Source organism: Cavia porcellus, unplaced genomic scaffold, assembly GCF_034190915.1.
Source record: "Cavia porcellus strain 051 isolate PalLab524CR breed Dunkin Hartley unplaced genomic scaffold, mCavPor4.1 scaffold_11, whole genome shotgun sequence".
Taxonomy (NCBI): domain Eukaryota; kingdom Metazoa; phylum Chordata; class Mammalia; order Rodentia; family Caviidae; genus Cavia; species Cavia porcellus.
This window is the reverse complement of record NW_026947494.1, coordinates 57,714,527-57,857,965: the sequence shown is the minus strand read 5'-3', so window position 1 is coordinate 57,857,965 and position 143,439 is coordinate 57,714,527. Positions and strand designations below refer to the sequence as shown.

Here is a 143,439-nt window from a genome sequence, read left to right as displayed (position 1 = left end):
CAAATGATGCATTAAATTAAAATGATTCCTAACAATTTATCAGTTTAATATATGTATAGTAAGTGTACTATTTTCATTTCAGGTTTGCAGATGGTTTTCTCTAAACTACATTTGTATCAAGTTTGTATGTGAACAATTTTTTAAAAAGCTCCACAATAAGGTACACATAGCGTGTATTTAAGAAACTGGCAACCAAATAAAGAAGAAGCGGGGGAAGCACTGGGGGGGGTGAGGAAACAAAGAAAGAGAAGGAGGAGGAGATCGGGTAAGAAGAATAAGAAGAGGAAGAAGAAGAAAAGAAAAAACTGATACTGCAGATGCTTGTGAACAATCTGAGTTAAAAATGCTTAGATTGTGAGTAACTTGTTGTGCAAGTGTTTTGCAAGACAAGCAAGCATTTCTAATAAAATTTAACTTTATAAAGGTGATGTCTTGCAATACCAGTAGTACCTGACACTGAATGTCACATGATCACAACTGAGCCAATGGTTCCCTACTCCCACACCCACACAACAAATGTAAAATCAAATTAAAAATGATTAAAGAAGTGATTTTCAAGTGTGCTGACTTTTTTTTTTTTTTTTGGCTACTGGGAATCAAACTCATGACCTCACACTTTCCAGGCAGGCACTTAACACTGCTGAGCTAAATCCCAGACCAGGGCCCCAGACCAGGGCTTTGGATTTAGCTCATGGCATAAGTGCCTACCTGGAAAGCAAGAGGTCAGAAGTTTGATCCCCACCACCAAAAAACAAACAAACAAACAAATCCCCATGCTGTTAAATGATCATATTGGTTAATCTTATTGCATATAAGATTACAAAAGAAGCATTAATTCCGCTTGTATATGACTAACTCTAGTACATAGACAGAAATATGGCAAAATGGTCCCCATTTTAAATGAATTTTTTAAAGAAATTCAAGAGCATTCTAACTGATTGAAATCGAAAATGTAGTTTTTATTTCCTCTAGAAACTTCAAAATGCACTTACCCAAGAATCCACACCACTGTTTTCACTGATTGTCAGACAATGTTTCACATCACCTTTCTTGTGTCTTAGAGTTCATTCTCTCTATGAATAATAATGAAAGAAATGACCATGTGTTACACGATCCCCTTCATTTATTTCTATACCTCCTTCACTCATTACTTCGTGACTACTACAAATGAAGTGTTACATGCTGAGCTGAGGCAGGACAGATCAAGATAAGGAGGCACGGAGGGACTGAAAACTCCATGACTACCAAAAACAGGTCCATTACGAAGTGAAAAAAGCCACGTTCACTGAATTTCTATTCCTTTTCTTTCTTGCTTTTTATTGTATTTATTTTTGGTACTGGAGATGGAACTCACAGCCTCATGCTTGCCAGGCAGGCACTCATGCCACTGAGCTAAATCCCTGGCCCTTTCATTTCTATTTCTATATCAAGAGGAGGGAGAGACACTATATCATGCACCATATTCTTCTGCCTTGCTCACACTCCTTAAGCACTAATGCTGTGCAATGAAAACAATGTTCTTGACTGCATTCACCTGCACTGGATGAGACTTGTTATTTTTCCAGAACTGAGCATGTTAATTGTTGGGGCTTTTTGGTTCAGCAGAGAAACAAAGGCAGAAAAGAAAAAAGGCCTTATCAGTGGGCATGGGAGAGCTGCCAAAGAGTGCAAGATCCCTCTGAGGCAGACAAAGAAGCCATGGGGCTTTGATTAGGTTTGACAGGGGATGGTGTGTGAAGAGGCGGACAGAAAGACCTACTGACAGCTGATGGGGGAGATGCTGGCACATGCAGGAAAAGCAAAAAGGTCAACTGGAGCTCGGAGGAAGAACACAGAAATCAATATTAGAGGGACACGCTGTCATGTTAGGGTCCAGCACCAGGTTGGGCAGGCACCACGTGAGGTCTGGCAGGCTCCCCATGAGTGAAACCTATCACTAATTCAAGCGGATTTCATACCAAGAGCGGCCCGTAGGGTGATCTGGGGCTGATGCTGACCTCGCAGGGACACCTCCTCCTGTACTTCATTGTGGCCCCATCTGCTACCCAGTGTTCTTTCTTCTACTGTTCAGTTTCTTTAAGTCAAGGAATGAAACACCTAAAGGAAATAGCAAGGAAGGCTGCATCAAAAACCACGACTGTTTCCTGGTTTGTTACCAATAATACCTCCACTCACAAAATTATAGAACAATAAAGAAAATTACAAACCAGGCAACTTTAGTTTTATAGGAAAGTTAGAACATCTCAATATACTAGGATTATAGTAAAATAGATATACACATCTCTCATGTGCACTTATATGCACATATTTTGTGAGATACTCATTAAATTCCTTTGTTGTGAAATAATTCTAGCTTTCATTTCTTGGAAATTGCCTGATTATAGACTTTGATATTTATTCAGTGAATCAATCCTTCAATTTTATAGCCTTAAATCTTTGGTTGTCAGTCAAAACTGCCTAACGCTGCTTTTCATTATGATAGACAATGTGAAATCTGCACTTCTACAAAATTTCTACACACATTATTACAATTTTATTACCTATAGGCACACTGTTGTAACAGAAGTACAGAATTCATACACCTTCGATACCAAAAGCCCAGCAACGCACATTCCCCTCATTCTCAGACCCTGGAAATCACCATTCTACTGCCTCCTTGAAAGGTTGCTATATTTTAAGCATCTCATATAAAGAAAATTGTGTAGTATGTGTCCTTCTGTGATTGCTCTACTTCACCTTTCTGGGTTCTTCTGCAAAACAACAGAAACCAGGAGTGAAACCATCTGCGCTCCCATGTTCACAGCAACACTTTCCATAACAAACAAGATGTAGAAGCAATATAAACGTTACTATTGCAATGGATAAAAACCAGGCCATACGATTACTACAATTCAAAAGTATTCTGCCACTAAAAAGAAGGGAACTCTATCATAGGTAACAATGCAAGTACATTTCTTTCAAATTAATTTAGTAGCCATAGAACTTTGTTAGGGAAAGATGGGAAGTCCCAGATAACTTCTCTCCCGCACAAATGACAACTGGAACCAGACACAGGCAGAAAGCATGTACTGTACTTCAAAATGCTGCAAGCACGCAGTACCAGGCAAATGGGGACTGGCATCCAAAGGAGAACAACAGCCCATAATGGGCTGTTCCATGTTGAGTTTCTCCTTCTGTGTCTTCCAGCTTTGTCTAGGGAAAGTAAATTCCAGTAATCACTGAAAGAATAAATACTGGACCCCAATCCTTGTTTGTATCCAGAGAAGTGTGGACTTCTCCTCGGGGCTGGGGGTGCGTCTGAGGCTTAAAGAGTCATCCCCATCCCACTTTTGTGCGTTTTTTTCCTCACCGGTTGCAAAGTTGTCCAGCAGTCTCAAGAGAGGCAGAGGGACCTAAAGCCCCAACAGATGACCTGTGCCCACAAAGGAACAGGCAGTGACTTCTGCTGTATGAAGAGAATGAGGAAAATTGCCACTATGTTTGTACTCTATTCCTGTTGCTGATGGCCTGAGGGTTGACCTGCCCTGGGGAAGTTCTCTTCTTGTGGCAGGAAAATGTAAATGGCATTTTAAAGAGGAGAGAGCTGCAGAAAGAAATCACTGAAGTCTGTGTAAGAGCCAGCACAAGGTCTAGACTCACACTGAGCGGCTTGCACAGAATAGTTCCAAAGAAGCAAGGCAAAGGCTTTGGAAAGCGACTGAGCTATCAACCACCAGGCATCCAGTAGACCACCGGGGCTGGGGGTGGGGCACTGTGGCCTGAGCACAACCTGGACACTGCAAAGCAAATGCAGGATGCGGTCTGATCCTGCTGCCTTGACAGCTTTGCAGAACAACAGAACAAGAGAAACCATTGCTTGCCTGAGGATAGGAACCAGAGTCTCCTAAATCAACCAGCAAACTGTCCAGGGCACTATCCAAAACTAAGCAATAGTACATATAGAAAATTGAGACCATCTGACCAATCCTCAAGGGAAAGGGCAATATCCAGCCCTGAAACAACCCACTTAAAGGAAGGATCATGGAAAACACCTACCATGAAAGCAGAAAGCCTGATCAAACTGTAGACACTTTGTTAAGCAAAGGTAAAGCCATTCTGTTCTCAGCCACGGAACTCAGCTAAATCATATGATTTCATCCAACTGAAAGCCCTGGGAACGTGGTGACAACTTTGCTACACACAACTATGTTCACCACAAGATAGCCATTGTACCACAACCTTCAGCTAAAAGCTTGCAACTGTCCCCTGCAACGTGTGTTTGCCACTCTATAGAAAAGACAAGCTCTATGCAATCACCCCCTCAGACTTTGAGGATGACTCCCCTGGAGATCACTAAATTTCCTTTCTTCTCCTGAGCTCCTGGTTACTGTTGGCTCAGTTTCCCCTACAACACTAGAAACAACCATTCTCATAGACAGAGAGAGAGAGAGAGAGAGAGAGAGAGAGAGAGAGAGAGAGAGAGAAAGGCCAATACCCTTGACATGAATGGAATATGACATCAATGGAATTCATTTAATGGAAATAAATAAGCTTCCATCAGAAAAAGAACAAGAGTCCAAGACTCTGTGGGGCATTAAAATGCCAATCTAAAAGCAAAGAGAAAGAAAAAAGAACAAAACAGTTAAGAGTCTCAGAGACATGCAAAGCAACATAAAACATTTTAACATTTTACCATCCTCGTGGGTAAAGGAGGAGTTGAGGAACAAGAGAGATACAGGATAAAGTAGGAGATAGGTCACAATTCATGGAAAACACATCTAAGATGCTGGGAAAAGTCTCACCCAAGACACGCTCAACTCAATACACAAGCATAAAGACAATTCTGCAAAATACTCAGAGAAAAATAACAGGACCAATACAAGGAAATGTCAATTTAAAACTTCCCATGGAAAACACACCAGCCACAAGAGACTGAGAGAACACCTTGCAGGGCCGAAAGAAAAGGTCCCCCCAGGCACTGTGTGCCTGTGATGTAAGTTCTGGGGCCCAAATGAATATAAACAGGAAGGTTAGAGAAGGGGAGAAAAACGCAAGAGAATCTGTTACTAGAAGGCTTGCTACAGAAACACACGAAGGGATTTTCTTCAGGTTGAGGGTAAAAGGCAGGAACAGGCAGGGTGTAACTTCAGGAATCAAAGAGGAGGAAAGGAATGCTGCCTGTTTGGATACCAGAGGCTGGTTACTCTCCTCTTCAGTTCACACACAGGGCAAGAGCAGGAAGATGCAAAAGCCTGATGCCAAAGCTTTCAAGTGTCCCAGGCGGGGCTCAGGCAGGAACCCTGCTCCCCTAGTCCCTCCTCCTAGGATCAGGGCCCACAGGTGACAGCCCCAGGGCTCTGCCTCAGGGCCCTCAAGGGACTGCAGCAGCTCATTTCCCCTTAGCTGTCCCCCTCAGCCCGGGTAGGAGGGCGGGAAACCTGCAGCCTGTTTGCAAGCAATGGCAATCCCTCAGGGTCGCGGGCTCCTGTCCCCATCTTGCTGCAGAGAGGCAGAGGGACCGCCCTCCCGGGAAAGTTACAAAATGTTGCAAACGCGCCGCGCGGCTTTTGACCGTTTGTGCACGCGGGCACGCGGGCCTGAGCACCCGCCTGCGGGGCGGGTTTTGGTCTCGAGCTGCGAAGCCGCGTCCTGGCAACAAAGCATTGTGGTTCAGGCCACAGAGCAGTTGGCTGCTTCAAGCAGTGCGCTCTGCCAAGGTCTGGGATAGAAGTACCCCCCGTTCCCCAATAGTTCCGGGGAGCAGTGCGGCGGGGCTAGCTTTGCCCCGCAGCCCTGCTCCCTGCCCGCGGGGGCAGGAACTTGCCCCAAGGGCCCACCTTTGTGGGCCCCTCTCTGCACCTGCCCGAGCCCTGGGTGGGCGCATCCCGCTTAGCCAGTGTGCCCGCGGATCCGGTCCTGACGTCTGGCATCAGGCATCAGGCATCCCGGGCTTGACCTCAGTGCTCTGGGCAAGAGTGCCCGGAGCACTGTTCCCCTACCTGCAGGCCCTTTTGGCCCTTGAGGCCCTTGAGGCCCTTGCGGCCCTTGGGGCCCATGGGCCAACAGGTAGGCTCTCTTCTGGGGAGGCCAGTGCTTCCCGCAGAGGATTTTCAGACACGCCGCAGCAGCAGCCGTAGGTCCTCCCGCAGGGACTGCTCGGGCATTTGGCTCTTGAGGCAGGAGGCTCAGCAGAGGAGGGCCGCCCAGGAGGCTGCGAGGCCCCCGTCCGCCTTCAGGCCCGTGGTAGGCCGGCGAGGCCAGGTGCCTTATGTCCCCAGGCCTGGGCCTCTGAGCACAGACCACCGCAGGCAGAGCGCCAGAGCTCCAGCTGCCCCCTCCCCCCAGCCCTCCTGTGTGAGCTCCACCAAGCGAAATGCCATCAGCAGCTCCTACAGCTCCACAGCGGGGCTGCCGGGACAGCGCAGGAGGGCTGCAGCCCACTCGCACCCCAGGCCGCCCCCGGGCTCTGCCAAAGATCTGAAGGCGGCCAGGCAGGACAGCCTCCAGCAACCGTGTTCGGCCCCCCAAGTTCCCCGCAAGACCGGGAACCAGGTGGTGGCAGACACACCATCCAGACATGAAGAAACCAGAAAGGAACACGAGATGACACCAGAGGGTGCTGGCCTAGGAAGAAGAAAGATCCCTCTCCTGCGGCGTCGCCAAGGGCCACCCCTCAGGCTGCCACCACCTCTGGAACTGAGCTATAAGATCACCGCGGAGCACATAGGTCAGGAGAAGGAGGCAGCATTCCAGCTTGTGAATGCCAGGCTGATGGGTAAGTTGCAGGCCCTAGACATCAGCAGCACCACACAGCCTGTCTGCCCTCCTCCCCTGCCTGCCACAGGTACTGCTCCTGAACCCTTGATCTCTGCGGGGGAGAGTAACCACAGAAAGCAGCAGGACTCCACCCTCACCAGTAGCCCTCAGCCTTCCTGCTCTGCTTCCCAGCTTCTGCCAGGTACTGATCCACCCATGATCCCTGCAGGGAAAGGTAAGAACAGAAAGAGGGCCCTAAGAACAGAAAGGGCCCCTAAGATCTTTGATGTCACAGAGCCTTCCTGCTCTGCTCCCCTGGCTGTCCCAGGGACAGCTCCTCCACACACCATTCCCACAGGGAAGGGTAAGAACAAAAGGGAGAAGGTCCCTGAGGTCTTTGACCCCACATGGCTTTTCTGCTCTGCTCCCCTGGCTACTCCAGGGACAGCTCCTCCAGACACCATTCCCACAGGGAAGGGTAAGAAGAAAAGGGAGAAGGCCCCTGAGGTCTTTGACCCCACACAGCTTTTCTGCTCTGCTCCCCTGGCTACTCCAGGGACTGCTCCTCCAGACACTATTCCAACAGGGAAGGGTAAGAAGAAAAGGGAGAAGGCCCCTGAGGTCTTTGACCACACACGGCTTTTCTGCCCTGCTCCCCTGGCTACTCCAGGGACAGCTCCTCCAGACACCATTCCCACAGGGAAGGGTAAGAACAAAAGGGAGAAGGCCCCTGAGGTCTTTGACCACACACGGCTTTTCTGCTCTGGTCCCCTGGCTACTCCAGGGACTGCTCCTCCAGATACCATTCCAACAGGTAAGGTTAAGAACAAAAGGGAGAAGGCCCCTGAGGTCTTGGACCCCACACAGCTTTTCTGCTCTGGTTCCCTGGCTACTCCAGGGACAGCTCCTCCAGACACCATTCCAACAGGGAAGAGAAAGAACAAAAGGGAGAAGGCCCCTGAGGTCTTGGACCCCACACAGCTTTTCTGCTCTGGTTCCCTGGCTACTCCAGGGACAGCTCCTCCAGACACCATTCCAACAGGGAAGGGAAAGAACAAAAGGGAGAAGGCCCCTGAGGTCTTGGACCCCACACAGCTTTTCTGCTCTGCTCCCCTGGCTGCCCCAGGGACAGCTCCTCCAGACACCATTCCAACAGGGAAGGGTAAGAAGAAAAGGGAGAAGGCCCCTGAGGTCTTTGATCCCACAGAGCCTTCCTGCTCTGCTCCCCTGGCTGCCCCAGGGACTGCTCCTCCAGACACCATTCCAGCAGGGAAAGGTAAGAACAGAAAGAAGGCCCCCAAAGAGAAGACAAGCAGGGAACCTTTAAGCTCTGCTCCCCTGGCTGCCCCAGGGACTGCTCCTCCAGTCACCATTTCAGCAGGGAAAGGTAAGAACAGAAAGAAGGCCCCCAAAGATAACAAATGCATGGAGCCTTTGGGCTCTGCTCCCATGGCTGCCCCAGGGACTGGACCTCCATCCACTGTGCCTGCAGGGAAGAGTAAGAACAGAAAGGAGAAGCCCTTCCTGGGCTCTGGGAACCCACTGACATCTCCAGCCACAGCTACAGCCTCTGCTGTACACACAGACACTAACAGAACAGACCTTCCAATGGACATCACACCTCCACCTGATCCTCTCCTTTCTGGGCCTCTGGCCCGTGACACCAGTGGCAGCTCCCTCTCTTCTGCACAGCCAACTGTGACACTGCCCCTTGGCAGCACAGCCATAGCCATGGGCTCTGGTCCCCAGGTGGTGCCCAGCTTTGGGCTGTCCTCTATATACGTCACACCCCCACACAATGCTCCTCTTCCGGGGCCTCCCACTGGCACCAGTGGGAACTCCTTCCCATCTGCACAGATGACTGTGGCACCGCCCAGTGGCAGTACAGCCATAGCCATGGGCTCTGGTCCCCACATGGTGCCCAGCTTTGGGCCGTCCTCTATATACGTCATACCTCCCAACAATGCTCTACTTTTGGGGCCTCCCACTGGCACCAGTGGGAACTTCTTCCCATCTACACAGATTAGTGTGGCACCGCCCAGTGGCAGTACAGCCATAGCCATGGGCTCTGGTCCCCAAGTGGTGCCCAGCTTTGGGCCATCCTCCATATATGTCATACCTCCACACAATGCTCCTCTTCCGGGGCCTCCCACTGGCACCAGTGGGAACTTCTTCCCATCTGCACAGATTAGTGTGGCACCGCCCAGTGGCAGCATAGCCACAGGCACATCCTCTGCTCCCCAGACAGGGACTGACACCGGAGTAGAACCTATGGATACCACACCTCCAGCTGATCCTCTTCCCGGGGGGGCTCCTCCTGGCACCAGTGGGAACTCCTTTCCATCTGTACAGATGTCTATGGCACCACCCAGGGGCAGCACAGCCACAGGCACGTCCTCTGCTCTGCAGACAGGGACTGACACCGGAGTAGAACCAATGGATACCACACCTCCACCTGATCCTCTTCCCCAGGGTGCACCCACTGGCACCAGTGGGAACTCCTTTTCATCTGCACAGATGACTATGGCACCACCGAGTGGCAGTACAGCCACAGGCACATCCTCTGCTCCCCAGTCAGGGACTGACACTGGTGTAGAGCCTATGGATACCACACCCCCACCTGATCCTCTTTCCCAGGGGGGTCCGCCTGGCACCAGTGGGAACTCCTTTCCATATGTACAGATGTCTATGGTACCACCCAGGGGCAGCACAGCCACAGGCACATCCTCTGCTCTGCAGACAGGGACTGACACTGGTGTAGAACCAATGGATACCACACCTCCACCTGATCCTCTTCCCCGGGGTGCACCCACTGGCACCAGTGAGAACTCCTTTTCATCTGCACAGATGACTATGGCACCACCGAGTGGCAGTACAGCCACAGGCACATCCTCTGCTCCCCAGTCAGGGACTGACACTGGTGTAGAGCCTATGGATACCACACCCCCACCTGATCCTCTTTACCAGGGGGCTCCCGCTGGCACCAGTGGGAACTCCTTCCCATCTGCACAGATGACTGTGGCACCGCCCAGTGGCAGCACAGCCATAGCCATGGGATCTGGTCCCCAAGTGGGGCCCAGCTTTGGGCCGACCTCTGCATATGTGGCAGCCCCACACAATTCTCTTTTTCCGGCGCCTCCCCCTGGCACCAGTGGGATCTCCTTCCCATCTGCACAGCTGAATGTGGCAAGGACCAGGGGCAGAAAGATCACAGCCTCTTCCTGGCTAGGAGAGAGCTTGAGCCTTGGTGCGCCCCCACATAGGCAGAAAGATCACAGCCTCTTCCTGGCTAGGAGAGAGCTTGAGCCTTGGTGCGCCCCCACATAAACGGCGCTCTTAGGGTTCCTCCAGCACCCTGCCCACCCTGGGGGCCGCTGATGGGCAGCAGCATGGAGCAGCCACCAATACCCACGGTCTCCGTTTCTGGGCCCTGGCAGCTCCAGCTCTAGGCCTAGCCCCACCCCCTGTTTCAGGTCAGCCAGCCTCCTGTAGCCCAGCACAGGCAGCCTTTGGTGATCCTGACTCACAAACACGACCTCAGGCATCTTGGACAGCTACCAGGCAGCTTCTAATGTCACCCGTGTCTTTTCCCTTCTGGAACTTCAATCGCAGCTGCCTCTGCCACAGCCACCTACATGCCCAGTGCTCTGACCCAAGTCTGGCACAGCAGATGGCCTTTCTCCAAGGTAAAGCTCAGCCCTTATCCAAGGTAAAGCCTGGCTAGAGCTCAGGCTTAGTGATGGTGACAGCTTCCGGTTCAACAAGGGGCCAAACCAAGGGAAGATATGGGTGCACCCAGAACTTATAACCACAGTTAGGGCACTGAGCATGTCTTCAATGTGAGGAGACAGGACCATGGGGAACCAGGGATGTGAGAAGCAAGGCTGTCTCAAACCACTCACCCAAGCCGGCCTCTAACCTTGGCCTTCCTGCTTCTCAAGGGGGCAACAGTAGGAGGAAGCTGGCCTTCAAGGCCTCTGCACACACTGCTGCTCAGTGAGCCACCAAATCAATACCACAAAAACTCGTGAGTCCATATTGATATAATTAAAATTATAGAATAAATTGACAAAGTACGGAAAAGAGATGTAGATATTATATATATATATATATATATATATTTTTTTTTTTTTTTTTTTGTCTTTTTTCTTTTTTATCGGTACCGAGGATCGAGCTCATGACTGCCTGCTTGCAAGGCAGGCGTTTATGCCACTGAGCTAAATCCCCAGCGAGATGTAGATATTATAAACAAGCTATGTACAAATATCTGAGTTTCCTCCAAATGCTAATGCCCAGACAAACCAGCACTGGCTGTCTCCATCCTCACCAGGGAACGGCAGCTACTAGGATCCAGCCACCTCTGACTATGTGATTCATCCCAGGGAACACTCCTCACCTCTGAGGCACAAGTCAAGAAAGCACAGTCTAGTGGCACAAGGAAACACGCAGACTTTCCTCTGCAGTTCAGACTTGCCAAGTACAAAGTCATGCCTGGGCTCCTGGGCTCCTGGGCTCCTGGGCTCCTGGTCTCCTGGGCTCCTGGGCTCCTGGGCTCCTGGGCTCCTGGTCTCCTGGGCTCCTGGGTTTCTGCGCTCCTGGGTTTCAGGGCTTCTGGGCTCCTGTCAGTGTCAGCGTCAGTGATGGTATGAGCCCAGGAGCCCAGGAGCCCAGGAGCCCAGGAGCCCAGGAGCCCAGGAGCCCAGGAGCCCAGGAGCCCAGGAGCCCAGGAGCCCAGGAGCCCAGGAGCCCAGGAGCCCAGGAGCCCAGGAGCCCAGGAGCCCAGGAGCCCAGGAGCCCAGGAGCCCAGGAGCCCAGGAGCCCAGGAGCCCAGGAGCCCAGGAGCCCAGGAGCCCAGGAGCCCAGGAGCCCAGGAGCCCAGGAGCCCAGGAGCCCAGGAGCCCAGGAGCCCAGGAGCCCAGGAGCCCAGGAGCCCAGGAGCCCAGGAGCCCAGGAGCCCAGGAGCCCAGGAGCCCAGGAGCCCAGGAGCCCAGGAGCCCAGGAGCCCAGGAGCCCAGGAGCCCAGGAGCCCAGGAGCCCAGGAGCCCAGGAGCCCAGGAGCCCAGGAGCCCAGGAGCCCAGGAGCCCAGGAGCCCAGGAGCCCAGGAGCCCAGGAGCCCAGGAGCCCAGGAGCCCAGGAGCCCAGGAGCCCAGGAGCCCAGGAGCCCAGGAGCCCAGGAGCCCAGGAGCCCAGGAGCCCAGGAGCCCAGGAGCCCAGGAGCCCAGGAGCCCAGGAGCCCAGGAGCCCAGGAGCCCAGGAGCCCAGGAGCCCAGGAGCCCAGGAGCCCAGGAGCCCAGGAGCCCAGGAGCCCAGGAGCCCAGGAGCCCAGGAGCCCAGGAGCCCAGGAGCCCAGGAGCCCAGGAGCCCAGGAGCCCAGGAGCCCAGGAGCCCAGGAGCCCAGGAGCCCAGCCTTTCTAGGTGTGTTACTTAGTTTCAGCAGAGTTCTTTTGTTTTCCTCTGGTTCCTTGGTTAGAAACATCTCCTGTCATTCCACCTGCCTAGAGAAGATACTTCCTGTCAAGTCAAAGCTTTCCAACACTGTGGAACTTCTGGGTACTGCACCCCAGGTTCATCCCCTGTGGTCAGAGTAGCTACTTTGTATGACTTGGGATTTTCACAATATCCTGATCATAACCTCACATATGGGACTTAGGGAATGTTTCATGTAAAATTGGGACAAACGCCCTGTGTTAGGGCTCCTGAATGGTGCACAGTAGATATCTCTGAGGTCTAACCACTTTAGAGTTTTATTCCAGTTTTTATTTTTTTTTTTTTTTGCTCTGCTTGCTGCTTAATATATTTATGACTGAATTTTTGGGATTGAATTCTCCTACTAGAATTGTTCATTGGTGTGTTCTTCAGTATTTTCTGTCCTTCCACTTTCCACTTATTCCTAGTTTAGACTCTAAACTGCACAGTGACAGCACAGAGTTGGATCCTACTTTGTTACCATTCTTCAGTCTCTCACTTGGACTTTCATATTTTATTCCATTGATTTTTATTTACTGTGACCTTTGTTTCTCACATCTTATGTCTTTATTAGTTTTGCTCATTTCCTCCATTATTGTCCCTGTCTTAATTTTTTTTTCTTGTTTTGTTTTGTTTTGTTTTGTTTTGTGGTCTATCACTTTGGTTCCCTTCTCAATTCCTTTTCTGTTTAATTTTAGAAATGTGTATTGGTTACCCTATTAAGTTTTTTCTAATATAGCAAATGTGTAGGATACTGATGATGTTATACAGAAGTGATATCCACTGGCTCAGTTTGCAAGGTTCTGGTCCAGGATTCATTACACTGTTGTTCTTACTGCTTTGGCCCTTGGAAAACAGCACAGCATGGTGGGCCTACGTGGCAGAGAGAAACCACCCCACACAGGGAAAGAAGTCAAAATCTCTCACTAGGCCACACCTCTTCAAGGTTTACCCCTCCCCCTGGCACGGCCCTGGGGGTGACCTTTAGCCTTTAGCACGCCGGCCTTTAGCCTGCCAAGTTTAACAGTGAAGGTGAAGGTGCCAGTGAAATCTGAACTCTATTATAACAAGGTAGTTTAAATTAATACAAAGTAAGGTCTGATGTTTGGCATAGAGAATTTGAATATAAGCGTTCTGTTTTGGTTGCCAGCTAGGAGACAAATGCGATGGCCTGCTTGTGTGATGTATCTTTGCAACATGTGAGCAAGGAATGGGCATGCACTGGACAGGAGAAGGGCAGGCCTGGCCTGTGGTGGAAGCATCAGTAACTGAGGTGCCCACAGGACATGCAGTGACCTGGCGTGAGCAGAGGCGGTAGCTCAGGCTGAGCACTGTGTTACCTCGTGGTCTTCTTAGCTTGAGAGTTGAGGTTAGTGGCACAGACACTTCAGGACAGCCTCTTCCCTTCCCTGTCTCATCCGAGGGGATGGGGCCTAAAAGTACCCTAAGTCTACACAAGGGTAACTGCTAACCCTGGCAGCCAGGCTCTGCAACTCCTGCAAAACATGATTTGGTTGATAAGCCTGCTCTTTCCTCAGGAGGACCAGCGAAAAGATCTTTAAGAATGAAAGCACAGGTGCCGCTCAGGTCCTGGACAGGTTGGAAGCAAAATACAGACACCTTTTAAAGAAGTAATGCGTGTTTTTGATACATAATGATTGAGTCCATCATGGGTCGATGGTACCTGTGCGGGACACATCTTGATTCTCTTTGCCTCCATGCTCCTCTCGCCTTCCCCTCCCTGCGTTTATTGGCCCTCTTCTCATTTGCAAAGGTCTCTATTCCTGTTTCCTGTCATGTATCTTTTGTTTTGCTCTTTAATTGATGTATACTTTGGGTTTCTTTCTTTCTCAGGGACGTGTCTATTCCTGTCAGTTGCCCAGATTTGATCTTTGATTTTGGGAGATCTAATTTCTTTCTTGGTTTACATATACCAGATATGGGTCATCTATTGGAAACATCGGTGGCAGAATATTTTTGCCATCCTGTAGGCTATCTCAGCACTCTGTTGTTTGTTTGGGTGTGAAGAAGCTTTTTAATTTGATGTGATCCCATTTGTGAATTCTTGATGTTATTTCTCATGTCATTAGGTTCTGTTCATCAAGTCCTTGCCTACAACCCTGACCTCAAGAGTTGTACATATTTTGTCCTCCAGCATGTTAAGTGATTCTGCTTTAATAGTTATGTACCTGATGTGTTTTGATTATAGTTTAGTGCCTAGTGACATACACAAGTCTATGCTCAATGTTCTGCACATGGACAGCCAGTTTTCCTAGAATCATTTGCTAAAGACTCTATCTTCCTTCAGAATGTTTTTGGTCCCTTTGTCAAACATCAGATGGCTGAAGGTGTCTGGAGTTGTTTTTTATTTTTGTTTGTGTTTGTGTGTGTTTGTTTTTTTGAGACAGGCTCTCACTATGCAGTTCATCCTGGCCTTGACCTGACTATGTAGGCCAGGCTGGCCTCGAACTTGTGGGGATCCTCCTGCTTCCTGAGTGCCAAGGCCCTCTGTGGTCATTTCTACATTTTTTTATTCTGTTCCAATGATTCACAGATCTGTTCTAATGCCACTACCATGCTCTTTCTATCCATGTAGCTTTGTAATATACCTTGAAATCTGGCATGCTGAGGTCTCTTGCTTTGGTCTTTGTTGCCCAGGATTTTCTATTCTAGGTGTCTTCTGATTCCACATGGCTTTGAGGATTGTTTTCTCTAGTGCTGTGAGGAGTTCTGTTGGTATTTTCATTGAGGTTGCATTAAATGGTTGTATGTACGGCCATTTTGATGACATCACCCCTGCTTACCCAGGAGTGGGATATCTGTCCATTTCCTGGTGTCCCCTTCGATCCCTTTTGTTCAGAGTACTATATTTTTCATGGTAGAGGTCTTTCATTTCCTTGGTTAGGTCAGTCCTAAGTATTTAGGTTTTCTTTATGTTATTGTGAATACAGGATTGTTTTCCTAATTCATTTATCAATTGGTTCATTACCGGTCTACAAGAACACTACTGACTTTTTATATTTTCCTGCTATATTTTGACTTTGCTTGGAGACTTTTGGTGGAACTTTTCCTCATTGTTGCTCTCTATTTAGTATGATTCTGGCTGTTGGCTTGTCCTCATGGCTTTTATCAGATTGAGATAATGTCCTTTTATAGCTATTTTCTTCAGCATTTTTAATATGAATGGGAGGATTTTGCCAAAGGTTTTTCCGCATCTATTGAGATGATTGTGTGATGTTTTTCCTGATATCTCTTTATGTAGTGTATTACATTTATTGATTTGCATAGGTCAAAACATCCTTCTATCCGTGGGATGCAAACTTGATTAAGGTATGTGATCATTTGGATAATTACACACCAGGTTTCCTGGATCTTTCTGAGGAATTTTGTATCTATATTCATTAAAGAGATTGGCCTGTAGTTTTCGTTTTGTAGTTGCTGTGTGGAGGTTTATCTTGTTTTGTATCAGAATAATGGCAGCTTCTAGGAATGAATGTTTAAAAATTTTTTAGAAATTTAAAGATGGTAAAATAAAACAGAACAAAGCAGATCAGAAGAAAACAATCTAAGTGGCACAGATTTCAAAGCAAAGCAACAGGACATCACCAGTGGGCTACCATAATGTCTGTAGCTTTCTTCTAAATAGGTTTCTATATTTCACACACAATGAATTCATACAAAATGAAATAGTATAAAACGGATCCCAACATAATAATGAAGGCCTTATAGGCCTTCAAACCAGACAATAGGAAAATCAACAATGGCTGCCATAATGTCTCTTCTTCTCTTCAAAATAGCTGTCATACCGTCATGTATGTTGACATTAAATAGTACAAAATGGACTAAAGCCACTCTGAACAAAGAATAAAAGCATTACTGGATTTCAGAGCATAAAGATCGGGAATCAGCAATGGAAACCATAATGTCTCTTTTTCTTCAACGTAGCTGTTTATTTCGTCACACGTAATACAATCGATGCTCATGAACTGTTATGGAGAAGTTCTGGGCATGTATAAGCCTTTACATATACACCTATCTTTCTACATGAAAGGGAAAAGCAAAACAACAAAATACTAGAAAACAAGAAACAAAAAAGACAACAATAGCAAAATACCTAAAACAATGATGACATAGTCCTTCAAAACAAGGTGGTAGGAACAGAACTATCTTACATAGTGATCTTCAAAAGAGTTCCTCAGATCACCAGACATAAACAACCAAAATTGATCCAGTCCTATGAATGTTAACTGTTTTGTCCCAAGAACTAATAGAACTTGCAGCACAATCATCTTAGTTATCTTAAGTGGGTTTATACAAATTTATGTATATTGTGTTTTTCTTTCCTTTTTTTTTTTCTCGTTTTCCCTGAGATGATACAGTTTTCCTTTTTGAGCCGGTTCTTAACCTTTCACAGGATTTGTTGAGGATTTTGTACCTTACTGTTTCTCACACTAGGGAGACAATATAGTATTTATATATGTGATTTTGATTTATTTCACTTATGAGTATGGTCTCCAGTTGCATCCATTTACTGATACAAATCTGAACGTGATCATTCTTTACAGCTGCGTAGGATTCTACTGTTAAAAATGTATCTCATCTTTTTATCTATTGCTCAGTTGATGGGCATTTTGGTTGTTTCCAAGATCTGGCTATTACAAATTGTGCTGCTATGAACATGGGTGCAAATATATCACTGTGATATCATGTTTTCAGTTCTTCTTCAATATGCCCAGAAGTGGAATAGCTGGTTCAAATGGGACTTCCAATCCCAGCTTTTGGAGAAACTTCCAATCTGGCCTCCACAGAGGTGCACCAGTCTACACTCCCACCAACAGTGTAGGAGAGTTCCTTTTCCTCACAGCCTCTCCAGGATTTGTTGCTGGTAATTTTCTTGATCCTTGCCATTCTTTCTGAGTGAGATGGGCTCTCAGTGTGGTTTTAATTTGTATTTCTCTAATGACCAATGATGCTGAACATTTCTTCATGTCTATTTGCCATGTGTATTTCTTCATCTGAGAAGTGTGTATTCATCTCAGATGCCCATTTTTGGATTGGGCCTTTGTATTTTGGGGGTCTGATTTTTAAATTCCTTATGCTCTAGACAGAAGTCCTTTGTCTGAGGGACAGTTGACTAAGATTTTTTTTAACATTCATGAGTTCTTTTTTACTTTGAGATTTCTTTTGACATGCAAAAACCTTTTAATAAGATGAGATCTCAGTTATGGATTCTGGAAGTACTTCCCATGCTGTTTGATTTTTGTTCATGAATTCTCTTCACTACCTTCAAGATTTATACCTCATCTGTCTTCTAGCAGATTTAGTGTTTCTCTTTTAATATTTAGATCTTTGATCCATTTTGACTGTAGTTTAGTACATGGTGATAGGCAAGGGTCTAGTTTTACTTTAAAGCATACGGAGAGCCAGTTTTTCTAGCATCAGTTATTAAAGAGGATGTCTTTGTTCCAGTGAACGTGTTTGGTCCCTTGTCAAAGGTAAGGTGTGTCTGAGTGTGTTTGTAGTTGTAGATGTCTCTTCTAATCTATTCCGTTGATCTTCAGGTCTATTTTTATTGAAGTACCATGCTGACTTTATGATAGCAGCTTTGTAATGTAACTTCAAGTCAGGGACTATGACCCCTTCTGCCTTGCCTTTGTTACCCATAATTACCTTTGCTATTCTAGGTCTTTTCTGGTTCTACATGAATTTTAAGAATGATTTCTGTAGACCTGTGAGATGTGCTAGTAGCATTTTGAATGGGATTGCATTAAATCTGTATAACAATTTTGGGAGAACAGCCATTTTTACATTGTTTGTTCTAGCTATCCATGAACAAGGAATGTCTTTCCCGTTTCTCAGATCCTTTTCAGTTTCTTTTATCGGAGTATTATACTTTCCCCTCAATAAGTATTTTTCTTCTTTGTTAGGTTGATTGCTAAGTATTTCATTTGTTTGGAAGTTATTGTGAAGGTGTGGCTTCTTTTATTTCTCTCTCAGTGAGTTTATTGTTTGTGTATAGGAATGCTATTGATTTTGTATCTAGCTACATGACCGTATTTAGTTACTATAGCGAGGAGTCTTGTAATGGAGTTTTGGGGATCTTCTATGGAGAGTATCATGTCGTCTGAAAGGAATGATGATTTAACTCCTTTTCCTATCCTTCCTCTTTTTGTTTCTCTCTCTTGTCTAATTGCTCTGGGTAGTATTTCCAGCACTCTATTGATTAGGAGTGGTGATAGTTGACATCATTGTCTTGTTCCTGATTTTAGAGTAAAAGCTTTCAGGTTTTGGCCATTTAATATGATGGTGGCTGTTGTTTTGTCATAGATGGCTTTTATCGTCTGGAGGTAAAGACCATCCATTCTGATTTTTTGTGTGGTTCTTATCATGAATGAGTGTTGGACCTTATCAATGCTTTTTCTGCATCTATAGAAATGATCATGTGATTCTTAGTTTTGGGTCTATTACTACAGTGGGTTACATTTATTGATTTGCATATGTTGAACCACCCCTGTGTTCCTTGGATGAGCCCCACTTGGTTGTAGTATATAATTTTCTTGATGATTTGCTGCCTTCTGTTTGCCAGTATTTTATTGAGAATTTTTGCATCTGTGTTCATGAAGGAGATTGGTGCGAAGTTCTCTTTTGTGGTTGGGTCTCTAGACTAATACTTGCTTCCAGGAATGAGTCAGGGAGAATTGCTTCCCTTTCAATATCATGGAATAGTCTGAGGAGTGTCAGCATTAAGTCTTCCTTGAATTTCTTGTAGAATTCCTTGAATTTCTTGTAGATGGATTCTTGCAGGCAATCCATCAGAAGCTGGGTTTTTCTTTGTTGGTAAGGTTTTAATTACACTTTCAGTTTACTTAAATGCAATTGCGTTATTCAGCAGTTTTACGTCTTCTTGATCTAGGTGTGGTAGTTCCTATGTTTCTAGGAATCCATCCATTTCTTCTGTGTTATGAACCCTATGAGAGAAGAGTTTTTCAAAGCAGGTGTAGGCAAGGTGTCTGTTGTTTTTTGGGTTGAGAATATCTATCCCTACTGCAAAGAGTTTCTCCAGTTGAGGGGTGGTTTCTAGACAGACCTCACCAGGTGGCTCCCAGGTACTGGAAATGGCTGGGCAAGGCCCAACTAGGCCAGAGGGGACTTTTCTAGAGATCCTCCAGTGATGGGGGACACTGGGCAGGGCACTACCAGGATCTGAGGGATGTAGGACGTGCTGCTGCTGTAAGATGGAAATCGCTGCATGTGCCTCTAGCTCATAGGCAGAGAACAGGTGGCTCCAGGCTTCTTGAGGGTGGCTGGATGAGGCCTAAGCAAGGCCACGAGGGCCCTAACCAAGCCCCGTCTACTTCCTGGGGTCCTCTGCTGATGGGTGATGCTGGACGTGGTCCTACCAGGCTTTAAAAGGAATGTGCCAAGGCTGCTTCTTTGGATGGAAATCACTGCATGCCTAGGAATGAATTTAGAAGTACTCTTTCCTTTACAACTTTTTAAAGATTGTGAGGAGTAGGTACTACTACATACTCCCTGAAAGTCTTGTGAAATTCAGCAGTGAGTCCATCAGGTCCTGGACTTTTCTTCCTTGTTAGGTTTTTAATTTCTGTCTCAACTTCATAACCAGTTATTGGATTGTTCAATGTTCTTGTATAGAGGTACCTCAGTTCATGAACTGAATTCTTCCTGTGATAAAGGTCTCAAATCTAATTGGGCCAGAACTGAAGGAGGTTTCCCCTATTGGCCACACACTGAATGTCACCACTGAAGTTGATTTGGTTCTGATTCAATTCTATTTGAGACCAAGAATTAAATTCATGAACCGAGGTACCACTGTATTTTCTTGCCTGCCTTTTGATAATTCATATGTGTCTAGGCATCTGTCTAATTTTCCAAGACTCTCCCCAATTTGTTGCAGTACAAATTTTGATAGTAGTTTTTAATGATCTGGATTTTAGGAGCCTTCTTTGCATTTTTGCCTGACTTATTTGTAATTACATTGATTCAAGTTTTCTGTTTTGGGGAAAGATTGACTAATGTTTTGTCTATTTTCTTCATTTTAAAGAACAAGCTCATTGATTTGTTGATATTTTTTAGTCTCAATTTTGTTAATTTGTGTTCTAGTTTTCTATATGGTGCTAAGTTTGGGTTTGGACTGTTCTTGTTTTTCTAGTGTCTCAACGTGCATCAGTAGGTTTTTGATTGTTCTTACCTCACTCTGCCTTTCTAATGTGAGCATTCACGATGAGTTTCCCTCTTAGCACTGGTATCGTTGCGATCCAATCAGCTCTGGTACTTTGTACTGGCATTATCACTGGATTCCAGGAATTGTTTACTGTTTTACCTCATTACCTCTGTGACCCAGTGAGTGTATAGAAGTGAGTTATTTAGTGTCCAGACATTTGTAAAATTGTGGCAAGACTGCTTGCTTAGCAAGGTGACAGCCTGTGTTGCATCTCTAGTAACACAGAAAATAATTAACATGAAAATGGTTTCTGAAGCACCTAGTTCCTGCTAAGCTATCTTGTGGGCAAGGTGATGTGAGGGATGGTGGGGAGGAACTGCTCCTGTCTGCAGGGAATTTATAATCCAAAATGGGAAGGGGAGATCAGGATCACCCTGCCGGGGGAGTCACTGAGAAGTCTGTAGAATAAAAATCTACCAAAAACCCGCAAAGGAAGGATCTAGTTCTAGTGGGGTGCTCCATGAAGGAGGGACCCCAGATGCTGAGAGATTTGGCAGGGAGATGGCCCTGAAGAGGAGCAGTGTCTCAAGTGGCTGGAGCAAGGCACAAGGGTCTACAGGGGAGTGGCTGCAGGAGCCAGCACTAGGGGTCCTGGGAGGATCATGCACAGTGAGCTGGGCTCAGGTCTGGGGCAGGAAGAGGGGCATGGCGCAACAAGGCCTCCCCCAAGGTGACCATCTATTCCAGCAGAGTCACAGATATCAGAAAGCATTCATGTCAGTCACAGGGGACAGCTGATGTAGGTAGGAGCAGAGTGACAGTGAGGGAGCTGCTTGTTCCAAGTGTAAGTGGTGAGGGCAACGTGAAAGCAAGTAAGAGACCAGATAGGTTGCTGGGGGAAGCAAAAATGCCAGATTCTGGATCATAAAAGGGCAGAGGACAGGAAGCCATCCCAGAGGGCAGTAAGGGAGGACAGGAGGAGGGCACAGTGTGGGCGAGGTGACATCCTTGTTTGTGCTTTGGAGGATGGCTTGCCCTCTGGGTCAGCTGTTCCCCCTCCAGGTCAGCTGCTCCCCAAAAGTCACAGGAGGCATAGAGGGGCTTGCCTGGCCATTACCACGACAACTGCACACAGCTGGGATGGCCAAGTTCAGATTGTTTTCTACTAATTCATTCCTGTTGCATTTGATAGAAGGATAGGTCATGAGAAATTGTTTACTAACCAAAAGAGAGCTAGACCTGCCTGCCCCTGGTTTGAGAGGCATAGCCCCAACAGGGATGTGGTCTGGAGCTCAGGGACGTCAGGAGCAAGGACCTAAACTGTGCCTAGGACAGGGCAGATTCTGGGCACGACAGGGTCGAATCAGACGCGACACAGACCAAATTCTAGGAAGAAGGACCAGAAAAGACGACTGGGGTAGGAGATGCTCTGACTCGCCAGAAGCTCATTGTCCACGTGCAGCCTGAAGGATGTCCCTGACAAGCTCATTCTGATGGTTTTGGGAAGCCTACGCAAGATTTTCTCCAGACTATGTGGAGGTACCGTGACACACACACGCCCCACACTACCCGACATGATCCTCCCATGCCTGATGCCAGTGACAGTAACCCCCGTGCCCACAAAAAGGAAATCATTCATGTGCATCAGCATCCGATGGCCACACAGGCCATAGGAGATCTCCTCTTGGTCAGAGCTGCAGTTCTCAGTGATCTCAAACCTCTGAGGCTGGAACAGGTTAGACCAGAAGAAAAACATTGTGGTGACAGAGCTGAGCCCACCTGACCCAGGCCCGGGGTCAGCTGGGGTGGCAGGGAGGGGACTGCAACAGTCCGGCCCTCTCTCTCAGGTGACATCCCCAGGCAAAGCCCTGGACCCACCATCCATGTGGCAGAGCATAGCAGATGTGGACGCAGGTAAGCACATGGATCCAGATGGGGAGGGGCTGGCTTCTGGGGAGCAGGGTCTGGGATGCCTGGCCTCGGAGGCTGCCAGGGGCTCTGCTCCCTTAGTCTCTGCAGAAAAGGGGCAGAAAACTCCTGCTCCACTGTGGTGTGCCAGGCCCCTGCCATCTCCCACATCCACTGCAAGTACTGAACAAACAGAGCTTAGTGCCTGGAGAGCACAGAAGGAAGTTATTGTTTCCATCATAAGAGGAATATACTTTCATGGGATGCACTCTGAAACTGAGTAGAGTGTGAATTATGAAAGAACGCGCCCTCCTATCCGCACTTCCCACGGCTCAGCCTCCTGAGTGTCTGCAGTGTCTTCTCCTGGCCTTGTTTCCAGGCTTCTTTCTTCTGATTCCAGGTCATGGTGCTGGGTGGTACAGGTATGGCAGGATGAAATGGTCCCTGGGACAGTCTCCATGCTCCTGAAAAGTCTTTGCCAATCCTGATAACTGCTTGTGGTTGAGGAGGGAGGTTGTTCCCTTGGTGCCTCTCAGTTGGTAAGGGCAGGTCTGGGGCTCTATCTAGACACCCCTGTAGGAGCCAATTTGAGCAGCTCCGCTTGAATGCAGAACAATTGCTTCAGCATTAGTTCAACCGAGTCTTGTTGCCATGCCCTGCTATGTACAGAGTTGGCTATGGTATGTCCATCACCCTTCAACTGGCTCTAAGCGAGGCAAATAAGGGCAGCCAAGATACTGACATGTAATCCTTAAGGCCAAGTGACATTTTCCTCACACTGTGTTCCCTGTTAAACAGTTGAACACAGTGGGAGGGCAGAACCAGTCAGCTCCAGCAATGTCCACTGGCTATGAGCCTCTAAATAAAAGTCTGTGACCTCCCAGGGTAAAAATGTTTACATATCAGAGCCCAAAGCAACGGCCTCCTCAAAGTGTTCAAATGCTACCCTGATTGAGTTATGCAGACTGGTCCTTTTGCATATCATTCTCCTCGCATATTGCAAAGATGCTTTTCTCCCCACCTGGCTAGCCAGCTCAAAGTACTCATGTAAAACAAAATTACTCATGTAGTTCATGCCATCCTCACTGTCAGTCATCCTTGGACCACTGCTTTCTTCATGAGATAATACACTGTGGGAGAGACCTTCCATCAAGGCCTTTGTCTGTGTATCCTCACTTGGATCAGACTTGGGATTCCTTGGCTGCCCATAACTTAGACTAGGGCTTAGTGTCTTTACTCTCACCAAGAGTTGCATTGGAGGTGGTAGATGGGTGTTAACTTGCTGAGATTCCAATTAGGTTTCAGTGGAACTAAAATATATCTTTCTGGATTGTGAGGAGGACTGCAAAAGGAATTACAATGTTTGGATTCTAATATGTAAAATTTGGATTACTGCATACAGAATTTGGATTATAATATATAATATTTGGATTGCAATGTAGCTCCTCTTTTTCTTCATCCTCATGAGCCCTGTCCAATGTCTGCACCCTACTAAGTGCAGTAATCCAGGAAGCAAGGAAGACTGGCAGCTGCATGGCTCCGCCACGCCCAGCCATGTCCCCTTCTGTGTGGAGGCATGAGAGAACGCAAGTTGAACAGATGGGCGGCTTACAGGACACACAGGTACAGGCTAGAGGAAGCGGCTGCTTCCTTGCACAATCTGCAGGTTTTCCACATGCAGGCCAGGAGGGAGCACCGGCTGTATGAAGCGGTGCAAGCACCCATGCTTCTGTTGGTCCAACAATGCTAACAGTGAGTCCCAAGTCCCCCAGACAAGCTGAGCTCCAGACACGTGGCACTGACAGATGGTAAGGAGCAAACAGCAGTGTGCATGGGAGGGAAAGAGGACATTTTAAACAAAGTGACCATGGAGGCCCTGACAGGAAGATGACATTGGGAGACACCCAGGTGGGAGAGGTTCAGTCACCAGAGACAAGGAGCCAGGTGGTATAACTCAGGTAGGAGTAGCCCAGAAGCTCAGGGCCATGGGACTGAGTGTGGTGACAGTAGAAGAATCCAGGAGAGAGAGGGGTCCAAAGGCAGCAGGCCCAGAGAGCTTGCAGGGGAAGCAGGAGTGGGGGCACCGAGGTACAAGGCATGGGAGGGACCGGCTGTGCCCCAGGATTCACACATGCTCTGACTGCACGTGGGGAGGGTCAGGGGAGCAGGGGAGGAGGGTCACCCCAGAGACCAAGGCTGAGTTTCAGCTGGGGATATTGGGGAGGGGCTTCTTTGTTGAAGAGTGGTAGAGGATTCAGAGATGGCCCTAAGGAGTTAGGTCTGAGAAGACAGAAGGATGACAATGGCGTTGACAATACTGGGGGAGTGTAGCCTGGCCAGTGGCAGCTGGGGCTGAGTGTGGTATGTTTGTGCATGGTGCTGTTCAGCACAGGCCAGAAGAAAGCATCTCATCCAGGGCATGAAGTGATGGTGGGGGCAAAACTGCACTGACAGACGAGAAGGGCCCGGGGACACCCGTGCTACTCAGAGGGATAAGAGGACACCAAAAATTACAAAGGTCGGGCGACCTTGGGGGAACAATCCAGGCCCCAGATGGGTGCTTTCAGGGTCTGAAGCTCTGCAGGGCTTGGGAGCAGCTCTCCATCTAATTTTCCTCTCACCTCGCAGGCTCTGTTAGCTGAGGTCTGTGCTCCACCCTCTCTGCTTCACCTGCAACCTCCTCCAACCCTCAGGACAGACAGCCTCAGAGGTTCAAGGATATTCAGAGCCGCAGGGGCAAGGTGAGGCTTGATGGAGGGGGATGGCTGTCCTGACTGGTCTGGTGAGATGGGCTGGAGCTGTCCCCAGATGCAGGAGTTCTTTGTAATTCTCTCTCCTGCACTCCTCCACACCCATCTCCAAGTGGGCTGCCTCAGGCTCTGTGTTTTTATTAAACCCCTTCAAAGGCTTGGAAAACAAGACAACAGTGCTCCTCAATCATCAGTGTTTCTACAAATTGTAGCCCCTTCATATCTGGGGTTCAAAACATGTGGATGCAACTCTAACCAGGCTGTAAATATTTGGGGAAAAAGTGTGCCTGAACTGACCATGACCAAATTTGTTTTCCTTTTTATTCCCCTAAAATGTGGAATAACAACTACTTCCCTAGCACTTGCATTGTTTCAGGCATTATAATAATCTAGTGAGGATTGAAAGTGTATAGGGGCAGCACACAGTGCATCATTTTGTGTAAGGGAAGAGAGCATCAGCAGTCAGATAGTTTTGGCAGGATGGATGTGTGTGTACTGGAGACAGTCCTCCATGGACATTAATGGAGAAGTACACAGAAACTTTGAAGCAGGGGAGGAGAGGCAGTTCACGAGTAGAGCACTTGCCTACAGCCCTCAAGGCCCTAAATTTGATCCCCAGCCCTGACAAAGTCAAGTGGAAAAATACCTCAAACCAACAGGGCATGGTGGCATACACCTGTGGCACTTAGGGGGGCTGAATAATTAGCTTCCTTACATCTGTGTGTTATGGTTGATACACTGTGTCAGTTTAAGAAGTTTCGAAGAAGGTTACCTAAAAGACTCTGCAGGGAGCCAGCATATTTGTAAATATTCTGAGCCTGTGTAAGAGCAGAGCATGGAGAGGGTGTGAGCCCTGCACCCAACCTACAGTGGGGGTGGTCTGTGTGCAGTATAGGGGAGAAAAAGTGTCTTGTTTCCTGGCTTTTTACTCTGGCTGCTTTAACTGACTGCTGCCTGGAAGCATACCCCTGGTGCCCTGCTCCCCTCCTTGCCCTGGAGTTAGCTGATTATGGACTGAAACCTCCACAAACAGATACATAAACCTTTCTTTCCTTCATTTCAGGGTGTTGGGTGTTTTGTCCCAGCAACAAGAAAAAAAGTAACCAAGACACTGAGACACAGTACTGATCCCCACAGTTTAAGGAAGGAAATATTTCATTGGGAAGTCAGGTTCTGAGTACTCAGTCCACAACTGGCTGGCTCACAAACAAAACCATCATGGCAAAGGGATGCAACAGAGCAAAGGTGCTCGTTTCAAGGTGACTGGGAAGCAGAGCTGCGGAAAATCACAACAGAAGACAGGGCCGGGGCCACAGACCCCTAGACCAACCCACCAGGATCTATCCAGATATACCCAGAACTGTGTTCCTCCTTCTGGTAACCCCTTCCAGGAGTTCACCAAAGCAACCAAGTTCCCATTCTACCCTCAGTGTCACAGTAGCTGAGGTAGAGGATTGAAAGTTCATGCCTAGCCTTGCAACTTAGTGACTTCCTGAGACCTTTCTCAGAATCATAATTTAAAATTGGCTGCAGATGTGGCCCCTTGTGAAGTCCTTGGGGGTAATTGGAAAGAAAATAAAGAGCAAAGAAGCAAGATTAAAGAGAGAGGAAAAGATTTCTCAGATACTGAAACAATCTAGACCATTGAAAAATATTTATTATAAATATGCTCAAAGATATAATAATAAAAGAAAGATCTTGAGAATCAAAGAAGAAAGGGCAAAGTGTAAAGAAGAACCAAACAGAAGTCCTAGATCTGAGAATCATGTCCTAAGAAATATGTATCATTTTAGAGAAAGGATATGGCCAAAGCTGTATGTGGTGGCACATGCATGTCATCCCAGCACTCTGGAGGTTCAGGCAGGAAGATTGCTCTGAGTTGAAGGCCAGCCCTGAGTACATAGTGAGTTCAAGGCCAGTTTGAATTACAGAGCAAAACCCTGTCTCAAAAAACAAACAGAAAAGAAAGAATAAGCCAGAAGAAAAGATTAGTGAACCCATGAATAAAAATAACCAAAATGGAGATTCCACCTAACTGCCTAGAAGAGTCACATCAGAGCTGGTCAGAGAGGAGTCACTGAGCTGCAGATACTCTTACATCACAAATCAGAAAAGGCAGTCCCTGTATTTCACACCTAACATGTGAATCACTCAAAGCAGGGAGCAGAGCCATGCAGCGGATCCACACGATTTCTGCCGTCCTTCTGGAGAACAGCCAGTGTGAGAGCACATGTCAAATCGACCCAGTGCAGGACACACAGCGTGGTGGCTGGGCTCCTGGGACAGACTCTTGGTGTACCAGCCCTTCCCTCTATCACTCCTCCTCCAAACGCAGGGATGCTGCATTCCTGCAGCATTCTTGCCAGCTCACTGAGGGCAAGGGAAGCCAGCCCCATGCCAAGAGAGCAGATAGCCAGCCTGTGCACCCCACCCAGGGACTCTGCAGATCCCCTCTGGAGAGGGACTGGAACACCAATCTTGAGGCACCATGCCTGTGAGTAAAATAATCTGCCAGCCCTGCAGACGTCCATTCAGCACACACACTGGTTCTGGGTTTTCCAAGGACTCCCATCCTACCTCTACCCCACCAGAGCACCAGCACCCTTGCCTATGTCATGGACCCCCACCGGACTTTGCACCTTAGGTGGGAAGAGGCCCTAAACTGAACCTGAGGACACTGTCGGATTCCATGTGCAAGCTGGAGCAGACATTGCTGGCCACTGGGCTTGTCTGGGTTTTGAGTGCAAGGAAAAAGTGGGGAAATTTGGTGTAGCTTCCTGCAATCAGAATGCACCTAAGACAGTAAAGATGAAGGTGAACACTCAGGCTTTTTGCCATGACGATCCCAGGTAGCCTGGGTCCCCATCAGATTCCTGGACCTCTCCAAGACCTGCCCCCCTGCTTATCCTAAGCCAGTTCCACCACCTCTTGCCTGGATGACTCCAGAAGCCTCCTCTTAGGTCCCTGTGCATCCTGTCTTGCCCCTTGTATTCAAAGTCATTTAGCAGCCTACATTCTCATCTCCTCTCCCGCATCATCTCTCAGAGCTGCCCTTATTCCCAGGACTCTGTGTTCCAGTATCTCCTGTGCACCATGTCTTTCTCCCTTCACCCCGCCAGCCACACAGACATGCACCACACGTCACACTGGCCTCCCTCCTGTCTGTGCTATTGCCATCCTCCTTCTTCTGGGTCTCCCCTCTCCATCTCTGCCTGGAAAGCAAACTCTCTCAAAGAATTTGGGTCCAGCAGCTAGTTCCTCCAGGGGCCTTCCTTGGCCAACCCCTTGTCCTGCCTGGCTCAGGAGCCCCGATGTATGGAAACAACCCCTGGTTGGCATGTATCACATCACTGACTACCTCCCGACCCCGCCACCACAATACACGACAAGCAGCTTACTTAGTGCATCTGCAGATGTGCAGCTACCCAGTTGCCGTGTGCCCAGCACCCAGAAGGCATGGAAGGAACATGAGATGCTTTGCACTGGGGCCAAGGGGACTGCAGTTCACTTGCATAAATTCTCCTATGCAACCTCAGAATGATCCACCCTGAACTCTCCCAGCCCTGACTGCAAGAGGAGAAAGGCTCAGCCTGGGATTGGTATGGCTGTGTGGCCAGCACTTCGCAGCACTTGGTAATCTCCCTTTCAGGTGGTCAGGAAGGAGCCCAGGATTCACACATGCTATGCAAATGACCTGGTGCACAGATGCTGTGTCCTGCTGCATCCCTGGTCCCTCCTAGGTTTGACCTACCAGGGGCAGCTGTACACATTTACAGGGTGTTGACAAGCTGTTGAAGTTGGAAATGGATCACATGTGTAGGGCTGGGGCATGACCATCCCAAGAACAAAGAATACCTGGGGCAAGCCACAGGTTTTGGTTGAGTGGGAGACAGAACCAGCATTGGGTCCAGTCTGTGTGAAGTGAAGACCATATAAGGGCATATGTGTGATTTAGTGATTGAGGAATAGTGGAGGTGTAAAGTATAGTGAGGGAAGGGGCAGGGGTAAGCTAAAGGTGAGAATGTTAAGAATGGGTATCTTGTTCGGTTTGGGATCATTTTTATATTCAAGTTAACACCCAGGTCTGTTCCCATACTACAGAGTCTGATCCTCCAGGTGGGTCTGTCAGCCAAGTGGATTGCCGGATCATTAAACTAATAAGGTTATAGGAACCTAGTGTGTTGCAGAACAAAGTGTCAAGAAAAATTGTTCCAAGGGTCTTGTTATTTCCAAACATTTCTAGGACGTGGGCCCTTTCAGTCCCATGTGGAGCACTAAAAAAGTTTGGGGTCAGAGCAGGAGGTTTTTAGTCAGTGAGAACTCCAGCCATGTTGAGGTATGTTCCTTTATCTCCTAGCACAGTTCACAATAAGAGGGAGGCCATTTTGCTTAAATCAAGAGTTTATATTTCTCATACTCTTGTGAATTGGAAAATTATCCCTAGTGGTTTGGAAAGAAAAGGGAAGGGTCCATGAGAAAGTTTGTGAAATTTGTATAAAAATTAGGAAGGAAGGGAATATGAAGGCTAATACCTTTGCCATCATGATAATTTTAGACAATTGAGAGTGGTTATGCAAGAATCTAGCAAGCAAGAGAAAGGTGATGGTCATCTTGGTGTCGCTAGGGGAGACTGTCCAAAGTGCCTCAGCAAATATGAAGACCAGTGGTAGAAAAACAGCAAGGAGGGTACTGAGTCCCAGAACACTGTGGTTTAGATTCACGTGAGCTGAAGATGGGTGAGGAACAGAAGGTGCGATGACCAGTCTGGGGATGGAGGTTTGGGGTTAGCACTGTCAGGGCAACACTTAACATGGCTGATGTGAATCCAAGATGAGAGATTGGCTGTCTTGATCACTGTTGGAAGACTGGCAACCTTACCCACTCTTGGTGTCATGAGGTTAACCAGGTAAGGTCCTATACACTTTGGTTGAAGTCTTGTGGTTTTAGAGGATTTAAGGTATATTAAGTCACCAGGAGTTATAGAACATTCTGATTTTGGTTTATCTTTTGGTAGAGGGAGACATAGATTGGCATACTGTCATAAAAGATGTCTAAACATGGAGAGGATTGGGCTACAATCAGCAAAACAGGGAAGGTTCCGTGGGACAGGTAAGTTGTGAAGCAGGAATAGGATACCCATACATGAGCTCAAAAGGACTCAGGAAAGTGGACATTGAAGAAAGTGGCCACTCTGAAGACAATTAGGGCTAAGGGAAATGATTCAGGCCAAGGTAGATGTAGTTCTAGGATGAGTTTTGCGAGGTGTGTCTTTAGAAGACTGTTTGCTTTTTCTGCTTTTCCTGAGGATTGTGGGTGGTTTGGTCTGTGTAGATTCCGAGTGATGTGTAGTTTCAAGGATAACTATTGAGTAATCTGAATGAGAAAAGGTGATCTGTTGTCTGATTGGGTAGTTTGAGGTAAGCCAAATGGCAGATACTCTCTTGTATATCAATTCTAGAAACCATTTCTGCAGTCTGTCAGACATTGGGAAGGCTTCTATTCACCCCAAGAAAGTGCAGACAAAGGTAAGAAGGTATTTGGAGGTCTTATGATGAGGCATGTGTGTAAAATCTATCTTCCAGTCTTTGTCTGGAGTGTGTCCACAAAGTTGGTGAATTGGGAAAGAGGGAGCAGGTAAATATCCCCGAGGAGGTGTCTTGGCACAGAGACGGCAATTGTGCATGGCTTGGCACATGAGGGTTTTTAAAGAGGGGTGGGTAGTGATCAGAGATGGAAGTTTATATAGAGTCTGGGTACCTACACGAAAGCAGTTGTGTTGGCAGGTGATGCTGTTTAAGGCCTGCTGGTCTGAAAGGAGAAGTTTCGGTCCTGGGAAAATCCATCCATGAGTGTTTAGGCTATAGGTAGATTTATGGATTAATTGTAGCTGTGCAGGTGAATATTGAGGTGGTGGCAGGATATTTGGGATAAGGGAGAGAAGATGAGAAGGATATATGGCTATGGTGCATTCAACTTGGCCTGTGTGCCAGCAAAGATATTACGCTGAGAAACAGGATCTGACGATGTTTGGTGTCCCCTGCAGGGAATGACTGATACCTGTTTTGAGAGTTGTGCTGCCTCTAGTAGTTTGAGGATAAAGGGTGCACTTGTGATAGGGATTCCTTGAGTACTGATCAGGCTTCTTTTCTGCCAGATGGCAGCTTGGGAATGAAGAATGCTGACTGTGTGTTTTGGTTTAAGAAAGCCATGGGTTGGGGCTGGGGATTTAGCTCAGCAGCATAAGCACCTGCCTTGCAAGCAGGAGGTCATGAGTTCAATCCCTGGTACCAGAAAAAAGGAAAAAGAAATAAAGAAAAAAAAAAAGCAAACTTGAAAGCCATGGGTTAATAGGTGTGAGATCATAGGTTTGAGTCCCTGTGGATTTTTGGGGGCTGTTGGATATTGGTGAATGCACAGAAAGTTTGAAGGGTCTCTGAGAGGAATTAGCACAGGAGTGGCATCAATAGCATGTAGCGGCAGGGGCTGGTGGTATCCCAAACTATAGGATTGATAAAGGAGGGGGAAGACGGCTTATGGTACCAACAGCACAGGTTGGTTGAGTCAAAAAAGTGAGAGCCGTGAGAAGGGAGGAAGTGAAACAGAAGCTGAACTTTTGGAGGATATCTCTGCCTAATAGGGGTTGTAGTCAGTTTGGAATTATAAGTAAATTATGGGTGAAGAAAGGTTTGGAATCAGGAGGGGATGGGGCCTGTCCGGAGGGGTTGTGCAGGTTTTCCCTCAACACCTACAGCGGACATCATGGATTGGGTACAGGAACCAAACGAACTCAGGAAGAATACTGTAACCAGCCCCTGTGTGAATAAGGAAGGAGAGTGTCTTACCTAAGATATTCAGTGTAAGTTGGGGTTGTGAGAGATACCTTGATGGACCCATCAATCCTATCAATCATCTTCAGTGGTGAGACTGAGTAGAACAGCTAAGGAAGAGTCCAGTGGTGGCGGCAGTGAGATCTTCTGTGAGGGTGGGGAGTTTGATGACTTACCTGCTCTCTCACAGACAGGGCAGTTGTAGTTCCAGTGACCCTCCTGGTTGCAGAGGAGACAAAGTCTTGGTGGTGGCCATGGTTTGGGACAGGCTCATGCCCAGCATCGTTCATTCCTGTGCATGAAGCATGGTGTAGAGTTTGCTCGGGTGGCACCATTTTGTTTGGATTTATGTTTCCCAGAAGCCTTGAGTGCTGCACCCAAAAGTAGGCATACAATATTAGTCTTCTCAAGATTATCTTGTTGTGGTTGGTCCTATCTATTATTGAAGACATGAAAGGTCAGATTGAGAAGATCTCTTTGTGGGCATTAGGGGGCCAAAATTTGTTTTTTTATAGTTTGGATGTCACGTGTAGGTTGGTAATAATTTGGGGGTTGAGGATTATTCCCTCAGCAGATTGGCGGTTAAAATTAGTGCATTTGGTTAGAGTAACTGTAAGATAAGAAAGAAATTCCACAAGGTTTCCCTCAGTGTGTTGAGTGTGATTTTGAATTATAAAAATATATAAGCTAGTTACTTTGTGAGAAATTTGGTTTAGGCCTACAATAATGCAGATGGTCATTCGTATGTTGTGAGCCATGTTCTCCTTGCTAATCCCAATTGGGGTCTGCATTTGGTACTGCAGTGTCCCCAGCAGGATGGTTAAGATTAGTTTGGTGTCTACACTCAGCCTCAACCTATAGGATAGCATCATTGAAAAAAGCAACCCCCAAATCCAACCACAATGTAAACAAACCCCGCAGTAAGTTATTTTTCTTTTTTCTTTCAGGTGTTGTTTTTTGTTTGTTTGTTGTTTGAGACAATGTCTTGCTGTGTAATGCAGGCTGTCCTTGAACTTGCTTATCTAGCAACGGCTGGCCTTGAATTCATGGAGATCCTCCTGCCTAGGCCTCCCAAGTCTGGGATTACAGGTGTGCACCACCACAGCTGGCAAGAATGTGTGAATATAAAAATGAATCCAAAGCTATGGGAATGTAGGCAGCTCAGAGCTCCCTGAGCTCAAGGGGACTGAGATGGAAGGGGAGAACATAAAAACGACTGAGATGTGCTACATGATGGGTTCTGCCTGTGTGAAGCTCTGCCAGGATCTTCAGTGAGCCTGGCCAATATGGCCCTGGACAGCGCCTCCCTTCAAGACTGACTCCCACATTCTTCTTGCAAATGTGAAAATTGAACTCCCTGCTTCTCTTGCACAAGCCAACATCCCCAAGTCAGCTGTCTCAACCTCTCTCTGCCCACCCCTTCAACTCCACCTGTCAAACTAAAGAAAAGCCCAGGGCTTCTCTGTTTGAGCAGAGGGGACCTTGCACTCTCCTGCAGCCCTCCCGTACCTGCAATAAAGGCCTTTTCCTGTTTTCCTTTCTTTGCTCTTGTTTTGTGCCGAGCAGGGAAAAATCTATCATTTTTGGTGCCATAACTCAGACTGACAGGCAGGGTGGCTCCTGGGCACAAGTCCCCGTTGGAGCTCCCCATCAATGAGCTCTTTCTCTGCTTTTTCTCTTCCCTGGTTTTCCTCTTTCTCTCATCTCTGCGGCTGCCATTGCTAGCCTCCATCCAATACCAAACCACCTCGTTCTCACAGGGAGGCACTTCGTGCTTTGGGGTGCCTGTCTTGTAACTCATGGGCTCATGTCAGGATTTCCCCCACATTCTTCAGGACCTGCACCCCTTTTTCCCTAAGTGACAACTGGTGGGTGCAGGTGTTGGGGTCTACAGAGTATTTCTCTCTCCCACAAGCCTGAGAATGGTGATGAGTCTAAGAGATTGTGGCTCAGTTTTTGGAGCCTCCATCCAGTTGTCCTCTCATTTGGTCACAATGGGAAATACTTCTTCCCATTCCCCAAAACACACATTTCCTGCCAGACAGCTGGCCACAGTATCGATAATGTCCACCACTGGCCAGAGGGGGCGACAAACATTAGGCCACCCTCTGCAAACTGGATGACTTCTGCAATCACAGTGGCAAGCCCAAGTAGGGGCCTGTTTTGCTCTCAGGGCGTGTCCCTCCCTCCTTCAGCATATGGGGTGGCCCCAGCTCTTTGGCCTGCTCCACACCATCGACCTCTGCCATATCCCCAAGAAACTTCCAGCTTTTCTCTGTTGCCATCTTCTCCGCCCCTCCCCATCGCCTTGTGTCTCCTCCTGCTCTGGCCATTTCCCCACCTGCCCATCACACCCCAACTCACTCCTCCAGCCTCCACTGCCTTCTGACCCCTCCCAGCCTCTGTGTCCCCTCCTGCTTGCCACCACCTGCCAGCTCTGCATGGCTGCTGCTATCTCCACCCCAGCCTGCTTCAAAGTGTCACTCAGCCAACCTCTCCCTCCTGCCTGTGAGGTGACAGGCACTGAGGACTTGGTCCATGTTTACGTCCTTTTTTCTCTCTCTGCCTTTTCCCGTGTCTCACAGCACTGAGGTCCTTAGCTACCAACCCGTGTCATTCTGTCAAAGAGCTTCAATTCAGGGTAAACTCCTATGACTTCCTAATAGCTGTCTTTGCTTTGCTACTATCTTTTCTTTCACAGGTATAAAAAGTTGTGCTCCTTTTGGTTGTTATTTCAAGAGATCTCTGTTAAATGGCTTGCAAAAAGGTTCTCCCTAGTCTACATTTACAATTGTACAACTTATAAAAGTTATGAGAAATCAAATTGGCCAAATATATTTGGGTGCACGCTGATTGTGTTTGTATGTTAAACTGTGTATGTTCTGGACTGTGTATTTATAGCTGCTTAAGTGCCTGCCTGTCAAGCACAAGGACATGAGGTTATGAGTTCCACCCTGGTACTAAAAAACAAATACCAAAACAAAAAAATTGTGTATGTTTCTATGTCTTGTACAGATTGTCTATATCTATTTGTCATATCCTTTAACAATTGTTTTTTACTTAACCTCAACAATTTTTTCCTTTCTCAAATTTGGATCAATGGTTCAAAATTTAATATGGGTTATATGTCTAAAACCCTGCTTCCACCTGAGTTGCCAGGTCATCAAAATGATGCTATAATTGGTTATGTAAATTTGATAATACTGTCATTTATGTTTCATGATGCAGCAGTGTCTCATTGTTTAAAAACAGTATGCTAAATGTGGTGTCTGGCTTTTTCATAAGTCGCTAAGGAATTATTAAGATAATTAAAATCCTGTAGGGTGAGGGGCATTATCGGATAGGACTTCTGTGGAGTTGATGATTCAGAACTTGGCTACTTGGTAACATTTTACCAGTTCTTATCCATTGATCAGAGGCTCCAATGATCTCCATAGGCTTATGGGAGACATCCCAACTAAAATTCAAAAACACATTATTGTATTATGTTCACATCGGTCATTGTCAAAAGAATTCATACAATAATTTTTTTGATTTAAATATGCTCTGATACAAAGGTTTCACATGAAACGATAGATTGTTATTAACCTTATGGTGTATTAATGTATTCACGCTTCCACTTGTACAGGTCTTCCTTCCAAAAATGTAAAACAGAGGTTGTTTAACAAAATTGTTTCAGATTCAGACCTCTGCCAGTAACAAAAACTTTCTCCATGCACATTCTACTAAAGATACACCAGTCAGGTGAAAGCTTATGTGCTAGATAGGGATGATCGACTAAAAGGGGTATCTTAGGTCAAAATGCAAATTCAGATTGACACAAAGTGTCATAATTGTCATGCTGTAGCATGACATATATTATGTATAGGTTTTATTTCAAATTTTCTGTGAAAACTATGTAACTGTTAACATTTTCCATGGGTTTAAGTATTAGGACATCAAAGATTGATGGAAATATTGGTTGCTATTTTATGTTTTAAGCTGCTTGATATTCAGGTAAGGTAATAATGCTAAACATGCTGCCTTATTACACTATAATATTACCAATCCTTACTTCTGGATGTTCAACAATAGATATTTGCAGACCAAAAATTAAAAAGATGAGTGGGCTGGGAGACAACCAATATTTTGGTTGCGGCCCTCTGAGGTCACTGAAGACCCAGGATATAAGAGAACCTCTGCAATGACATTCCTTATCTCCATGGGTCTTGGGATCAAGAATATGGGACTACAAAACAGTGTGACACAATATATAGTGTGCCTAAGGAGGGTCAACCAGGAGAAAATTCTCCCAAGCTTTCACAGAAACCAACTTGGTCAAGCAATGGCTCATTGCTTGACCATCCAGATGGCTGACACTGTCAAGAACTGAGAGGCTCCACACATGGTTCCAAGACAAATCCTGAGGAGACGTACCTGACCTTGAAAGATAGCAAGAGGTTAGTTTTAATTAACACAGGTCTCAATTTACCTTGGTCCTAAACATCCAGCAAAAAATATAATCAAAGGATATAAAAATGTGTATAAGTTAAATATAAAAAGTGCTCCAAGTTTAACCTCTTCAGTTAGTTTCCAACTATTCCAGTAATTAACAACTGTTATGGGCAATTAAAAATACATTATGATAATATCTGCAAAAAAGTCTGACTGCTGTTCTTATAGAAAAGGGAACACTTTCCTCCTAGCTTCTTCCCCTGGAAGGACCACTTATATTACTTGTTATTTTTTGATTATAGCTCCTTGGTCTGTTTAAACTTTTCTCAAGATTTCTTCAATTCAGGTTGTGGGCCTTTATAACAAGGTGATTCCTTGTCATGAGGGGACCCCTGGTACCAGATTCTACCCGGGTCCAACCTGTCATCACAATGACTGCTTCAATTCCCATCAGGTCACCCCAGTCAGCAGGAAGCAGTTAAAGAGTTGCTGCCTCTAACACCCAAAAGATGGGAATAATGGATTCCGCTCCTGTGGAACACTGCCAGGCTCAGCATGGTGCCTGACCAACATGGCACTGGACCGTACCTCACTTGAAAACTGACTTCCACGTTCTTCTTGCAAACCCAAAAGTGAACTTCCCACTTGTGCACACATCAACAATCCCTCAAACAACTGTCAAAATGTCACTCTGCCCACCCCATCGAACTCCACCCCTCTCAAACTGAATAAAAGCTCCAGGTTTCTTTGTCTGCCCTGAAGGGATCTTGCACCCCACTGCAGCCCTCCCATGCCAGCAATAAAGGCCTATTTGTTCTTCACTTTCTTTACTCTTGGTTTTCTACCACAACGAAGAAAAGTCTATCATGCATATCCACCAACTACCTCTGATGAATATAATCTTATGTACTGTGATCACATACCAATAAAAATAAAAACTGAGCAAAACGCAGTCACACAGGAGGCATAAGAAAGTGTTCATTGCAAAACAAATTCCCGATCACATCCGAATGGACCGTTTCAGGGATCCTGCCAGGAGAGCGCTGGCACTGACTCTGCTTCATGGAATTCCCAATGCAGGCTCCTTGCAGATCACTTTTCCACAGCATGAGGATGGTAAATGCTTCTGAAGCAAAAGCAGAAATTCTATCTTCACTTCCCACAGGTAGAGTCTGCCCAGAGACTGCTATCAGGTCACTCAATGATTCACCATCAGTGCTCAGTCTGTCCGTCCTCATCTTCACTGTGTCTGCTTACAAGGCATGGGATGCGCCATCCGTACCCACTGCTCCCTGGGTGGCAGAGCACACACCAGGACCGACTAGAGCCTAGTGCACGCACCCGCCTGTTCCATTCCGAAACCCACACTCGGCCTGTGTGCCCGGTGTGCCACGACCTTCCTTGGCCTCGCCCTTCCTCTGCTTGGCCAGTGACCCCATCCCCAGTGCTGGCTGGCAGCCAGGCCAGAGCACAGTGGGTGATGGAACAGGAGGTATCTGGTCCAGGCTGAGGTTTCTTGATAAAAAATATTTTAATAAAATACTTGGATCTAACATGTAGGGTGCAGTAACTCCGTAGTAAAATGAATCGCATAAACAATTAAGAAGAATTTGGGTAATTCAGAATAAACATTCTACAGCACAACTAGATTTTTCAATTCATTGTGAGGGAAAACCTGAGGATTACTAGGGCCAGCCCCAGGATGCCTGGGCCCTTGTCAAGGCAAAAATGAGGGAGGCAGAACTGCCACCCCATGGTACCACCAAGGTCCACGGGTCCTTATGACAGTAAGAGGAGCAGATAAACACACGTGGGCCCAACAGCATGACAGTCACAGTTCACAAAGCCACCCTGACTCAAGGTAGTGACAATCCCCTCTTCAAATCCCATGCAAAGCCCCTGAGCCCTTGAGAGAGGGCCATGCTGGTATTTCTTTGCCATCCCTCAAACAGAAGCCAGCTCCCACGGGGCTCGGTAACCTGTCTTTCACAACACCTCATCCTATGGAAAAGCGCAGTGCAGCCGCCTCAGGGTCACTATTAAGCTACTTCATTCGATTACACTATTTTATCATAGCACGAAAGCAAGCACAGTTAACATGTGAACATAGTGGCACGGCCTTGTGGTGGTAAAACTTCATATACTAAAACAGCCTCTGAGCCAGGTTGTCAGTCCCTGATACTGATGAGAAGAACAACTGAAGAACAAGACGATCTGAGTGTGGTGAAGCACACCTATAACTCCAGCACTTGAGAGGCGGAGGCATGAGGATCCCGGTGAGTTCTAGGCCAGTTACATGAGGAGACCCCCTGCAACAGGATTAGGGAGGGGGAGAGAGAGAGACCGAGAGGCAGAGCTAGAGACAGAGAGAGAGAGAGCGGGAGAGAGAGAGAGAGAGAGAGCTCTTAAAGCTTGAAATAACACCAGGAGAGGCTGCGCTGTTGGCTTACTTCCTGGAGAGGAGTGTCTTTGTGGATGTGGTTATAAGCCAGACATTAGGTCTCAAGTATATCCCAGGCTGGATTTGATCTTGATAGCTGAAGCACTTTTGCCCCAGCCTCCCAAGTCACTAGGACTGCCGGCACCTCCCTATTCTTGGGTGTCTATTTCATGGAGCAAAGCTGACTAAGGTAGATCATGTCCTTTGTAGTAAATTCCCATTTCCTTTTCCTGACTCTGAAATGCAGCATTCGTTAGCTGGGACAAAACCCAAGGCCTCTGTGATGTGGGGTTGGTGCCATGGCTGCCTTTCCCAAGCAGACGATTACATTCTGCTTGTGGAATGCATTTGACTTGATCTATGGAGCCCCTGCCTTCTGCTGAGTGGCTGCTCCCTCAAATGGAGTCCTAGAGTGGGCGGCTGAACCCCAAACCCACACAGAAGTAAATGTCCTAAAACAGTGAGCTGTGAGGTCCGTATTCAGCAACAGTTCAGGCAAAGCCTACACACTTCCTCTCTCAGAGCTGGGTAACAGGTAAGTCAAAGACCAGGAAGGTCCCAGATAAACATATACCTGTTTTAGTATATGAAGATACACTTTTTCAGGTGGTCCACAGGTTGAAATTTACTAATACAGTGTCAAGTGTCTGTGGTAGTGCACTGCTAGAATGCCAGTTTTCTAGGGGCTGAGGCAGGAGGATCAAGTTTCAGCCCAGCCTGGGCAACTCAGCAACTTGATGAGATCCTATCTCAAAATAACAAATTAAAAAAACAAATATAGGGCTCAAGAGAGCTTAGCACAATAGCCCAGGGTTCAATGCCCAGTACTACAACAAACAAACAGTTCCTGTGTGGATTACTGGAATGGAAAAGCATTTTCCAAAATAATAATTTGCACACCAAAAGGAAATTACTTTATAACAATTGATATAGATAACAACAGATCAGGTGTGGTGGTGCATCCCTGTAACCTACTACTCAGGAGGCTGAGGCAGGAGGACTGCAGGAAGTTCTAGGACAGCCTGGGCTACTAGTGAGTTCAAGAATGCCCTGAAGAACACAGTGAGACTCTACCTCAAAACAATAACTGACAAAAAGAATAAATCTATACATACATTATGACTGATCAAAGAAAACAAGGTATAAATATTTCAAAGAAAAGCCTACTATATGAGCTTAGGGAAATCTCTCTTTGTTATTAATCTAAAGAACAGATTTCATGAGCTATTCTCCAATGAGCGCATCTTTTCAAGTTTCACTTTATTCCAATAAGAATACTGAAAACCTCACACTGTCCATTAATATGATCAATAGCTTCTAATTAATAAAGAGCTGTACTGGACATGGCAGTACATGCTTGTAATCTCAGTTGTTCAGGAGGGTTCCAAGTCTGAAGCCAGCCTTGGTAAGTTGGCAAGAGTTTGTGTCCAAACAGAACTGAAAATGGGCATGGATGTCACTGTACATCAGCATTGCCAGGGTGTAGCCAGCATTTTTGTATGTGTGTGAGCAGAGGTATTTGTGAGGGGAGAAACAGACACAGAGAGAACAGAAGACAGTTACTCAGAACCCCACTACGAATTATACCAGCTGCTGACACTCTGGAGACTTCTCTGCATCCTGACTGACAAATGCAGAAATGCACACAAGTATTACAATCAAATGCTGGGACCTTGTGAATGTCCAAAACTGCGCCTGCTCCTCAGATATCAGACCAGGTGTCTTTTCCATGACTAAGACATTCCCCTTTTAAGAGTACACAGTCACTTTAGTGTTATTTAAAATGACCGATTCTAGGTTAGAGTGTTAACTGAAGCTAAAAAGCAATTACAGATTAGGAGAGTTCCCCAAAGATGGTAAATTCCTTTCACTTGAAACTTGCTATTTAAATGACATATCAGAGACAAAAATCCAAAAACTGCAAGGTGCAAATCTTTGCTGGTCTTCAGCATGTGGCAATCCTCTTGTTTCAGCCTCCTGAGTGCTGAGATCAAAGGCACACATGGCAACACCTGGCCCAGTGGAATTCTTGTTAGATTGTGGTGAGAGCCTTTTCACCTGCAGAACAGTTTCCCTGAGTGCTGGATCTGCTGCCCAGTTGACTTTACACCCCAAAATGATGTTCTGTAGTTTAAAGTAAAAACAAAAAACAACTCAAAATATAACAACTTTAAAATTTTAACAAGATTTTTGTTAAATAATCCCTTCACTAACCTTATCTAATGTTTTAAACATTTACTAGAAAAGTACAGTAGCTCTGTATTCACAGAAAAGAGTGATACACAATTATTTTTTCTGTCCCAAGCATTCAACTCAGGACCTCATGCTAGCCAGGCAGGTGCTGTGACACTTGCCTGTATTCCCAGTGTGTGATACACTTTTGTCTTCATTTCTACTTACAAGAGGCTTCAGCAGGGTAAAGGTATGTTTATGATGTTTGCAAATATCTCATCAATTTCCACAGACAGTTTTTGCTTCTTTCATCCCTAGGCCCAGGGGTGGAACCCATGGCCATCACACTGAGCTGCATCCCCAGCCCTTTGTGTGGACAAACATGGGCCTCCATAGTCAGCTCAGTCAGCCTTCTCTCTCTTTCTTTCTTTCTTTTCTTTCTTTCTTTCTTTCTTTCTTTCTTTCTTTCTTTCTTTCTTTCTTTCTTTCTTTCTTCTTTCTTTCTTTCCATTAATGTCTCAGGGGAAAAATCTTATGGCAACATTTACTAGAGTTTACTTGGACCAGTCATCATGCTGATATTTCTCTCTTTGTGATGGGGTTGGGGTCAACCCCATGTCCTTGAGCACCCACTTGAGCTAAATTCCCAATGGTAGCAGTCACCTTCTTAGCTGCCACTGTCACCCAGGTCCACTCTGCCCTCAAACTTGGAGGCTAAAGCTGTACTCCAACCTGCCTCTAGAGCTGTAGAAAACATGCCAGTTCTAAATCCTAATGATTAACCACGATGAAAAATGTGCTGACTGTACATGAATATTATATATGTGAGTACAGCAAATATCAGTAGACAATTATGATTTTTGCAATGCTGGGACTGAATTCGGGGCTTCACCAGTGCTAGGCAAGTGCTCTCCAGTTCAGCTACGGACTCAGACCTTGTACTGAATTAGCTTATGACCACAGCCTAACATAAACCGTGGTAAGTATTCATATCAGTGGTGTTTTAAAAAGGTCTTTATCCCTCCTTTCCTGATTTATACAAATGTTACCTGGAACACATGTTGAGTAACTGTAGCAAGCTCCATCTCTGTCTGTAGGCTTTGTTGCATGGTGTTTATCTTGTCTGAATTTTCCATACTGTCCAGGTCTTTTCTCAGGTTTTTTATTCTCGGTTTATGGTTTTAGAAGCTGACTTTCGGAAACATCTTTTAATTCTGTTAGGTTAAAATAAAACAATATATTATACATGAGAATTCTATAAACAAAGATCTTGAAAAAGCAAGCAGCAGAATATTTCCTAATTATTTCAGACAGCAGAAAAATGTGAGTTAATAGCAGCTAGGTTGTACATTCTATTTTGACCTGAAAATGACTCCCCAGCCTTTTTGGCAGTGCAGATCAAATCCAGGAGTGCCTTTGCACTTCCCTTTTTCATGCCTACACCATCATTCTGTTTCATTTTTCTGCAGTGCTGGGGACTTCACCTTGGGCCTTCAAAGGGGGCTACACTCTTAGCACTGTTGTATTTGGAGACAGGGTCTTCCCAAATTGCCTAGGGTGGGTTTGAAGTAGGGATCCTTCTGCCTCAGCTTTCCCGAGGGCTGGGATTACAGGTGTGTGTCACCTCAGCTGGCTCCAGCTTAATTTGTTCATTTTGAGACAGACTCTCACTACATTGCTGAGACTGGCCTCAAACTGTTTGATTTTCACCTCTAACTCCTAAACAGCTTGGATTAAAGGCATATGCCTCTAATCCCACTTACAATATTTTAATTCCCTCAGTGAAATGATCAGGACATTTATGTGTGATCATGACAGCTGTCTACAAGTGCTGCAAGTGGCATCATGTAAAACAGAACTTGCTCTAAGTTACCAGAAGAACCTGTAGGAGATATACATAAAAACAAGCTCCTGCCTGCTTTATTATAAATGGGACAGGTAACCTGAATTTTAGTGAAAATACTGACAAACACTTTCAACCATTTTCAATTTTAAAGAGAATTTAAAAACCCACAAAAAATACAGAACTTCAAAACAAGATAGGAAATTAACAATGCTTATTATATTGCATATTGTGGTCTTTAAAACAGTTGCTGTGATTACCAGATGCAGAACTACTCAAATAGAAGCAGTTAATGTTCCTTTCGATGACCTATGAGCATTAGTAGTAGAACTGTCTTAGGTATCTGTGTGTGTATACACATATGTATATATGTAACTTTCCTTGCTTCTTTTCTCCTTTTCCCTGTCCCATTTCTTTCCTCTTCAGCAGTTTCATTCTCTTGCAGAATATGCGTTATACCTTTTAGATCTTATTTACTCTTTCAGTTTCTTACACTAGGGAGACAACATGCTGTTTACCCATATTGGTCTGTTTTACTTCACTTGTAAGTATAACATCTAGTTGCATCATTTACCTATAAAAGCCTTGAATTTATCCAACTTTATAGCTGAGGAATACTATCTTGTATTAAAATACCGTATCCTAGGGCCAGGTACTTAGCTCAGCAGCCCAACTGCCTGCTTGGCAGATGTGAGGTCGTGAGCTCGATCCTCACTATGAAAAAGAAACAGAAAATACATCATTTTTATGCTTTTTGCAGTTGATGGGCATTTGAGTAGTTTCAAAGATCTGTTACAAATTGTGCTGCTATAAACATGGATGAACATATATCATTGTGGTATGATGTTTTTAATTCTTCTGGGAAAACACCCCGAAGGGCAATAACTTGGTTGAATGGGGCCTCTAGTCCTAGTTTTTGGAGGAGCCTCCACACTGATTTCCACAGTGCTTGTACCTGTCTATATGCCTATGAAGGTTGGCAAAGGATGTTCTGCCCCACAACCCTGCCAGTATTGATTATTCAGTGATTTTTGATGATAGCCATTGTTTGTGGGGAAAGGCAGAATCCCAGGACCTGATGTTTTTCAGTTCTTTATATGTTCCAGATACAAGTCCTTTGTCTGAGGAACAGTTGGCTGGTTTTTCCCAATATGTGAGTTTTCTTTTCACTCTGTTGGTGACTCGTTTTGCTGTGAATAAAAAAACTTTGTAATAAGATGAAATCCTGTTTGTTGATCCTTGAAGTACTTCCTATGTAGTTTGTTCTTGTTCATGAAATCTTTGTCTACTGCCATGTCTTCAAGATTTCCACCTAATTTCTCTTCTAGTAGATTTCATATTTCTCTTTTAATATTTAGGTCTTTGATCCATTTGTGCCAGGGATTTGGCTCAGAGGCACAAGCACCTGCCTGCGAAGTGCAAGGCCATGAGTTGGATCCCTGGCACCAAAAAAAAAAAAAAAAAAAAAAATCTTATTTGTACTTTAGTGCATGGTGATAGCCAGGGGTTTGATTTTAGTTTTAGTATTCAGCATATGGAAAAAAGTTTTTCAGCACCATTTATTAAAGAGGATTTCTTTCACTGAACATCTTTGGCACCTTTCTCAGTGAGAGTGTGGCTGAGTGTAGGTTGTGTCTGCGTCTTTTCTGTTCCAATGATTCTCAAGTCTGTTTGCCAATACCATGCTAATTTCATCACTGTAGCTTTGTAGTATAATTTCAAGTCAGGGATTGTAAGGTCTCTTGCTTTGCCTTTGTTGCCCAGGATTCTGGTCTCTTCTGGTTCCAGATGAATTTTAAGAATGTTTTCTCTAGACCTCTGAGGTACACTAATGGAATTTTGATCGGGATTATATTAAACCTATACAACAGTTTTGGGAATATGGACACTTACACAGTGTTGGTCCTCCCTATGCATAAGCAAGGGTATCATTCCATTTTCCAGTATCATCTTTGAACTCCTTTTTCAAAATCCTGTAACTTGTAATGTATAGATCTTTCACTACCTTTGTTAGAAGGATTCCTAAAAATATCAGGTTTTGGATACTATTGTGAAAAGTGTTGTTTCCCTGGTTTCTCTCTCACTGAGTTTGTTATTCGTGTGCAAGAAGTCTACTGATTTTTGATCGTTGACTTTGTATCCAGCTACACCTCAGAATTTGTTTGCTAAATCTGGAAGTGTTTTGTGTAATTTTGGGGGTCTTCTGAGTAGAATATCTTGTGGTCTCCAAATAATAATTTCACTTCTTCCTTCCTTAGTCTTCTTCCTTTTATTTCTTTCTCTTGTATAATTGCTCTGGCTGTTTCCAGAACTATATGGAACAGGAGTAGTGATAGTGAATATCTTCACCTCCTCCCTAATTTAAGGTTGAAAGCTTTTAGTTTTTTTCCAATTAGTATGATGTGGGCTGTTGGTGTGTCACAGAAGACTATTTATCTGATTGAGGTAAAGGCTATCAGGGAGACTATCAGGTCAGCAGGGAGGTAGCAATAAGCACAGTAGCTGCAGAGTGTCTGAGAACTTACTAATCATTGACTCGTGGAGAAAGACACATTTTCCCACTATTAGAAATAACATCAAGCTGAATGTGGTGGCACATACCTGTAATCCCAGTACTATGGAGGCTGGGGCCAGGAGGATTCTTGCAAGTTCGAGACCAGCCTGGGCTACAATGAGCTCAGTAACAATTTTTAGAAAGCTTACTAAATTCTTTAATCCTTACACTATAAATTTTTTAGTTAGATTTTTAGGGTTTTATTTTTTAAACTTTTATCTTGAAAGGATAATTGATACATGGTAGTATAGAATTAATATTTAAAAGCCCTTATCGCTTGGTCACATGAGCTGCATCCTCTCCCCAAACTGGCGACCTGGCGTTCTACTGCAGAACTGGCAGAACCTGTTGAAAAGAATCATGGTCTTTATTTTCCTGACAGCCTGGTGCAGAGTAAGTCATTAGCACAGTGCCAGTAAACTGCACTGATGGAGCTGCCTGAACTTCCTAAAATGAAATCTGAGATCCTTTGGCTTTGAAGTTCAAAAATGTTCCTCCCCTGGAGTGCTGGGGGTGTAGTTCTGGGAATACAAAGTCCATGTTCTCTTGGAAGCTGCAAAACAAAAGAGCAGTGGAACGGGGTGTGGCGCCGAGGCGCTGCACGGTACGCCCAAAGCCGCGGTGCTGTCGCTGCCACTGCATAGAAAAAAATAAGGCCTCCTGTCAGAATTTGAAAGCCGCGTGTGTGCGTTGTAGTTCTGAGCTGGTGCCAAAAGGAATTGCAGCTTTTAAACTAGACCTCTGCTCAGTGCTAGCTGCGAACTCCTCGGGTAACTCCACCTAGAGGGTGATGTCTGCCCGTGCTCTTGTTGCTGCCTCTCATTGGCACGTGTGCTGGCGGGGTTGCACCTACTCTTGGTCACTGAGCCCTGCCTCTTCTTTTTATTAGAGTGCCGGAAGTGGTGCGGGAGCTGCCTCTGACCTCCTCTGTGGACGACTTCCGGCAGCCTCGGGCCAGTAGCACCAGTAACTTAGAGACACCTTCACAGAGGGCCCCCAGGAAGGGAAAAGCCGGCAAGCCCAAGAGAGCAGAGCAAGACCACTATGAAACAGACTACACGACAGGTGGCGAGTCCTGCGACGAGCTGGAGGAGGACTGGATCAGGTAGTGTCCCCTCCCCTCCTGCCAGCCCCTCACTTTCTGTCCAGTTCTGACCAGCCAGCTTTGTGGTTGTTGCCTAGGAACCGGGGCTCATGATGAAATTTCATTCTGCACCACCTAGGACGGGAGGCAGCACCTCCTGGTGCCCTTTTCCTGTGGTGTGCTGTTGTCATAAAGGTGGATGTGGAGGGAGTGACCTGTCTTAGGTGCACTTTGAGCTTCCCAGTGAAGTGGCTGATGATCGTCACCTGTGCTCTCCTACCAAGGTCCCCAAGAGGAGTTATTCAAATTAATAAAATACAGATACAGAGGAATTGTGTTCTGTGAGATCCATGTACTGAGGCTTAGCTTTGGCCGTTAAAACCACGATAAAACCAGAATTTCTCCTAAAGTTTGGTACAAAGAACTTGAGTAAACAGTTCTGTAAACAATTTAGTGTTTTGGCCAAGGTTGTGGTTTAAGTTCGTGTTGCTGGTTGGTTCTAACCCACTGTCACCAAATGCATGCAAGTGTGCTGTGTGGCCTTTTCTCATGCCTAAGTGTCCCGAGCTCCAGGACATAGATCAGAAATCTTCCTGGTTATGAATGCTGGTTAATCAAAAACTCTTTGCGGGGAGGGAAAAAAAAAACAAAACAACTCTTTGATGGGGCTTGAGATCCCCTATTCAGTGACAATCCTGGTGCCTCATCTGCCCTCCCCCAAAGAATTTTTGGCCTCCTTCAGCCATCTGTGTATAAACCTATTTGCCTAATTTGTATTGTTAAGATTTTAACTGAAAACTTTGAGAAACCCTAAAGTTTTGTTTTACTTTTGATACAAATCATGTACTGTCTTCTCTCATTAAAATGAAGATAGTAGGCTGACTCTTTCATCTAAATTTTGAGATTTCACATTGCTTTGAAGTGTCTTAGTCCTGTCAAACTATTCAGAGTATTTTCTCAGTAGGTTGTGAGTCAATAACGTCATCGTCTATGCAAAGAGATGCTCTTGTATTCAGGGAGACAAGTGGTGCAGAATTCTAATTTTTCTTCATACTTGAGTAAGTTTTTAGATTGTTTCTATATGAGCATGTGTGCCAGGTGTGGTGGTGCAGGCTTGTAAGTCCAGCATTCTTGGAGGTTATAGCAGGGGGATAAAAGTTCTAACCCAGTGTAGGCAATTTAATAAGACCCTGTGTAAGATGTTTTTTAAAGACTAGAGATTTAGCTCAGGGAAAAGGCCTTAAGTTCAACCCACAGAACCACATAAAGGAAGGAAGGAAGGGAGAAGTGAATGCATTGGTTTTTGGTTTATTTTTGGTTTTCTTTTGTTTTTGAGACAAGATCTCCCTGCATAGTTCCTTTTAGGATGGCCTTGAACTTACTGAATAGCCCCAGTTGGCCTTAAACTTGGGATGGGCCTCCTGCTTCATCCTCTTGAGTGCTGGGATTACAGACATGTGCTACCATGCCCAGCAAAAGCACAGGTCTCATGTGTACTTTTTTTGTGTGTGAGAGAGGTTGAACCAAGGCTTTGCCTATGCCAAGCACGTGCTCTACTACTGAGCTGCATCCCCAGCTCCTGTGTATACATTTTTAATGTCTGCTATTGTAATGAAAGGGCAAAATAAGCTATTTTCACTTAGGAAATACAAGCCAGTGTGAAAAATGTAGATGGGGTAGGAAACAGCTGCACCCAACCACTGCTCTGCCTTGCAAGATCAAAATAGGTTCAACTAAGAACTTCGAATACAAGTACTACGTTACCACATGGTGGTGTGCTAGGATATAAATGAATCCTGTAACTCTGACCCTAAATTTCATAAGTGATTTTTAACTTGATTTCTGAACATTAAAAGAAATAGTTTTTAAAAAATGTGAGTAACACAAAAAGTATAATTTTTTCTACATGCTAAGCAGTCACTGTCACTGAGTACCAGCGCAAAGGTACACTCTTTTTTTTTTTTTCCATTTTCTTTTGTGGCAGAGTTTCTCTATATAGTTTAGTTTGGCCTTGAACTCACTGTATAGTATAGACTGGCCTCAAACTCAGAGATCCTCCTGCCTCAGCTTCCCGAGTGCTGGGATTACAGATACTTGCCTCCACCCCCAAGAAACGTATAATCCTTAATAGTTCTTTGTATCCCACTTCTTTTTCTCTATAAAAAACACAACTAGAATGTCATTTTTCACACTCCACCAGCTTTATGATCTTTGAGGAAGAATATTGGATTAAATTTCTGTTAAGGACATATATGTAATTTTTCTCTTAATCCTTAGAGAGTATCCACCCATCACTTCAGATCAACAAAGACAGCTCTACAAGAGAAATTTTGATAGTGGCCTGCAGGAATACAAACGCTTACAAGCAGAACTTGATGACGTCAATAAAGAACTTTCTCGTTTAGATAAAGAACTGGACGACTATAGAGAAGAAAGTGAAGAGTACATGGTAAATTCAAACTTGACATTTGTGTGTTGCATAGAATTTGATTTTTCTTCTATGGTATTCTTTATAATGATGCATAAAAATTTTGGTAATAAACTGAGTGTGGTGGTGCATACCTTAATCCCAGCACTCTGGAAGCTGAGGTAGAAGGATTGCCACAAATTTGAGACCAGCCTGGGCTACATAGTGAGTTTAAGGCCAACCTGAACTACATAGCAAGACCATGTCTCAAAAAAACAAAACAAATTTTCTTCTTTTGCTAGTTATCATAAAACTGTAACTTCGAAGTTGAAAGCCTTTCCAAATTGCAATGTACTAATTTAGTTGAGAATTACAAAGTAATTGTCTCTCGATGTTTATCACTTAAAGTGGTCACCCTGCTTTTCTATTGACAATAAGCACATCATTCTGTATGTAAACAACTCAATAGGGAAGCTGTGAAGGTGTGCTGGAAAGCATACTGCCCTGAGTCCTATTGGTGGAACACTTCAAAGCACATTATGAAAGCCTTTGTGCAGCAGTGCATGCAGCACACACAGCCTGCATTTCAGAGCTTTTAAGTGTGAAAAATAGCTGCAGTTTTCCATTTTATTATTGTGCTATATTTTACTCACTAGAATCCTTTGCAGATAGACACTGAAGAATTTCTCCAGTACCCAGTAGTAGCGGTGAGACAGTGATGTTTGTACAGTTTTGTACTTCTGTCTGCTCCTCTGCCAGAGTGTGGCATTGCCTGCCTGGTGGTGGGTGTATCTCATCTTTGTTGTAAACCAACCCTGCAGGGCATGGACTGCATTCCCCCAGGAGCACCCTAGAGGGCGCATTGGCCCTGCAGTCCACTAGTGCCTAAACAATGAATTGTCTTTGATATCTCTTCCTCTCGCTCCCTGTTTAGTGGCATGTCATATTCGTTTTAGTAGATACTCTTTGCAGTTTCAGATAAGGTGATCTGCTTTTAGTTTTGAAGTATTTTTTCTTTGATAAAACTATTGATATTATGTGGTTTCTGTGTGGTATATGGTACTGTTAAATAAGCCTTTTAAAAAAGTATGTGCTTTTTTTTTTCAGGCAGTCTTACTTTGTAATCTAGGATTGCCCTGAACTCATTTACATAACCCAGGCTGGCCTGAAATTCACAGTGATGCTCCTGTCTTAGCCTCCCAAGTACTGGAATCTCAGGCATGCACCACCTCATCCGGCACCTTTAGTTCAGTTAACTATTTTCTGGGGTGGGAGTGGGCTACGGGTTGAACCAAGAGCCTTTACACTAAACTACATCCCCAGCCTTTGTAAAATCTTTTTAGTCTTTTTGAGGCAGGGTCTCATTATGCAGTTCAGGCTGGCCTTGAGCTCACTTTTTAGTCCACATTGGTCCCAGACTCAAGGATGTTTCTGTCCCAGCCACCAGAGTGCTGGGATTACAGTTGTGAGCCACCATACCTGGTTTTAAAATCTTTTATTTCAAAATAAAGACTTGAGGGGACTGGGGATTTAGCTCAGCAGGCATAAGTGCCTGCCTGGCAAGTGCAAGATCACAAGTTCGATTCCTAGCACCAAAAAAAAAGACTTGATAAATTTTCTAGGTTTGGCTTGAGTTTGTGGTCCTTCTGCCTCAGCCTCCCATAGTGCTAACAGACATGAATCGCTATGCTGGCTGTAGTTAACATTTATTGATCACTTATTGTATCTTTGATGTTAGAAAAACAGATAAAATCTTGTGTCTCCTAACAAAGGGCTTATATATATATATATATATATATTTTTTTTTTTTTGGTCTTTTTTGTTTTTATCAGTACCAGGGATTGAACTCACGACCGCTGAGCTGCTTATGCCGCTGAGCTAAATCCCCAGCCCCTCTATTTTTTTTTTTTTTTTTTTTTTTTTGAAGGCAGGATCTCACTATGTAGTGTAGGCTGGCCTTAAATTTACAGTGATGCTCCTGCCTCAGCCTCCTAAGTACTGGGTTTACATGTGTACACCTCCACATGTGGTTTAAAAAACTTGTATTCTAAGAGAGAAACTGATGTGTGAACAATTTGAACAAAACAATTTGAACAATGTGGCTGTACTATGTTCACATATCATAAGAAGCGTTATCTAGTGCAGTGTATACAGAAGGGGTAAAGTTGGCTGAACATGTGGAGATTATAGGAGAAGCTTCCCAGAGCAATGACAGTCAAGAATTCTCCAGAGAGGCTATGTGAATGCCTTAATCCAAAATACTGGGGAGGCTGAGGCAGGAAGATCATAAATTGTGGCCATCCTGGGCAGTTTAATGAGGCTGTCTTAACGTACAGTTCAGTGGGAGTACACTCACCTAACCTGGCCTTGGGGATCAGTCCCTAGCGACCCCTGCCATTACCAGATGGAAGGGGCATAGAGTGCAGGATTACAGCAAAAGGAAAACATGGTAAGAATCTTGAATCATTCACATGCCTAATTTTTTTTTTCAAGAATGATACATAGCAGGCACAGAGCTAGAAAGGTGGAAAGTAAATGGAGCGCTTAGCCCACTGCTACGCAGGGACGTAGCCATTTCTGTGCCTTAGTAAAGACTTATGATGTCAGTGTTCATCAGGCCTGGCATGAGGGTGAGATAAGAAGCAGCAGAATAGTCACCTGACGAAGTGGCTCTGTGTTGGACTTCTTCAGGCCACTCAGGTGGACATAAGAGTTTTAAGAGCTTTATGACTTTGTTTTAGGTTTTTTCTTTTTGGTGCTGGGGATTGAACTCACGACCTTGCTTTTAACCAGGCAAGCGCTTGAGCCACTGAGCTAAATCCCCGACCCTTGTTTTAGTTTCTTGTGTTTATACCAGAAGCTGTCATTTTTGCCTCCAAAATATAACATCAAGAATGTTAGCATTAAAAAAAAATGAAACCAGGGATTTAGCTCAGTTGTGTAAGTGCTTGCCTTGCAAAGTTAAGGTCATGAGTTCAATCCCTGGTACCACCAAAAAGAAAAAAAAATGTTAGCATGGTGACGCCTGCTATATTTCTAGCACTTCAGAGACTGAGGCAGAAGGGTCTGTGAGCTTCAGACTAGTTTGGGCTACCTAGTGAGGTCAAGGCCACCATGAATTACATACCAAGATCTTGTCTCAAAAACCAAACTAAACCAAACCAAACCAAACCAATGTTATTCTCAGTGCTCCACTAATATGTTCCCTTGTGTTTCTCATTGATAGGCCGCTGCAGATGAATACAACAGACTGAAACAAGTTAAGAGAGTGAGTATGGTGAACTGTAAGATTCTCTCAGGAAGAACTTTTCTGTGTTTTTTAATTTAACCTTTAGGATGACTATGAATACTTTATCACACGTACACTGATTATAGATAAAAGGTCCTATAATTTGAGTATAAACACTATGACTGATTGAAACTTTAATTTCACATTTTCATAGCTACAACCTATGCTAATTTTCCAAAAGATAATTTTTATTATAGTAGTTTTGTTTGTTTGTTTGGTTTTTATTTTGTTTTGTTTTGGAGGCAGGGTCTCACTGTACGGTTCAGGCAGGTTTTGAATTTATCATGTAGCCCAGGCTGGCCTTGAACTCATGGTGGTCCTTCTGCCCCTGGCTGCCAAGTGTTGGGATTACAGGCCTGTACCACCATACCTGGCTAAAAAGTATTTTCTTATTTTCTTCTTCTTCTTTTTCTGCTTGAAATAAAGTAGATTTAGAAAAAAGAAAAAAATGGTGGCTGGGGATTTAGCTCAGTGGCATAAGTGCCTGCCTGGCAAGTGTTAGGTCAGGAGTTCAATCCCAGGTACCGGAAAAAGAATGAAAACAGGGAAAAATGTATTTTCTTTTTTAAATTAAACATTCAGTAAAGTGCACAAATGAAATAGTACACTTGGTACATTTTCTTTTTATCTTTTTTTTTTTTATCTTTTTATTGGTACTGGGGATCGAACTCATGACCACCTGCTTGCAAGGCAGGTGCTTATGCCACTGAGCTAAATCCCCAGCCCCTCACTTGGTACATTTTCACAACAGGACCACACACCTGCATCCTGGTACCCATACCAATAAGTCAGTTTCCTTGTGTCCTGGCAACCCCCATTCTTTTACTCCCTTCAGTTCTTAGCGTTTTCTCTTCACATCAGATTGCTTTTGCTCATCTTGAACTTCATTTCTGTGGAATCACATAGCATGTATTTCGTGTGTGGCTGTTTTTGCTCAGCGTTGTTTGTAAGATCCAGTTATGGTGTTAGTTGTGGCTCATTTATTTTTATTGGTGTCAAGTGCTGTGTTTTATGACTTAACTTACTCAACTGTTCTATTGCCAGTGGATGTTTGAGCCCTCAATTTTTGACCTTTGCACATAATCCAGCATCACATATTTTTGTAAACATGCACACACTTGATAGGTATATCCTTCCTAGTAGGGTAGTAGGTTCATCGGTTGTATGTGTGCCTGGCTCATGACATTCTGCCAGGCAGCATCCCCAGGCTGGGCCAGTTCACATGCCCTCAGTGTAGGTAGCGCCTGTTCCTCTGTGTTTTTGTAATACTTATGTTAATGGGTCATCATTGACCTAAAATATTTTTAAAAGATTTTTATATTAAAGTTTTTATGAATTAAGAACCATAATTTTGTTTGTTCGATTTGTCTTTTTGAGACAGGGTTTCGCTATGTAGTTTAGGCTGGCCTTCAACTTATTATATAGCCTACATTGACCTTGAACTTGCAGTGATTCTCCCACCTCAGCCTCCTGAATGATGGGATTATAGGCATGAGGCACCACACCTGGCTAAAAACCATCGTGATTTTAAATAAAAGTTTTAAAGAGGCATATGTAAAATTTTCAGTTTCCCTTATCCCCTACTCACTTCCTTCCCCCATTGACGTCTTTATCTTTTTGAAATAGGGTCTCACTATGTAGAACATCTGCTCTTGAGCTCCCTTTTTACCCCAGGCTGGTCTCAAACTCATGGCAATCCTCCTGCCTCAGCCTCCAGAGTTCTGGGATTACAGGAGTGCACCAACACATCCAGCTTCCCCCATTGACTCGTACCATGGTTTCTATTTTATTGATATTTTAAAGATGATTTGTTACCAAAAGGCCAGTAAGTTGTCTTGGTAATGTAGCGAAGTTTTAGAAATGAATGCATCCTTTTTAGAAGATAAGATTGAGCAGAGTTAGCTGTCTGTGTGGTTGGTGGTACAGCCAGATGTCTTAGTGTTTGTTCATTTATGCTAAGCAATTCTGTATGACTAATCTTCCCTTTTTAAATTCGCCTTTGCAAGCTGGGCATGGTGGCACACGCCTGTAATCCAGCACTCAGGAGGCTGAGGCAGGAGGATCATTGCAAGTTTGAGACCAGTCTGGGCTACAAAATGAGTTCAAGGCCAGCCTGAACTGCCTAGTGAGACCTTGTGTCAAATAAATAAATTAAATAAAATAAATTCACCCTTGCCTTCTTAGCAGAACTATTTTAATTTGGTTTTGTTCATGTGATTCATTTTCCCCCCTCTTTAGTCAGCAGATTACAGAAGTAAGAGAAATTACTGCAAGCAGCTGAAGAGCAAACTATCACACATCAAGAAGATGGTTGGGGATTATGACAGACAGAAAACATAGAGGGCAGATGCCACGTTGCTGGAAAAATGAAGGTGTCTCTGTAGTGTTCTCAGAAGACAAACGACTGGACCAGGAAGCCAAAACTTTGTTATCATTACAGAGTTTTGGTAGCATTTGTATCATCAGTTTCGTATCATCAGTATTGAACCATTTTATAAATAACTTTTGATAATCACTTGGGCTGAACACTCCAATTAAAAATTTTACAGTTTAAACATTGGTTTCTGTGTTAACAAATACTGGGCCAGGCTTTATGCTGTACTATTTGTAATCCTTGCACTCTAGGAGGCTGAAGCAAGAGGACTGCAGGTTCAAGCCCAGCCTGGCCAACTCAGCAACTTAGTGAGACCTGTTTCATGTTCGTTTGTTTGTCTGTCCATCTGTCTGAGACAAGGTCTTACTGTGTATTCTGGGTTGGCCTGGAACTCACTACGTAGCTCAGGTTGGCCTTGAAATTACAAAGCTGGGGATGTACCTTAGTGTGAAGGCTCTGAGGTCAGTCCCCCACACTAGGAGAAAAAGAAAGAACAAAATACTGCTCCGGGGTTTAAACCTTCACACCCTAGACAGTGGATACCTAAGTACTTCTTATCACATAAGCAGTCTCACTAACCCTACTAACAACCCTTCAGATGACTTACTTACAATTTCTTTTCAGATAAGGAACCTTGGTCCTTGCTATAAGTCTCTGAAATGAAACTACTTGTTTCAAGCATGCAGTTTTGGTTAAGTCTGTTTTATAACTCTTCTAATAAGGTTTCTGCTTCTCATATTTTAGCTACTGTGTATACTGAGTTCTACCAGCCCCTGTATTTGTTACTATATTTAAATGGTTAAAAAAGGATTTTTGTTTTATGTTACAATGGATAATTAAGATCATGTAAAGTTGAGATCATGTAAAAATTAGATGTGTGAAATTTAAAGACTATAAATATTTAATTTTTGAAAATCTAAGTTTAAATCTAGTGGTTACAGTTTTGTGTATTTTTAAATACTTTTTATCTTTTATGGTTTACATGTGTTTTTTATAATCAACTCAACATTTTCACTATATCAGTATCTGATTAAATTTATCTTTTAATTATGACTTGAATTATATCTTCCAGGAATGTTCAAGTTTTATAAATGTTTTGTAAATATTAAGCCTGGTATTTTTTCTGTATACTATATCTACTTAACATCATTAATATTAAGCTGTGTAATACTATACTCAGGAGTTGTCTCTATTTCAAACTAATTTCCCAATCCTTTCATTTTAAGAAAGTGGATGTATGAATGCTATCTCATAAAACATCAAATTATTTTAAATGGTGCTCCATCTTTGGTTTTTTTTTTTTTTATCTTTTTGAAACAGTCTTGCTATGCTGTTCAGCCTGGCTTTGAGCTCATTTTGTAGCCCAGGCTGGTCTGGAACTTGAAATGATACTCCTGCCTCAGCCTCCTAAGTGCTGAGATTACTAGTGTGTACCACCATGCCTGGCTTTCATTCTTTTTTGAAAAGTGAAAAGTTTTTTTAAAGTCAAAGTTTTATTACTAAAGTAAAATTAGTTGATAATTCTGCAGTAACCACGGTAGTTGTGTCCATCTAATTTCTGATTAAGACTTTAAGAATCTTTTAAAAAATAATCTTTAATCTTTAGTGTGTAATTCAAACATTTGAAAATATAATTATTTTCCAAAGATAAACTTTATTTTTTGATACAAGGTGTCACTGTGTAGTTCAGGTTGGCCTTGAACTCACTATGTAGCCTGTGCTGGCCTCAAACTCTACAGAAGTCCTCCTGCCTCAGCCTCAAAAGTACTGAGATTACTGGCCTACACCACAATGCCTGGCTGTCCAAAGATCAACTTTTAAATAATGTTCCCATGTAACACTGATTCATTTCTTCAAATTGAAGAAATTCTTAGTTTTCTACATGTGATACATAGTGCAAAGTATATTTTCATAGCTTTTAGATTTATATCAAATGGAAAGACTCTTGAAATGTCTTCATTAAGTTAACTTCATTACGTTAAAGTTTTTAACTCCTTGTTCTTGGAAGTTTGTCAGTGTTCTCACAAAACAGATATTCTGCCGAATGCAGAGAAGGAAATAGAGTCATATGACTGTAAACTTGTGATATAAAATTGGATTTTGAAATTTAAAAAGTGAGAAACTACATTTTAGATGTGGTACTTATTACTAAAGATTACTTTAGGAGCCAGGATCAAGGCATTTCTGTTGGTGTTGACATTAACTCACTGGATGTAACTTTGTAAAGCTATGCCTCAAATTAGTTTCCTAGTCTGGAAAATAAGAGAATGAGATTCAGCTTCAGAGATTAGATTCTCTCCCATCTGTCATTTGTGGTTCATGTGTCTCCATTCTATTTTCTACCATGAATTACTGTTCTGAAGAATTTCTTATGAAAACATTTGGTCCATCTTCTAAAAATTTCCCTGAGTAAAGTGATGCCCTAATTCATAATTTTGTATTATAAAACTGGGATCAGGAGCTGGAGATTTAGCTCAGCAGCATAAGCGCCTGCCTTGCAAGCGCGAGGTCATGAGTTTGATCCCCAGTACCGATAAAAAAAAAAAAAGAAAAAGTAGGATCTGTACTATTTTATTTTGAAAAATGTAAAGAAATACAGAAAAGTATAATGCATGGACCTGCCACCCAGAAATAATTTGTTGTATGTACTTTGTATTTTTCAAAATGCATTTTAGTATTTATAATAAATAGTAATATTGTACATATATACTCACACATATACACTTGGAACCTCATTTAATTCTTGGAATACTCTTGACATGTAACCATTTCTTTTTCTCGGTTTTTTTTTTTTTTTTTTTTTTTTGTCTTTTTCCTTTTTATCGGTACCGGGGATTGACCTCACGACTGCCTGCTTGCAAGGCAGGCGCTGATGCCGCTGAGCTAAATCCCCAGCCCCTTCTTATTCTCGTTTTACAGATAGGAAACTAATGATTTGATAGATTAAGTGGTCCATTGTTGTACTAGCAAATGGCAAAACTGCAGATTGGAAACACAGTCTCTTCAACTCTTAGGTCCTATGCTTCCACCCTAGGTAGGCTTTGTTAATTAATGGGCTGTATAATGTAAGATCGCTCTGACATGTAAATAAAGTATTCTGTTTTAATGTTGAATTCATCTGAAATTTAATTAACATGAACTTCTTACTATAAATATGTGAAAGACTATAAGACCTAAATGGCTTTATGGCCCCTGTAAAGAAGGGTCAGGCAGAGGATCACATGTTGGAGCAGTTTGAGCAATTTAGCAATAACCTGTTGCTGAACTGACTTAGCAATGCCCTGTCTCAAAGTAAAAAAGGGGTAGGGCTGTGACTCAGTGCAAAGGCCCTGAGTTTATCTTCTATACCAAAAAGTCTTGGACCCAAGGACTCTGGCTTCCTTTGGGGCAGTGGGAATTGCTTACACACATTCTCCTGCTGGTCCACTCTGGACCTGTATTTTGTTTTTTTTAATCTTTGTACCAGAAGTTGAACTCAGGACCTTGCTCTTGCGTGGCAGGCACTTGTGCTGCTGAGCTATCTCCTGGGTCTACCGCTCTGGACTTTTTCAAAGGCTCAGCTGCAGGTGCCAGGACGCTGTGGGCTCTTAGGTGTCAAACTCCAGTTCCATTTCAGAAGCTCAGCTGGAGAATCAGAATTAAGCCACACTGTTCTGGCTGCCTGAGATTCTGTTACACCACACCACACCATCCTGCCTGAAATAGATGCAGGACTACATCAGCCTGCATATGTTTTACATTGTTAGCAGTTTTCCTAATGGGAAAAAAAGGTATAAAAAGTTAAATAATTTGGGCAAACTTTAAAAACAAATGTATTACTAAATTACAATCATGGCCCTTTGCAGTTTGAAAAATAATATGGATACACATGCGGGTTTTTTTTTTTTTTTTTTTATGCAGGATGTTTTTACCTGACTGAACAGGATGTGAGTGTTCCACGTTGTCATGGGACGGGCTTGCTGTCTCTGTTGTCCTGTTGCTTTTCCCTCTAGCAGTTACTTGACAGGGGTTACTGGGCAGGTTGTTTAGCCTCCATGGACCTCAATTTTGATTCATCATTTGTGGAGGGTGCTGGGGTTGAACTCAGGACCTCGCTCTAGCCAGGTCCTACTTTATTATAAATGGGACAGATAACCTGAATTTTAATGAAAATACTGACAAACACTTTCAACCATCTTCAATTTTAAAGAGAATTTTAAAAATTCATAAAAAATACAGAACTTCAAAACAAGATAGGAAATTAACAATGCTTAATATTATATTGCATATTGTGGTCTTCAAAACAGTTGCTGTGATTACCAGATGCAGGACTACTCCAATAGAAGCAGTTAATGTTCCTTTCGATGACCTATGAGCATTAGTAGTAGAACTGTCTTAGGTATCTGTGTGTGTACACACATATGTATAGATGTAACTTTTTCCTTCCTTCTTTTCTCCTTTTCCCTGTCCCATTTCTTTCCTCTTCAGCAGTTTCATTCTCTTGCAGAATATGCGTTATAACTTTTGGATCTTATTTACTCTTTCAGTTTCTTACACTAGGGAGACAACATGTTGTTTACCCATATTGGTCTGTTTTATTTCACTTGTAAGTATAAACTCTAGTTGCATCATTTACCTGTAAAAGCCTTGAATTGATCCATCTTTATAGCTGAGGAATGCTATCTTGTATTAAAATACCATACCCTAGGGCCAGGTACTTAGCTCAGCAGCACAATTGCCTGCTTGGCAAACATGAGGTTGTGAGCTCGATCCTCACTATGAAAAAGAAACAGAAAATACATTATGTCGTTTTTATGCTTTTTGCAGTTGATGGGCATTTGAGTAATTTCAAAGATCTATTACAAATTGTGCTGCTATAAACATGGATGAACATATGTCATTGTGGTATGATGTTTTCAATTCTTCTGGGAAAACACCCCGAAGGGCAATAACTTGGTTGAATGGGACCTCTAGTCCTAGTTTTTGGAGGAGCCTCCACACTAATTTCCACAGTGCTTGTACCTATCTACATGCCTACGAAGGTTGGCAAAGGATGTTCTGCCTCACAACCCCGCCAGTACTGATTATTCAGTGATTTTTGATGATAGCCATTGTTTGTGGGGAAAGGCAGAATCCCAGGACCTGATGTTTTTCAGTTCTTTATATGTTCCAGATACAAGTCCTTTGTCTGAGGAACAGTTGGCTAGTTTTTCCCAATATGTGAGTTTTCTTTTCACTCTGTGGGTGACTTATTTTGCTGTAAATAAAAAAACTTTGTAATAAGATGAAATTCCAGTTGATCCTTGAAGTACTTCCTATGTAGTTTGTTCTTGTTCATGAAACCTTTGTCTACTGCCATGTCTTCAAGATTTCCACCTAATTTCTAGCAGATTTCATATTTCTCTTTTAATATTTAGATCTTTGATCCATTTGTGCCAGGGATTTAGCTCAGAGGCACAAGCACCTGCCTTCGAATTGCAAGGCCATGAGTTGGATCCCTGGCACCAAAAAAAAAATCTTATTTGTACTTTAGTGCATGGCGATAGCCAGGGGTTGGTTTTTAGTTTTAGTATTCAGCATATGGAAAAAAGTTTTTTCAGCACCATTTATTAAAGAGGATTTCTTTCACTGAACATCTTTGGCTCCTTTCTCAGTGAGAGTGTGGCTGAGTGTAGGTTGTGTCTGCATCTTTTCTGTTCCAATGATCCTCAAGTCTGTTTGCCAGTACCATGCTAATTTCATCACTGTAGCTTTGTAGTATAATTTCAAGTCAGGGATTGTAAGGTCTCTTGCTTTGCCTTTGTTGCTCAGGATTCTAGGTCTCTTCTGGTTCCAGATGAATTTTAGGAATGTTTTCTCTAGACCTCTGAGGTACACTAATGGTATTTTGATCAGGATTGTATTAAACCTATACAACAGTTTTGGGAAAATGGACACTTACACAGTGTTGGTCCTTCCTATCCATAAGCAAGGGTATCATTCCATTTTCCAGTATCATCTTTAAACTCCTTTTTCAAAATCCTGTAACTTATACTGTATAGATCTTTCACTACCTTTGTTAGAAGGATTCCTAAAAATCTCAGTTTTTTGGATACTATTGTGAAAAGTGTTGTTTCCCTGGTTTCTCTCTCACTGAGTTTGTTATTCGTGTACAAGAAGTCTACTGACTTTTGATCGTTGACTTTGTATCCAGCTACACCTCAGAATTTGTTTACTAAATCTGGAAGTGTTTTGTGGAATTTTGGGGGTCTTCTAAGTAGAGTGTCTTGTGGTCTCCAAATAATAATTTCACTTCTTCCTTCCTTAGTCCTCCTTTTATTTCTTTCTCTTGTATAATTGCTCTGGCTGTTTCCAGAACTATATGGAACAGAAGTAGTGACAGTAGATATCTTCACCTCGTCCCTAACTTTAGGTTGAAAGCTTTCAGTTTTTTTCCAATTAGTATGATGTGGGCTGTTGGTCTGTCACAGAAGACTTTTTATCTGATTGAGGTAAAGACCATCTACCTATTCCAATTTTCTGTAGGATTTTTTTTTAATCATGAATGTGTGTTGGACTTTACCAAATGCTCTTTCTGCATCCACTGAGATAAGCATGTGGTGTCTGTCCTGAGTTTTGTTAACGTGCAGTAGTATATTTTCTGCTTTGCCTATGTTGAACCATCCCTGCATTCATCCTGGGATGAATCAGAGTTGGTCATGGTGTGCAATTTCCATGATGATTTGCTGCATTCCATTGGCCCAGCTCCTGAGGGCAGCCTAGCCAGCAGACCATGAAGGCTGAGATGCTTGCAGAGAAGCCCTGACCCTGGGGTCAGCAGGGAGCTAGCCACCTGCCGACATGCCTCGCCCCTGCAAAGCACGAGGTGCTGCCCTACTGCCCAATGCCACGGGCTTCATGTCCCATCTTCATATATGCCTATGCATCAGCATGGGCAGTGTCACTGTGCATCCTATGACAAGGCCTCTCCGCCCTAAACCTTTGCTATGGCTGCACCATCCCCGCGTGTGGAAAAGCAATGGAAGCCCTTTACCTGGGCAACCTGGTGGCAGACGCCATCTTGCTGCCCATCATGACCCCAGAAAGGAGCAACTTCCTGGCCAGCACACAACTTGGTATGGACAGTGGCTGACAGCTGTGGGCGGGACTTCCCTGACGTCACAGAGGCAGGGAGCCGCCTGTGGTCACCGCCCACTCAGGGTGGGTCTGAAGGGCCCCGCCCTCTCCAGCCTGGGAACTGGATCTTGTGCTTCCTATTGTGTTTTGCACCAGAGGAGTTCCCATCCTGGCTCCACTGTGCTTGGTTGAGCTTACCTGTTGGCTAGGACTAAGTAGCTAGTCCCAGACACCCAAATATCTGATTTCAGTATAGTTCAAATTTTAGTCTGGAGCCAAATGACTAAAACAAGCTTCTGTGATTTCCTGAAATGCACAGTCTTTGATAAGCCTCTGGATGCCTGCGAGGTCAGAAAAAGAATGGCCACTTTGGTTTAGCAGGGGCCTCATCGTATTCTCTCGCTGATTGGCATTGCTTGATTTCAGCCGATTTGCTCGGCGGTTTCCAAATCTTGCGAGCATCTTAGAAACATATTACTGAGCCCAAATACTGGCTGTCTGATTTAGTACGTATTTCTCTTAAGTCGTTGTTCCTGATAACTGCTGCCTCTGCTTCAATTTGGAGAGAACTCAAAAGTTCACAGATCACAAGGACTACTCTGATTCAGTATGTATGTCTGTAGAGAAGAGCACAAGCTTTGTAAGTGTTCAAAACTTCTCTAAGCAGCATGTATTCTAAAATTAGTCGGATACCATTATTACACAAGCAAAGCACATAAGCAAAGTTCACAGAAAAAGTACAAACTGAAGATATTAAAAGACATTTAACCTGCATTACTCTAAGAGAAATGTAAACTATACCTTAACACTTTTCACCTGCCAAACTGGCAAGCACACAGATTCACACAACACAGGGCAAACTATCTGTTGTGCTAACTTGGGCGGCTCTGATATGTGTGACACTTGGTCAGCAGTTCCGTGTTAGCAGAATGGAAAAGCAAGGTGTGTTGGCCTTAGAAATACTAGCTCTTTGAGCCAGGGATTTAGCTCAGCAGTGTAGGCACCTGCCTGACAAGCACATAGGTCCTGAGTTTGACACTGGGATCAACAGAAAAAGAAGAAGAAGAAAGAAGAAGAAGAAGAAGAAGAAGAAGAAGAAGAAGAAGAAGAAGAAGAAGAAGAAGAAGAAGAAGAGGGGGAGGGGGAGGGGGAGGGGGAGGGGGAGGGGGAGGGGGAGAGGGAGAGGGAGAAGGAGAAGAAGAAGAAGAAGAAGAAGAAGAAGAAGAAGAAGAAGAAGAAGAAGAAGAAGAAGAAGAAGAAGAATGGCTAGTAGCCAGGGTGCTGCTAAAGACATCAACTTGAGACAACTGGTCATTTTGCAAGCAAGATGTATAAGGAACTGGTGGCAGCCAAAAAGTCAGCGTTTGCAGATTTGCCCAGCTGATAGCTTCTAGACCCCAAAAGGTGAACAATGAGCATTCTTTCAGGAATCACTTTTATTTTGAGGTTATTGTAGGTTCACATGGAGTTGTAAGAAACAAACTGCTGGATCCTTTTGCATGTGGCATTCACTAAGTGGTAACATTTTCAACAACTACAGCATAATACCATAACCATGGTATTGGCACTGAGACAGTTAAAAGACAGAAGCCTTCTGTCACTAAAATATTCCTCCTGAAGTGTTGGGAGCCGCGGCCGAGCCCGGTCGCCTTACTTGGCGGACGTGAGGCCTGTAGGAAAGAGCAAAGCCTGAGCTAGATTACCCCTCCCATCGAGTGTGCTAAGATGGCGCTTATCTCCTGCTTCCTGCTTGGTAAACAACCCGCCCTGTAAGATCTCCTGCTTCCTGCTTGGTAAACAACCCGCCCTGTAAGATCTCCTGCTTCCTGCTTGGTAAACAACCCGCCCTGTAAGATCTCCTGCTTCACAACCCGCCCTGTAAGATAGTCTGCCTAGCAACAACTGATGTTAGCCAATCAGCCCGCATCGCGCGCTTTGAACTGATTGGCCACTGTAACCCTATAAAAGTGAGTGCCTCTCCCACCACGAAAAAAGAAGCAGAAGAAGCACGCAAGGAGCCGCGGAGAGCGGACCGGTAGAGGCTTCGGGACAGACTGTAGGGAGAAGCACGCAAGGAGCCGCGGGGAACGGACCAACAGAGGCTTCGGCCGGGAGGATTCCCGGGGCAGGCTGTACGGAGAAGGAAAATAAAAGAAAAGGTTGTCCACTGCCAGACTTTGTTGTGTGTCCTTCCTGCCGGCCGGGAGTGACACCGACATCTGGTGGCCCGTACGGGGACTGATCACCCCCGAGACGTGGCAGTGGACAACGCTCCAACGCAGAGCTGCAAGACAGGTGAGTAGAGGATAAACCTGGGCCCTGGGTGGCGCGCACCTACAGGGTTTGTAGACTCCTCTCAGGCTCACGCGTAAGTGGCGGATTCCTTGGGCCTCATGCGGTGAGTAACATATTAAAAAATGGGAAACATGCTAGGTAGCGGCACTAAGAGTGAGGGTGGTTGCGGGGAAAGCTCTCAAGAGCTTACAAAAGTACGCAGGGTATTTGAGCAGGCCCAGTCAGGGAGCTCCCGAGAGGGGTCCGTCAAGGGGAACAAAGATGCTAAGGAGGAGGACGGGGCTCAAGCCTCGGAGTCGTCTGACTCCGAGGACGAGGGAAGGTTGAATGGTGAGGAGGCCCAAGAGACCAGCTGTCAGGGGCCTAAGTCGCTTGATGGGGAGACGCAAGGCTCTTTCGCTGCGTTGCGCCGCGAATTGCGCTCCGCTCAGCTAGGCTTACGAAAAAGCAGAGAGCTTCTGAGCGCCCCCTGGCAGGGGAGGGAGACAGAACCTTCCGCTCCGCCCTGGAACTCGTTCCCGGAAGCGGTCCCTCGCCGCGAGGCCGCCGCATGGGAACTCCCCCCTCTTCCGTCAGTACAGGAAATAACGCACAGGCCGCCATTTTCTGTTCAGCCACGGCCGCCATCTTACGATGCTCCGCCACCGGCGGGACGTTATTTCCACAAACAGCTGTGGCGTGGGGGTCGTGTGTCTAATGAAGACCACCCGTTCCCAGGGATAGATAGCGGCCCCTATGGGATATATCCTGTACAGATGGCCATGGGTCAGGGACGTAATGTGTGGGAACCCTTTGAAATAAAGCAGATTAGAGAACTTAAAAATGCAGTTACAACCTTTGGGCCGACTGCGCCTTACACCATTGCCATGCTGGAGAACCTGTCTTCTGGGCCCCTCACCCCCGCAGACTGGACTCAGCTGGCAAAGGCGTGTCTGCCCTCGGGTAGTTACCTGGATTGGCGAGCCTGGTACGCCGAGTTCGCTGCCGAACAGGCGGAAAGAAACGCTAACCGAGGGAACCAGGGATGGAATAGAGACATGCTTATGGGGGAAGGCCAACACGCTGATGATCAGACTCAGTTCCCTGGTGCAGTTTATGAGCAGATCAATACCATTGGGCTTCGCGCCTGGAAGCAGGTGAGTGGTGCCGGAACGGCATCCTTGTGCCTTTCTAAAATAGTCCAGGGCACAACAGAGCCATTCGTTGATTTTGTGGCTCAGATGCAAGATGCCGCCGATAAGATCTTTTCCGATAGGGAAGTGGCTCAACCGCTGGTTAGGCAGTTGATTTTCGAACAATGCACGAAGGAATGTAAGGCAGCAATAGCCCCACATAAGAATAAGGATCTTAACGCCTGGATCAGAATATGCAGAGAAATAGGGGGGCCGCTTTCTAATTCGGGAGTTGCAGCTCTTCTGGCTGCGGCAGTGCAACAAAGGGGACCTCGCGGGCCTAGAGAGGAACATAAAGCCAAGGGGTGCTTCAGCTGCGGGGACCCAGGACACATTAAACGCAACTGCCCAAATAGTGCAGACGCCAAGCCTCGCCTTAAAAATGAAGGATCGTATAACGTCTGTGGGCGATGCAGAAAGGGTCCACATAAGGCAGAGGATTGCAGGTCAGTTTATGACGCTCAGGGAAATCGTATTTGTGGCCGAGATGTTAACGAGCCAAAAAACGGCCAGAGGGGGCCCTCCTCGCCGGCGGGCCCCCACCCCCGAGACAGGACAACACAGGGTGGCAGCCTTCCACAAGGGCTACCCCTGGGTCAGCAGGCGTGGACCTCTGTGTCGCCTCCAGACTCATATTGACGCCCGATATGGGTGTTCAGGTGGTTGAGACCACATTTAAGGGGCCGCTGCCTAAAGACACGGTTGGCTTGGTAATTGGAAGGTCCTCTACAGCCCTCCGGGGTCTTACGGTGATCCCTGGGGTCATAGACTCAGATTATACAGGCAATGTTAAAATTATGGTCCAAACTCTTGTAGGTACTATGGTAATCAGTGAAGGGGACAGGATGGCGCAGCTCCTGCTGCTCCCCAGCCTCCATAAGAGGTTCCAGTCTAAGCAAAAGACCAGAGGAGATCAAGGCTTTGGCTCCTCCGGGGAGATTTTTGAGGGACTCCACATGACTCTTGACAAGAGGCCCATGCTTTTGCTTAAGATCAATGGCAGACAATTAAAACATGGTATCCCATACAATCCCCAAGGTCAAGGAATCATTGAGAGGGCTCATAGAAGCCTCAAAGAAATTTTACAAAAACAAAAAGGGGGAGTAGGCCAAGGCCTGGCCCCAAAGGCACGATTATCCATGGCACTATTCACACACAATTTTTTAAATTTAAATAATGATAATTGCTCCCCAGCTATGGAGCACTGCAACCCTTCCCCCAACCATAAAGGGTGGGTTAAATGGAAAGATGTCCTAACAGGACAATGGATGGGCCCGGATCCGGTAATCAGCTGGAGCCGAGGCGCGGTTTGTGTTTTCCCACAGGAACCGGGACGAGAACCACTGTGGGTACCGGAGAGACTGACACGGGCAACAAAGCCCTCGACTGAAGATCAGACCTGCCCTACCGGAGATCCATCACAGACCAACCAACAAGATGAATAGAAATAGTGGTAGCCCAAAATGGACAAAAAGATCCTCAGGCATATGCATGGCTCGCTCGCCTAGCCTACGACCGAGTCTAGGGGCGGTGAGCTTCCCACACTCCTCCTCTAAAAAATTATGACATAGCTGGGTAGGAGAGTCAATGACGGGTAAGAGCGTACTCCCCCGGTGCGACTCAACCTAAGCCAGGCCCTACCCCATCCTGCATGTAAGCCGCTGGACTGTTAGATGCTGCCCAGGTCTAAATTTCTCTCCGAGGGGATTTCTTTACGGAGAGGAAATGAGTGCAAGCTTGTGTGCATCCAGGTTCCGTCCAGTTTGTGCCTGGCCCTAGAAAAAGGACGAGGGCCTCAGGGCCTTGGCAGACCATGGGATGGCCGACCAGGGTCTAAGCCAAGGACCTACGGTGGGCCTACGCATAGGGCATAAGCCTCTGCACCCAGTCCAGGAAGGGCTACGATGCGCACATTCATAAAAAATAAAAAAGGGGGAGATGTTGGGAGCCGCGGCCAGGCCCGGTCGCCTTACTTGGCGGACATGAGGCCTGTAAGAAAGAGCAAAGCCTGAGCTAGATTACCCCTCCCATCGAGTGTGCTAAGATGGCGCTTATCTCCTGCTTCCTGCTTGGTAAACAACCTGCCCTGTAAGATCTCCTGCTTCCTGCTTGGTAAACAATCCGCCCTGTAAGATCTCCTGCTTCACAACCCGCCCTGTAAGATAGTCTGCCTAGCAACAACTGATGTTAGCCAATCAGCCCGCATCGCGCGCTTTGAACTGATTGGCCACTGTAACCCTATAAAAGTGAGTGCCTCTCCCACCATGAAAAAAGAAGCAGAAGAAGCACGCAAGGAGCCGCGGAGAGCGGACCGGTAGAGGCTTCGGGACAGACTGTAGGAAGAAGCACGCAAGGAGCCGCGGAGAGCGGACCGGTAGAGGCTTTGGGACAGACTGTAGGAAGAAGCACGCAAGGAGCTGCGGAGAGTGGACCGGTAGAGGCTTCGGGACAGACTGTAGGGAGAAGCACGCAAGGAGCCGCGGGGAGCGGACCAACAGAGGCTTCGGCCGGGAGGATTCCCGGGGCAGGCTGTACGGAGAAGGAAAATAAAAGAAAAGGTTGTCCACTGCCAGACTTTGTTGTGTGTCCTTCCTGCCGGCCGGGAGTGACACCGACACTGAAGTCTTTTTTAATAGTTGTTTAGTTGATGGATTGAGGTACAGGGTATTGAACTGAGGGGCTTTCCACTGAACTACATCCCCAGCCTTTTTTTATTTGGAGTTTGAGACAGGGTTCCACAAAGTCATGAAGTCCACCAGCCTGGCCTTGAACTTGTGATTCTCATGTCACACCCTCCCATCATGTGGGGCTTCAACATTGGCCCAAAAGCCCTGGGGTCAAGCAGTCACAGACTGTAACCTCCACAACAGTGAGCCAAAATAAGCCCTTTACTTGAGGTGTGCTGTGCACCTGTAATCCCAGCACTAAGGAAGTTAAGCCTTGAGGATCACAAGTTCAGGCTCCTCTGGGAAAGTTAAATAAAAAGAAAAAGGAGTGGGGGATGTACTTCAGTGGTAGTCGCCCCTGGGTGCAATCTTCTTCTGTACACAGGAAAGGAAGAACAACAAATGGCTGTTTGAACTGTTTATACACTTAACCTTCCATCACCACCAGGGGCAGCAGCACCACCTGATTCTCCAGGATGAGAACTAGCACAACTGCCCAGGGTGGGACAGAACATTCAGGGAGATGTCAGGGAGGGGCGGGAGGCTGCGCCCCGTTCATAGCTTGAACTACCTGGAATGATTCATCCCTAGCTGAGCGCCCTTCTCTGCTCCTCCAGGGCAAAGCTGGAAGACTCAAAAATTCTTGGGATGGAGACCGGGTTTTTTCTTCAAGCTTAACAGTGATAAGCAAAGGACAGTGTAGGAGGAGACACCTTTGAAAGGATCTTAATGAGAGTTTTGGAGGTTTTAAAAGGGCTCCCTGTGAAAGCAGGAAAACAAGAGTTAAAAACTGAACTCGGATTTGGCAGTGATGGCTTGGAAGATGTACTTACATTTGCATATATGCCAGCATTGTAAGCAAATGTTTTATAGTTATTTAGAAGAGGAATCCAAGCTCTTCCGATCTGGTAACTTCCGTACTTTCTCGTTCTTCGATGCAATAGTTCATGTGCTAATTAACAGTTAGTTAAACTTTATTACTTTTACTGTGGTGTTAAAGTCCTTTGCTGTGTGCCAATCTGCACCTCTAAAATAAGTACCAGATGAAAAAAAATTAAACCACCTACTATTTCACTGTCAAATGATGCATTAAATTAAAATGATTCCTAACAATTTATCAGTTTAATATATGTATAGTAAGTGTACTATTTTCATTTCAGGTTTGCAGATGGTTTTCTATAAACTACATTTGTATCAAGTTTGTATGTGAACAATTTTTTAAAAAGCTCCACAATAAGGTACACATAGCGTGTATTTAAGAAACTGGCAACCAAATAAAGAAGAAGCGGGGGAAGCACTGGGGGGGGTGAGGAAACAAAGAAAGAGAAGGAGGAGGAGATCGGGTAAGAAGAATAAGAAGAGGAAGAAGAAGAAAAGAAAAAACTGATACTGCAGATGCTTGTGAACAATCTGAGTTAAAAATGCTTAGATTGTGAGTAACTTGTTGTGCAAGTGTTTTGCAAGACAAGCAAGCATTTCTAATAAAATTTAACTTTATAAAGGTGATGTCTTGCAATACCAGTAGTACCTGACACTGAATGTCACATGATCACAACTGAGCCAATGGTTCCCTACTCCCACACCCACACAACAAATGTAAAATCAAATTAAAAATGATTAAAGAAGTGATTTTCAAGTGTGCTGACTTTTTTTTGGCTACTGGGAATCAAACTCATGACCTCACACTTTCCAGGCAGGCACTTAACACTGCTGAGCTAAATCCCAGACCAGGGCCCCAGACCAGGGCTTTGGATTTAGCTCATGGCATAAGTGCCTACCTGGAAAGCAAGAGGTCAGAAGTTTGATCCCCACCACCAAAAAACAAACAAACAAACAAATCCCCATGCTGTTAAATGATCATATTGGTTAATCTTATTGCATATAAGATTACAAAAGAAACATTAATTCCGCTTGTATATGACTAACTCTAGTACATAGACAGAAATATGGCAAAATGGTCCCCATTTTAAATGAATTTTTTAAAGAAATTCAAGAGCATTCTAACTGATTGAAATCGAAAATGTAGTTTTTATTTCCTCTAGAAACTTCAAAATGCACTTACCCAAGAATCCACACCACTGTTTTCACTGATTGTCAGACAATGTTTCACATCACCTTTCTTGTGTCTTAGAGTTCATTCTTTCTATGAATAAAAATGAAAGAAATGACCATGTGTTACACGATCCCCTTCATTTATTTCTATACCTCCTTCACTCATTACTTCGTGACTACTACAAATGAAGTGTTACATGCTGAGCTGAGGCAGGACAGATCAAGATAAGGAGGCACGGAGGGACTGAAAACTCCATGACTACCAAAAACAGGTCCATTACTAAGTGAAAAAAGCCACGTTCACTGAATTTCTATTCCTTTTCTTTCTTGCTTTTTATTGTATTTATTTTTGGTACTGGAGATGGAACTCACAGCCTCATGCTTGCCACGCAGGCACTCATGCCACTGAGCTAAATCCCTGGCCCTTTCATTTCTATTTCTATATCAAGAGGAGGGAGAGACACTATATCATGCACCATATTCTTCTGCCTTGCTCACACTCCTTAAGCACTAATGCTGTGCAATGAAAACAATGTTCTTGACTGCATTCACCTGCACTGGATGAGACTTGTTATTTTTCCAAAACTGAGCATGTTAATTGTTGGGGCTTTTTGGCTCAGCAGAAAAACAAAGGCAGAAAAGAAAAAAGGCCTTATCAGTGGGCATGGGAGAGCTGCCAAAGAATGCAAGATCCCTCTGAGGCAGACAAAGAAGCCATGGGGCTTTGATTAGGTTTGACAGGGGATGGTGTGTGAAGAGGCGGGCAGAAAGACCTACTGACAGCTGATGGTGGAGATGCTGGCACATGCAGGAAAAGCAAAAAGGTCAACTGGAGCTCGGAGGAAGAACACAGAAATCAATATTAGAGGGACACGCTGTCATGTTAGGGTCCAGCACCAGGTTGGGCAGGCACCACGTGAGGTCTGGCAGGCTCCCCATGAGTGAAACCTATCACTAATTCAAGCGGATTTCATACCAAGAGCGGCCCGTAGGGTGATCTGGGGCTGATGCTGACCTCGCAGGGACACCTCCTCCTGTACTTCATTGTGGCCCCATCTGCCACCCAGTGTTCTTTCTTCTACTGTTCAGTTTCTTTAAGTCAAGGAATGAAACACCTAAAGGAAATAGCAAGGAAGGCTGCATCAAAAACCACGACTGTTTCCTGGTTTATTACCAATAATACCTCCACTCACAAAATTATAGAACAATAAACAAAATTACAAACCAGGCGACTTTAGTTTTATAGGAAAGTTAGAACATCTCAATATACTAGGATTATAGTAAAATAGATATACACATCTCTCATGTGCACTTATATGCACATATTTTGTGAGATACTCATTAAATTCCTTTGTTGTGAAATAATTCTAGCTTTCATTTCTTGGAAATTGCCTGATTATAGACTTTGATATTTATTCAGTGAATCAATCCTTCAATTTTATAGCCTTAAATCTTTGGTTGTCAGTCAAAACTGCCTAACGCTGCTTTTCATTATGATAGACAATGTGAAATCTGCACTTCTACAAAATTTCTACACACATTATTACAATTTTATTACCTATAGGCACACTGTTGTAACAGAAGTACAGAATTCATACACCTTCGATACCAAAAGCCCAGCAACGCACATTCCCCTCATTCTCAGACCCTGGAAATCACCATTCTACTGCCTCCTTGAAAGGTTGCTATATTTTAAGCATCTCATATAAAGAAAATTGTGTAGTATGTGTCCTTCTGTGATTGCTCTACTTCACCTTTCTGGGTTCTTCTGCAAAACAACAGAAACCAGGAGTGAAACCATCTGCGCTCCCATGTTCACAGCAACACTTTCCATAACAAACAAGATGTAGAAGCAATATAAACATTACTATTGCAATGGATAAAAACCAGGCCATACGATTCCTACAATTCAAAAGTATTCTGCCACTAAAAAGAAGGGAACTCTATCATAGGTAACAATGCAAGTACATTTCTTTCAAATTAATTTAGTAGCCATAGAACTTTGTTAGGGAAAGATGGGAAGTCCCAGATAACTTCTCTCCTGCACAAATGACAACTGGAACCAGACACAGGCAGAAAGCATGTACTGTACTTCAAAATGCTGCAAGCACGCAGTACCAGGCAAATGGGGACTGGCATCCAAAGGAGAACAACAGCCCATAATGGGCTGTTCCATGTTGAGTTTCTCCTTCTGTGTCTTCCAGCTTTGTCTAGGGAAAGTAAATTCCAGTAATCACTGAAAGAATAAATACTGGACCCCAATCCTTGTTTGTATCCAGAGAAGTGTGGACTTCTCCTCGGGGCTGGGGGTGCGTCTGAGGCTTAAAGAGTCATCCCCATCCCACTTTTGTGCGTTTTTTTCCTCACCGGTTGCAAAGTTGTCCAGCAGTCTCAAGAGAGGCAGAGGGACCTAAAGCCCCAACAGATGACCTGTGCCCACAAAGGAACAGGCAGTGACTTCTGCTGTATGAAGAGAATGAGGAAAATTGCCACTATGTTTGTACTCTATTCCTGTTGCTGATGGCCTGAGGGTTGACCTGCCCTGGGGAAGTTCTCTTCTTGTGGCAGGAAAATGTAAATGGCATTTTAAAGAGGAGAGAGCTGCAGAAAGAAATCACTGAAGTCTGTGTAAGAGCCAGCACAAGGTCTAGACTCACACTGAGCGGCTTGCACAGAATAGTTCCAAAGAAGCAAGGCAAAGGCTTTGGAAAGCGACTGAGCTATCAACCACCAGGCATCCAGTAGACCACCGGGGCTGGGGGTGGGGCACTGTGGCCTGAGCACAACCTGGACACTGCAAAGCAAATGCAGGATGCGGTCTGATCCTGCTGCCTTGACAGCTTTGCAGAACAACAGAACAAGAGAAACCATTGCTTGCCTGAGGATAGGAACCAGAGTCTCCTAAATCAACCAGCAAACTGTCCAGGGCACTATCCAAAACTAAGCAATAGTACATATAGAAAATTGAGACCATCTGACCAATCCTCAAGGGAAAGGGCAATATCCAGCCCTGAAACAACCCACTTAAAGGAAGGATCATGGAAAACACCTACCATGAAAGCAGAAAGCCTGATCAAACTGTAGACACTTTGTTAAGCAAAGGTAAAGCCATTCTGTTCTCAGCCACGGAACTCAGCTAAATCATATGATTTCATCCAACTGAAAGCCCTGGGAACGTGGTGACAACTTTGCTACACACAACTATGTTCACCACAAGATAGCCATTGTACCACAACCTTCAGCTAAAAGCTTGCAACTGTCCCCTGCAACCTGTGTTTGCCACTCTATAGAAAAGACAAGCTCTATGCAATCACCCCCTCAGACTTTGAGGATGACTCCCCTGGAGATCACTAAATTTCCTTTCTTCTCCTGAGCTCCTGGTTACTGTTGGCTCAGTTTCCCCTACAACACTAGAAACAACCATTCTCATAGACAGACAGAGAGAGAGAGAGAGAGAGAGAGAGAGAGAGAGAGAGAGAGAGAGGGAAAGGCCAATACCCTTGACATGAATGGAATATGACATCAATGGAATTCATTTAATGGAAATAAATAAGCTTCCATCAGAAAAAGAACAAGAGTCCAAGACTCTGTGGGGCATTAAAATGCCAATCTAAAAGCAAAGAGAAAGAAAAAAGAACAAAACAGTTAAGAGTCTCAGAGACATGCAAAGCAACATAAAACATTTTAACATTTTACCATCCTCGTGGGTAAAGGAGGAGTTGAGGAACAAGAGAGATACAGGATAAAGTAGGAGATAGGTCACAATTCATGGAAAACACATCTAAGATGCTGGGAAAAGTCTCACCCAAGACACGCTCAACTCAATACACAAGCATAAAGACAATTCTGCAAAATACTCAGAGAAAATAACAGGACCAATACAAGGAAATGTCAATTTAAAACTTCCCATGGAAAACACACCAGCCACAAGAGACTGAGAGAACACCTTGCAGGGCCGAAAGAAAAGGTCCCCCCAGGCACTGTGTGCCTGTGATGTAAGTTCTGGGGCCCAAATGAATATAAACAGGAAGGTTAGAGAAGGGGAGAAAAACGCAAGAGATTCTGTTACTAGAAGGCTTGCTACAGAAACACACGAAGGGATTTTCTTCAGGTTGAGGGTAAAAGGCAGGAACAGGCAGGGTGTAACTTCAGGAATCCAAGAGGAGGAAAGGAATGCTGCCTGTTTGGATATCTGATGCTGGTTACTCTCCTCTTCAGTTCACACACAGGGCAAGAGCAGGAAGATGCAAAAGCCTGATGCCAAAGCTTTCAAGTGTCCCAGGCGGGGCTCAGGCAGGAACCCTGCTCCCCTAGTCCCTCCTCCTAGGATCAGGGCCCACAGGTGACAGCCCCAGGGCTCTGCCTCAGGGCCCTCAAGGGACTGCAGCAGCTCATTTCCCCTTAGCTGTCCCCCTCAGCCCGGGTAGGAGGGCGGGAAACCTGCAGCCTGTTTGCAAGCAATGGCAATCCCTCAGGGTCGCGGGCTCCTGTCCCCATCTTGCTGCAGAGAGGCAGAGGGACCGCCCTCCCGGGAAAGTTACAAAATGTTGCAAACGCGCCGCGCGGCTTTTGACCGTTTGTGCACGCGGGCACGCGGGCCTTAGCACCCGCCTGCGGGGCGGTTTTTGGTCTCGAGCTGCGAAGCCGCGTCCTGGCAACAAAGCATTGCGGTTCAGGCCACAGAGCAGTTGGCTGCTCCAAGCAGTGCGCTCTGCCAAGGTCTGGGATAGAAGTATCCCCCGTTCCCCAATAGTTCCGGGGAGCAGTGCGGCGGGGCTAGCTTTGCCCCGCAGCCCTGCTCCCTGCCCGCGGGGGCAGGAACTTGCCCCAAGGGCCCACCTTTGTGGGCCCCTCTCGGCACCTGCCCAGAGCCCTGGGTGGGCGCATCCCGCTTAGCCAGTGTGCCCGCGGATCCGGTCCTGACGTCTGGCATCAGGCATCAGGCATCCCGGGCTTGACCTCAGTGCTCTGGGCAAGAGTGCCCGGAGCACTGTTCCCCTACCTGCAGGCCCTTTTGGCCCTTGAGGCCCTTGAGGCCCTTGCGGCCCTTGGGGCCCATGGGCCAACAGGTAGGCTCTCTTCTGGGGAGGCCAGTGCTTCCCGCAGACGATTTTCAGACACACCGCAGCAGCAGCCGTAGGTCCTCCCGCAGGGACTGCTCGGGCATTTGGCTCTTGAGGCAGGAGGCTCAGCAGAGGAGGGCCGCCCAGGAGGCTGCGAGGCCCCCGTCCGCCTTCAGGCCCGTGGTAGGCCGGCGAGGCCAGGTGCCTTATGTCCCCAGGCCTGGGCCTCTGAGCACAGACCACCGCAGGCAGAGGGCCAGAGCTCCAGCTGCCCCCTCCCCCCAGCCCTCCTGTGTGAGATCCACCAAGCGAAATGCCATCAGCAGCTCCTACAGCTCCACAGGGGGGCTGCCAGGACAGCGCAGGAGGGCTGCAGCCCACTCGCACCCCAGGCCGCCCCCGGGCTCCGCCAAAGATCTGAAGGCGGCCAGGCAGGACAGCCTCCAGCAACCGTGTTCGGCCCCCCAAGTTCCCCGCAAGACCGGGAACCAGGTGGTGGCAGACACACCATCCAGACATGAAGAAACCAGAAAGGAACACGAGATGACACCAGAGGGTGCTGGCCTAGGAAGAAGAAAGATCCCTCTCCTGCGGCGTCGCCAAGGGCCACCCCTCAGGCTGCCACCACCTCTGGAACTGAGCTATAAGATCACCGCGGAGCACATAGGTCAGGAGAAGGAGGCAGCATTCCAGCTTGTGAATGCCAGGCTGATGGGTAAGTTGCAGGCCCTAGACATCAGCAGCACCACACAGCCTGTCTGCCCTCCTCCCCTGCCTGCCACAGGTACTGCTCCTGAACCCTTGATCTCTGCGGGGGAGAGTAACCACAGAAAGCAGCAGGACTCCACCCTCACCAGTAGCCCTCAGCCTTCCTGCTCTGCTTCCCAGCCTCTGCCAGGTACTGATCCACCCATGATCCCTGCAGGGAAAGGTAAGAACAGAAAGAGGGCCCTAAGAACAGAAAGGGCCCCTAAGATCTTTGATGTCACAGAGCCTTCCTGCTCTGCTCCCCTGGCTGTCCCAGGGACAGCTCCTCCACACACCATTCCCACAGGGAAGGGTAAGAACAAAAGGGAGAAGGTCCCTGAGGTCTTTGACCCCACATGGCTTTTCTGCTCTGCTCCCCTGGCTACTCCAGGGACAGCTCCTCCAGACACCATTCCCACAGGGAAGGGTAAGAAGAAAAGGGAGAAGGCCCCTGAGGTCTTGGACCCCACACAGCTTTTCTGCTCTGCTCCCCTGGCTACTCCAGGGACTGCTCCTCCAGACACTATTCCAACAGGGAAGGGTAAGAAGAAAAGGGAGAAGGCCCCTGAGGTCTTTGACCACACACGGCTTTTCTGCCCTGCTCCCCTGGCTACTCCAGGGACAGCTCCTCCAGACACCATTCCCACAGGGAAGGGTAAGAACAAAAGGGAGAAGGCCCCTGAGGTCTTTGACCACACACGGCTTTTCTGCTCTGGTCCCCTGGCTACTCCAGGGACTGCTCCTCCAGATACCATTCCAACAGGGAAGGTTAAGAACAAAAGGGAGAAGGCCCCTGAGGTCTTTGACCACACACGGCTTTTCTGCTCTGGTCCCCTGGCTACTCCAGGGACAGCTCCTCCAGATACCATTCCAACAGGGAAGGGTAAGAAGAAAAGGGAGAAGGCCCCTGAGGTCTTGGACCCCACACAGCTTTTCTGCTCTGGTTCCCTGGCTACTCCAGGGACAGCTCCTCCAGACACCATTCCAACAGGGAAGAGAAAGAACAAAAGGGAGAAGGCCCCTGAGGTCTTGGACCCCACACAGCTTTTCTGCTCTGGTTCCCTGGCTACTCCAGGGACAGCTCCTCCAGACACCATTCCAACAGGGAAGGGAAAGAACAAAAGGGAGAAGGCCCCTGAGGTCTTGGACCCCACACAGCTTTTCTGCTCTGCTCCCCTGGCTGCCCCAGGGACAGCTCCTCCAGACACCATTCCAACAGGGAAGGGTAAGAAGAAAAGGGAGAAGGCCCCTGAGGTCTTTGATCCCACAGAGCCTTCCTGCTCTGCTCCCCTGGCTGCCCCAGGGACTGCTCCTCCAGACACCATTCCAGCAGGGAAAGGTAAGAACAGAAAGAAGGCCCCCAAAGAGAAGACAAGCAGGGAACCTTTAAGCTCTGCTCCCCTGGCTGCCCCAGGGACTGCTCCTCCAGTCACCATTTCAGCAGGGAAAGGTAAGAACAGAAAGAAGGCCCCCAAAGATAACAAATGCATGGAGCCTTTGGGCTCTGCTCCCATGGCTGCCCCAGGGACTGGACCTCCATCCACTGTGCCTGCAGGGAAGAGTAAGAACAGAAAGGAGAAGCCCTTCCTGGGCTCTGGGAACCCACTGACATCTCCAGCCACAGCTACAGCCTCTGCTGTACACACAGACACTAACAGAACAGAGCTTCCAATGGACATCACACCTCCACCTGATCCTCTCCTTTCTGGGCCTCTGGCCCGTGACACCAGTGGCAGCTCCCTCTCTTCTGCACAGCCAACTGTGACACTGCCCCTTGGCAGCACAGCCATAGCCATGGGCTCTGGTCCCCAGGTGGTGCCCAGCTTTGGGCTGTCCTCTATATACGTCACACCCCCACACAATGCTCCTCTTCCGGGGCCTCCCACTGGCACCAGTGGGAACTCCTTCCCATCTCCACAGATGACTGTGGCATCGCCCAGTGGCAGTACAGCCACAGCCATGGGCTCTGGTCCCCACATGGTGCCCAGCTTTGGGCCGTCCTCTATATACGTCACACCCCCACACAATGCTCCTCTCCCAGGGCCTCCCACTGGCACCAGTGGGAACTTCTTCCCATTTCCACAGATGACTGTGGCACCGCCCAGTGGCAGTACAGCCATAGCCATGGGCTCTGGTCCCCACATGGTGCCCAGCTTTGGGCCGTCCTCTATATACGTCACACCTCCCAACAATGCTCTTCTTCTGGGGCCTCCCACTGGCACCAGTGGTAACTTCTTTCCATCTACACAGATGATTGTGGCACCGCCCAGTGGCAGTACAGCCATAGCCATGGGCTCTGGTCCCCACATGGTGCCCAGCTTTGGGCTGTCCTCTATATACGTCATACCTCCCAACAATGCTCTTCTTCTGGGGCCTCCCACTGGCACCAGTGGGAACTTCTTCCCATCTACACAGATTAGTGTGGCACCGCCCAGTGGCAGTACAGCCATAGCCATGGGCTCTGGTCCCCAAGTGGTGCCCAGCTTTGGGCCATCCTCCATATATGTCATACCTCCACACAATGCTCCTCTTCCGGGGCCTCCCACGGGCACCAGTGGGAACTTCTTCCCATCTGCACAGATTAGTGTGGCACCGCCCAGTGGCAGCATAGCCACAGGCACATCCTCTGCTCCCCAGACAGGGACTGACACCGGAGTAGAACCTATGGATACCACACCTCCAGCTGATCCTCTTCCCAGGGGGGCTCCTCCTGGCACCAGTGGGAACTCCTTTCCATCTGTACAGATGTCTATGGCACCACCCAGGGGCAGCACAGCCACAGGCACGTCCTCTGCTCCCCAGACAGGGACTGACACCGGAGTAGAACCTATGGATACCACACCTCCACCTGATCCTCTTTCCCAGGGGGGTCCGGCTGGCACCAGTGGGAACTCCTTTCCATATGTACAGATGTCTATGGTACCACCCAGGGGCAGCATAGCCACAGGCACATCCTCTGCTCTGCAGACAGGGACTGACACTGGTGTAGAACCAATGGATACCACACCTCCACCTGATCCTCTTCCCCAGGGTGCACCCACTGGCACCAGTGAGAACTCCTTTTCATCTGCACAGATGACTATGGCACCACCGAGTGGCAGTACAGCCACAGGCACATCCTCTGCTCCCCAGTCAGGGACTGACACTGGTGTAGAGCCTATGGATACCACACCCCCACCTGATCCTCTTTACCAGGGGGCTCCCGCTGGCACCAGTGGGAACTCCTTCCCATCTGCACAGATGACTGTGGCACCGCCCAGTGGCAGCACAGCCATAGCCATGGGATCTGGTCCCCAAGTGGGGCCCAGCTTTGGGCCGACCTCTGCATATGTGGCAGCCCCACACAATTCTCTTTTTCCGGCGCCTCCCCCTGGCACCAGTGGGATCTCCTTCCCATCTGCACAGCTGAATGTGGCACGGACCAGGGGCAGAAAGATCACAGCCTCTTCCTGGCTAGGAGAGAGCTTGAGCCTTGGTGCGCCCCCACATAAACGGCGCTCTTAGTGTTCCTCTAGCACCCTGCCCACCCTGGGGGCCGCTGATGGGCAGCAGCACGGAGCAGCCACCTCTACCCATGGTCTCCGTTTCTGGGCCCTGGCAGCTCCAGCTCTACGCCTAGCCCCACCCCCTGTTTCAGGTCAGCCAGCCTCCTGTAGCCCAGCACAGGCAGCCTTTGGCGATCCTGACTCACAAACACGACCTCAGGCATCTTGGACAGCTACCAGGCAGCTTCTAATGTCACCCGTGTCTTTTCCCTTCTGGAACTTCAATCGCAGCTGCCTCTGCCACAGCCACCTACATGCCCAGTGCTCTGACCCAAGTCTGGCACAGCAGATGGCCTTTCTCCAAGGTAAAGCTCAGCCCTTATCCAAGGTAAAGCCTGGCTAGAGCTCAGGCTTAGTGATGGTGACAGCTTCCGGTTCAACAAGGGGCCAAACCAAGGGAAGATATGGGTGCACCCAGAACTTATAACCACAGTTAGGGCACTGAGCATGTCTTCAATGTGAGGAGACAGGACCATGGGGAACCAGGGATGTGAGAAGCAAGACTGTCTCAAACCACTCACCCAAGCCGGCCTCTAACCTTGGCCTTCCTGCTTCTCAAGGGGGCAACAGTAGGAGGAAGCTGGCCTTCAAGGCCTCTGCACACACTGCTGCTCAGTGAGCCACCAAATCAATACCACAAAAACTCGTGAGTCCATATTGATATAATTAAAATTATAGAATAAATTGACAAAGTAGGGAAAAGAGATGTAGATATTATATATATATATATATATATATATATATATATATATATATATTTTTTTTTTTTTGTCTTTTTTCTTTTTTATCGGTACCGAGGATCGAGCTCATGACTGCCTGCTTACAGGGCAGGCGTTTATGCCACTGAGCTAAATCCCCAGCGAGATGTAGATATTATAAACAAGCTATGTACAAATATCTGAGTTTCCTCCAAATGCTAATGCCCAGACAAACCAGCACTGGCTGTCTCCATCCTCACCAGGGAACGGCAGCTACTAGGATCCAGCCACCTCTGACTATGTGATTCATCCCAGGGAACACTCCTCACCTCTGAGGCACAAGTCAAGAAAGCACAGTCTAGTGGCACAAGGAAACACGCAGACTTTCCTCTGCAGTTCAGACTTGCCAAGTACAAAGTCATGCCTGGGCTCCTGGGCTCCTGGGCTCCTGGGCTCCTGGGCTCCTGGTCTCCTAGGCTCCTGGGCTCCTGGGCTCCTGGGCTCCTGGTCTCCTGGGCTCCTGGGTTTCTGCGCTCCTGGGTTTCAGGGCTTCTGGGCTCCTGTCAGTGTCAGCGTCAGTGATGGTAGGAGCCCAGGAGCCCAGGAGCCCAGGAGCCCAGGAGCCCAGGAGCCCAGGAGCCCAGGAGCCCAGGAGCCCAGGAGCCCAGGAGCCCAGGAGCCCAGGAGCCCAGGAGCCCAGGAGCCCAGGAGCCCAGGAGCCCAGGAGCCCAGGAGCCCAGGAGCCCAGGAGCCCAGGAGCCCAGGAGCCCAGGAGCCCAGGAGCCCAGGAGCCCAGGAGCCCAGGAGCCCAGGAGCCCAGGAGCCCAGGAGCCCAGGAGCCCAGGAGCCCAGGAGCCCAGGAGCCCAGGAGCCCAGGAGCCCAGGAGCCCAGGAGCCCAGGAGCCCAGGAGCCCAGGAGCCCAGGAGCCCAGGAGCCCAGGAGCCCAGGAGCCCAGGAGCCCAGGAGCCCAGGAGCCCAGGAGCCCAGGAGCCCAGGAGCCCAGGAGCCCAGGAGCCCAGGAGCCCAGGAGCCCAGGAGCCCAGGAGCCCAGGAGCCCAGGAGCCCAGGAGCCCAGGAGCCCAGGAGCCCAGGAGCCCAGGAGCCCAGGAGCCCAGGAGCCCAGGAGCCCAGGAGCCCAGGAGCCCAGGAGCCCAGGAGCCCAGGAGCCCAGGAGCCCAGGAGCCCAGGAGCCCAGGAGCCCAGGAGCCCAGGAGCCCAGGAGCCCAGGAGCCCAGGAGCCCAGGAGCCCAGGAGCCCAGGAGCCCAGGAGCCCAGGAGCCCAGGAGCCCAGGAGCCCAGGAGCCCAGGAGCCCAGGAGCCCAGGAGCCCAGGAGCCCAGGAGCCCAGGAGCCCAGGAGCCCAGGAGCCCAGGAGCCCAGGAGCCCAGGAGCCCAGGAGCCCAGGAGCCCAGGAGCCCAGGAGCCCAGGAGCCCAGGAGCCCAGGAGCCCAGGAGCCCAGGAGCCCAGGAGCCCAGGAGCCCAGGAGCCCAGGAGCCCAGGAGCCCAGGAGCCCAGGAGCCCAGGAGCCCAGGAGCCCAGGAGCCCAGGAGCCCAGGAGCCCAGCCTTTCTAGGTGTGTTACTTAGTTTCAGCAGAGTTCTTTTGTTTTCCTCTGGTTCCTTGGTTAGAAACATCTCCTGTCATTCCACCTGCCTAGAGAAGATACTTCCTGTCAAGTCAAAGCTTTCCAACACTGTGGAACTTCTGGGTACTGCACCCCAGGTTCATCCCCTGTGGTCAGAGTAGCTACTTTGTATGACTTGGGATTTTCACAATATCCTGATCATAACCTCACATATGGGACTTAGGGAATGTTTCATGTAAAATTGGGACAAACGCCCTGTGTTAGGGCTCCTGAATGGTGCACAGTAGATATCTCTGAGGTCTAACCACTTTAGAGTTTTATTCCAGTTTTTATTATTTTTTTTTTTTGCTCTGCTTGCTGCTTAATATATTTATGACTGAATTTTTGGGATTGAATTCTCCTACTAGAATTGTTCATTGGTGTGTTCTTCAGTATTTTCTGTCCTTCCACTTTCCACTTATTCCTAGTTTAGACTCTAAACTGCACAGTGACAGCACAGAGTTGGATCCTACTTTGTTACCATTCTTCAGTCTCTCACTTGGACTTTCATATTTTATTCCATTGATTTTTATTTACTGTGACCTTTGTTTCTCACATCTTATGTCTTTATTAGTTTTGCTCATTTCCTCCATTATTGTCCCTGTCTTAATTTTTTTTTCTTGTTTTGTTTTGTTTTGTTTTGTTTTGTGGTCTATCACTTTGGTTCCCTTCTCAATTCCTTTTCTGTTTAATTTTAGAAATGTGTATTGGTTACCCTATTAAGTTTTTTCTAATATAGCAAATGTGTAGGATACTGATGATGTTATACAGAAGTGATATCCACTGGCTCAGTTTGCAAGGTTCTGGTCCAGGATTCATTACACTGTTGTTCTTACTGCTTTGGCCCTTGGAAAACAGCACAGCATGGTGGGCCTACGTGGCAGAGAGAAACCACCCCACACAGGGAAAGAAGTCAAAATCTCTCACTAGGCCACACCTCTTCAAGGTTTACCCCTCCCCCTGGCACGGCCCTGGGGGTGACCTTTAGCCTTTAGCACGCCGGCCTTTAGCCTGCCAAGTTTAACAGTGAAGGTGAAGGTGCCAGTGAAATCTGAACTCTATTATAACAAGGTAGTTTAAATTAATACAAAGTAAGGTCTGATGTTTGGCATAGAGAATTTGAATATAAGCGTTCTGTTTTGGTTGCCAGCTAGGAGACAAATGCGATGGCCTGCTTGTGTGATGTATCTTTGCAACATGTGAGCAAGGAATGGGCATGCACTGGACAGGAGAAGGGCAGGCCTGGCCTGTGGTGGAAGCATCAGTAACTGAGGTGCCCACAGGACATGCAGTGACCTGGCGTGAGCAGAGGCGGTAGCTCAGGCTGAGCACTGTGTTACCTCGTGGTCTTCTTAGCTTGAGAGTTGAGGTTAGTGGCACAGACACTTCAGGACAGCCTCTTCCCTTCCCTGTCTCATCCGAGGGGATGGGGCCTAAAAGTACCCTAAGTCTACACAAGGGTAACTGCTAACCCTGGCAGCCAGGCTCTGCAACTCCTGCAAAACATGATTTGGTTGATAAGCCTGCTCTTTCCTCAGGAGGACCAGCGAAAAGATCTTTAAGAATGAAAGCACAGGTGCCGCTCAGGTCCTGGACAGGTTGGAAGCAAAATACAGACACCTTTTAAAGAAGTAATGCGTGTTTTTGATACATAATGATTGAGTCCATCATGGGTCGATGGTACCTGTGCGGGACACATCTTGATTCTCTTTGCCTCCATGCTCCTCTCGCCTTCCCCTCCCTGCGTTTATTGGCCCTCTTCTCATTTGCAAAGGTCTCTATTCCTGTTTCCTGTCATGTATCTTTTGTTTTGCTCTTTAATTGATGTATACTTTGGGTTTCTTTCTTTCTCAGGGACGTGTCTATTCCTGTCAGTTGCCCAGATTTGATCTTTGATTTTGGGAGATCTAATTTCTTTCTTGGTTTACATATACCAGATATGGGTCATCTATTGGAAACATCGGTGGCAGAATATTTTTGCCATCCTGTAGGCTATCTCAGCACTCTGTTGTTTGTTTGGGTGTGAAGAAGCTTTTTAATTTGATGTGATCCCATTTGTGAATTCTTGATGTTATTTCTCATGTCATTAGGTTCTGTTCATCAAGTCCTTGCCTACAACCCTGACCTCAAGAGTTGTACATATTTTGTCCTCCAGCATGTTAAGTGATTCTGCTTTAATAGTTATGTACCTGATGTGTTTTGATTATAGTTTAGTGCCTAGTGACATACACAAGTCTATGCTCAATGTTCTGCACATGGACAGCCAGTTTTCCTAGAATCATTTGCTAAAGACTCTATCTTCCTTCAGAATGTTTTTGGTCCCTTTGTCAAACATCAGATGGCTGAAGGTGTCTGGAGTTGTTTTTTATTTTTGTTTGTGTTTGTGTGTGTTTGTTTTTTTGAGACAGGCTCTCACTATGCAGTTCATCCTGGCCTTGACCTGACTATGTAGGCCAGGCTGGCCTCGAACTTGTGGGGATCCTCCTGCTTCCTGAGTGCCAAGGCCCTCTGTGGTCATTTCTACATTTTTTTATTCTGTTCCAATGATTCACAGATCTGTTCTAATGCCACTACCATGCTCTTTCTATCCATGTAGCTTTGTAATATACCTTGAAATCTGGCATGCTGAGGTCTCTTGCTTTGGTCTTTGTTGCCCAGGATTTTCTATTCTAGGTGTCTTCTGATTCCACATGGCTTTGAGGATTGTTTTCTCTAGTGCTGTGAGGAGTTCTGTTGGTATTTTCATTGAGGTTGCATTAAATGGTTGTATGTACGGCCATTTTGATGACATCACCCCTGCTTACCCAGGAGTGGGATATCTGTCCATTTCCTGGTGTCCCCTTCGATCCCTTTTGTTCAGAGTACTATATTTTTCATGGTAGAGGTCTTTCATTTCCTTGGTTAGGTCAGTCCTAAGTATTTAGGTTTTCTTTATGTTATTGTGAATACAGGATTGTTTTCCTAATTCATTTATCAATTGGTTCATTACCGGTCTACAAGAACACTACTGACTTTTTATATTTTCCTGCTATATTTTGACTTTGCTTGGAGACTTTTGGTGGAACTTTTCCTCATTGTTGCTCTCTATTTAGTATGATTCTGGCTGTTGGCTTGTCCTCATGGCTTTTATCAGATTGAGATAATGTCCTTTTATAGCTATTTTCTTCAGCATTTTTAATATGAATGGGAGGATTTTGCCAAAGGTTTTTCCGCATCTATTGAGATGATTGTGTGATGTTTTTCCTGATATCTCTTTATGTAGTGTATTACATTTATTGATTTGCATAGGTCAAAACATCCTTCTATCCGTGGGATGCAAACTTGATTAAGGTATGTGATCATTTGGATAATTACACACCAGGTTTCCTGGATCTTTCTGAGGAATTTTGTATCTATATTCATTAAAGAGATTGGCCTGTAGTTTTCGTTTTGTAGTTGCTGTGTGGAGGTTTATCTTGTTTTGTATCAGAATAATGGCAGCTTCTAGGAATGAATGTTTAAAAATTTTTTAGAAATTTAAAGATGGTAAAATAAAACAGAACAAAGCAGATCAGAAGAAAACAATCTAAGTGGCACAGATTTCAAAGCAAAGCAACAGGACATCACCAGTGGGCTACCATAATGTCTGTAGCTTTCTTCTAAATAGGTTTCTATATTTCACACACAATGAATTCATACAAAATGAAATAGTATAAAACGGATCCCAACATAATAATGAAGGCCTTATAGGCCTTCAAACCAGACAATAGGAAAATCAACAATGGCTGCCATAATGTCTCTTCTTCTCTTCAAAATAGCTGTCATACCGTCATGTATGTTGACATTAAATAGTACAAAATGGACTAAAGCCACTCTGAACAAAGAATAAAAGCATTACTGGATTTCAGAGCATAAAGATCGGGAATCAGCAATGGAAACCATAATGTCTCTTTTTCTTCAACGTAGCTGTTTATTTCGTCACACGTAATACAATCGATGCTCATGAACTGTTATGGAGAAGTTCTGGGCATGTATAAGCCTTTACATATACACCTATCTTTCTACATGAAAGGGAAAAGCAAAACAACAAAATACTAGAAAACAAGAAACAAAAAAGACAACAATAGCAAAATACCTAAAACAATGATGACATAGTCCTTCAAAACAAGGTGGTAGGAACAGAACTATCTTACATAGTGATCTTCAAAAGAGTTCCTCAGATCACCAGACATAAACAACCAAAATTGATCCAGTCCTATGAATGTTAACTGTTTTGTCCCAAGAACTAATAGAACTTGCAGCACAATCATCTTAGTTATCTTAAGTGGGTTTATACAAATTTATGTATATTGTGTTTTTCTTTCCTTTTTTTTTTTCTCGTTTTCCCTGAGATGATACAGTTTTCCTTTTTGAGCCGGTTCTTAACCTTTCACAGGATTTGTTGAGGATTTTGTACCTTACTGTTTCTCACACTAGGGAGACAATATAGTATTTATATATGTGATTTTGATTTATTTCACTTATGAGTATGGTCTCCAGTTGCATCCATTTACTGATACAAATCTGAACGTGATCATTCTTTACAGCTGCGTAGGATTCTACTGTTAAAAATGTATCTCATCTTTTTATCTATTGCTCAGTTGATGGGCATTTTGGTTGTTTCCAAGATCTGGCTATTACAAATTGTGCTGCTATGAACATGGGTGCAAATATATCACTGTGATATCATGTTTTCAGTTCTTCTTCAATATGCCCAGAAGTGGAATAGCTGGTTCAAATGGGACTTCCAATCCCAGCTTTTGGAGAAACTTCCAATCTGGCCTCCACAGAGGTGCACCAGTCTACACTCCCACCAACAGTGTAGGAGAGTTCCTTTTCCTCACAGCCTCTCCAGGATTTGTTGCTGGTAATTTTCTTGATCCTTGCCATTCTTTCTGAGTGAGATGGGCTCTCAGTGTGGTTTTAATTTGTATTTCTCTAATGACCAATGATGCTGAACATTTCTTCATGTCTATTTGCCATGTGTATTTCTTCATCTGAGAAGTGTGTATTCATCTCAGATGCCCATTTTTGGATTGGGCCTTTGTATTTTGGGGGTCTGATTTTTAAATTCCTTATGCTCTAGACAGAAGTCCTTTGTCTGAGGGACAGTTGACTAAGATTTTTTTTAACATTCATGAGTTCTTTTTTACTTTGAGATTTCTTTTGACATGCAAAAACCTTTTAATAAGATGAGATCTCAGTTATGGATTCTGGAAGTACTTCCCATGCTGTTTGATTTTTGTTCATGAATTCTCTTCACTACCTTCAAGATTTATACCTCATCTGTCTTCTAGCAGATTTAGTGTTTCTCTTTTAATATTTAGATCTTTGATCCATTTTGACTGTAGTTTAGTACATGGTGATAGGCAAGGGTCTAGTTTTACTTTAAAGCATACGGAGAGCCAGTTTTTCTAGCATCAGTTATTAAAGAGGATGTCTTTGTTCCAGTGAACGTGTTTGGTCCCTTGTCAAAGGTAAGGTGTGTCTGAGTGTGTTTGTAGTTGTAGATGTCTCTTCTAATCTATTCCGTTGATCTTCAGGTCTATTTTTATTGAAGTACCATGCTGACTTTATGATAGCAGCTTTGTAATGTAACTTCAAGTCAGGGACTATGACCCCTTCTGCCTTGCCTTTGTTACCCATAATTACCTTTGCTATTCTAGGTCTTTTCTGGTTCTACATGAATTTTAAGAATGATTTCTGTAGACCTGTGAGATGTGCTAGTAGCATTTTGAATGGGATTGCATTAAATCTGTATAACAATTTTGGGAGAACAGCCATTTTTACATTGTTTGTTCTAGCTATCCATGAACAAGGAATGTCTTTCCCGTTTCTCAGATCCTTTTCAGTTTCTTTTATCGGAGTATTATACTTTCCCCTCAATAAGTATTTTTCTTCTTTGTTAGGTTGATTGCTAAGTATTTCATTTGTTTGGAAGTTATTGTGAAGGTGTGGCTTCTTTTATTTCTCTCTCAGTGAGTTTATTGTTTGTGTATAGGAATGCTATTGATTTTGTATCTAGCTACATGACCGTATTTAGTTACTATAGCGAGGAGTCTTGTAATGGAGTTTTGGGGATCTTCTATGGAGAGTATCATGTCGTCTGAAAGGAATGATGATTTAACTCCTTTTCCTATCCTTCCTCTTTTTGTTTCTCTCTCTTGTCTAATTGCTCTGGGTAGTATTTCCAGCACTCTATTGATTAGGAGTGGTGATAGTTGACATCATTGTCTTGTTCCTGATTTTAGAGTAAAAGCTTTCAGGTTTTGGCCATTTAATATGATGGTGGCTGTTGTTTTGTCATAGATGGCTTTTATCGTCTGGAGGTAAAGACCATCCATTCTGATTTTTTGTGTGGTTCTTATCATGAATGAGTGTTGGACCTTATCAATGCTTTTTCTGCATCTATAGAAATGATCATGTGATTCTTAGTTTTGGGTCTATTACTACAGTGGGTTACATTTATTGATTTGCATATGTTGAACCACCCCTGTGTTCCTTGGATGAGCCCCACTTGGTTGTAGTATATAATTTTCTTGATGATTTGCTGCCTTCTGTTTGCCAGTATTTTATTGAGAATTTTTGCATCTGTGTTCATGAAGGAGATTGGTGCGAAGTTCTCTTTTGTGGTTGGGTCTCTAGACTAATACTTGCTTCCAGGAATGAGTCAGGGAGAATTGCTTCCCTTTCAATATCATGGAATAGTCTGAGGAGTGTCAGCATTAAGTCTTCCTTGAATTTCTTGTAGAATTCCTTGAATTTCTTGTAGATGGATTCTTGCAGGCAATCCATCAGAAGCTGGGTTTTTCTTTGTTGGTAAGGTTTTAATTACACTTTCAGTTTACTTAAATGCAATTGCGTTATTCAGCAGTTTTACGTCTTCTTGATCTAGGTGTGGTAGTTCCTATGTTTCTAGGAATCCATCCATTTCTTCTGTGTTATGAACCCTATGAGAGAAGAGTTTTTCAAAGCAGGTGTAGGCAAGGTGTCTGTTGTTTTTTGGGTTGAGAATATCTATCCCTACTGCAAAGAGTTTCTCCAGTTGAGGGGTGGTTTCTAGACAGACCTCACCAGGTGGCTCCCAGGTACTGGAAATGGCTGGGCAAGGCCCAACTAGGCCAGAGGGGACTTTTCTAGAGATCCTCCAGTGATGGGGGACACTGGGCAGGGCACTACCAGGATCTGAGGGATGTAGGACGTGCTGCTGCTGTAAGATGGAAATCGCTGCATGTGCCTCTAGCTCATAGGCAGAGAACAGGTGGCTCCAGGCTTCTTGAGGGTGGCTGGATGAGGCCTAAGCAAGGCCACGAGGGCCCTAACCAAGCCCCGTCTACTTCCTGGGGTCCTCTGCTGATGGGTGATGCTGGACGTGGTCCTACCAGGCTTTAAAAGGAATGTGCCAAGGCTGCTTCTTTGGATGGAAATCACTGCATGCCTAGGAATGAATTTAGAAGTACTCTTTCCTTTACAACTTTTTAAAGATTGTGAGGAGTAGGTACTACTACATACTCCCTGAAAGTCTTGTGAAATTCAGCAGTGAGTCCATCAGGTCCTGGACTTTTCTTCCTTGTTAGGTTTTTAATTTCTGTCTCAACTTCATAACCAGTTATTGGATTGTTCAATGTTCTTGTATAGAGGTACCTCAGTTCATGAACTGAATTCTTCCTGTGATAAAGGTCTCAAATCTAATTGGGCCAGAACTGAAGGAGGTTTCCCCTATTGGCCACACACTGAATGTCACCACTGAAGTTGATTTGGTTCTGATTCAATTCTATTTGAGACCAAGAATTAAATTCATGAACCGAGGTACCACTGTATTTTCTTGCCTGCCTTTTGATAATTCATATGTGTCTAGGCATCTGTCTAATTTTCCAAGACTCTCCCCAATTTGTTGCAGTACAAATTTTGATAGTAGTTTTTAATGATCTGGATTTTAGGAGCCTTCTTTGCATTTTTGCCTGACTTATTTGTAATTACATTGATTCAAGTTTTCTGTTTTGGGGAAAGATTGACTAATGTTTTGTCTATTTTCTTCATTTTAAAGAACAAGCTCATTGATTTGTTGATATTTTTTAGTCTCAATTTTGTTAATTTGTGTTCTAGTTTTCTATATGGTGCTAAGTTTGGGTTTGGACTGTTCTTGTTTTTCTAGTGTCTCAACGTGCATCAGTAGGTTTTTGATTGTTCTTACCTCACTCTGCCTTTCTAATGTGAGCATTCACGATGAGTTTCCCTCTTAGCACTGGTATCGTTGCGATCCAATCAGCTCTGGTACTTTGTACTGGCATTATCACTGGATTCCAGGAATTGTTTACTGTTTTACCTCATTACCTCTGTGACCCAGTGAGTGTATAGAAGTGAGTTATTTAGTGTCCAGACATTTGTAAAATTGTGGCAAGACTGCTTGCTTAGCAAGGTGACAGCCTGTGTTGCATCTCTAGTAACACAGAAAATAATTAACATGAAAATGGTTTCTGAAGCACCTAGTTCCTGCTAAGCTATCTTGTGGGCAAGGTGATGTGAGGGATGGTGGGGAGGAACTGCTCCTGTCTGCAGGGAATTTATAATCCAAAATGGGAAGGGGAGATCAGGATCACCCTGCCGGGGGAGTCACTGAGAAGTCTGTAGAATAAAAATCTACCAAAAACCCGCAAAGGAAGGATCTAGTTCTAGTGGGGTGCTCCATGAAGGAGGGACCCCAGATGCTGAGAGATTTGGCAGGGAGATGGCCCTGAAGAGGAGCAGTGTCTCAAGTGGCTGGAGCAAGGCACAAGGGTCTACAGGGGAGTGGCTGCAGGAGCCAGCACTAGGGGTCCTGGGAGGATCATGCACAGTGAGCTGGGCTCAGGTCTGGGGCAGGAAGAGGGGCATGGCGCAACAAGGCCTCCCCCAAGGTGACCATCTATTCCAGCAGAGTCACAGATATCAGAAAGCATTCATGTCAGTCACAGGGGACAGCTGATGTAGGTAGGAGCAGAGTGACAGTGAGGGAGCTGCTTGTTCCAAGTGTAAGTGGTGAGGGCAACGTGAAAGCAAGTAAGAGACCAGATAGGTTGCTGGGGGAAGCAAAAATGCCAGATTCTGGATCATAAAAGGGCAGAGGACAGGAAGCCATCCCAGAGGGCAGTAAGGGAGGACAGGAGGAGGGCACAGTGTGGGCGAGGTGACATCCTTGTTTGTGCTTTGGAGGATGGCTTGCCCTCTGGGTCAGCTGTTCCCCCTCCAGGTCAGCTGCTCCCCAAAAGTCACAGGAGGCATAGAGGGGCTTGCCTGGCCATTACCACGACAACTGCACACAGCTGGGATGGCCAAGTTCAGATTGTTTTCTACTAATTCATTCCTGTTGCATTTGATAGAAGGATAGGTCATGAGAAATTGTTTACTAACCAAAAGAGAGCTAGACCTGCCTGCCCCTGGTTTGAGAGGCATAGCCCCAACAGGGATGTGGTCTGGAGCTCAGGGACGTCAGGAGCAAGGACCTAAACTGTGCCTAGGACAGGGCAGATTCTGGGCACGACAGGGTCGAATCAGACGCGACACAGACCAAATTCTAGGAAGAAGGACCAGAAAAGACGACTGGGGTAGGAGATGCTCTGACTCGCCAGAAGCTCATTGTCCACGTGCAGCCTGAAGGATGTCCCTGACAAGCTCATTCTGATGGTTTTGGGAAGCCTACGCAAGATTTTCTCCAGACTATGTGGAGGTACCGTGACACACACACGCCCCACACTACCCGACATGATCCTCCCATGCCTGATGCCAGTGACAGTAACCCCCGTGCCCACAAAAAGGAAATCATTCATGTGCATCAGCATCCGATGGCCACACAGGCCATAGGAGATCTCCTCTTGGTCAGAGCTGCAGTTCTCAGTGATCTCAAACCTCTGAGGCTGGAACAGGTTAGACCAGAAGAAAAACATTGTGGTGACAGAGCTGAGCCCACCTGACCCAGGCCCGGGGTCAGCTGGGGTGGCAGGGAGGGGACTGCAACAGTCCGGCCCTCTCTCTCAGGTGACATCCCCAGGCAAAGCCCTGGACCCACCATCCATGTGGCAGAGCATAGCAGATGTGGACGCAGGTAAGCACATGGATCCAGATGGGGAGGGGCTGGCTTCTGGGGAGCAGGGTCTGGGATGCCTGGCCTCGGAGGCTGCCAGGGGCTCTGCTCCCTTAGTCTCTGCAGAAAAGGGGCAGAAAACTCCTGCTCCACTGTGGTGTGCCAGGCCCCTGCCATCTCCCACATCCACTGCAAGTACTGAACAAACAGAGCTTAGTGCCTGGAGAGCACAGAAGGAAGTTATTGTTTCCATCATAAGAGGAATATACTTTCATGGGATGCACTCTGAAACTGAGTAGAGTGTGAATTATGAAAGAACGCGCCCTCCTATCCGCACTTCCCACGGCTCAGCCTCCTGAGTGTCTGCAGTGTCTTCTCCTGGCCTTGTTTCCAGGCTTCTTTCTTCTGATTCCAGGTCATGGTGCTGGGTGGTACAGGTATGGCAGGATGAAATGGTCCCTGGGACAGTCTCCATGCTCCTGAAAAGTCTTTGCCAATCCTGATAACTGCTTGTGGTTGAGGAGGGAGGTTGTTCCCTTGGTGCCTCTCAGTTGGTAAGGGCAGGTCTGGGGCTCTATCTAGACACCCCTGTAGGAGCCAATTTGAGCAGCTCCGCTTGAATGCAGAACAATTGCTTCAGCATTAGTTCAACCGAGTCTTGTTGCCATGCCCTGCTATGTACAGAGTTGGCTATGGTATGTCCATCACCCTTCAACTGGCTCTAAGCGAGGCAAATAAGGGCAGCCAAGATACTGACATGTAATCCTTAAGGCCAAGTGACATTTTCCTCACACTGTGTTCCCTGTTAAACAGTTGAACACAGTGGGAGGGCAGAACCAGTCAGCTCCAGCAATGTCCACTGGCTATGAGCCTCTAAATAAAAGTCTGTGACCTCCCAGGGTAAAAATGTTTACATATCAGAGCCCAAAGCAACGGCCTCCTCAAAGTGTTCAAATGCTACCCTGATTGAGTTATGCAGACTGGTCCTTTTGCATATCATTCTCCTCGCATATTGCAAAGATGCTTTTCTCCCCACCTGGCTAGCCAGCTCAAAGTACTCATGTAAAACAAAATTACTCATGTAGTTCATGCCATCCTCACTGTCAGTCATCCTTGGACCACTGCTTTCTTCATGAGATAATACACTGTGGGAGAGACCTTCCATCAAGGCCTTTGTCTGTGTATCCTCACTTGGATCAGACTTGGGATTCCTTGGCTGCCCATAACTTAGACTAGGGCTTAGTGTCTTTACTCTCACCAAGAGTTGCATTGGAGGTGGTAGATGGGTGTTAACTTGCTGAGATTCCAATTAGGTTTCAGTGGAACTAAAATATATCTTTCTGGATTGTGAGGAGGACTGCAAAAGGAATTACAATGTTTGGATTCTAATATGTAAAATTTGGATTACTGCATACAGAATTTGGATTATAATATATAATATTTGGATTGCAATGTAGCTCCTCTTTTTCTTCATCCTCATGAGCCCTGTCCAATGTCTGCACCCTACTAAGTGCAGTAATCCAGGAAGCAAGGAAGACTGGCAGCTGCATGGCTCCGCCACGCCCAGCCATGTCCCCTTCTGTGTGGAGGCATGAGAGAACGCAAGTTGAACAGATGGGCGGCTTACAGGACACACAGGTACAGGCTAGAGGAAGCGGCTGCTTCCTTGCACAATCTGCAGGTTTTCCACATGCAGGCCAGGAGGGAGCACCGGCTGTATGAAGCGGTGCAAGCACCCATGCTTCTGTTGGTCCAACAATGCTAACAGTGAGTCCCAAGTCCCCCAGACAAGCTGAGCTCCAGACACGTGGCACTGACAGATGGTAAGGAGCAAACAGCAGTGTGCATGGGAGGGAAAGAGGACATTTTAAACAAAGTGACCATGGAGGCCCTGACAGGAAGATGACATTGGGAGACACCCAGGTGGGAGAGGTTCAGTCACCAGAGACAAGGAGCCAGGTGGTATAACTCAGGTAGGAGTAGCCCAGAAGCTCAGGGCCATGGGACTGAGTGTGGTGACAGTAGAAGAATCCAGGAGAGAGAGGGGTCCAAAGGCAGCAGGCCCAGAGAGCTTGCAGGGGAAGCAGGAGTGGGGGCACCGAGGTACAAGGCATGGGAGGGACCGGCTGTGCCCCAGGATTCACACATGCTCTGACTGCACGTGGGGAGGGTCAGGGGAGCAGGGGAGGAGGGTCACCCCAGAGACCAAGGCTGAGTTTCAGCTGGGGATATTGGGGAGGGGCTTCTTTGTTGAAGAGTGGTAGAGGATTCAGAGATGGCCCTAAGGAGTTAGGTCTGAGAAGACAGAAGGATGACAATGGCGTTGACAATACTGGGGGAGTGTAGCCTGGCCAGTGGCAGCTGGGGCTGAGTGTGGTATGTTTGTGCATGGTGCTGTTCAGCACAGGCCAGAAGAAAGCATCTCATCCAGGGCATGAAGTGATGGTGGGGGCAAAACTGCACTGACAGACGAGAAGGGCCCGGGGACACCCGTGCTACTCAGAGGGATAAGAGGACACCAAAAATTACAAAGGTCGGGCGACCTTGGGGGAACAATCCAGGCCCCAGATGGGTGCTTTCAGGGTCTGAAGCTCTGCAGGGCTTGGGAGCAGCTCTCCATCTAATTTTCCTCTCACCTCGCAGGCTCTGTTAGCTGAGGTCTGTGCTCCACCCTCTCTGCTTCACCTGCAACCTCCTCCAACCCTCAGGACAGACAGCCTCAGAGGTTCAAGGATATTCAGAGCCGCAGGGGCAAGGTGAGGCTTGATGGAGGGGGATGGCTGTCCTGACTGGTCTGGTGAGATGGGCTGGAGCTGTCCCCAGATGCAGGAGTTCTTTGTAATTCTCTCTCCTGCACTCCTCCACACCCATCTCCAAGTGGGCTGCCTCAGGCTCTGTGTTTTTATTAAACCCCTTCAAAGGCTTGGAAAACAAGACAACAGTGCTCCTCAATCATCAGTGTTTCTACAAATTGTAGCCCCTTCATATCTGGGGTTCAAAACATGTGGATGCAACTCTAACCAGGCTGTAAATATTTGGGGAAAAAGTGTGCCTGAACTGACCATGACCAAATTTGTTTTCCTTTTTATTCCCCTAAAATGTGGAATAACAACTACTTCCCTAGCACTTGCATTGTTTCAGGCATTATAATAATCTAGTGAGGATTGAAAGTGTATAGGGGCAGCACACAGTGCATCATTTTGTGTAAGGGAAGAGAGCATCAGCAGTCAGATAGTTTTGGCAGGATGGATGTGTGTGTACTGGAGACAGTCCTCCATGGACATTAATGGAGAAGTACACAGAAACTTTGAAGCAGGGGAGGAGAGGCAGTTCACGAGTAGAGCACTTGCCTACAGCCCTCAAGGCCCTAAATTTGATCCCCAGCCCTGACAAAGTCAAGTGGAAAAATACCTCAAACCAACAGGGCATGGTGGCATACACCTGTGGCACTTAGGGGGGCTGAATAATTAGCTTCCTTACATCTGTGTGTTATGGTTGATACACTGTGTCAGTTTAAGAAGTTTCGAAGAAGGTTACCTAAAAGACTCTGCAGGGAGCCAGCATATTTGTAAATATTCTGAGCCTGTGTAAGAGCAGAGCATGGAGAGGGTGTGAGCCCTGCACCCAACCTACAGTGGGGGTGGTCTGTGTGCAGTATAGGGGAGAAAAAGTGTCTTGTTTCCTGGCTTTTTACTCTGGCTGCTTTAACTGACTGCTGCCTGGAAGCATACCCCTGGTGCCCTGCTCCCCTCCTTGCCCTGGAGTTAGCTGATTATGGACTGAAACCTCCACAAACAGATACATAAACCTTTCTTTCCTTCATTTCAGGGTGTTGGGTGTTTTGTCCCAGCAACAAGAAAAAAAGTAACCAAGACACTGAGACACAGTACTGATCCCCACAGTTTAAGGAAGGAAATATTTCATTGGGAAGTCAGGTTCTGAGTACTCAGTCCACAACTGGCTGGCTCACAAACAAAACCATCATGGCAAAGGGATGCAACAGAGCAAAGGTGCTCGTTTCAAGGTGACTGGGAAGCAGAGCTGCGGAAAATCACAACAGAAGACAGGGCCGGGGCCACAGACCCCTAGACCAACCCACCAGGATCTATCCAGATATACCCAGAACTGTGTTCCTCCTTCTGGTAACCCCTTCCAGGAGTTCACCAAAGCAACCAAGTTCCCATTCTACCCTCAGTGTCACAGTAGCTGAGGTAGAGGATTGAAAGTTCATGCCTAGCCTTGCAACTTAGTGACTTCCTGAGACCTTTCTCAGAATCATAATTTAAAATTGGCTGCAGATGTGGCCCCTTGTGAAGTCCTTGGGGGTAATTGGAAAGAAAATAAAGAGCAAAGAAGCAAGATTAAAGAGAGAGGAAAAGATTTCTCAGATACTGAAACAATCTAGACCATTGAAAAATATTTATTATAAATATGCTCAAAGATATAATAATAAAAGAAAGATCTTGAGAATCAAAGAAGAAAGGGCAAAGTGTAAAGAAGAACCAAACAGAAGTCCTAGATCTGAGAATCATGTCCTAAGAAATATGTATCATTTTAGAGAAAGGATATGGCCAAAGCTGTATGTGGTGGCACATGCATGTCATCCCAGCACTCTGGAGGTTCAGGCAGGAAGATTGCTCTGAGTTGAAGGCCAGCCCTGAGTACATAGTGAGTTCAAGGCCAGTTTGAATTACAGAGCAAAACCCTGTCTCAAAAAACAAACAGAAAAGAAAGAATAAGCCAGAAGAAAAGATTAGTGAACCCATGAATAAAAATAACCAAAATGGAGATTCCACCTAACTGCCTAGAAGAGTCACATCAGAGCTGGTCAGAGAGGAGTCACTGAGCTGCAGATACTCTTACATCACAAATCAGAAAAGGCAGTCCCTGTATTTCACACCTAACATGTGAATCACTCAAAGCAGGGAGCAGAGCCATGCAGCGGATCCACACGATTTCTGCCGTCCTTCTGGAGAACAGCCAGTGTGAGAGCACATGTCAAATCGACCCAGTGCAGGACACACAGCGTGGTGGCTGGGCTCCTGGGACAGACTCTTGGTGTACCAGCCCTTCCCTCTATCACTCCTCCTCCAAACGCAGGGATGCTGCATTCCTGCAGCATTCTTGCCAGCTCACTGAGGGCAAGGGAAGCCAGCCCCATGCCAAGAGAGCAGATAGCCAGCCTGTGCACCCCACCCAGGGACTCTGCAGATCCCCTCTGGAGAGGGACTGGAACACCAATCTTGAGGCACCATGCCTGTGAGTAAAATAATCTGCCAGCCCTGCAGACGTCCATTCAGCACACACACTGGTTCTGGGTTTTCCAAGGACTCCCATCCTACCTCTACCCCACCAGAGCACCAGCACCCTTGCCTATGTCATGGACCCCCACCGGACTTTGCACCTTAGGTGGGAAGAGGCCCTAAACTGAACCTGAGGACACTGTCGGATTCCATGTGCAAGCTGGAGCAGACATTGCTGGCCACTGGGCTTGTCTGGGTTTTGAGTGCAAGGAAAAAGTGGGGAAATTTGGTGTAGCTTCCTGCAATCAGAATGCACCTAAGACAGTAAAGATGAAGGTGAACACTCAGGCTTTTTGCCATGACGATCCCAGGTAGCCTGGGTCCCCATCAGATTCCTGGACCTCTCCAAGACCTGCCCCCCTGCTTATCCTAAGCCAGTTCCACCACCTCTTGCCTGGATGACTCCAGAAGCCTCCTCTTAGGTCCCTGTGCATCCTGTCTTGCCCCTTGTATTCAAAGTCATTTAGCAGCCTACATTCTCATCTCCTCTCCCGCATCATCTCTCAGAGCTGCCCTTATTCCCAGGACTCTGTGTTCCAGTATCTCCTGTGCACCATGTCTTTCTCCCTTCACCCCGCCAGCCACACAGACATGCACCACACGTCACACTGGCCTCCCTCCTGTCTGTGCTATTGCCATCCTCCTTCTTCTGGGTCTCCCCTCTCCATCTCTGCCTGGAAAGCAAACTCTCTCAAAGAATTTGGGTCCAGCAGCTAGTTCCTCCAGGGGCCTTCCTTGGCCAACCCCTTGTCCTGCCTGGCTCAGGAGCCCCGATGTATGGAAACAACCCCTGGTTGGCATGTATCACATCACTGACTACCTCCCGACCCCGCCACCACAATACACGACAAGCAGCTTACTTAGTGCATCTGCAGATGTGCAGCTACCCAGTTGCCGTGTGCCCAGCACCCAGAAGGCATGGAAGGAACATGAGATGCTTTGCACTGGGGCCAAGGGGACTGCAGTTCACTTGCATAAATTCTCCTATGCAACCTCAGAATGATCCACCCTGAACTCTCCCAGCCCTGACTGCAAGAGGAGAAAGGCTCAGCCTGGGATTGGTATGGCTGTGTGGCCAGCACTTCGCAGCACTTGGTAATCTCCCTTTCAGGTGGTCAGGAAGGAGCCCAGGATTCACACATGCTATGCAAATGACCTGGTGCACAGATGCTGTGTCCTGCTGCATCCCTGGTCCCTCCTAGGTTTGACCTACCAGGGGCAGCTGTACACATTTACAGGGTGTTGACAAGCTGTTGAAGTTGGAAATGGATCACATGTGTAGGGCTGGGGCATGACCATCCCAAGAACAAAGAATACCTGGGGCAAGCCACAGGTTTTGGTTGAGTGGGAGACAGAACCAGCATTGGGTCCAGTCTGTGTGAAGTGAAGACCATATAAGGGCATATGTGTGATTTAGTGATTGAGGAATAGTGGAGGTGTAAAGTATAGTGAGGGAAGGGGCAGGGGTAAGCTAAAGGTGAGAATGTTAAGAATGGGTATCTTGTTCGGTTTGGGATCATTTTTATATTCAAGTTAACACCCAGGTCTGTTCCCATACTACAGAGTCTGATCCTCCAGGTGGGTCTGTCAGCCAAGTGGATTGCCGGATCATTAAACTAATAAGGTTATAGGAACCTAGTGTGTTGCAGAACAAAGTGTCAAGAAAAATTGTTCCAAGGGTCTTGTTATTTCCAAACATTTCTAGGACGTGGGCCCTTTCAGTCCCATGTGGAGCACTAAAAAAGTTTGGGGTCAGAGCAGGAGGTTTTTAGTCAGTGAGAACTCCAGCCATGTTGAGGTATGTTCCTTTATCTCCTAGCACAGTTCACAATAAGAGGGAGGCCATTTTGCTTAAATCAAGAGTTTATATTTCTCATACTCTTGTGAATTGGAAAATTATCCCTAGTGGTTTGGAAAGAAAAGGGAAGGGTCCATGAGAAAGTTTGTGAAATTTGTATAAAAATTAGGAAGGAAGGGAATATGAAGGCTAATACCTTTGCCATCATGATAATTTTAGACAATTGAGAGTGGTTATGCAAGAATCTAGCAAGCAAGAGAAAGGTGATGGTCATCTTGGTGTCGCTAGGGGAGACTGTCCAAAGTGCCTCAGCAAATATGAAGACCAGTGGTAGAAAAACAGCAAGGAGGGTACTGAGTCCCAGAACACTGTGGTTTAGATTCACGTGAGCTGAAGATGGGTGAGGAACAGAAGGTGCGATGACCAGTCTGGGGATGGAGGTTTGGGGTTAGCACTGTCAGGGCAACACTTAACATGGCTGATGTGAATCCAAGATGAGAGATTGGCTGTCTTGATCACTGTTGGAAGACTGGCAACCTTACCCACTCTTGGTGTCATGAGGTTAACCAGGTAAGGTCCTATACACTTTGGTTGAAGTCTTGTGGTTTTAGAGGATTTAAGGTATATTAAGTCACCAGGAGTTATAGAACATTCTGATTTTGGTTTATCTTTTGGTAGAGGGAGACATAGATTGGCATACTGTCATAAAAGATGTCTAAACATGGAGAGGATTGGGCTACAATCAGCAAAACAGGGAAGGTTCCGTGGGACAGGTAAGTTGTGAAGCAGGAATAGGATACCCATACATGAGCTCAAAAGGACTCAGGAAAGTGGACATTGAAGAAAGTGGCCACTCTGAAGACAATTAGGGCTAAGGGAAATGATTCAGGCCAAGGTAGATGTAGTTCTAGGATGAGTTTTGCGAGGTGTGTCTTTAGAAGACTGTTTGCTTTTTCTGCTTTTCCTGAGGATTGTGGGTGGTTTGGTCTGTGTAGATTCCGAGTGATGTGTAGTTTCAAGGATAACTATTGAGTAATCTGAATGAGAAAAGGTGATCTGTTGTCTGATTGGGTAGTTTGAGGTAAGCCAAATGGCAGATACTCTCTTGTATATCAATTCTAGAAACCATTTCTGCAGTCTGTCAGACATTGGGAAGGCTTCTATTCACCCCAAGAAAGTGCAGACAAAGGTAAGAAGGTATTTGGAGGTCTTATGATGAGGCATGTGTGTAAAATCTATCTTCCAGTCTTTGTCTGGAGTGTGTCCACAAAGTTGGTGAATTGGGAAAGAGGGAGCAGGTAAATATCCCCGAGGAGGTGTCTTGGCACAGAGACGGCAATTGTGCATGGCTTGGCACATGAGGGTTTTTAAAGAGGGGTGGGTAGTGATCAGAGATGGAAGTTTATATAGAGTCTGGGTACCTACACGAAAGCAGTTGTGTTGGCAGGTGATGCTGTTTAAGGCCTGCTGGTCTGAAAGGAGAAGTTTCGGTCCTGGGAAAATCCATCCATGAGTGTTTAGGCTATAGGTAGATTTATGGATTAATTGTAGCTGTGCAGGTGAATATTGAGGTGGTGGCAGGATATTTGGGATAAGGGAGAGAAGATGAGAAGGATATATGGCTATGGTGCATTCAACTTGGCCTGTGTGCCAGCAAAGATATTACGCTGAGAAACAGGATCTGACGATGTTTGGTGTCCCCTGCAGGGAATGACTGATACCTGTTTTGAGAGTTGTGCTGCCTCTAGTAGTTTGAGGATAAAGGGTGCACTTGTGATAGGGATTCCTTGAGTACTGATCAGGCTTCTTTTCTGCCAGATGGCAGCTTGGGAATGAAGAATGCTGACTGTGTGTTTTGGTTTAAGAAAGCCATGGGTTGGGGCTGGGGATTTAGCTCAGCAGCATAAGCACCTGCCTTGCAAGCAGGAGGTCATGAGTTCAATCCCTGGTACCAGAAAAAAGGAAAAAGAAATAAAGAAAAAAAAAAAGCAAACTTGAAAGCCATGGGTTAATAGGTGTGAGATCATAGGTTTGAGTCCCTGTGGATTTTTGGGGGCTGTTGGATATTGGTGAATGCACAGAAAGTTTGAAGGGTCTCTGAGAGGAATTAGCACAGGAGTGGCATCAATAGCATGTAGCGGCAGGGGCTGGTGGTATCCCAAACTATAGGATTGATAAAGGAGGGGGAAGACGGCTTATGGTACCAACAGCACAGGTTGGTTGAGTCAAAAAAGTGAGAGCCGTGAGAAGGGAGGAAGTGAAACAGAAGCTGAACTTTTGGAGGATATCTCTGCCTAATAGGGGTTGTAGTCAGTTTGGAATTATAAGTAAATTATGGGTGAAGAAAGGTTTGGAATCAGGAGGGGATGGGGCCTGTCCGGAGGGGTTGTGCAGGTTTTCCCTCAACACCTACAGCGGACATCATGGATTGGGTACAGGAACCAAACGAACTCAGGAAGAATACTGTAACCAGCCCCTGTGTGAATAAGGAAGGAGAGTGTCTTACCTAAGATATTCAGTGTAAGTTGGGGTTGTGAGAGATACCTTGATGGACCCATCAATCCTATCAATCATCTTCAGTGGTGAGACTGAGTAGAACAGCTAAGGAAGAGTCCAGTGGTGGCGGCAGTGAGATCTTCTGTGAGGGTGGGGAGTTTGATGACTTACCTGCTCTCTCACAGACAGGGCAGTTGTAGTTCCAGTGACCCTCCTGGTTGCAGAGGAGACAAAGTCTTGGTGGTGGCCATGGTTTGGGACAGGCTCATGCCCAGCATCGTTCATTCCTGTGCATGAAGCATGGTGTAGAGTTTGCTCGGGTGGCACCATTTTGTTTGGATTTATGTTTCCCAGAAGCCTTGAGTGCTGCACCCAAAAGTAGGCATACAATATTAGTCTTCTCAAGATTATCTTGTTGTGGTTGGTCCTATCTATTATTGAAGACATGAAAGGTCAGATTGAGAAGATCTCTTTGTGGGCATTAGGGGGCCAAAATTTGTTTTTTTATAGTTTGGATGTCACGTGTAGGTTGGTAATAATTTGGGGGTTGAGGATTATTCCCTCAGCAGATTGGCGGTTAAAATTAGTGCATTTGGTTAGAGTAACTGTAAGATAAGAAAGAAATTCCACAAGGTTTCCCTCAGTGTGTTGAGTGTGATTTTGAATTATAAAAATATATAAGCTAGTTACTTTGTGAGAAATTTGGTTTAGGCCTACAATAATGCAGATGGTCATTCGTATGTTGTGAGCCATGTTCTCCTTGCTAATCCCAATTGGGGTCTGCATTTGGTACTGCAGTGTCCCCAGCAGGATGGTTAAGATTAGTTTGGTGTCTACACTCAGCCTCAACCTATAGGATAGCATCATTGAAAAAAGCAACCCCCAAATCCAACCACAATGTAAACAAACCCCGCAGTAAGTTATTTTTCTTTTTTCTTTCAGGTGTTGTTTTTTGTTTGTTTGTTGTTTGAGACAATGTCTTGCTGTGTAATGCAGGCTGTCCTTGAACTTGCTTATCTAGCAACGGCTGGCCTTGAATTCATGGAGATCCTCCTGCCTAGGCCTCCCAAGTCTGGGATTACAGGTGTGCACCACCACAGCTGGCAAGAATGTGTGAATATAAAAATGAATCCAAAGCTATGGGAATGTAGGCAGCTCAGAGCTCCCTGAGCTCAAGGGGACTGAGATGGAAGGGGAGAACATAAAAACGACTGAGATGTGCTACATGATGGGTTCTGCCTGTGTGAAGCTCTGCCAGGATCTTCAGTGAGCCTGGCCAATATGGCCCTGGACAGCGCCTCCCTTCAAGACTGACTCCCACATTCTTCTTGCAAATGTGAAAATTGAACTCCCTGCTTCTCTTGCACAAGCCAACATCCCCAAGTCAGCTGTCTCAACCTCTCTCTGCCCACCCCTTCAACTCCACCTGTCAAACTAAAGAAAAGCCCAGGGCTTCTCTGTTTGAGCAGAGGGGACCTTGCACTCTCCTGCAGCCCTCCCGTACCTGCAATAAAGGCCTTTTCCTGTTTTCCTTTCTTTGCTCTTGTTTTGTGCCGAGCAGGGAAAAATCTATCATTTTTGGTGCCATAACTCAGACTGACAGGCAGGGTGGCTCCTGGGCACAAGTCCCCGTTGGAGCTCCCCATCAATGAGCTCTTTCTCTGCTTTTTCTCTTCCCTGGTTTTCCTCTTTCTCTCATCTCTGCGGCTGCCATTGCTAGCCTCCATCCAATACCAAACCACCTCGTTCTCACAGGGAGGCACTTCGTGCTTTGGGGTGCCTGTCTTGTAACTCATGGGCTCATGTCAGGATTTCCCCCACATTCTTCAGGACCTGCACCCCTTTTTCCCTAAGTGACAACTGGTGGGTGCAGGTGTTGGGGTCTACAGAGTATTTCTCTCTCCCACAAGCCTGAGAATGGTGATGAGTCTAAGAGATTGTGGCTCAGTTTTTGGAGCCTCCATCCAGTTGTCCTCTCATTTGGTCACAATGGGAAATACTTCTTCCCATTCCCCAAAACACACATTTCCTGCCAGACAGCTGGCCACAATATCGATAATGTCCACCACTGGCCAGAGGGGGCGACAAACATTAGGCCACCCTCTGCAAACTGGATGACTTCTGCAATCACAGTGGCAAGCCCAAGTAGGGGCCTGTTTTGCTCTCAGGGCGTGTCCCTCCCTCCTTCAGCATATGGGGTGGCCCCAGCTCTTTGGCCTGCTCCACACCATCGACCTCTGCCATATCCCCAAGAAACTTCCAGCTTTTCTCTGTTGCCATCTTCTCCGCCCCTCCCCATCGCCTTGTGTCTCCTCCTGCTCTGGCCATTTCCCCACCTGCCCATCACACCCCAACTCACTCCTCCAGCCTCCACTGCCTTCTGACCCCTCCCAGCCTCTGTGTCCCCTCCTGCTTGCCACCACCTGCCAGCTCTGCATGGCTGCTGCTATCTCCACCCCAGCCTGCTTCAAAGTGTCACTCAGCCAACCTCTCCCTCCTGCCTGTGAGGTGACAGGCACTGAGGACTTGGTCCATGTTTACGTCCTTTTTTCTCTCTCTGCCTTTTCCCGTGTCTCACAGCACTGAGGTCCTTAGCTACCAACCCGTGTCATTCTGTCAAAGAGCTTCAATTCAGGGTAAACTCCTATGACTTCCTAATAGCTGTCTTTGCTTTGCTACTATCTTTTCTTTCACAGGTATAAAAAGTTGTGCTCCTTTTGGTTGTTATTTCAAGAGATCTCTGTTAAATGGCTTGCAAAAAGGTTCTCCCTAGTCTACATTTACAATTGTACAACTTATAAAAGTTATGAGAAATCAAATTGGCCAAATATATTTGGGTGCACGCTGATTGTGTTTGTATGTTAAACTGTGTATGTTCTGGACTGTGTATTTATAGCTGCTTAAGTGCCTGCCTGTCAAGCACAAGGACATGAGGTTATGAGTTCTACCCTGGTACTAAAAAACAAATACCAAAACAAAAAAATTGTGTATGTTTCTATGTCTTGTACAGATTGTCTATATCTATTTGTCATATCCTTTAACAATTGTTTTTTACTTAACCTCAACAATTTTTTCCTTTCTCAAATTTGGATCAATGGTTCAAAATTTAATATGGGTTATATGTCTAAAACCCTGCTTCCACCTGAGTTGCCAGGTCATCAAAATGATGCTATAATTGGTTATGTAAATTTGATAATACTGTCATTTATGTTTCATGATGCAGCAGTGTCTCATTGTTTAAAAACAGTATGCTAAATGTGGTGTCTGGCTTTTTCATAAGTCGCTAAGGAATTATTAAGATAATTAAAATCCTGTAGGGTGAGGGGCATTATCGGATAGGACTTCTGTGGAGTTGATGATTCAGAACTTGGCTACTTGGTAACATTTTACCAGTTCTTATCCATTGATCAGAGGCTCCAATGATCTCCATAGGCTTATGGGAGACATCCCAACTAAAATTCAAAAACACATTATTGTATTATGTTCACATCGGTCATTGTCAAAAGAATTCATACAATAATTTTTTTGATTTAAATATGCTCTGATACAAAGGTTTCACATGAAACGATAGATTGTTATTAACCTTATGGTGTATTAATGTATTCACGCTTCCACTTGTACAGGTCTTCCTTCCAAAAATGTAAAACAGAGGTTGTTTAACAAAATTGTTTCAGATTCAGACCTCTGCCAGTAACAAAAACTTTCTCCATGCACATTCTACTAAAGATACACCAGTCAGGTGAAAGCTTATGTGCTAGATAGGGATGATCGACTAAAAGGGGTATCTTAGGTCAAAATGCAAATTCAGATTGACACAAAGTGTCATAATTGTCATGCTGTAGCATGACATATATTATGTATAGGTTTTATTTCAAATTTTCTGTGAAAACTATGTAACTGTTAACATTTTCCATGGGTTTAAGTATTAGGACATCAAAGATTGATGGAAATATTGGTTGCTATTTTATGTTTTAAGCTGCTTGATATTCAGGTAAGGTAATAATGCTAAACATGCTGCCTTATTACACTATAATATTACCAATCCTTACTTCTGGATGTTCAACAATAGATATTTGCAGACCAAAAATTAAAAAGATGAGTGGGCTGGGAGACAACCAATATTTTGGTTGCGGCCCTCTGAGGTCACTGAAGACCCAGGATATAAGAGAACCTCTGCAATGACATTCCTTATCTCCATGGGTCTTGGGATCAAGAATATGGGACTACAAAACAGTGTGACACAATATATAGTGTGCCTAAGGAGGGTCAACCAGGAGAAAATTCTCCCAAGCTTTCACAGAAACCAACTTGGTCAAGCAATGGCTCATTGCTTGACCATCCAGATGGCTGACACTGTCAAGAACTGAGAGGCTCCACACATGGTTCCAAGACAAATCCTGAGGAGACGTACCTGACCTTGAAAGATAGCAAGAGGTTAGTTTTAATTAACACAGGTCTCAATTTACCTTGGTCCTAAACATCCAGCAAAAAATATAATCAAAGGATATAAAAATGTGTATAAGTTAAATATAAAAAGTGCTCCAAGTTTAACCTCTTCAGTTAGTTTCCAACTATTCCAGTAATTAACAACTGTTATGGGCAATTAAAAATACATTATGATAATATCTGCAAAAAAGTCTGACTGCTGTTCTTATAGAAAAGGGAACACTTTCCTCCTAGCTTCTTCCCCTGGAAGGACCACTTATATTACTTGTTATTTTTTGATTATAGCTCCTTGGTCTGTTTAAACTTTTCTCAAGATTTCTTCAATTCAGGTTGTGGGCCTTTATAACAAGGTGATTCCTTGTCATGAGGGGACCCCTGGTACCAGATTCTACCCGGGTCCAACCTGTCATCACAATGACTGCTTCAATTCCCATCAGGTCACCCCAGTCAGCAGGAAGCAGTTAAAGAGTTGCTGCCTCTAACACCCAAAAGATGGGAATAATGGATTCCGCTCCTGTGGAACACTGCCAGGCTCAGCATGGTGCCTGACCAACATGGCACTGGACCGTACCTCACTTGAAAACTGACTTCCACGTTCTTCTTGCAAACCCAAAAGTGAACTTCCCACTTGTGCACACATCAACAATCCCTCAAACAACTGTCAAAATGTCACTCTGCCCACCCCATCGAACTCCACCCCTCTCAAACTGAATAAAAGCTCCAGGTTTCTTTGTCTGCCCTGAAGGGATCTTGCACCCCACTGCAGCCCTCCCATGCCAGCAATAAAGGCCTATTTGTTCTTCACTTTCTTTACTCTTGGTTTTCTACCACAACGAAGAAAAGTCTATCATGCATATCCACCAACTACCTCTGATGAATATAATCTTATGTACTGTGATCACATACCAATAAAAATAAAAACTGAGCAAAACGCAGTCACACAGGAGGCATAAGAAAGTGTTCATTGCAAAACAAATTCCCGATCACATCCGAATGGACCGTTTCAGGGATCCTGCCAGGAGAGCGCTGGCACTGACTCTGCTTCATGGAATTCCCAATGCAGGCTCCTTGCAGATCACTTTTCCACAGCATGAGGATGGTAAATGCTTCTGAAGCAAAAGCAGAAATTCTATCTTCACTTCCCACAGGTAGAGTCTGCCCAGAGACTGCTATCAGGTCACTCAATGATTCACCATCAGTGCTCAGTCTGTCCGTCCTCATCTTCACTGTGTCTGCTTACAAGGCATGGGATGCGCCATCCGTACCCACTGCTCCCTGGGTGGCAGAGCACACACCAGGACCGACTAGAGCCTAGTGCACGCACCCGCCTGTTCCATTCCGAAACCCACACTCGGCCTGTGTGCCCGGTGTGCCACGACCTTCCTTGGCCTCGCCCTTCCTCTGCTTGGCCAGTGACCCCATCCCCAGTGCTGGCTGGCAGCCAGGCCAGAGCACAGTGGGTGATGGAACAGGAGGTATCTGGTCCAGGCTGAGGTTTCTTGATAAAAAATATTTTAATAAAATACTTGGATCTAACATGTAGGGTGCAGTAACTCCGTAGTAAAATGAATCGCATAAACAATTAAGAAGAATTTGGGTAATTCAGAATAAACATTCTACAGCACAACTAGATTTTTCAATTCATTGTGAGGGAAAACCTGAGGATTACTAGGGCCAGCCCCAGGATGCCTGGGCCCTTGTCAAGGCAAAAATGAGGGAGGCAGAACTGCCACCCCATGGTACCACCAAGGTCCACGGGTCCTTATGACAGTAAGAGGAGCAGATAAACACACGTGGGCCCAACAGCATGACAGTCACAGTTCACAAAGCCACCCTGACTCAAGGTAGTGACAATCCCCTCTTCAAATCCCATGCAAAGCCCCTGAGCCCTTGAGAGAGGGCCATGCTGGTATTTCTTTGCCATCCCTCAAACAGAAGCCAGCTCCCACGGGGCTCGGTAACCTGTCTTTCACAACACCTCATCCTATGGAAAAGCGCAGTGCAGCCGCCTCAGGGTCACTATTAAGCTACTTCATTCGATTACACTATTTTATCATAGCACGAAAGCAAGCACAGTTAACATGTGAACATAGTGGCACGGCCTTGTGGTGGTAAAACTTCATATACTAAAACAGCCTCTGAGCCAGGTTGTCAGTCCCTGATACTGATGAGAAGAACAACTGAAGAACAAGACGATCTGAGTGTGGTGAAGCACACCTATAACTCCAGCACTTGAGAGGCGGAGGCATGAGGATCCCGGTGAGTTCTAGGCCAGTTACATGAGGAGACCCCCTGCAACAGGATTAGGGAGGGGGAGAGAGAGAGACCGAGAGGCAGAGCTAGAGACAGAGAGAGAGAGAGCGGGAGAGAGAGAGAGAGAGAGAGCTCTTAAAGCTTGAAATAACACCAGGAGAGGCTGCGCTGTTGGCTTACTTCCTGGAGAGGAGTGTCTTTGTGGATGTGGTTATAAGCCAGACATTAGGTCTCAAGTATATCCCAGGCTGGATTTGATCTTGATAGCTGAAGCACTTTTGCCCCAGCCTCCCAAGTCACTAGGACTGCCGGCACCTCCCTATTCTTGGGTGTCTATTTCATGGAGCAAAGCTGACTAAGGTAGATCATGTCCTTTGTAGTAAATTCCCATTTCCTTTTCCTGACTCTGAAATGCAGCATTCGTTAGCTGGGACAAAACCCAAGGCCTCTGTGATGTGGGGTTGGTGCCATGGCTGCCTTTCCCAAGCAGACGATTACATTCTGCTTGTGGAATGCATTTGACTTGATCTATGGAGCCCCTGCCTTCTGCTGAGTGGCTGCTCCCTCAAATGGAGTCCTAGAGTGGGCGGCTGAACCCCAAACCCACACAGAAGTAAATGTCCTAAAACAGTGAGCTGTGAGGTCCGTATTCAGCAACAGTTCAGGCAAAGCCTACACACTTCCTCTCTCAGAGCTGGGTAACAGGTAAGTCAAAGACCAGGAAGGTCCCAGATAAACATATACCTGTTTTAGTATATGAAGATACACTTTTTCAGGTGGTCCACAGGTTGAAATTTACTAATACAGTGTCAAGTGTCTGTGGTAGTGCACTGCTAGAATGCCAGTTTTCTAGGGGCTGAGGCAGGAGGATCAAGTTTCAGCCCAGCCTGGGCAACTCAGCAACTTGATGAGATCCTATCTCAAAATAACAAATTAAAAAAACAAATATAGGGCTCAAGAGAGCTTAGCACAATAGCCCAGGGTTCAATGCCCAGTACTACAACAAACAAACAGTTCCTGTGTGGATTACTGGAATGGAAAAGCATTTTCCAAAATAATAATTTGCACACCAAAAGGAAATTACTTTATAACAATTGATATAGATAACAACAGATCAGGTGTGGTGGTGCATCCCTGTAACCTACTACTCAGGAGGCTGAGGCAGGAGGACTGCAGGAAGTTCTAGGACAGCCTGGGCTACTAGTGAGTTCAAGAATGCCCTGAAGAACACAGTGAGACTCTACCTCAAAACAATAACTGACAAAAAGAATAAATCTATACATACATTATGACTGATCAAAGAAAACAAGGTATAAATATTTCAAAGAAAAGCCTACTATATGAGCTTAGGGAAATCTCTCTTTGTTATTAATCTAAAGAACAGATTTCATGAGCTATTCTCCAATGAGCGCATCTTTTCAAGTTTCACTTTATTCCAATAAGAATACTGAAAACCTCACACTGTCCATTAATATGATCAATAGCTTCTAATTAATAAAGAGCTGTACTGGACATGGCAGTACATGCTTGTAATCTCAGTTGTTCAGGAGGGTTCCAAGTCTGAAGCCAGCCTTGGTAAGTTGGCAAGAGTTTGTGTCCAAACAGAACTGAAAATGGGCATGGATGTCACTGTACATCAGCATTGCCAGGGTGTAGCCAGCATTTTTGTATGTGTGTGAGCAGAGGTATTTGTGAGGGGAGAAACAGACACAGAGAGAACAGAAGACAGTTACTCAGAACCCCACTACGAATTATACCAGCTGCTGACACTCTGGAGACTTCTCTGCATCCTGACTGACAAATGCAGAAATGCACACAAGTATTACAATCAAATGCTGGGACCTTGTGAATGTCCAAAACTGCGCCTGCTCCTCAGATATCAGACCAGGTGTCTTTTCCATGACTAAGACATTCCCCTTTTAAGAGTACACAGTCACTTTAGTGTTATTTAAAATGACCGATTCTAGGTTAGAGTGTTAACTGAAGCTAAAAAGCAATTACAGATTAGGAGAGTTCCCCAAAGATGGTAAATTCCTTTCACTTGAAACTTGCTATTTAAATGACATATCAGAGACAAAAATCCAAAAACTGCAAGGTGCAAATCTTTGCTGGTCTTCAGCATGTGGCAATCCTCTTGTTTCAGCCTCCTGAGTGCTGAGATCAAAGGCACACATGGCAACACCTGGCCCAGTGGAATTCTTGTTAGATTGTGGTGAGAGCCTTTTCACCTGCAGAACAGTTTCCCTGAGTGCTGGATCTGCTGCCCAGTTGACTTTACACCCCAAAATGATGTTCTGTAGTTTAAAGTAAAAACAAAAAACAACTCAAAATATAACAACTTTAAAATTTTAACAAGATTTTTGTTAAATAATCCCTTCACTAACCTTATCTAATGTTTTAAACATTTACTAGAAAAGTACAGTAGCTCTGTATTCACAGAAAAGAGTGATACACAATTATTTTTTCTGTCCCAAGCATTCAACTCAGGACCTCATGCTAGCCAGGCAGGTGCTGTGACACTTGCCTGTATTCCCAGTGTGTGATACACTTTTGTCTTCATTTCTACTTACAAGAGGCTTCAGCAGGGTAAAGGTATGTTTATGATGTTTGCAAATATCTCATCAATTTCCACAGACAGTTTTTGCTTCTTTCATCCCTAGGCCCAGGGGTGGAACCCATGGCCATCACACTGAGCTGCATCCCCAGCCCTTTGTGTGGACAAACATGGGCCTCCATAGTCAGCTCAGTCAGCCTTCTCTCTCTTTCTTTCTTTCTTTTCTTTCTTTCTTTCTTTCTTTCTTTCTTTCTTTCTTTCTTTCTTTCTTTCTTTCTTTCTTTCTTTCTTTCTTCTTTCTTTCTTTCCATTAATGTCTCAGGGGAAAAATCTTATGGCAACATTTACTAGAGTTTACTTGGACCAGTCATCATGCTGATATTTCTCTCTTTGTGATGGGGTTGGGGTCAACCCCATGTCCTTGAGCACCCACTTGAGCTAAATTCCCAATGGTAGCAGTCACCTTCTTAGCTGCCACTGTCACCCAGGTCCACTCTGCCCTCAAACTTGGAGGCTAAAGCTGTACTCCAACCTGCCTCTAGAGCTGTAGAAAACATGCCAGTTCTAAATCCTAATGATTAACCACGATGAAAAATGTGCTGACTGTACATGAATATTATATATGTGAGTACAGCAAATATCAGTAGACAATTATGATTTTTGCAATGCTGGGACTGAATTCGGGGCTTCACCAGTGCTAGGCAAGTGCTCTCCAGTTCAGCTACGGACTCAGACCTTGTACTGAATTAGCTTATGACCACAGCCTAACATAAACCGTGGTAAGTATTCATATCAGTGGTGTTTTAAAAAGGTCTTTATCCCTCCTTTCCTGATTTATACAAATGTTACCTGGAACACATGTTGAGTAACTGTAGCAAGCTCCATCTCTGTCTGTAGGCTTTGTTGCATGGTGTTTATCTTGTCTGAATTTTCCATACTGTCCAGGTCTTTTCTCAGGTTTTTTATTCTCGGTTTATGGTTTTAGAAGCTGACTTTCGGAAACATCTTTTAATTCTGTTAGGTTAAAATAAAACAATATATTATACATGAGAATTCTATAAACAAAGATCTTGAAAAAGCAAGCAGCAGAATATTTCCTAATTATTTCAGACAGCAGAAAAATGTGAGTTAATAGCAGCTAGGTTGTACATTCTATTTTGACCTGAAAATGACTCCCCAGCCTTTTTGGCAGTGCAGATCAAATCCAGGAGTGCCTTTGCACTTCCCTTTTTCATGCCTACACCATCATTCTGTTTCATTTTTCTGCAGTGCTGGGGACTTCACCTTGGGCCTTCAAAGGGGGCTACACTCTTAGCACTGTTGTATTTGGAGACAGGGTCTTCCCAAATTGCCTAGGGTGGGTTTGAAGTAGGGATCCTTCTGCCTCAGCTTTCCCGAGGGCTGGGATTACAGGTGTGTGTCACCTCAGCTGGCTCCAGCTTAATTTGTTCATTTTGAGACAGACTCTCACTACATTGCTGAGACTGGCCTCAAACTGTTTGATTTTCACCTCTAACTCCTAAACAGCTTGGATTAAAGGCATATGCCTCTAATCCCACTTACAATATTTTAATTCCCTCAGTGAAATGATCAGGACATTTATGTGTGATCATGACAGCTGTCTACAAGTGCTGCAAGTGGCATCATGTAAAACAGAACTTGCTCTAAGTTACCAGAAGAACCTGTAGGAGATATACATAAAAACAAGCTCCTGCCTGCTTTATTATAAATGGGACAGGTAACCTGAATTTTAGTGAAAATACTGACAAACACTTTCAACCATTTTCAATTTTAAAGAGAATTTAAAAACCCACAAAAAATACAGAACTTCAAAACAAGATAGGAAATTAACAATGCTTATTATATTGCATATTGTGGTCTTTAAAACAGTTGCTGTGATTACCAGATGCAGAACTACTCAAATAGAAGCAGTTAATGTTCCTTTCGATGACCTATGAGCATTAGTAGTAGAACTGTCTTAGGTATCTGTGTGTGTATACACATATGTATATATGTAACTTTCCTTGCTTCTTTTCTCCTTTTCCCTGTCCCATTTCTTTCCTCTTCAGCAGTTTCATTCTCTTGCAGAATATGCGTTATACCTTTTAGATCTTATTTACTCTTTCAGTTTCTTACACTAGGGAGACAACATGCTGTTTACCCATATTGGTCTGTTTTACTTCACTTGTAAGTATAACATCTAGTTGCATCATTTACCTATAAAAGCCTTGAATTTATCCAACTTTATAGCTGAGGAATACTATCTTGTATTAAAATACCGTATCCTAGGGCCAGGTACTTAGCTCAGCAGCCCAACTGCCTGCTTGGCAGATGTGAGGTCGTGAGCTCGATCCTCACTATGAAAAAGAAACAGAAAATACATCATTTTTATGCTTTTTGCAGTTGATGGGCATTTGAGTAGTTTCAAAGATCTGTTACAAATTGTGCTGCTATAAACATGGATGAACATATATCATTGTGGTATGATGTTTTTAATTCTTCTGGGAAAACACCCCGAAGGGCAATAACTTGGTTGAATGGGGCCTCTAGTCCTAGTTTTTGGAGGAGCCTCCACACTGATTTCCACAGTGCTTGTACCTGTCTATATGCCTATGAAGGTTGGCAAAGGATGTTCTGCCCCACAACCCTGCCAGTATTGATTATTCAGTGATTTTTGATGATAGCCATTGTTTGTGGGGAAAGGCAGAATCCCAGGACCTGATGTTTTTCAGTTCTTTATATGTTCCAGATACAAGTCCTTTGTCTGAGGAACAGTTGGCTGGTTTTTCCCAATATGTGAGTTTTCTTTTCACTCTGTTGGTGACTCGTTTTGCTGTGAATAAAAAAACTTTGTAATAAGATGAAATCCTGTTTGTTGATCCTTGAAGTACTTCCTATGTAGTTTGTTCTTGTTCATGAAATCTTTGTCTACTGCCATGTCTTCAAGATTTCCACCTAATTTCTCTTCTAGTAGATTTCATATTTCTCTTTTAATATTTAGGTCTTTGATCCATTTGTGCCAGGGATTTGGCTCAGAGGCACAAGCACCTGCCTGCGAAGTGCAAGGCCATGAGTTGGATCCCTGGCACCAAAAAAAAAAAAAAAAAAAAAATCTTATTTGTACTTTAGTGCATGGTGATAGCCAGGGGTTTGATTTTAGTTTTAGTATTCAGCATATGGAAAAAAGTTTTTCAGCACCATTTATTAAAGAGGATTTCTTTCACTGAACATCTTTGGCACCTTTCTCAGTGAGAGTGTGGCTGAGTGTAGGTTGTGTCTGCGTCTTTTCTGTTCCAATGATTCTCAAGTCTGTTTGCCAATACCATGCTAATTTCATCACTGTAGCTTTGTAGTATAATTTCAAGTCAGGGATTGTAAGGTCTCTTGCTTTGCCTTTGTTGCCCAGGATTCTGGTCTCTTCTGGTTCCAGATGAATTTTAAGAATGTTTTCTCTAGACCTCTGAGGTACACTAATGGAATTTTGATCGGGATTATATTAAACCTATACAACAGTTTTGGGAATATGGACACTTACACAGTGTTGGTCCTCCCTATGCATAAGCAAGGGTATCATTCCATTTTCCAGTATCATCTTTGAACTCCTTTTTCAAAATCCTGTAACTTGTAATGTATAGATCTTTCACTACCTTTGTTAGAAGGATTCCTAAAAATATCAGGTTTTGGATACTATTGTGAAAAGTGTTGTTTCCCTGGTTTCTCTCTCACTGAGTTTGTTATTCGTGTGCAAGAAGTCTACTGATTTTTGATCGTTGACTTTGTATCCAGCTACACCTCAGAATTTGTTTGCTAAATCTGGAAGTGTTTTGTGTAATTTTGGGGGTCTTCTGAGTAGAATATCTTGTGGTCTCCAAATAATAATTTCACTTCTTCCTTCCTTAGTCTTCTTCCTTTTATTTCTTTCTCTTGTATAATTGCTCTGGCTGTTTCCAGAACTATATGGAACAGGAGTAGTGATAGTGAATATCTTCACCTCCTCCCTAATTTAAGGTTGAAAGCTTTTAGTTTTTTTCCAATTAGTATGATGTGGGCTGTTGGTGTGTCACAGAAGACTATTTATCTGATTGAGGTAAAGGCTATCAGGGAGACTATCAGGTCAGCAGGGAGGTAGCAATAAGCACAGTAGCTGCAGAGTGTCTGAGAACTTACTAATCATTGACTCGTGGAGAAAGACACATTTTCCCACTATTAGAAATAACATCAAGCTGAATGTGGTGGCACATACCTGTAATCCCAGTACTATGGAGGCTGGGGCCAGGAGGATTCTTGCAAGTTCGAGACCAGCCTGGGCTACAATGAGCTCAGTAACAATTTTTAGAAAGCTTACTAAATTCTTTAATCCTTACACTATAAATTTTTTAGTTAGATTTTTAGGGTTTTATTTTTTAAACTTTTATCTTGAAAGGATAATTGATACATGGTAGTATAGAATTAATATTTAAAAGCCCTTATCGCTTGGTCACATGAGCTGCATCCTCTCCCCAAACTGGCGACCTGGCGTTCTACTGCAGAACTGGCAGAACCTGTTGAAAAGAATCATGGTCTTTATTTTCCTGACAGCCTGGTGCAGAGTAAGTCATTAGCACAGTGCCAGTAAACTGCACTGATGGAGCTGCCTGAACTTCCTAAAATGAAATCTGAGATCCTTTGGCTTTGAAGTTCAAAAATGTTCCTCCCCTGGAGTGCTGGGGGTGTAGTTCTGGGAATACAAAGTCCATGTTCTCTTGGAAGCTGCAAAACAAAAGAGCAGTGGAACGGGGTGTGGCGCCGAGGCGCTGCACGGTACGCCCAAAGCCGCGGTGCTGTCGCTGCCACTGCATAGAAAAAAATAAGGCCTCCTGTCAGAATTTGAAAGCCGCGTGTGTGCGTTGTAGTTCTGAGCTGGTGCCAAAAGGAATTGCAGCTTTTAAACTAGACCTCTGCTCAGTGCTAGCTGCGAACTCCTCGGGTAACTCCACCTAGAGGGTGATGTCTGCCCGTGCTCTTGTTGCTGCCTCTCATTGGCACGTGTGCTGGCGGGGTTGCACCTACTCTTGGTCACTGAGCCCTGCCTCTTCTTTTTATTAGAGTGCCGGAAGTGGTGCGGGAGCTGCCTCTGACCTCCTCTGTGGACGACTTCCGGCAGCCTCGGGCCAGTAGCACCAGTAACTTAGAGACACCTTCACAGAGGGCCCCCAGGAAGGGAAAAGCCGGCAAGCCCAAGAGAGCAGAGCAAGACCACTATGAAACAGACTACACGACAGGTGGCGAGTCCTGCGACGAGCTGGAGGAGGACTGGATCAGGTAGTGTCCCCTCCCCTCCTGCCAGCCCCTCACTTTCTGTCCAGTTCTGACCAGCCAGCTTTGTGGTTGTTGCCTAGGAACCGGGGCTCATGATGAAATTTCATTCTGCACCACCTAGGACGGGAGGCAGCACCTCCTGGTGCCCTTTTCCTGTGGTGTGCTGTTGTCATAAAGGTGGATGTGGAGGGAGTGACCTGTCTTAGGTGCACTTTGAGCTTCCCAGTGAAGTGGCTGATGATCGTCACCTGTGCTCTCCTACCAAGGTCCCCAAGAGGAGTTATTCAAATTAATAAAATACAGATACAGAGGAATTGTGTTCTGTGAGATCCATGTACTGAGGCTTAGCTTTGGCCGTTAAAACCACGATAAAACCAGAATTTCTCCTAAAGTTTGGTACAAAGAACTTGAGTAAACAGTTCTGTAAACAATTTAGTGTTTTGGCCAAGGTTGTGGTTTAAGTTCGTGTTGCTGGTTGGTTCTAACCCACTGTCACCAAATGCATGCAAGTGTGCTGTGTGGCCTTTTCTCATGCCTAAGTGTCCCGAGCTCCAGGACATAGATCAGAAATCTTCCTGGTTATGAATGCTGGTTAATCAAAAACTCTTTGCGGGGAGGGAAAAAAAAAACAAAACAACTCTTTGATGGGGCTTGAGATCCCCTATTCAGTGACAATCCTGGTGCCTCATCTGCCCTCCCCCAAAGAATTTTTGGCCTCCTTCAGCCATCTGTGTATAAACCTATTTGCCTAATTTGTATTGTTAAGATTTTAACTGAAAACTTTGAGAAACCCTAAAGTTTTGTTTTACTTTTGATACAAATCATGTACTGTCTTCTCTCATTAAAATGAAGATAGTAGGCTGACTCTTTCATCTAAATTTTGAGATTTCACATTGCTTTGAAGTGTCTTAGTCCTGTCAAACTATTCAGAGTATTTTCTCAGTAGGTTGTGAGTCAATAACGTCATCGTCTATGCAAAGAGATGCTCTTGTATTCAGGGAGACAAGTGGTGCAGAATTCTAATTTTTCTTCATACTTGAGTAAGTTTTTAGATTGTTTCTATATGAGCATGTGTGCCAGGTGTGGTGGTGCAGGCTTGTAAGTCCAGCATTCTTGGAGGTTATAGCAGGGGGATAAAAGTTCTAACCCAGTGTAGGCAATTTAATAAGACCCTGTGTAAGATGTTTTTTAAAGACTAGAGATGTAGCTCAGGGAAAAGGCCTTAAGTTCAACCCACAGAACCACATAAAGGAAGGAAGGAAGGGAGAAGTGAATGCATTGGTTTTTGGTTTATTTTTGGTTTTCTTTTGTTTTTGAGACAAGATCTCCCTGCATAGTTCCTTTTAGGATGGCCTTGAACTTACTGAATAGCCCCAGTTGGCCTTAAACTTGGGATGGGCCTCCTGCTTCATCCTCTTGAGTGCTGGGATTACAGACATGTGCTACCATGCCCAGCAAAAGCACAGGTCTCATGTGTACTTTTTTTGTGTGTGAGAGAGGTTGAACCAAGGCTTTGCCTATGCCAAGCACGTGCTCTACTACTGAGCTGCATCCCCAGCTCCTGTGTATACATTTTTAATGTCTGCTATTGTAATGAAAGGGCAAAATAAGCTATTTTCACTTAGGAAATACAAGCCAGTGTGAAAAATGTAGATGGGGTAGGAAACAGCTGCACCCAACCACTGCTCTGCCTTGCAAGATCAAAATAGGTTCAACTAAGAACTTCGAATACAAGTACTACGTTACCACATGGTGGTGTGCTAGGATATAAATGAATCCTGTAACTCTGACCCTAAATTTCATAAGTGATTTTTAACTTGATTTCTGAACATTAAAAGAAATAGTTTTTAAAAAATGTGAGTAACACAAAAAGTATAATTTTTTCTACATGCTAAGCAGTCACTGTCACTGAGTACCAGCGCAAAGGTACACTCTTTTTTTTTTTTTCCATTTTCTTTTGTGGCAGAGTTTCTCTATATAGTTTAGTTTGGCCTTGAACTCACTGTATAGTATAGACTGGCCTCAAACTCAGAGATCCTCCTGCCTCAGCTTCCCGAGTGCTGGGATTACAGATACTTGCCTCCACCCCCAAGAAACGTATAATCCTTAATAGTTCTTTGTATCCCACTTCTTTTTCTCTATAAAAAACACAACTAGAATGTCATTTTTCACACTCCACCAGCTTTATGATCTTTGAGGAAGAATATTGGATTAAATTTCTGTTAAGGACATATATGTAATTTTTCTCTTAATCCTTAGAGAGTATCCACCCATCACTTCAGATCAACAAAGACAGCTCTACAAGAGAAATTTTGATAGTGGCCTGCAGGAATACAAACGCTTACAAGCAGAACTTGATGACGTCAATAAAGAACTTTCTCGTTTAGATAAAGAACTGGACGACTATAGAGAAGAAAGTGAAGAGTACATGGTAAATTCAAACTTGACATTTGTGTGTTGCATAGAATTTGATTTTTCTTCTATGGTATTCTTTATAATGATGCATAAAAATTTTGGTAATAAACTGAGTGTGGTGGTGCATACCTTAATCCCAGCACTCTGGAAGCTGAGGTAGAAGGATTGCCACAAATTTGAGACCAGCCTGGGCTACATAGTGAGTTTAAGGCCAACCTGAACTACATAGCAAGACCATGTCTCAAAAAAACAAAACAAATTTTCTTCTTTTGCTAGTTATCATAAAACTGTAACTTCGAAGTTGAAAGCCTTTCCAAATTGCAATGTACTAATTTAGTTGAGAATTACAAAGTAATTGTCTCTCGATGTTTATCACTTAAAGTGGTCACCCTGCTTTTCTATTGACAATAAGCACATCATTCTGTATGTAAACAACTCAATAGGGAAGCTGTGAAGGTGTGCTGGAAAGCATACTGCCCTGAGTCCTATTGGTGGAACACTTCAAAGCACATTATGAAAGCCTTTGTGCAGCAGTGCATGCAGCACACACAGCCTGCATTTCAGAGCTTTTAAGTGTGAAAAATAGCTGCAGTTTTCCATTTTATTATTGTGCTATATTTTACTCACTAGAATCCTTTGCAGATAGACACTGAAGAATTTCTCCAGTACCCAGTAGTAGCGGTGAGACAGTGATGTTTGTACAGTTTTGTACTTCTGTCTGCTCCTCTGCCAGAGTGTGGCATTGCCTGCCTGGTGGTGGGTGTATCTCATCTTTGTTGTAAACCAACCCTGCAGGGCATGGACTGCATTCCCCCAGGAGCACCCTAGAGGGCGCATTGGCCCTGCAGTCCACTAGTGCCTAAACAATGAATTGTCTTTGATATCTCTTCCTCTCGCTCCCTGTTTAGTGGCATGTCATATTCGTTTTAGTAGATACTCTTTGCAGTTTCAGATAAGGTGATCTGCTTTTAGTTTTGAAGTATTTTTTCTTTGATAAAACTATTGATATTATGTGGTTTCTGTGTGGTATATGGTACTGTTAAATAAGCCTTTTAAAAAAGTATGTGCTTTTTTTTTTCAGGCAGTCTTACTTTGTAATCTAGGATTGCCCTGAACTCATTTACATAACCCAGGCTGGCCTGAAATTCACAGTGATGCTCCTGTCTTAGCCTCCCAAGTACTGGAATCTCAGGCATGCACCACCTCATCCGGCACCTTTAGTTCAGTTAACTATTTTCTGGGGTGGGAGTGGGCTACGGGTTGAACCAAGAGCCTTTACACTAAACTACATCCCCAGCCTTTGTAAAATCTTTTTAGTCTTTTTGAGGCAGGGTCTCATTATGCAGTTCAGGCTGGCCTTGAGCTCACTTTTTAGTCCACATTGGTCCCAGACTCAAGGATGTTTCTGTCCCAGCCACCAGAGTGCTGGGATTACAGTTGTGAGCCACCATACCTGGTTTTAAAATCTTTTATTTCAAAATAAAGACTTGAGGGGACTGGGGATTTAGCTCAGCAGGCATAAGTGCCTGCCTGGCAAGTGCAAGATCACAAGTTCGATTCCTAGCACCAAAAAAAAAGACTTGATAAATTTTCTAGGTTTGGCTTGAGTTTGTGGTCCTTCTGCCTCAGCCTCCCATAGTGCTAACAGACATGAATCGCTATGCTGGCTGTAGTTAACATTTATTGATCACTTATTGTATCTTTGATGTTAGAAAAACAGATAAAATCTTGTGTCTCCTAACAAAGGGCTTATATATATATATATATATATTTTTTTTTTTTTTTTGGTCTTTTTTGTTTTTATCAGTACCAGGGATTGAACTCACGACCGCTGAGCTGCTTATGCCGCTGAGCTAAATCCCCAGCCCCTCTATTTTTTTTTTTTTTTTTTTTTTTTTGAAGGCAGGATCTCACTATGTAGTGTAGGCTGGCCTTAAATTTACAGTGATGCTCCTGCCTCAGCCTCCTAAGTACTGGGTTTACATGTGTACACCTCCACATGTGGTTTAAAAAACTTGTATTCTAAGAGAGAAACTGATGTGTGAACAATTTGAACAAAACAATTTGAACAATGTGGCTGTACTATGTTCACATATCATAAGAAGCGTTATCTAGTGCAGTGTATACAGAAGGGGTAAAGTTGGCTGAACATGTGGAGATTATAGGAGAAGCTTCCCAGAGCAATGACAGTCAAGAATTCTCCAGAGAGGCTATGTGAATGCCTTAATCCAAAATACTGGGGAGGCTGAGGCAGGAAGATCATAAATTGTGGCCATCCTGGGCAGTTTAATGAGGCTGTCTTAACGTACAGTTCAGTGGGAGTACACTCACCTAACCTGGCCTTGGGGATCAGTCCCTAGCGACCCCTGCCATTACCAGATGGAAGGGGCATAGAGTGCAGGATTACAGCAAAAGGAAAACATGGTAAGAATCTTGAATCATTCACATGCCTAATTTTTTTTTTCAAGAATGATACATAGCAGGCACAGAGCTAGAAAGGTGGAAAGTAAATGGAGCGCTTAGCCCACTGCTACGCAGGGACGTAGCCATTTCTGTGCCTTAGTAAAGACTTATGATGTCAGTGTTCATCAGGCCTGGCATGAGGGTGAGATAAGAAGCAGCAGAATAGTCACCTGACGAAGTGGCTCTGTGTTGGACTTCTTCAGGCCACTCAGGTGGACATAAGAGTTTTAAGAGCTTTATGACTTTGTTTTAGGTTTTTTCTTTTTGGTGCTGGGGATTGAACTCACGACCTTGCTTTTAACCAGGCAAGCGCTTGAGCCACTGAGCTAAATCCCCGACCCTTGTTTTAGTTTCTTGTGTTTATACCAGAAGCTGTCATTTTTGCCTCCAAAATATAACATCAAGAATGTTAGCATTAAAAAAAAATGAAACCAGGGATTTAGCTCAGTTGTGTAAGTGCTTGCCTTGCAAAGTTAAGGTCATGAGTTCAATCCCTGGTACCACCAAAAAGAAAAAAAAATGTTAGCATGGTGACGCCTGCTATATTTCTAGCACTTCAGAGACTGAGGCAGAAGGGTCTGTGAGCTTCAGACTAGTTTGGGCTACCTAGTGAGGTCAAGGCCACCATGAATTACATACCAAGATCTTGTCTCAAAAACCAAACTAAACCAAACCAAACCAAACCAATGTTATTCTCAGTGCTCCACTAATATGTTCCCTTGTGTTTCTCATTGATAGGCCGCTGCAGATGAATACAACAGACTGAAACAAGTTAAGAGAGTGAGTATGGTGAACTGTAAGATTCTCTCAGGAAGAACTTTTCTGTGTTTTTTAATTTAACCTTTAGGATGACTATGAATACTTTATCACACATACACTGATTATAGATAAAAGGTCCTATAATTTGAGTATAAACACTATGACTGATTGAAACTTTAATTTCACATTTTCATAGCTACAACCTATGCTAATTTTCCAAAAGATAATTTTTATTATAGTAGTTTTGTTTGTTTGTTTGGTTTTTATTTTGTTTTGTTTTGGAGGCAGGGTCTCACTGTACGGTTCAGGCAGGTTTTGAATTTATCATGTAGCCCAGGCTGGCCTTGAACTCATGGTGGTCCTTCTGCCCCTGGCTGCCAAGTGTTGGGATTACAGGCCTGTACCACCATACCTGGCTAAAAAGTATTTTCTTATTTTCTTCTTCTTCTTTTTCTGCTTGAAATAAAGTAGATTTAGAAAAAAGAAAAAAATGGTGGCTGGGGATTTAGCTCAGTGGCATAAGTGCCTGCCTGGCAAGTGTTAGGTCAGGAGTTCAATCCCAGGTACCGGAAAAAGAATGAAAACAGGGAAAAATGTATTTTCTTTTTTAAATTAAACATTCAGTAAAGTGCACAAATGAAATAGTACACTTGGTACATTTTCTTTTTATCTTTTTTTTTTTTATCTTTTTATTGGTACTGGGGATCGAACTCATGACCACCTGCTTGCAAGGCAGGTGCTTATGCCACTGAGCTAAATCCCCAGCCCCTCACTTGGTACATTTTCACAACAGGACCACACACCTGCATCCTGGTACCCATACCAATAAGTCAGTTTCCTTGTGTCCTGGCAACCCCCATTCTTTTACTCCCTTCAGTTCTTAGCGTTTTCTCTTCACATCAGATTGCTTTTGCTCATCTTGAACTTCATTTCTGTGGAATCACATAGCATGTATTTCGTGTGTGGCTGTTTTTGCTCAGCGTTGTTTGTAAGATCCAGTTATGGTGTTAGTTGTGGCTCATTTATTTTTATTGGTGTCAAGTGCTGTGTTTTATGACTTAACTTACTCAACTGTTCTATTGCCAGTGGATGTTTGAGCCCTCAATTTTTGACCTTTGCACATAATCCAGCATCACATATTTTTGTAAACATGCACACACTTGATAGGTATATCCTTCCTAGTAGGGTAGTAGGTTCATCGGTTGTATGTGTGCCTGGCTCATGACATTCTGCCAGGCAGCATCCCCAGGCTGGGCCAGTTCACATGCCCTCAGTGTAGGTAGCGCCTGTTCCTCTGTGTTTTTGTAATACTTATGTTAATGGGTCATCATTGACCTAAAATATTTTTAAAAGATTTTTATATTAAAGTTTTTATGAATTAAGAACCATAATTTTGTTTGTTCGATTTGTCTTTTTGAGACAGGGTTTCGCTATGTAGTTTAGGCTGGCCTTCAACTTATTATATAGCCTACATTGACCTTGAACTTGCAGTGATTCTCCCACCTCAGCCTCCTGAATGATGGGATTATAGGCATGAGGCACCACACCTGGCTAAAAACCATCGTGATTTTAAATAAAAGTTTTAAAGAGGCATATGTAAAATTTTCAGTTTCCCTTATCCCCTACTCACTTCCTTCCCCCATTGACGTCTTTATCTTTTTGAAATAGGGTCTCACTATGTAGAACATCTGCTCTTGAGCTCCCTTTTTACCCCAGGCTGGTCTCAAACTCATGGCAATCCTCCTGCCTCAGCCTCCAGAGTTCTGGGATTACAGGAGTGCACCAACACATCCAGCTTCCCCCATTGACTCGTACCATGGTTTCTATTTTATTGATATTTTAAAGATGATTTGTTACCAAAAGGCCAGTAAGTTGTCTTGGTAATGTAGCGAAGTTTTAGAAATGAATGCATCCTTTTTAGAAGATAAGATTGAGCAGAGTTAGCTGTCTGTGTGGTTGGTGGTACAGCCAGATGTCTTAGTGTTTGTTCATTTATGCTAAGCAATTCTGTATGACTAATCTTCCCTTTTTAAATTCGCCTTTGCAAGCTGGGCATGGTGGCACACGCCTGTAATCCAGCACTCAGGAGGCTGAGGCAGGAGGATCATTGCAAGTTTGAGACCAGTCTGGGCTACAAAATGAGTTCAAGGCCAGCCTGAACTGCCTAGTGAGACCTTGTGTCAAATAAATAAATTAAATAAAATAAATTCACCCTTGCCTTCTTAGCAGAACTATTTTAATTTGGTTTTGTTCATGTGATTCATTTTCCCCCCTCTTTAGTCAGCAGATTACAGAAGTAAGAGAAATTACTGCAAGCAGCTGAAGAGCAAACTATCACACATCAAGAAGATGGTTGGGGATTATGACAGACAGAAAACATAGAGGGCAGATGCCACGTTGCTGGAAAAATGAAGGTGTCTCTGTAGTGTTCTCAGAAGACAAACGACTGGACCAGGAAGCCAAAACTTTGTTATCATTACAGAGTTTTGGTAGCATTTGTATCATCAGTTTCGTATCATCAGTATTGAACCATTTTATAAATAACTTTTGATAATCACTTGGGCTGAACACTCCAATTAAAAATTTTACAGTTTAAACATTGGTTTCTGTGTTAACAAATACTGGGCCAGGCTTTATGCTGTACTATTTGTAATCCTTGCACTCTAGGAGGCTGAAGCAAGAGGACTGCAGGTTCAAGCCCAGCCTGGCCAACTCAGCAACTTAGTGAGACCTGTTTCATGTTCGTTTGTTTGTCTGTCCATCTGTCTGAGACAAGGTCTTACTGTGTATTCTGGGTTGGCCTGGAACTCACTACGTAGCTCAGGTTGGCCTTGAAATTACAAAGCTGGGGATGTACCTTAGTGTGAAGGCTCTGAGGTCAGTCCCCCACACTAGGAGAAAAAGAAAGAACAAAATACTGCTCCGGGGTTTAAACCTTCACACCCTAGACAGTGGATACCTAAGTACTTCTTATCACATAAGCAGTCTCACTAACCCTACTAACAACCCTTCAGATGACTTACTTACAATTTCTTTTCAGATAAGGAACCTTGGTCCTTGCTATAAGTCTCTGAAATGAAACTACTTGTTTCAAGCATGCAGTTTTGGTTAAGTCTGTTTTATAACTCTTCTAATAAGGTTTCTGCTTCTCATATTTTAGCTACTGTGTATACTGAGTTCTACCAGCCCCTGTATTTGTTACTATATTTAAATGGTTAAAAAAGGATTTTTGTTTTATGTTACAATGGATAATTAAGATCATGTAAAGTTGAGATCATGTAAAAATTAGATGTGTGAAATTTAAAGACTATAAATATTTAATTTTTGAAAATCTAAGTTTAAATCTAGTGGTTACAGTTTTGTGTATTTTTAAATACTTTTTATCTTTTATGGTTTACATGTGTTTTTTATAATCAACTCAACATTTTCACTATATCAGTATCTGATTAAATTTATCTTTTAATTATGACTTGAATTATATCTTCCAGGAATGTTCAAGTTTTATAAATGTTTTGTAAATATTAAGCCTGGTATTTTTTCTGTATACTATATCTACTTAACATCATTAATATTAAGCTGTGTAATACTATACTCAGGAGTTGTCTCTATTTCAAACTAATTTCCCAATCCTTTCATTTTAAGAAAGTGGATGTATGAATGCTATCTCATAAAACATCAAATTATTTTAAATGGTGCTCCATCTTTGGTTTTTTTTTTTTTTATCTTTTTGAAACAGTCTTGCTATGCTGTTCAGCCTGGCTTTGAGCTCATTTTGTAGCCCAGGCTGGTCTGGAACTTGAAATGATACTCCTGCCTCAGCCTCCTAAGTGCTGAGATTACTAGTGTGTACCACCATGCCTGGCTTTCATTCTTTTTTGAAAAGTGAAAAGTTTTTTTAAAGTCAAAGTTTTATTACTAAAGTAAAATTAGTTGATAATTCTGCAGTAACCACGGTAGTTGTGTCCATCTAATTTCTGATTAAGACTTTAAGAATCTTTTAAAAAATAATCTTTAATCTTTAGTGTGTAATTCAAACATTTGAAAATATAATTATTTTCCAAAGATAAACTTTATTTTTTGATACAAGGTGTCACTGTGTAGTTCAGGTTGGCCTTGAACTCACTATGTAGCCTGTGCTGGCCTCAAACTCTACAGAAGTCCTCCTGCCTCAGCCTCAAAAGTACTGAGATTACTGGCCTACACCACAATGCCTGGCTGTCCAAAGATCAACTTTTAAATAATGTTCCCATGTAACACTGATTCATTTCTTCAAATTGAAGAAATTCTTAGTTTTCTACATGTGATACATAGTGCAAAGTATATTTTCATAGCTTTTAGATTTATATCAAATGGAAAGACTCTTGAAATGTCTTCATTAAGTTAACTTCATTACGTTAAAGTTTTTAACTCCTTGTTCTTGGAAGTTTGTCAGTGTTCTCACAAAACAGATATTCTGCCGAATGCAGAGAAGGAAATAGAGTCATATGACTGTAAACTTGTGATATAAAATTGGATTTTGAAATTTAAAAAGTGAGAAACTACATTTTAGATGTGGTACTTATTACTAAAGATTACTTTAGGAGCCAGGATCAAGGCATTTCTGTTGGTGTTGACATTAACTCACTGGATGTAACTTTGTAAAGCTATGCCTCAAATTAGTTTCCTAGTCTGGAAAATAAGAGAATGAGATTCAGCTTCAGAGATTAGATTCTCTCCCATCTGTCATTTGTGGTTCATGTGTCTCCATTCTATTTTCTACCATGAATTACTGTTCTGAAGAATTTCTTATGAAAACATTTGGTCCATCTTCTAAAAATTTCCCTGAGTAAAGTGATGCCCTAATTCATAATTTTGTATTATAAAACTGGGATCAGGAGCTGGAGATTTAGCTCAGCAGCATAAGCGCCTGCCTTGCAAGCGCGAGGTCATGAGTTTGATCCCCAGTACCGATAAAAAAAAAAAAAGAAAAAGTAGGATCTGTACTATTTTATTTTGAAAAATGTAAAGAAATACAGAAAAGTATAATGCATGGACCTGCCACCCAGAAATAATTTGTTGTATGTACTTTGTATTTTTCAAAATGCATTTTAGTATTTATAATAAATAGTAATATTGTACATATATACTCACACATATACACTTGGAACCTCATTTAATTCTTGGAATACTCTTGACATGTAACCATTTCTTTTTCTCGGTTTTTTTTTTTTTTTTTTTTTTTTGTCTTTTTCCTTTTTATCGGTACCGGGGATTGACCTCACGACTGCCTGCTTGCAAGGCAGGCGCTGATGCCGCTGAGCTAAATCCCCAGCCCCTTCTTATTCTCGTTTTACAGATAGGAAACTAATGATTTGATAGATTAAGTGGTCCATTGTTGTACTAGCAAATGGCAAAACTGCAGATTGGAAACACAGTCTCTTCAACTCTTAGGTCCTATGCTTCCACCCTAGGTAGGCTTTGTTAATTAATGGGCTGTATAATGTAAGATCGCTCTGACATGTAAATAAAGTATTCTGTTTTAATGTTGAATTCATCTGAAATTTAATTAACATGAACTTCTTACTATAAATATGTGAAAGACTATAAGACCTAAATGGCTTTATGGCCCCTGTAAAGAAGGGTCAGGCAGAGGATCACATGTTGGAGCAGTTTGAGCAATTTAGCAATAACCTGTTGCTGAACTGACTTAGCAATGCCCTGTCTCAAAGTAAAAAAGGGGTAGGGCTGTGACTCAGTGCAAAGGCCCTGAGTTTATCTTCTATACCAAAAAGTCTTGGACCCAAGGACTCTGGCTTCCTTTGGGGCAGTGGGAATTGCTTACACACATTCTCCTGCTGGTCCACTCTGGACCTGTATTTTGTTTTTTTTAATCTTTGTACCAGAAGTTGAACTCAGGACCTTGCTCTTGCGTGGCAGGCACTTGTGCTGCTGAGCTATCTCCTGGGTCTACCGCTCTGGACTTTTTCAAAGGCTCAGCTGCAGGTGCCAGGACGCTGTGGGCTCTTAGGTGTCAAACTCCAGTTCCATTTCAGAAGCTCAGCTGGAGAATCAGAATTAAGCCACACTGTTCTGGCTGCCTGAGATTCTGTTACACCACACCACACCATCCTGCCTGAAATAGATGCAGGACTACATCAGCCTGCATATGTTTTACATTGTTAGCAGTTTTCCTAATGGGAAAAAAAGGTATAAAAAGTTAAATAATTTGGGCAAACTTTAAAAACAAATGTATTACTAAATTACAATCATGGCCCTTTGCAGTTTGAAAAATAATATGGATACACATGCGGGTTTTTTTTTTTTTTTTTTTATGCAGGATGTTTTTACCTGACTGAACAGGATGTGAGTGTTCCACGTTGTCATGGGACGGGCTTGCTGTCTCTGTTGTCCTGTTGCTTTTCCCTCTAGCAGTTACTTGACAGGGGTTACTGGGCAGGTTGTTTAGCCTCCATGGACCTCAATTTTGATTCATCATTTGTGGAGGGTGCTGGGGTTGAACTCAGGACCTCGCTCTAGCCAGGTCCTACTTTATTATAAATGGGACAGATAACCTGAATTTTAATGAAAATACTGACAAACACTTTCAACCATCTTCAATTTTAAAGAGAATTTTAAAAATTCATAAAAAATACAGAACTTCAAAACAAGATAGGAAATTAACAATGCTTAATATTATATTGCATATTGTGGTCTTCAAAACAGTTGCTGTGATTACCAGATGCAGGACTACTCCAATAGAAGCAGTTAATGTTCCTTTCGATGACCTATGAGCATTAGTAGTAGAACTGTCTTAGGTATCTGTGTGTGTACACACATATGTATAGATGTAACTTTTTCCTTCCTTCTTTTCTCCTTTTCCCTGTCCCATTTCTTTCCTCTTCAGCAGTTTCATTCTCTTGCAGAATATGCGTTATAACTTTTGGATCTTATTTACTCTTTCAGTTTCTTACACTAGGGAGACAACATGTTGTTTACCCATATTGGTCTGTTTTATTTCACTTGTAAGTATAAACTCTAGTTGCATCATTTACCTGTAAAAGCCTTGAATTGATCCATCTTTATAGCTGAGGAATGCTATCTTGTATTAAAATACCATACCCTAGGGCCAGGTACTTAGCTCAGCAGCACAATTGCCTGCTTGGCAAACATGAGGTTGTGAGCTCGATCCTCACTATGAAAAAGAAACAGAAAATACATTATGTCGTTTTTATGCTTTTTGCAGTTGATGGGCATTTGAGTAATTTCAAAGATCTATTACAAATTGTGCTGCTATAAACATGGATGAACATATGTCATTGTGGTATGATGTTTTCAATTCTTCTGGGAAAACACCCCGAAGGGCAATAACTTGGTTGAATGGGACCTCTAGTCCTAGTTTTTGGAGGAGCCTCCACACTAATTTCCACAGTGCTTGTACCTATCTACATGCCTACGAAGGTTGGCAAAGGATGTTCTGCCTCACAACCCCGCCAGTACTGATTATTCAGTGATTTTTGATGATAGCCATTGTTTGTGGGGAAAGGCAGAATCCCAGGACCTGATGTTTTTCAGTTCTTTATATGTTCCAGATACAAGTCCTTTGTCTGAGGAACAGTTGGCTAGTTTTTCCCAATATGTGAGTTTTCTTTTCACTCTGTGGGTGACTTATTTTGCTGTAAATAAAAAAACTTTGTAATAAGATGAAATTCCAGTTGATCCTTGAAGTACTTCCTATGTAGTTTGTTCTTGTTCATGAAACCTTTGTCTACTGCCATGTCTTCAAGATTTCCACCTAATTTCTAGCAGATTTCATATTTCTCTTTTAATATTTAGATCTTTGATCCATTTGTGCCAGGGATTTAGCTCAGAGGCACAAGCACCTGCCTTCGAATTGCAAGGCCATGAGTTGGATCCCTGGCACCAAAAAAAAAATCTTATTTGTACTTTAGTGCATGGCGATAGCCAGGGGTTGGTTTTTAGTTTTAGTATTCAGCATATGGAAAAAAGTTTTTTCAGCACCATTTATTAAAGAGGATTTCTTTCACTGAACATCTTTGGCTCCTTTCTCAGTGAGAGTGTGGCTGAGTGTAGGTTGTGTCTGCATCTTTTCTGTTCCAATGATCCTCAAGTCTGTTTGCCAGTACCATGCTAATTTCATCACTGTAGCTTTGTAGTATAATTTCAAGTCAGGGATTGTAAGGTCTCTTGCTTTGCCTTTGTTGCTCAGGATTCTAGGTCTCTTCTGGTTCCAGATGAATTTTAGGAATGTTTTCTCTAGACCTCTGAGGTACACTAATGGTATTTTGATCAGGATTGTATTAAACCTATACAACAGTTTTGGGAAAATGGACACTTACACAGTGTTGGTCCTTCCTATCCATAAGCAAGGGTATCATTCCATTTTCCAGTATCATCTTTAAACTCCTTTTTCAAAATCCTGTAACTTATACTGTATAGATCTTTCACTACCTTTGTTAGAAGGATTCCTAAAAATCTCAGTTTTTTGGATACTATTGTGAAAAGTGTTGTTTCCCTGGTTTCTCTCTCACTGAGTTTGTTATTCGTGTACAAGAAGTCTACTGACTTTTGATCGTTGACTTTGTATCCAGCTACACCTCAGAATTTGTTTACTAAATCTGGAAGTGTTTTGTGGAATTTTGGGGGTCTTCTAAGTAGAGTGTCTTGTGGTCTCCAAATAATAATTTCACTTCTTCCTTCCTTAGTCCTCCTTTTATTTCTTTCTCTTGTATAATTGCTCTGGCTGTTTCCAGAACTATATGGAACAGAAGTAGTGACAGTAGATATCTTCACCTCGTCCCTAACTTTAGGTTGAAAGCTTTCAGTTTTTTTCCAATTAGTATGATGTGGGCTGTTGGTCTGTCACAGAAGACTTTTTATCTGATTGAGGTAAAGACCATCTACCTATTCCAATTTTCTGTAGGATTTTTTTTTAATCATGAATGTGTGTTGGACTTTACCAAATGCTCTTTCTGCATCCACTGAGATAAGCATGTGGTGTCTGTCCTGAGTTTTGTTAACGTGCAGTAGTATATTTTCTGCTTTGCCTATGTTGAACCATCCCTGCATTCATCCTGGGATGAATCAGAGTTGGTCATGGTGTGCAATTTCCATGATGATTTGCTGCATTCCATTGGCCCAGCTCCTGAGGGCAGCCTAGCCAGCAGACCATGAAGGCTGAGATGCTTGCAGAGAAGCCCTGACCCTGGGGTCAGCAGGGAGCTAGCCACCTGCCGACATGCCTCGCCCCTGCAAAGCACGAGGTGCTGCCCTACTGCCCAATGCCACGGGCTTCATGTCCCATCTTCATATATGCCTATGCATCAGCATGGGCAGTGTCACTGTGCATCCTATGACAAGGCCTCTCCGCCCTAAACCTTTGCTATGGCTGCACCATCCCCGCGTGTGGAAAAGCAATGGAAGCCCTTTACCTGGGCAACCTGGTGGCAGACGCCATCTTGCTGCCCATCATGACCCCAGAAAGGAGCAACTTCCTGGCCAGCACACAACTTGGTATGGACAGTGGCTGACAGCTGTGGGCGGGACTTCCCTGACGTCACAGAGGCAGGGAGCCGCCTGTGGTCACCGCCCACTCAGGGTGGGTCTGAAGGGCCCCGCCCTCTCCAGCCTGGGAACTGGATCTTGTGCTTCCTATTGTGTTTTGCACCAGAGGAGTTCCCATCCTGGCTCCACTGTGCTTGGTTGAGCTTACCTGTTGGCTAGGACTAAGTAGCTAGTCCCAGACACCCAAATATCTGATTTCAGTATAGTTCAAATTTTAGTCTGGAGCCAAATGACTAAAACAAGCTTCTGTGATTTCCTGAAATGCACAGTCTTTGATAAGCCTCTGGATGCCTGCGAGGTCAGAAAAAGAATGGCCACTTTGGTTTAGCAGGGGCCTCATCGTATTCTCTCGCTGATTGGCATTGCTTGATTTCAGCCGATTTGCTCGGCGGTTTCCAAATCTTGCGAGCATCTTAGAAACATATTACTGAGCCCAAATACTGGCTGTCTGATTTAGTACGTATTTCTCTTAAGTCGTTGTTCCTGATAACTGCTGCCTCTGCTTCAATTTGGAGAGAACTCAAAAGTTCACAGATCACAAGGACTACTCTGATTCAGTATGTATGTCTGTAGAGAAGAGCACAAGCTTTGTAAGTGTTCAAAACTTCTCTAAGCAGCATGTATTCTAAAATTAGTCGGATACCATTATTACACAAGCAAAGCACATAAGCAAAGTTCACAGAAAAAGTACAAACTGAAGATATTAAAAGACATTTAACCTGCATTACTCTAAGAGAAATGTAAACTATACCTTAACACTTTTCACCTGCCAAACTGGCAAGCACACAGATTCACACAACACAGGGCAAACTATCTGTTGTGCTAACTTGGGCGGCTCTGATATGTGTGACACTTGGTCAGCAGTTCCGTGTTAGCAGAATGGAAAAGCAAGGTGTGTTGGCCTTAGAAATACTAGCTCTTTGAGCCAGGGATTTAGCTCAGCAGTGTAGGCACCTGCCTGACAAGCACATAGGTCCTGAGTTTGACACTGGGATCAACAGAAAAAGAAGAAGAAGAAAGAAGAAGAAGAAGAAGAAGAAGAAGAAGAAGAAGAAGAAGAAGAAGAAGAAGAAGAAGAAGAGGGGGAGGGGGAGGGGGAGGGGGAGGGGGAGGGGGAGGGGGAGAGGGAGAGGGAGAAGGAGAAGAAGAAGAAGAAGAAGAAGAAGAAGAAGAAGAAGAAGAAGAAGAAGAAGAAGAAGAAGAAGAAGAATGGCTAGTAGCCAGGGTGCTGCTAAAGACATCAACTTGAGACAACTGGTCATTTTGCAAGCAAGATGTATAAGGAACTGGTGGCAGCCAAAAAGTCAGCGTTTGCAGATTTGCCCAGCTGATAGCTTCTAGACCCCAAAAGGTGAACAATGAGCATTCTTTCAGGAATCACTTTTATTTTGAGGTTATTGTAGGTTCACATGGAGTTGTAAGAAACAAACTGCTGGATCCTTTTGCATGTGGCATTCACTAAGTGGTAACATTTTCAACAACTACAGCATAATACCATAACCATGGTATTGGCACTGAGACAGTTAAAAGACAGAAGCCTTCTGTCACTAAAATATTCCTCCTGAAGTGTTGGGAGCCGCGGCCGAGCCCGGTCGCCTTACTTGGCGGACGTGAGGCCTGTAGGAAAGAGCAAAGCCTGAGCTAGATTACCCCTCCCATCGAGTGTGCTAAGATGGCGCTTATCTCCTGCTTCCTGCTTGGTAAACAACCCGCCCTGTAAGATCTCCTGCTTCCTGCTTGGTAAACAACCCGCCCTGTAAGATCTCCTGCTTCACAACCCGCCCTGTAAGATAGTCTGCCTAGCAACAACTGATGTTAGCCAATCAGCCCGCATCGCGCGCTTTGAACTGATTGGCCACTGTAACCCTATAAAAGTGAGTGCCTCTCCCACCACGAAAAAAGAAGCAGAAGAAGCACGCAAGGAGCCGCGGAGAGCGGACCGGTAGAGGCTTCGGGACAGACTGTAGGGAGAAGCACGCAAGGAGCCGCGGGGAACGGACCAACAGAGGCTTCGGCCGGGAGGATTCCCGGGGCAGGCTGTACGGAGAAGGAAAATAAAAGAAAAGGTTGTCCACTGCCAGACTTTGTTGTGTGTCCTTCCTGCCGGCCGGGAGTGACACCGACATCTGGTGGCCCGTACGGGGACTGATCACCCCCGAGACGTGGCAGTGGACAACGCTCCAACGCAGAGCTGCAAGACAGGTGAGTAGAGGATAAACCTGGGCCCTGGGTGGCGCGCACCTACAGGGTTTGTAGACTCCTCTCAGGCTCACGCGTAAGTGGCGGATTCCTTGGGCCTCATGCGGTGAGTAACATATTAAAAAATGGGAAACATGCTAGGTAGCGGCACTAAGAGTGAGGGTGGTTGCGGGGAAAGCTCTCAAGAGCTTACAAAAGTACGCAGGGTATTTGAGCAGGCCCAGTCAGGGAGCTCCCGAGAGGGGTCCGTCAAGGGGAACAAAGATGCTAAGGAGGAGGACGGGGCTCAAGCCTCGGAGTCGTCTGACTCCGAGGACGAGGGAAGGTTGAATGGTGAGGAGGCCCAAGAGACCAGCTGTCAGGGGCCTAAGTCGCTTGATGGGGAGACGCAAGGCTCTTTCGCTGCGTTGCGCCGCGAATTGCGCTCCGCTCAGCTAGGCTTACGAAAAAGCAGAGAGCTTCTGAGCGCCCCCTGGCAGGGGAGGGAGACAGAACCTTCCGCTCCGCCCTGGAACTCGTTCCCGGAAGCGGTCCCTCGCCGCGAGGCCGCCGCATGGGAACTCCCCCCTCTTCCGTCAGTACAGGAAATAACGCACAGGCCGCCATTTTCTGTTCAGCCACGGCCGCCATCTTACGATGCTCCGCCACCGGCGGGACGTTATTTCCACAAACAGCTGTGGCGTGGGGGTCGTGTGTCTAATGAAGACCACCCGTTCCCAGGGATAGATAGCGGCCCCTATGGGATATATCCTGTACAGATGGCCATGGGTCAGGGACGTAATGTGTGGGAACCCTTTGAAATAAAGCAGATTAGAGAACTTAAAAATGCAGTTACAACCTTTGGGCCGACTGCGCCTTACACCATTGCCATGCTGGAGAACCTGTCTTCTGGGCCCCTCACCCCCGCAGACTGGACTCAGCTGGCAAAGGCGTGTCTGCCCTCGGGTAGTTACCTGGATTGGCGAGCCTGGTACGCCAAGTTCGCTGCCGAACAGGCGGAAAGAAACGCTAACCGAGGGAACCAGGGATGGAATAGAGACATGCTTATGGGGGAAGGCCAACACGCTGATGATCAGACTCAGTTCCCTGGTGCAGTTTATGAGCAGATCAATACCATTGGGCTTCGCGCCTGGAAGCAGGTGAGTGGTGCCGGAACGGCATCCTTGTGCCTTTCTAAAATAGTCCAGGGCACAACAGAGCCATTCGTTGATTTTGTGGCTCAGATGCAAGATGCCGCCGATAAGATCTTTTCCGATAGGGAAGTGGCTCAACCGCTGGTTAGGCAGTTGATTTTCGAACAATGCACGAAGGAATGTAAGGCAGCAATAGCCCCACATAAGAATAAGGATCTTAACGCCTGGATCAGAATATGCAGAGAAATAGGGGGGCCGCTTTCTAATTCGGGAGTTGCAGCTCTTCTGGCTGCGGCAGTGCAACAAAGGGGACCTCGCGGGCCTAGAGAGGAACATAAAGCCAAGGGGTGCTTCAGCTGCGGGGACCCAGGACACATTAAACGCAACTGCCCAAATAGTGCAGACGCCAAGCCTCGCCTTAAAAATGAAGGATCGTATAACGTCTGTGGGCGATGCAGAAAGGGTCCACATAAGGCAGAGGATTGCAGGTCAGTTTATGACGCTCAGGGAAATCGTATTTGTGGCCGAGATGTTAACGAGCCAAAAAACGGCCAGAGGGGGCCCTCCTCGCCGGCGGGCCCCCACCCCCGAGACAGGACAACACAGGGTGGCAGCCTTCCACAAGGGCTACCCCTGGGTCAGCAGGCGTGGACCTCTGTGTCGCCTCCAGACTCATATTGACGCCCGATATGGGTGTTCAGGTGGTTGAGACCACATTTAAGGGGCCGCTGCCTAAAGACACGGTTGGCTTGGTAATTGGAAGGTCCTCTACAGCCCTCCGGGGTCTTACGGTGATCCCTGGGGTCATAGACTCAGATTATACAGGCAATGTTAAAATTATGGTCCAAACTCTTGTAGGTACTATGGTAATCAGTGAAGGGGACAGGATGGCGCAGCTCCTGCTGCTCCCCAGCCTCCATAAGAGGTTCCAGTCTAAGCAAAAGACCAGAGGAGATCAAGGCTTTGGCTCCTCCGGGGAGATTTTTGAGGGACTCCACATGACTCTTGACAAGAGGCCCATGCTTTTGCTTAAGATCAATGGCAGACAATTAAAACATGGTATCCCATACAATCCCCAAGGTCAAGGAATCATTGAGAGGGCTCATAGAAGCCTCAAAGAAATTTTACAAAAACAAAAAGGGGGAGTAGGCCAAGGCCTGGCCCCAAAGGCACGATTATCCATGGCACTATTCACACACAATTTTTTAAATTTAAATAATGATAATTGCTCCCCAGCTATGGAGCACTGCAACCCTTCCCCCAACCATAAAGGGTGGGTTAAATGGAAAGATGTCCTAACAGGACAATGGATGGGCCCGGATCCGGTAATCAGCTGGAGCCGAGGCGCGGTTTGTGTTTTCCCACAGGAACCGGGACGAGAACCACTGTGGGTACCGGAGAGACTGACACGGGCAACAAAGCCCTCGACTGAAGATCAGACCTGCCCTACCGGAGATCCATCACAGACCAACCAACAAGATGAATAGAAATAGTGGTAGCCCAAAATGGACAAAAAGATCCTCAGGCATATGCATGGCTCGCTCGCCTAGCCTACGACCGAGTCTAGGGGCGGTGAGCTTCCCACACTCCTCCTCTAAAAAATTATGACATAGCTGGGTAGGAGAGTCAATGACGGGTAAGAGCGTACTCCCCCGGTGCGACTCAACCTAAGCCAGGCCCTACCCCATCCTGCATGTAAGCCGCTGGACTGTTAGATGCTGCCCAGGTCTAAATTTCTCTCCGAGGGGATTTCTTTACGGAGAGGAAATGAGTGCAAGCTTGTGTGCATCCAGGTTCCGTCCAGTTTGTGCCTGGCCCTAGAAAAAGGACGAGGGCCTCAGGGCCTTGGCAGACCATGGGATGGCCGACCAGGGTCTAAGCCAAGGACCTACGGTGGGCCTACGCATAGGGCATAAGCCTCTGCACCCAGTCCAGGAAGGGCTACGATGCGCACATTCATAAAAAATAAAAAAGGGGGAGATGTTGGGAGCCGCGGCCAGGCCCGGTCGCCTTACTTGGCGGACATGAGGCCTGTAAGAAAGAGCAAAGCCTGAGCTAGATTACCCCTCCCATCGAGTGTGCTAAGATGGCGCTTATCTCCTGCTTCCTGCTTGGTAAACAACCTGCCCTGTAAGATCTCCTGCTTCCTGCTTGGTAAACAACCCGCCCTGTAAGATCTCCTGCTTCCTGCTTGGTAAACAATCCGCCCTGTAAGATCTCCTGCTTCACAACCCGCCCTGTAAGATAGTCTGCCTAGCAACAACTGATGTTAGCCAATCAGCCCGCATCGCGCGCTTTGAACTGATTGGCCACTGTAACCCTATAAAAGTGAGTGCCTCTCCCACCATGAAAAAAGAAGCAGAAGAAGCACGCAAGGAGCCGCGGAGAGCGGACCGGTAGAGGCTTCGGGACAGACTGTAGGAAGAAGCACGCAAGGAGCCGCGGAGAGCGGACCGGTAGAGGCTTTGGGACAGACTGTAGGAAGAAGCACGCAAGGAGCTGCGGAGAGTGGACCGGTAGAGGCTTCGGGACAGACTGTAGGGAGAAGCACGCAAGGAGCCGCGGGGAGCGGACCAACAGAGGCTTCGGCCGGGAGGATTCCCGGGGCAGGCTGTACGGAGAAGGAAAATAAAAGAAAAGGTTGTCCACTGCCAGACTTTGTTGTGTGTCCTTCCTGCCGGCCGGGAGTGACACCGACACTGAAGTCTTTTTTAATAGTTGTTTAGTTGATGGATTGAGGTACAGGGTATTGAACTGAGGGGCTTTCCACTGAACTACATCCCCAGCCTTTTTTTATTTGGAGTTTGAGACAGGGTTCCACAAAGTCATGAAGTCCACCAGCCTGGCCTTGAACTTGTGATTCTCATGTCACACCCTCCCATCATGTGGGGCTTCAACATTGGCCCAAAAGCCCTGGGGTCAAGCAGTCACAGACTGTAACCTCCACAACAGTGAGCCAAAATAAGCCCTTTACTTGAGGTGTGCTGTGCACCTGTAATCCCAGCACTAAGGAAGTTAAGCCTTGAGGATCACAAGTTCAGGCTCCTCTGGGAAAGTTAAATAAAAAGAAAAAGGAGTGGGGGATGTACTTCAGTGGTAGTCGCCCCTGGGTGCAATCTTCTTCTGTACACAGGAAAGGAAGAACAACAAATGGCTGTTTGAACTGTTTATACACTTAACCTTCCATCACCACCAGGGGCAGCAGCACCACCTGATTCTCCAGGATGAGAACTAGCACAACTGCCCAGGGTGGGACAGAACATTCAGGGAGATGTCAGGGAGGGGCGGGAGGCTGCGCCCCGTTCATAGCTTGAACTACCTGGAATGATTCATCCCTAGCTGAGCGCCCTTCTCTGCTCCTCCAGGGCAAAGCTGGAAGACTCAAAAATTCTTGGGATGGAGACCGGGTTTTTTCTTCAAGCTTAACAGTGATAAGCAAAGGACAGTGTAGGAGGAGACACCTTTGAAAGGATCTTAATGAGAGTTTTGGAGGTTTTAAAAGGGCTCCCTGTGAAAGCAGGAAAACAAGAGTTAAAAACTGAACTCGGATTTGGCAGTGATGGCTTGGAAGATGTACTTACATTTGCATATATGCCAGCATTGTAAGCAAATGTTTTATAGTTATTTAGAAGAGGAATCCAAGCTCTTCCGATCTGGTAACTTCCGTACTTTCTCGTTCTTCGATGCAATAGTTCATGTGCTAATTAACAGTTAGTTAAACTTTATTACTTTTACTGTGGTGTTAAAGTCCTTTGCTGTGTGCCAATCTGCACCTCTAAAATAAGTACCAGATGAAAAAAAATTAAACCACCTACTATTTCACTGTCAAATGATGCATTAAATTAAAATGATTCCTAACAATTTATCAGTTTAATATATGTATAGTAAGTGTACTATTTTCATTTCAGGTTTGCAGATGGTTTTCTATAAACTACATTTGTATCAAGTTTGTATGTGAACAATTTTTTAAAAAGCTCCACAATAAGGTACACATAGCGTGTATTTAAGAAACTGGCAACCAAATAAAGAAGAAGCGGGGGAAGCACTGGGGGGGGTGAGGAAACAAAGAAAGAGAAGGAGGAGGAGATCGGGTAAGAAGAATAAGAAGAGGAAGAAGAAGAAAAGAAAAAACTGATACTGCAGATGCTTGTGAACAATCTGAGTTAAAAATGCTTAGATTGTGAGTAACTTGTTGTGCAAGTGTTTTGCAAGACAAGCAAGCATTTCTAATAAAATTTAACTTTATAAAGGTGATGTCTTGCAATACCAGTAGTACCTGACACTGAATGTCACATGATCACAACTGAGCCAATGGTTCCCTACTCCCACACCCACACAACAAATGTAAAATCAAATTAAAAATGATTAAAGAAGTGATTTTCAAGTGTGCTGACTTTTTTTTGGCTACTGGGAATCAAACTCATGACCTCACACTTTCCAGGCAGGCACTTAACACTGCTGAGCTAAATCCCAGACCAGGGCCCCAGACCAGGGCTTTGGATTTAGCTCATGGCATAAGTGCCTACCTGGAAAGCAAGAGGTCAGAAGTTTGATCCCCACCACCAAAAAACAAACAAACAAACAAATCCCCATGCTGTTAAATGATCATATTGGTTAATCTTATTGCATATAAGATTACAAAAGAAACATTAATTCCGCTTGTATATGACTAACTCTAGTACATAGACAGAAATATGGCAAAATGGTCCCCATTTTAAATGAATTTTTTAAAGAAATTCAAGAGCATTCTAACTGATTGAAATCGAAAATGTAGTTTTTATTTCCTCTAGAAACTTCAAAATGCACTTACCCAAGAATCCACACCACTGTTTTCACTGATTGTCAGACAATGTTTCACATCACCTTTCTTGTGTCTTAGAGTTCATTCTTTCTATGAATAAAAAATGAAAGAAATGACCATGTGTTACACGATCCCCTTCATTTATTTCTATACCTCCTTCACTCATTACTTCGTGACTACTACAAATGAAGTGTTACATGCTGAGCTGAGGCAGGACAGATCAAGATAAGGAGGCACGGAGGGACTGAAAACTCCATGACTACCAAAAACAGGTCCATTACTAAGTGAAAAAAGCCACGTTCACTGAATTTCTATTCCTTTTCTTTCTTGCTTTTTATTGTATTTATTTTTGGTACTGGAGATGGAACTCACAGCCTCATGCTTGCCACGCAGGCACTCATGCCACTGAGCTAAATCCCTGGCCCTTTCATTTCTATTTCTATATCAAGAGGAGGGAGAGACACTATATCATGCACCATATTCTTCTGCCTTGCTCACACTCCTTAAGCACTAATGCTGTGCAATGAAAACAATGTTCTTGACTGCATTCACCTGCACTGGATGAGACTTGTTATTTTTCCAAAACTGAGCATGTTAATTGTTGGGGCTTTTTGGCTCAGCAGAAAAACAAAGGCAGAAAAGAAAAAAGGCCTTATCAGTGGGCATGGGAGAGCTGCCAAAGAATGCAAGATCCCTCTGAGGCAGACAAAGAAGCCATGGGGCTTTGATTAGGTTTGACAGGGGATGGTGTGTGAAGAGGCGGGCAGAAAGACCTACTGACAGCTGATGGTGGAGATGCTGGCACATGCAGGAAAAGCAAAAAGGTCAACTGGAGCTCGGAGGAAGAACACAGAAATCAATATTAGAGGGACACGCTGTCATGTTAGGGTCCAGCACCAGGTTGGGCAGGCACCACGTGAGGTCTGGCAGGCTCCCCATGAGTGAAACCTATCACTAATTCAAGCGGATTTCATACCAAGAGCGGCCCGTAGGGTGATCTGGGGCTGATGCTGACCTCGCAGGGACACCTCCTCCTGTACTTCATTGTGGCCCCATCTGCCACCCAGTGTTCTTTCTTCTACTGTTCAGTTTCTTTAAGTCAAGGAATGAAACACCTAAAGGAAATAGCAAGGAAGGCTGCATCAAAAACCACGACTGTTTCCTGGTTTATTACCAATAATACCTCCACTCACAAAATTATAGAACAATAAACAAAATTACAAACCAGGCGACTTTAGTTTTATAGGAAAGTTAGAACATCTCAATATACTAGGATTATAGTAAAATAGATATACACATCTCTCATGTGCACTTATATGCACATATTTTGTGAGATACTCATTAAATTCCTTTGTTGTGAAATAATTCTAGCTTTCATTTCTTGGAAATTGCCTGATTATAGACTTTGATATTTATTCAGTGAATCAATCCTTCAATTTTATAGCCTTAAATCTTTGGTTGTCAGTCAAAACTGCCTAACGCTGCTTTTCATTATGATAGACAATGTGAAATCTGCACTTCTACAAAATTTCTACACACATTATTACAATTTTATTACCTATAGGCACACTGTTGTAACAGAAGTACAGAATTCATACACCTTCGATACCAAAAGCCCAGCAACGCACATTCCCCTCATTCTCAGACCCTGGAAATCACCATTCTACTGCCTCCTTGAAAGGTTGCTATATTTTAAGCATCTCATATAAAGAAAATTGTGTAGTATGTGTCCTTCTGTGATTGCTCTACTTCACCTTTCTGGGTTCTTCTGCAAAACAACAGAAACCAGGAGTGAAACCATCTGCGCTCCCATGTTCACAGCAACACTTTCCATAACAAACAAGATGTAGAAGCAATATAAACATTACTATTGCAATGGATAAAAACCAGGCCATACGATTCCTACAATTCAAAAGTATTCTGCCACTAAAAAGAAGGGAACTCTATCATAGGTAACAATGCAAGTACATTTCTTTCAAATTAATTTAGTAGCCATAGAACTTTGTTAGGGAAAGATGGGAAGTCCCAGATAACTTCTCTCCTGCACAAATGACAACTGGAACCAGACACAGGCAGAAAGCATGTACTGTACTTCAAAATGCTGCAAGCACGCAGTACCAGGCAAATGGGGACTGGCATCCAAAGGAGAACAACAGCCCATAATGGGCTGTTCCATGTTGAGTTTCTCCTTCTGTGTCTTCCAGCTTTGTCTAGGGAAAGTAAATTCCAGTAATCACTGAAAGAATAAATACTGGACCCCAATCCTTGTTTGTATCCAGAGAAGTGTGGACTTCTCCTCGGGGCTGGGGGTGCGTCTGAGGCTTAAAGAGTCATCCCCATCCCACTTTTGTGCGTTTTTTTCCTCACCGGTTGCAAAGTTGTCCAGCAGTCTCAAGAGAGGCAGAGGGACCTAAAGCCCCAACAGATGACCTGTGCCCACAAAGGAACAGGCAGTGACTTCTGCTGTATGAAGAGAATGAGGAAAATTGCCACTATGTTTGTACTCTATTCCTGTTGCTGATGGCCTGAGGGTTGACCTGCCCTGGGGAAGTTCTCTTCTTGTGGCAGGAAAATGTAAATGGCATTTTAAAGAGGAGAGAGCTGCAGAAAGAAATCACTGAAGTCTGTGTAAGAGCCAGCACAAGGTCTAGACTCACACTGAGCGGCTTGCACAGAATAGTTCCAAAGAAGCAAGGCAAAGGCTTTGGAAAGCGACTGAGCTATCAACCACCAGGCATCCAGTAGACCACCGGGGCTGGGGGTGGGGCACTGTGGCCTGAGCACAACCTGGACACTGCAAAGCAAATGCAGGATGCGGTCTGATCCTGCTGCCTTGACAGCTTTGCAGAACAACAGAACAAGAGAAACCATTGCTTGCCTGAGGATAGGAACCAGAGTCTCCTAAATCAACCAGCAAACTGTCCAGGGCACTATCCAAAACTAAGCAATAGTACATATAGAAAATTGAGACCATCTGACCAATCCTCAAGGGAAAGGGCAATATCCAGCCCTGAAACAACCCACTTAAAGGAAGGATCATGGAAAACACCTACCATGAAAGCAGAAAGCCTGATCAAACTGTAGACACTTTGTTAAGCAAAGGTAAAGCCATTCTGTTCTCAGCCACGGAACTCAGCTAAATCATATGATTTCATCCAACTGAAAGCCCTGGGAACGTGGTGACAACTTTGCTACACACAACTATGTTCACCACAAGATAGCCATTGTACCACAACCTTCAGCTAAAAGCTTGCAACTGTCCCCTGCAACCTGTGTTTGCCACTCTATAGAAAAGACAAGCTCTATGCAATCACCCCCTCAGACTTTGAGGATGACTCCCCTGGAGATCACTAAATTTCCTTTCTTCTCCTGAGCTCCTGGTTACTGTTGGCTCAGTTTCCCCTACAACACTAGAAACAACCATTCTCATAGACAGACAGAGAGAGAGAGAGAGAGAGAGAGAGAGAGAGAGAGAGAGAGAGAGAGGGAAAGGCCAATACCCTTGACATGAATGGAATATGACATCAATGGAATTCATTTAATGGAAATAAATAAGCTTCCATCAGAAAAAGAACAAGAGTCCAAGACTCTGTGGGGCATTAAAATGCCAATCTAAAAGCAAAGAGAAAGAAAAAAGAACAAAACAGTTAAGAGTCTCAGAGACATGCAAAGCAACATAAAACATTTTAACATTTTACCATCCTCGTGGGTAAAGGAGGAGTTGAGGAACAAGAGAGATACAGGATAAAGTAGGAGATAGGTCACAATTCATGGAAAACACATCTAAGATGCTGGGAAAAGTCTCACCCAAGACACGCTCAACTCAATACACAAGCATAAAGACAATTCTGCAAAATACTCAGAGAAAATAACAGGACCAATACAAGGAAATGTCAATTTAAAACTTCCCATGGAAAACACACCAGCCACAAGAGACTGAGAGAACACCTTGCAGGGCCGAAAGAAAAGGTCCCCCCAGGCACTGTGTGCCTGTGATGTAAGTTCTGGGGCCCAAATGAATATAAACAGGAAGGTTAGAGAAGGGGAGAAAAACGCAAGAGATTCTGTTACTAGAAGGCTTGCTACAGAAACACACGAAGGGATTTTCTTCAGGTTGAGGGTAAAAGGCAGGAACAGGCAGGGTGTAACTTCAGGAATCCAAGAGGAGGAAAGGAATGCTGCCTGTTTGGATATCTGATGCTGGTTACTCTCCTCTTCAGTTCACACACAGGGCAAGAGCAGGAAGATGCAAAAGCCTGATGCCAAAGCTTTCAAGTGTCCCAGGCGGGGCTCAGGCAGGAACCCTGCTCCCCTAGTCCCTCCTCCTAGGATCAGGGCCCACAGGTGACAGCCCCAGGGCTCTGCCTCAGGGCCCTCAAGGGACTGCAGCAGCTCATTTCCCCTTAGCTGTCCCCCTCAGCCCGGGTAGGAGGGCGGGAAACCTGCAGCCTGTTTG

The 143,439-nt window shown here is 45.0% G+C and overlaps 3 protein-coding genes and 2 long non-coding RNA genes across 5 annotated transcripts; 3 read left to right on the top strand and 2 right to left on the bottom strand.

Annotated features, from left to right (window-relative positions):
• The first annotated feature begins 45,161 nt into the window (after nt 1–45,161).
• Nucleotides 45,162–57,582, top strand: LOC134478036 (occludin-like). The gene is made up of 6 exons (XM_063257890.1): nt 45,162–45,232; nt 46,065–46,085; nt 46,205–46,420; nt 48,677–48,848; nt 52,033–52,074; nt 54,334–57,582. The coding sequence occupies exons 1-6, from the start codon at nt 45,162–45,164 to the stop codon at nt 54,433–54,435; spliced, it is 624 nt and encodes a 207-aa protein (XP_063113960.1). The 3' UTR covers nt 54,436–57,582.
• Nucleotides 57,583–68,597: 11,015 nt separating this feature from the next.
• LOC134478114 (endogenous retrovirus group K member 5 Gag polyprotein-like) lies at nt 68,598–135,660 on the top strand. Its single transcript, XM_063258289.1, has 2 exons — nt 68,598–68,605; nt 133,274–135,660. Exon 2 carries the CDS (start codon nt 133,808–133,810, stop codon nt 134,861–134,863), a length of 1,056 nt encoding a protein of 351 aa, XP_063114359.1. The 5' UTR covers nt 68,598–68,605; nt 133,274–133,807; the 3' UTR covers nt 134,864–135,660.
• LOC134478115 (uncharacterized) lies at nt 69,610–73,162 on the bottom strand. Its single transcript, XR_010050537.1, has 4 exons — nt 72,117–73,162; nt 71,504–71,575; nt 70,726–70,864; nt 69,610–69,840 (listed from the first exon to the last, which is right to left on the bottom strand). It is a non-coding gene; the product is annotated as an uncharacterized LOC134478115 (long non-coding RNA).
• On the top strand, nt 114,397–126,818 carry LOC134478175 (occludin-like). The gene is made up of 6 exons (XM_063258662.1): nt 114,397–114,467; nt 115,300–115,320; nt 115,440–115,655; nt 117,912–118,083; nt 121,269–121,310; nt 123,570–126,818. Exons 1-6 carry the CDS (start codon nt 114,397–114,399, stop codon nt 123,669–123,671), a joined length of 624 nt encoding a protein of 207 aa, XP_063114732.1. The 3' UTR covers nt 123,672–126,818.
• Nucleotides 135,661–138,744: 3,084 nt separating the features above from the next.
• On the bottom strand, nt 138,745–140,816 carry LOC134478116 (uncharacterized). Its single transcript, XR_010050538.1, has 3 exons — nt 140,738–140,816; nt 139,960–140,098; nt 138,745–139,073 (listed from the first exon to the last, which is right to left on the bottom strand). It is a non-coding gene; the product is annotated as an uncharacterized LOC134478116 (long non-coding RNA).
• Nucleotides 140,817–143,439: the final 2,623 nt, after the last annotated feature.

What these genes read in the sequence shown, in the direction of transcription:
- LOC134478036 (XM_063257890.1), top strand. Translation starts at nt 45,162, where the DNA reads ATGTGGGCTGTTGGTGTGTCACAGAAGACTATTTATCTGATTGAGGTA. An exon ending in GCTATCAGGGAGACTATCAG is followed by an intron (nt 45,233 to 46,064) that starts GTCAGCAGGGAG and finishes ACCTCTGCTCAG; the next exon opens with TGCTAGCTGCGAACTCCTCG. An exon ending in AAGAAAGTGAAGAGTACATG is followed by an intron (nt 48,849 to 52,032) that starts GTAAATTCAAAC and finishes TCTCATTGATAG; the next exon opens with GCCGCTGCAGATGAATACAA.
- LOC134478114 (XM_063258289.1), top strand. Translation starts at nt 133,808, where the DNA reads ATGGCCATGGGTCAGGGACGTAATGTGTGGGAACCCTTTGAAATAAAG.
- LOC134478175 (XM_063258662.1), top strand. Translation starts at nt 114,397, where the DNA reads ATGTGGGCTGTTGGTGTGTCACAGAAGACTATTTATCTGATTGAGGTA. An exon ending in CTGGAGGAGGACTGGATCAG is followed by an intron (nt 115,656 to 117,911) that starts GTAGTGTCCCCT and finishes CTTAATCCTTAG; the next exon opens with AGAGTATCCACCCATCACTT. An exon ending in GACTGAAACAAGTTAAGAGA is followed by an intron (nt 121,311 to 123,569) that starts GTGAGTATGGTG and finishes CCCCCTCTTTAG; the next exon opens with TCAGCAGATTACAGAAGTAA.